Below are 144,179 nucleotides of genomic sequence, written 5' to 3'. Positions count from 1 at the left end.
GAATCATTAGACATATCAAGGTTATCAGTTGACTATCAAAAAATTAAAAATGTCCCAGGCAGGTTGGGAGCATAAGCTTCTGGGACAACATTAGGGCAAAGAAATTCCTCTGGGAGAGGAGAACAGAGGGAACAAACCAGGACACTTTGTGAGGGTTGGGTCTGATGGACAAGGGAATCATTGTGGGAAAACATTTTGTCCTCCTGGCTAGAGGAAATCTGTGGAGGAGTGATGAGAGCATTATAAAGAGGAAATTTCTGGGAAAAGCTTCTGAGTCAAGTGTCAAGGCCCCAAGCTTAAGAACAGGAATAATCATAAAGGCAAAGAGAAAATTAAGACACACCTAAATCTCATATTTTGTTTGCTATGGGATTGAGGGATCATTGAGTGATGCCATCAATGACATTCTTCCTTTAGGAGCCTGTCTGCTATAACGCATGAGCCATGATCATAGTTCATGGACCAGACAGACCAAATTAAGTTTAAGATTAGGATCATCTTCAAGATACAACATCCTCAAGCAACAGAGACTTCAATGGTATAATTTTGGCTTGGTGTTTCTTGGTATCAGAGATCTTTGCACCTTCTATTTGTTGTTCTGCATCATCACTGTCTCATTCGTGGTGGCTGTAGAAGCTCCAACATCTCTTGAAAGTTCCAGACTACAGGAAGGAGGAACAGAAAGGCTCATGTCCTAGCATGGGAACTCCCCAGAAGCTACACACACTACTTTAATTCAGCCCACTGACCAGAATATAGTCACATAATCACAGCTAGCTGCAAGGGAAGCTGAACAATGTAGTGTTTATTCTAGGCAGCCACATGTTCATTTGAAAGTTAGGAATCTTTCTTAAAAAGGGAAACTGAAAACACAAGGAAGCAACAAGTACTTCTTACCACTCAGCTTGAGTAGGCTGACCAAGAACTTCTCAGAAAACCCTGAAGCCAGTTTGCATGGTTCCTAAGTTGTTTACCATTACATAATGGTATTTGAACTTTGTGTCTTTAAATAAAAAATCATGTTTGACTCGTGCAGTTCCTGAGGGCTCAGAATCTAGAAGCAACTTAGGAGGGTGGTCCTGGGTCACTAACAAGGTTGCAGTCAAGTTGTCAGCTGAGGTTTCAGTCATTATAAGCCCCAACTTGGGCTAGAGAATCTACATCTAGGCTTACATGACTGTTGTCTAGAGGACTTTATTCCCTCACTATTTCCTAGAGGTTTTAGATCCTCTTCACGTGGGCCTCTCCATTAGATAGTTCACAACACAGCAGTTTGCTCTCCCTGGAGCAAGACATTCAAGGAAGGAAAGTAGTGTGGAGAGGAACAAAAGAAACAGAGAACACATTCAAGCTGAAGCCACAGTATTTTGTAACTCATTCTCAGGTGGATAAACCATCACTTCTGACTTTTTCCTCTGGGTCAAATGACAAACTCTGTGGGAGAGGACTAAGCAGACTGTGGGTACCATGAGTAGGTAACTGAGAGGCAAAGCCATCAGTGGAGGGCTCCTTGAGGCCAGAAACTGTGCAGAGGCTCAGGAAAGCTAACATCCCTAAGGCAGTAGCAAGTCAAAGGTTAGGGAGTGTGTTTTAGTCTGTCTGGGCTACTCTAACAAGATGCATTCACTACCCCACATATAAACAATGAAAATTTATTTCTCCTAGTTGTAGAAGTTTAGAAGTTCAATATAAAGCTGTTGGCAGATTTGGTGTCTGACGAGGACCAGCTCCTCAGAGATGATAACTTCTTGCCTCAACCTCAACATGATGGCAGGGGAAAATAAGCTCCTTCAGGTCTCTTGTCTAAGGGCACTTAGGGACTTAGTCACCTTCCAAAGATCCCACCTGTTGATACCATCACTTTGGTAAGATTTCAATTTATGAATTTTGGGAGGACAGACATTCAGACCATGGCAGAGTATAACAGGTTTCTGTTATTGTTTTTTGATAATTACTCAATTATCCCCATATTAGTCACTTCCTTATTGCTGGAACAAAACATCTGCCACGCGTAATTTTCAAGATGAAAGATTTACTTGGCTCATTTACTTGGTTTCAGAGGTTTCTATCCATGGTTAGCTGGTTCCAAGGCAGAAATATTGCATGAAAGGTCCCAGAAGAGGAACACTGTTTACTCCATGGCAGTCAGAAAGCAGATTTAAAGGGAAAGGACCACAGAGAGAAGGGTCTGGGGATGAAATATAGCCTCAAAGATAATGCCCCCATCACCTACTACCTTCAGCTAGATTCCCTTCTCTTAAATCTCCATCACTTCTCAGTAATCTCATCAATGGCTTACTGAATTCATGAAGTTAGAGCTCTCATAATTCAATTGTTTCTGGAAACCCTCACAGACATACTAAGAAATATTTACTAATTTAATAATTTCTTAAGTGTTTTCCGTTTCAATTAAGTTGATAATCAAGACTAACCATCACAACCCTTAAGGGACAATACTTTCTGTCACTTTAAGGAGGGAGATAACTTTACCAGTATGTAATAATCATCCTATTCCCTATGGTTCAATCCACCCAAATGCAAGACCAACACCAATGAGTGGATTAATAGCATAACTGTGGACCCAGGGCACAATCAGAGAAATAAACACACAGTCAGTTTTACTAGCTTCTCATAGACCCTGTTTGCCTTTTAAAATGACTGATATGCACACTGTCATTCCAGCAACTAACTGATTACTTCTCGCCTAATACTTGACATGGTATTGAAGAACTCAATACCATGTGGATGGGCTGAGTCATTACACAGGCAATTAAACACTCAACTCCAGAGCCAGATGCTAACATGTAGGTCTTTGTGTTTGGATAACTTAGTTTTTTTCACAGGAGAAAAGCTCTTTGGTCTTATTTTCTCTCAAGCCTAAGGGTTACTTGGGAGGCTGGCTTCGGTGACTAGTACACAGAAGCTAATTTGTACAGCCATTGCCCACACTGGGAGGGACAATTCCACACAGAGCACATTGCTGGAGACAGTCTGCCATTGAATTTGATCTTAATATTCTAGTCCACGAGCCAGCAGTTGCACTAGAGTTTAGTTTTTAAAAAAATAGGCAGGAAAAACCTACACACATTCTTTCAATTTCTAAAGGGAAATTTGATTCGAGCTGTAGAACAAAGGATGAAGAAATAGAAGTAAAAGAAAATCAAAGAAAAAGTGATTTGGATTCAAGGGGATCAGATGTTTCATTTATTGCAGGTTGGAGACCTTCAATCAGTCAAATGAAAGGAACATTTGTATTAAAATACCTAGGAGGCAGAGAGAGGGCCTTGATCGGGTGCTGGAGAGTTAAGTTACAGCAATCTTGCTGAGAGATATGAACCCACCTCCAAGGCTATCTGTTCCCAATATTGAAGGTTTTCTGTGTTACAAACCTGAGATGAAAGGTAGCTGTTTTGACGTCTGGCTCTGGAAGCCAGACACTGAAATTAGTGGTGCTCTCCAAGTATGTTGTATAGAGAAGGGAAGCACAAGATGGGGTGGAAACACAGCTGCTTTATTAAAGTGAAAAGATGTTAATTTTGTGACACTAAGGGTTCAAGTCACCTGTGCACGCAGAATGTGGGCAGAAATTATGAAAATCCCTTCTGCCAGATGGGGTGGGACAAGGGAAAAAGCACTGTCCTAGGAGTCTGGGGTGGAGTATGTGGCTCTTTGTCTGGCCTTGGTCTGGTTCAAGGGACTGGACACACAGGAAGTATTAATGGATGCAAGTCAAATAAATGCACAAACAAAATAAATGATAAAACCTTAAATAGATCCTTCTCCTCTTTAACCCTCAGTTTTGTAAAATAAAGAGATTTCCCCAATGGGGAAATTTCCACTGGTAGCTACATACTGTACAGTACTTTAGGGATGGGATTGGATGATATACAAAAGTATGACCTGAAATGGTGCTAACTCAGGGAGAAAGGTAAGGAGAGGTGTACCAGGGATCTGAATTAAGTCAGTTGTGTGATCTGAAATGATTCTTTGGGTTTCCGAGTGCCATAGATATAAACCTGCAAGAAAGTTACAAACAACATTATATATTTTCTCTTCAACTTTTAGTGACTTAAACACTATTAAACACTATGCCGGGTGGAAGAATTGAAGGTTAAATTAATGTACCTGTCATCCGTGGGGAAAGCGATGAGACCGTGAGTTTCAGCTCTGCAGGACTGTGGTTACTGTGAGACAAAAACATGAGGGAACTGCGTGAAAGGTTGTAGTTCTGCCAAAAGAGAGCACATTCCAGCCAAGCACCAAAAGTTGGATAGAATTTTCCCAAGCAGCAAAGACAGAAAGAAAGGGGTTTTTCTTTCATACCAGAGTTGGTCTATCCACCAGAATATATAGACCTTTAATGTATTAGAAAACCATACTTATCCACAAATGAACTGTGTGAACGGGATCCCACAAACCCCAACAACTCTGCTTTGCACACTAATTTCTCCCCTAAATGCAAAAACAGACTCATTGCTTTTTTCTCTGAAATCTGTCTGTCTTCCGTCTTCCTGGAGGCACCATTTCTCAGAGCCAGGGCACAGGGACATCAGCTCCACCTGCTCCTCATTTGATACATGAGCCCACAGAAGTGTCCTCACATCAGATTCACTTTGGCTGCCACCTCCAGTCACACTGCTGCCACACAGCTCAGCCTTTTGTCTCTAGTGCGGACTTGTGCTTTTGTTTTCTCTCTGTTTCTCTTGTCTCTTGTATCTCTTCCAAATCAATCCATTGCTGTTTGTAAAATATAGATCAACCCATTTCATTCTCAGGCTCTGAGACTCTAATGGCTCTCCTTGAACTCAGGACAGTTTGAATTGTATCAGGGCATTCATAATCCTCTGCCCTGTGGGCCCTTCCTGTCTTAGCAGTCCTTACCAATACTCCCCTAAAATACATGTGCATAGCAGCTCTCCATTTCTGCTCCCCAACATGCCTGGTATCTTCCTACCTCTGCAGCTGACGTGAGTTCCTCCTTCTTTTTGTCATTTCCAGCTGTAGAACTAGGATCAGACCCAATTTTACTCCTCTGGAAACCCTCTCTGGCTGTGGCCCCTTCTGTCTCCCTCTGGCCCTTTGCAGCAAGTTGAAGATAGAAGCCAACAATGAAGACCAGCTAAGTTGATGGGATCTTGAAAGATCCAGAGGGAAAAGGCTTAACTGAGAAGCCATTTTTGCAAAAGCCTCCACCTGGCAAAAACCCTTTCACCAAGCATAGGAAACCTCTGCAGAAAAAAAGAGAAAGCTATTTCACACATTGGAAAAAGTCCCAGGGCAGAAGAAATTGAAAAGCCCCCCGATGGCAGGAGGTGCTGTGGAGGTTCAGCAGGACATGCGGATCAAATGGGAGGTGGGACTATTTCTGGGAAACATATGGGCTCCAGCCCTCATGGCTGATGCTTGCCTGTAAGAGACAGGGCAGCCACTTCTGCAAAGGGTTCAGACAGCTGCTGTGCATCAAGCCTTGCTCATGGTCAGCAAGACTAGGCTGGGATGGCCAAACTGTTGCTAGGCTTAGTGTCAGTCACCTGGGATGACAGTGACATTTCCAGCAGGGACATTTCCTTTTCTGCCTTGGACGTCCAGAGTTTTTTATGTAAAATACAATCTCAAATTCAAATATCTGGATTTAGGAGGTTACAAGATAGGATGAACAGCCCACAGATTGTGGCTGCATCTATGGAATTTTGTGAAGAGATGGGTATAGAAACTTTAGGGAAAAATCTTCTGCTATTAAAATATTTGCTCAATTTTTAGAAGCACAGTACAGTGCAAAAGAAACAAGGCCACTATTGGTGTGATCTCTAATATATAGCTTCAGATTAAACTCATTCATTGGAGCAAATAAATATAGCTTTCAATATGTATAACTTCATCTTTTTGTCTGATAATTGATAACCTGCTATTTAGCTGGATTTTTCTTAATGTGGAGACCTTGTGAAACTTGGCTTCCATAACAGCAATATTCATAATTATTTCTCTGTGCTTTCTGTGTGTTTCTGTATTTTTTTCTGAGAGCATCACCCATAATATTATGATTTTTTGTTATAAGAAAAAAAAAAGAGTTCTTAGCCATCAACTAGCTTTGACTCCCCTCCATAATCCTACACCCCAAGAAAACTGAGGCCCAGAGAGGGCACTAGCTTGTTCAGGGCCACAGAACAAGTCTGAATTCCCATCAGCACTTCTCAGTGCATTTATAGATCACACACGCCTGCACGCGTGCATCTGTGTTTGTGTTTTCCGAGTCCTTAAGAAAAAGCCCACCAGGTTGCCAGATGTGCTGAGCTCCAGGGAGCCTGAGGAAGTGGTTTGCCAGCGATGAGAAGCAGGCCCCGGCTGGGCTGCAATCTGGCCTTCCCATCAGCCTTTCCTTTCCGCCCACAGGAGATAAGAGGCAGCGAGGGAACTGACTCACAGTCATGCGCCACCTAAATGATGTCCTTTGCCATCTTTTATCCCTGTGCTTCTTCAAGCCTCCCTGCCCTCTCAGATACATGCAAAGCCTGGGAACTCTTCAGGTCCTGAGTGAGGGAGCAGCATCTCCCCATGGCGAATCCTAATCTTTCCCTGCCTCCTCCGATTTCTTAAGGTTCTCCCTTTTCCTGAGACCTCTGTTGGCAGGAAGCACCAGCAACCTGCATTTCTGCTCTGTGTTAGGCTTCCTGCAGCTCTGAAGAAGCTGTAGAGGGAGAGCGATGCTTTGCTCAAGCGCAGGAGGCCCTAGTGGGGGAAGTTCAGGTCATTTCTTTAGGGGAACCTCCTGGAACCTCAGAGGACACCTCTTAAGGTGGATCTGGTGAGTTTGTCCCAGACTCAAGGGACCTCTAGGTGTCTGGGCACTTCTGGCCCTACATGTTCCATTTGTGTTCAAGTCTGTGCATAACTTATCTAAAATTTTTTCTTTCTTTTTTGTTTACCTTAAATTGTATACAGATATACATGTACGTTTATGTGTATCTATGTGAGGGGAGAGGAGAAGGGAAGAGGAGATGGGTTCAGGCAGCAGTACTGAAATGGAAATTAATAAATGGTTTATTGGATTAATATTATGGTTGCTGTTTGTTTATTTACAGTGGTGATAAGAAAATTTGCTCTCAGTAAACTTAAAAATAGATTTCTTTAAAAGAAAAAATTAGATAGATTATAATACTAATAACGTTTAAATATGGTAAAGATTATAAATGGAATTCATGAATGATGCAAGTTTCAGAATGACTGAGATGATGCACATCAGGAGCTTGGCACAGTGATTATCATGTTTTGATGTCAAATGAGGTCTGTGGGGTTCCAGGTACAGGCCTTTATTCCAAATGCAGAGTCTCTTCCCTGACCCCTCTATCTCTAGGACTGAGGAAGAAACCAGATTAGGTAACATAAGCAAAGCAGAAGCTTCGACCAACCCTCAAGCTGATGTCAGAACGTAGGGAAAGAGGCTCTGGCTTCAGGGCCGCTCCAGGACCTCTCTGGGCCTCACACAGGCCGGATGCGCTAGCTGGGTTGGGCCCTTCCAGCTCTACAGTTCTGACAACCTTTGCTTAGTTAGTTCCCTGTTTTCAAAGCCAAATTCTTCAAAATGTGATCTTCATTTAATGCAGTCCTGTACTCCTTAGAAGAAAAGTCACTGCAGGAAAATGTGAGATACAAACACTTAGGGGTCCAAGAATTTTGCTTGACTCTTGTGAGTCTTAGTTCTTCATCTTCAAAGTGTTTGAGAGGTTTCAGAGGGTGCAGTAAAAGCATGCAATGTTATATGAAATGGGAGACAGCTATCCTGAGATATACATCAATGTATGTGGTCAAAATATTAAGTCATACTGACTCATAGAGCAAGTTTCTGTATTGCAGCAAGAAGCAAGTCTCAGGTTGGTGCCAAGATGGTTTAAATCCTCTCTGAAACTTGCCAAAATAACCTTTCAATTAAACAAAAAACAAGGCCATGGACTACTGGCAGGCAGCAAGTTTCTTCTGGAATATCAGAAGGATGTTTGGAGGGATGGATTGTATCCCCAGGCCAGCCCTGGAAACAGAACAGGGGCCACAGAGGCAGGGCATTCCAGCTGCTCCCTGAAGAGAGAGACAAGAGTCCTCAAGGCAGGACAGACTCCAGATGGTGTGCCAGGCATCAGGACTGCTGGCTGCTCCGGAACCAAATGTTCTTAGCCCTGGGTTCTGCCACAAATTCTTCCGGTGAGACCCATGAACTCTTTTCCAGAGTAGTATGGGTTTTTAAATGTGGTGAGAAAATCCTTGTGCTGTTCCTACAGATTTTTAAAAATTGTAATAAAATACACACAACCTAAAAGTTACCATTTTGACCATTTTTAAGTGTCTATTATACATAAGTAAATTTTATGTACTAATGTACATAAACCATCAACACTGTCCATTTCCACAACTTCTATCATCTTGCCAAACTGAAACTCTGTCCTCAATAAATAATAATTCATTGTTCACTTCTCCCCTGGCCATCCACCTTCTATTTACTACCTATGGATTTGTATGTTCCATGTACAATATAAATTGAATCATATGATATTTGTCCTTTTATGTCTGGTTTATCTCAGTGTGAGGTCTTCAAAGTTTATTGTAATATAATGATTTCTCATGCCTAAAATAAAAATGGAGTTATAAGGAAAGTAAATTGCATAAAATAATTCATCTAAATAATTTTACAAATTGATGTATTTCCATATGTGCTTCTATTAAATGGCAAGATATAGAAGTGAATCTAATCATTGTTACAGTCTCCAGATAGGAATGAGTCTATTTCAAGATGTCGTATAACAAAATTACAATTTAATATGAAAATTTCTGTGATTTCTATAGATAGCAAAGTCACATGCTGCTGATAAAATTGTGTTGGGTTGCCTGTATTTGAATTGAAGGCAGTACTAGCTAACATTTAGTTAGAAGTTAGCAAAAATAAAAATATATGCTTTTTTTCCTTTCCAATTCAGGGACACCCTGAATCCTTTTCATGGACTCCTTTGGTGAGGGCGGGCGTTTCCTGCTCCAAGAACCTACATTAAGAACCTGCGTCTCTGGAGAAAGGGTTGCTATTTTCCACCAGTTCTTCATTCTTGGTACAGAGGCAAGGCAAAGGCTAAATTCTCCCAGCATCCACCTGGCCCCAGAAACGGACTCATCAGCATGGATAGCGGGTTACTTTGGGGACAGAAAACAACCTTATTAAGCCCCCACCCAGGCATTGTGTTTGGGCAGCAGTCTGCGAAGGAGTGATTAAAACTGAAGACAGCCCGACAGGGTGCTCTGAAAGTGACTCCTGCTATGCAGTTTGGCATCACTGCTCATTTATATTTGCTGTGCAGCAGAGCACTCGGATGCAGACTCCTGGGAGGCTAGAAATATAGGAGACCCTCAACCATGTTAGATAGTGGTGTTCTCACCATCAGAAGTGACACACTGTCCTGTTCATAGTAGTTGCTTAATTTTTCTCATTTACAAACAGGCTTTGGATGGCCAACCTTTAATTAAGATGCAGTTTGCTTTTCAAAAGCAATGTGTTCTAATAAATACCATCTGGCTGGGGTGGGAGTGCTACAGGAATTACAACTGCATCTGAGAAACCATGAGACTTGCAGCATGCTAACCAAGCTGGCCTTCAGGAAGGGAGTCATTCCCATGTGCTTCTGAGATGAGGACACGCCCTGTGGGCTCAGTTCCCCAGCTTCAAAGCCAAGCTTCCATCTAGGATCTAGAAGTCAAATTAGAAGTATTCTGACTGCAGCTGAGATCATCAACTGGGAAATGGGAGTTCTTAGAACACACAATGTTTCTATAGATTGCAATATCTTGGTATTTGAAACATCATAGTATTCCTGTGAGACTCTCCACATCCCCACCCCCACCCCACCTTGCTTAGGATTGCCAGATAAAATACAAGTTATCTAATTACAATAGAATTTCAGATAAACATTGAATAATTTCTTAATATATGTCCCATGCAATTTGTTAAAAATAGACAAATGCATTATGTGTCATTTACCTGAAGTTCAGATTTAAGAGCGATCTGCATGTTTACTTGCTTAATCTGGCAACTTTCCTAATATTTAAAGTAGATGCTGGAACCTTTCCTCCCCATTTTGGTAAAGAAATAGTGGGCCAGCCTGGAGTATGTTGAGGTGAATGTGAGGACACCTCTACAGTCACCATAATGGTGCAGAACAAGAACTTTGGAATCTTGGTGAACTTTGCAGTGAAAAACTAAAAGGAGTTACCAACTCAAGACTTCCACTTTCTGTTGGGTTGACCTTGAGACAGTTATTTGATTTTCCAGAGAATGTCCTTTGCAGAGTGGGGAAATTGAAAATCAGATCTGACATTCATCATAGCCAACATGACAACCAGTATTAATTATTTAAAAGCTAAATCATTTCCCAGGCTAATTGGTAAATAGTTTCCTACTCCAGGTGGCCACCCCAGATCCTCCCCTATCTGATCCTCCACCTTTTCTTTCCCACGAATGAATACTTAGCACAGTCAAGGGTGTCCTAGACCCAGTTCCATTGCTTTCCTCAGGGTCCTGTTTGGCTGACCTGTATCTATGGTTTATTGATTGATAAATACTTTGACTATAATTCCTGTTAGGAATATTCATCTCCAAAGGGGCAAATGACATGATGTGAAAAATTGTGTGATACATGGCCTGGCTCACAGATCACACACACACACACACACACACCAAATGAAAGGAAGAATGAATTTGTGTGTTAATTACAAGAAAAGGAAGAGCCTTGGTTTTCATTCTACTCAGGAAAGTATTCTCCTTCCACATTCACTTTTTCTATAGGTTACAGTCGGCAATTACACAGGCTTTTAACAATTCTTAAATATCATTCTAGTTCTTATTCACTTCCCTCCACTTTACATGGAGGAAAATTGAAATCTGGCGTAATTTACCAACTTATCTAAACAATGCCACCTTTATGCATCGGAGCTTTAAGGGATGACTGGAAAATCTTTTGCTCAGAAATATCCTTTCATCCTACCGCCACAAAGCCTGAAATTCTACCATTAGCATTTTAGCAATCTTTAAAGATTGAACTAAGGCTTATCAAGGTATTTCTCAAAGCCTACTCTCTGTAGGATAGCAATGACCCATGGTCGTCTTGAGAGCCTTCAGGCTTGGCTACAGCGGTGGCAAAAAAGAGAGTCTAAAAGAAGTTGAAAGGAGACTTGGGACTTGCCAAAGATACACGTGGCCAACTTGAAAAATGTGCAACTGGCAAACTATGTATTAAATTGTCCCACTGGGCCAGTTGTACATTGCATAATACCGAAGGACAAAAAGTATATACTAACTGATCATTCCATTCAAAAGAGCTTCCAACAAGAAAGCCAGACCCCTTGATGCTGTCTTATGCTAAATAACACTAAAAGTCTTTCTTGTATTGATGGTCATGGGTTTTTCAACTGGCTGGATGGTAACGTTTTTCACTGATCTACAAAGTGCGATTCTAAAACAAGGCTCAAAATACTCAAGGGCAAAAATGTCACTGGGATTGCATCTATTCACATACACAAATTGGTCCCATGATTTGAGTTAACACTAACTGTGAAGCTCAGTGTCCTTTGCTATTGGATGTGTTTCTGTCTGCTGATGGTTGAATTTAGTCCATATTCACATTGTGTTAGGAATAGTTGATGAAAGCTTAACAGCTACTAGAAAGACTTGACTGTTTTCTCCTAAACATAATAAAATAAAATCTCCAATACTTTGATTGGTTTGTTTTGGAAGACTAAACTCCAAGAAAATGGAGAAGTAAGCTTTTAGAAAAACGGGGGTTAAAGTCTTCGTTTTCCTTCAAATAGCAATACTTGTGACTTGTTAATTTCCAGTGGATGATCACTGAATCAGGAAGAATTTTTCCCATCAGAGTCTAATTAATTTCATTGTCTTTTCTCTGAAATTTATTGTATTCCACTCTACCCATCGGCTGCCTGTTTTAATTAATTTTGCACAACATTCAAAGGTTTTGCTTTTGTGCCTCTCTGTTTGATTTAAGTTCTTTTTTTTGCAAATAAATAAATAACTATCAAAGCTAATGAGGCTCTGAAGATTTGAGATGTAAATATCATATGCAGATTCTTTTTTGGGTCCCAGCTCAGCAGAAGACCAAAAATAACACTTGGAAGTTTGATTAAGAAATCTCAGGCTCCCCCTCCAAGGACTCCCTCCAGACAATCTTTCTGCTGGCATTTTCAATGATTTGCCAAAAAATAAAAAATAAAAATAAAATCATGCCCCATACACCCAAAACCTCAGGAGCCATCTTCTTTCAAGGATGGCCCAGATGGGCATAGGTTGTGCAGAGATGATGTTTAAGACCCTTCCCTATTTGGCTGATTCAGTCTGTCCTGAAAATATTTCCATAGTTGTGTATGTATACACACACACACACACACACACACACACACACTTTCATACTCACAGTTTAATACATATACTCTCATACTTATTACAAATATAGACCCACAACACACATTTTTACTTATGTACTCATACGTGTACAAGCTCACGTAGTTATGAACACATTTATACATCAGTTCATACATACGAGTGCATACACACATAAACACACTCCCAAGACATGAATCATGCTCTGGCCAGTCAAGCTTTCCAATTTCAAATCCATGTCATGTGCACCACATTCTCCCAAAAGAGATCTCTGCAAGAAATTCCAGGACCCCCCTCCTTGTGGGTATATCACAGAGCTGCCTGAGGCAAAGTTATTAAACTGTATCCAAAGAGCTCTTCGATTGTGCAATCTGCTTTTGCCTGAAATCTTTGTATCCTTTACTGAGAAAGTCTGATTCATTTCCCAGAAATTTTCATCTGCTATTAATCTTTCAGGATATAGTTAGTGTTGTGATATTTTCAGATATTGTTTTCGGGCTGTGGGGGAGGGGAGGGCGGATTTCAAGTGGCTGTCCCCTGGCAGTTTCTGAGATTACTCAGTGCTTATAAGCAGCTCAGAACCGTGTGACAGCATTTCCATGCAAGGGACTTACAATCATGTTTCATTAATTCGACGTGAATGAAGCCTCATTTCTGGCCTTGAGGAGCTTAAGATTTATGTGAAATTAATAACAGAACAGATGTCTTCACAATTTGGTTCCTCTGGAAAAAAAAAAAAGGAACCTGATTACTTTGAAAACTTCAATGCTTAAAAATGCAGACCCAGGGAGTATACACTCCAGGGTAAAGAGTTATGCCTTGATATCGTCCACATCTCAGAACTAAGTGGAATTTAAATGTCAGATTTATATTAAATAGTCATATTCCCCATTATGACATATAATAAACAACAGCTTATTACTTTCATTAATAAGATGTGTTGGACATTTAAACTAAAGCTTCGGAGATAAATCTAGCACCTCGTAAGCAGGAGGTGCCAAGGAGACCCAGGGGACATGTGGGGAAATATTCAGGCAGCCTGGTTTTTAGCTTGGTTTCTGATAATTTAATCATCGATGCCTCATAGGAAAACAAAGTGCATCTGCTTGCACAAAACTTGCCACTTTATAAAGAACTTGAGCTGTCTCTGTGGAGGGATGTGCCAGAGGCCAAATGGTCTCTCTCACAGGACACTCTAAGACTGTCTCTTTATTTTCTTTTCCCCTCCTGCCCAAAGTCTCGTTCCTCTATCTAGGCTTTGATGGCCCTAGATGTGTCTCCAACTGCAGGTCAGCTCTCCTCTGGGCACAGGAATGACCTGCACCAGTGGGTTTCACTTCAGCAAGTCCAAAGGGGGACCGTAGAATAGAAAGATGACCAGGGGGGACGTTGTTCTAGAGGAAGGGTGAGAGCAAAGGTTCCCAGGCAGAAGGCCAGAGGTTTCTGCCCTCTAATTAAACCAGAGAATGAAGTTTGTAGGGGACATGGGTGATAAATGGCAAAACCCAAAGTTGACATACTAGATTTCAGAATTTGTTCCCCTAAAAAAAACTGCCATCGTTGTTTTCTATAGTCCAGACTTACTGTTGACTCTGCCTCCTCCCTGCTTTTCCCAAGGAGGAAACAAGACCACTGGACCAAATGATCTAAAGCTCTCCATTTAGACATTCTCCTTTACATTTAATGCTTTTACTCCTTTGCTTCTCTCTCTTCCTTCCCACCTCCCTCTTCTCTAAACTGAAGTGAAAACTCCAGAGATGAAAGTCAAGAGAGGCTCACAAAGGGTTTTAGCTCTTCTTGATGGTGTGGCTGCAGGTGAGACACGAGGTGCCTCCAGCCTTCTGCCTCCCCATTTGAAAAGGAACGGAATGTCCTTTCTCAGGGCTGTTGAAAGAATGGCAGGAGCTGATGCACACAGCTTGGCACCTATGGTCAGGAATCTTGGCCCCTTGTAAGCATGGGATCTTCATCCATGGATTCAACCAACTGGGGATTGAAACTACTAGAAAAAGTCTGTATCTGTAATGATCATGTGCAGGTTTCTTTTCATTATTCCTTAAACAATATTGTGTAGCAATGGTTTTCTTATCATTAACATTATTTTGAGTGTTATAAGTGATCTAGAGATGATCTACAGTGTACAGGAGAATGTGTCTAGGTTCTGCACAAAGTCTATGCACTGTAATATAAGGGAATAAGTGCTCATGGACTGTAGTATCAGAGGGTGACCCTGGGATCAGTCACCTCAGCAGATACAAAGGAGACGTTTTCATAGTTGGCGGTGACAAACAGTGGTCTAAAAGGAGACAGAGGGGTCCAGGAATGGCAGCACTTTGGGGAGCTCTGCAGCCTGTCACAGTCCACTGCTCCCATGTAAAGAAGATGGCCAAGGTTTCTCTCCTGACAGATATGTGTTTTGAACACACAATAGGGGCAAAAGGCCGGGATACAAAGGGCAGGACCCATCCAAGGGGCAGGGCAGGTCAGTGTCAGGCCATTATCACCTTTGAAGTGCAAACTCCATAGGCCAAATGCTCTCTGTTTCTCAGGACACTGTGGCCTGTGTGGCAATGCCAGAGCAGCCACCTTTTCAAGGAAACCAGGAAAGTGAAATTTTATGTCAAAGCATCTAGGTTTGAGTTGAGCACACTCTTAAGTCTGAAAACTCTGAGACTGTTGGGGCCAAATATTTTTCAATATTTAGAAGTTTTCAGATTTAAAAATGCTATAATGTGACCGCTACCAGACACCCCAAGTAGAGTCTGGAAAAACATATCACAGTCAAACCCATTAATATTTCTGCATCAAAAGAGACACACTAACAAAGGATTGTGAGTCATGGGACTCATGGAGTCCTTCTCTTCATGGGACCTGGGGAACACCTCACCACACTGATGGAGGCAAGGGATGTGGGCGTTGGGCAGCACTGTCTCTCTGTAGAGCTTGGAAGCTGTGATTGAGATCTCATGACTCAGTTTCCTGCACTAGCAACACCCACTCTGGAGAAGCTCATGAGAATCATGAGATTCCAAGGTTTCCTAACTGAAAAGGGCCACGATGAGCTCTTTGTAAATCACATGATAACCCCTAAGGCCACCAAATTCAGCTCCAAGTGACAGAACCCAAGTTAAATGGGCTTGAAAAAGTCCTAGTAAGAACAAGTTACTGGCTCATGTGACAGAAAAATACAGGGAAATTTAGTCAGGATCACCTGATCCAGGTTCTTAATGAATGATGTCACCAGAACTCAGCTTCTCTTTATCTCACTGCTCCACTTTTAACTATTTTGGTTCTGATGAGTGCTTTTCTCTCATGATAGCAAAATGGCTGCCCGGAGCTTCAGACGCCATGTTCCTAGGATTGAGTCCCTTGGAAAATAGTATCTGTTCCAGTGTAGAAGTTTCTGTAGAAGCCATTAGGCAACTTTGTGGCTCAGGTGGGGTCTCTTGCCCATCTTAATGACTGTCAAGCCATCAAGGGTCACCTAGAACTAAGAGCAGGTTTCTACTGGTCCCATTTACCCAAACTTGAGAGCAGTGTAGGCTGAATGGAGGCTGTGGGTGGTGGTGAAATCGCAGATGTCTGTTGTCTTTTTTCAACAGAGAAGATGGTAAAACCAAGAAAGGAAGTGAGACCTGGCAGAGTCATACAGCACATCACTGGCAGTCAAGGCTGTGACCCAGATCCTTTGTTTCTGGGATTCTCTTCATTATCGTGTGAGCTGTCAGAAGTGGAGACTGGGACTCACACGGGTTCAACTGCCTGAGCATCTCAGGAGAACCTGAGAACTGGGAAGAACCACCCTCTGCCATTGCTTCTGTCTTGTCACTCTGCAGGTTGTGATGAAGGAGAAAGAGGTGAGCTTGCAGACACACTGCATACACGTGCATGCACACGTGTGCACATACATCACGAATGAACACTGGAGCTCTCTGCTAGCTCACTTGTTCTGAAGTCACTGTGATTTATCTTTTCTTCTCTTGTGTCACCCACCTCTCTGGATAGATCTCTAAGGTCAGCACAGAGTTAGCATTCAGTATGTTGCTGTTATTATGATCATTGTTGTTACTCTTGTCATCTTAGCTCTGTGATTGATTCTGCCTTGCTATCACCTTAAAGCTGTGAATTTGCCTTGAGGTACAAGTGACCAGGGATACAGCTAACCTAAATAACCAAGCAGAGGTACCAAGAAAGCCATCATGTTAACATGAGCCAAAGACTGAAGTGAGCAAAGGCATATGAGTATTGATAATTATTAGTGTGCATAACTCTTTCCAGTTTGCATCACTGCCTCATCTCTCACCTCCTTTGTTCTTAAAAACAAAAATAGCCTTGTGAATGAAATCAAGATAGTTCCATTTACAGATGAGAAAACTGAGTCCTCACTACCATCAAAGAGATATTTATCACAAGTTTTCCAGTTACTGTACTGAACAGTGTAATTGAACTAGGACCTGTGTCTTAGTTGAAAATGTCTTCTATTAAGCATACACAGTTGTGTATGCAATACACACATGCACACATGAACTTGTGCTAATAGAAATAGCTACACAAATATAGTGATGGGTTGAAAAGCCCACAAAGATACAACCCTCACAGACCTTACATTACTCAGCCCCTGATTCAGCCTTGGTTTATAAAAGTAACAGAAGCTCCTTGGAACACTACTCTTTAATCCATTTATTGAGGAAGACATATTCCTTACCCACCTGCTACAATTTAGATATGATTTATCCCACTCAAGGTTCATCTGTTAGTAGGTTGATGCCCAGACTGGTGTTGTTAAGAGATGATAGAACCTTTAACAGATGGGGTCTTTTGGGAGGTGGTTAGGTCCCTAGGCCTGCTATCCTTGGAAGGGTAATTAATGCTGCTCCTGAGGGGTGAGTTTCCTTGAGAGTGGGTCATTCTACAAGACTGAACCTGTCCTAGAGTCTCTTTCTGCCATGTAACCTCTATCTATTGCACATGTGCCTGCCATGTATCCACATGATTTAACCAGAGGGTCCTTGCAGAGGAAAACCAACAGGGATATTCAGACTTTTGGTCTCTAAAACCGTGAGCTAGGTAAACCTCTTTTCTTTTTTAAATACTTAAGTATTTTGTTACAGCAACTGAAATGGACTGATACATTCCTTTAATGCTTCCATTCCTGGCCCTTCTTTCAACACCAACATTACTTTACCATTTTTCCACTTCCCACTTAATTTACCTCAATTGTGACCAAGCTGTTTCTCCTTCCTTACCAATAACAATACTGTTCAATTCAGTTAGGATTTAATGATCATCCAGAAGGTATTTATTATTGTCTTTATTTTACTGACCAGGAAACAGATACTTGAAGAAGTAACGTTTCAAAGTTGTATGGCTACACCTAACCATTTCCTCCTGTCACTCTCTGTTCCAGGTAGCCTATCATTTGATTCTAGCAATTTCCCATTTTTAAATCATGCAAATTAGTTGTTCATATCCTAACCTTGAAAACAGAGGGAAGAAATTGATTCTTTCTGGTTCCCCTCCAAGTCGAATCAATGCATGCATCCATTCAACAGCATTACTGAGTTCCTACTACTATGTGTTAGTTCTCTGAGGCATGCCGTTTTGAAACCTAGAGATCAGAGAAGAAAAGAGAAAGGAGAATAGATTCTGATAATGAAAGTATAATTGATCCCTAGAATCATTATATAGAGAATATACATCTACATATTCATATACATACATATAAATATACATTTACATATTCATATATTTTTATTTTAGCAAGTGATATATACATATGGTAAAAATAATTTTAAATTTATGAAGACTGTTTCACAATATAGCACTCAGCCTCCTAGTTTGTCCCTTTAGAGACAAGGACTTCTCTCTTAAAAGTCTATCCAGAGACCATAAAGCATGTACTGATTAAATTACTTACTTTTTCAGAACCTTAATATACAAAGTATAATCAAAATTTGTGATATTTGCCAATCTGATGAGCAAAAACCTAGCATGTTATTTTTTATGATTACCCATTCATATTCTCAGCCCATTTTTCTGTTTAGTTGTTTGATTTTTCTTATTGATTTATAAGAACTCTCTATTCAGCATATTCACCATTGGTAGGATATGGGCTATAAATATTTTTTCAAGTTCAATTTACTTTTAATGTTTAATTTCCTTATAGGAAAACTAATGTTTCCTTTTATGACTTCTGGTGTTTCAGTCATTTTGAAAATTCTCACTCATTCTGAGATTATTTTAAATATTCTCAGTATTTTGTTTAATTCTGCTATGTTTTATTATAGGTATAAAAACCTTTCATGTGGAATTAATTTTGATATGAATTGCGAGGTAGCAATCCAATTTTTTATCGTTTTCCAGATAAGAACCCACTTTTCCAAAATAATTTTACTAGGTGAACTTTCTTTAACCCATTTATTTGAAATTCACAAACCTTTGTAGCAGCTGATATTTTAGCATTTTTCATCTATGTCATAGTTTAGAGGATACGTAATGATTCCAAGCTGATAATATCACTCATACTGTTTGTGGGAGTCATTTTGCACAAAATGTGGATGACACACAGGAAAACACTGTGATAAAGAATTAGGACCGTAAGTACACACCAAGCACTGAACTACATCATACTGATGCTATGACTAAAGAGCGCAGTGGGAACCCCTCACATCACGCAGCTTTGATTAGCTTCTGGTTTCAGCTACCAAGAGAAAAAAGTTTGAATAACAAAAGAGGATGCTAGCTCCGTAAGCCAAATTGTGTAATGCAAGATTTGAGGTTTTCTTCATCCACCTGAACTCATCCTCAGCTAGGACTGGAGTTCAGCATCCTCTGCTGCTCAAATTCAGGTGGGGCCCCTGTTGTATTGATCCCTTACCTTCCCCCTTACTGGACCTCATTTCACCCTTTTAGAGTAATCATTTCAACTTCTGGGGTCTGCCTTAAGCTTGAGGTGATCTTAGGACCTGCTTCCCGCAGGGGAAAGCCTGGGTGCTCTTTAATCTTCTTAAAGCAAAATCCACTGAGCAAAATTATAATTTGATATGGCTTCACTTAACCAATAGAAACTCATAAACCATCTTAGCATCATAATACATTGTGAAAAAGAATCACTAAGTACCCGGGAACATATGAGAACCCCAGGATTCCATTCATCTCTAGCTTTCGACTAGGGCAGCATATTAAAGTGATTTCAACTTCAGAGCAGAGCTCCCCAAAGAGTGCTCCAGTCTTAATTAAAATGTCAGTGAAATACAAAAGTGCATAAGGGACATTCTCAGAAATCATTCCTTTTTAACTTCCAGAAGGCTGACTGCTTGTTGAACTCATGGGCTCAGGCACAAACACAGGCACCCAACTCACCTTTCTTTCCCATCACAAAGAGCCCTTGTCTAGACTGCTTTGCACCCTCACAGGAATCTGGGGGGCAGCAGCTGCAAAGGCCTGTGGGAGGCTTCTCTGAGCTGAGGCCCCTGTTAGCATCACCTGATGCCCAGCTCAGAACTGTCAAGGGGCTGAGAGGAAGTGTCAGAGAAGGAAACAAGGAAAGAGAATCCCAGCCTCTGCCTTGCTAGGTACAGACTAATGAAGGGAGGGAGACAAGAGTGACAACAGACCTTTTTAAACTCAGGAGTGAACCATAAAAATACATGTGGAGCCCGACAAGTGGCACAACCCAGGACGTGAGGCAGGGAAAGGATACGTAATAGGGAGTGGTGGGGACTCGGTGAGCTAAAAGTCTTCTTTCAGAAGCATCAGCTGCCATTCCATTTTGAGATTGTTTACATGTGCAGTGCAAGCCTGGGCCACATTATGTCTTCTGAGTTTTCTTCAAAAAAATTAGAAATCACATGGTTAAGATTTGAAATCTCCTGATTTCACATTGGCTATGTATTAACATTTAAAACCCTTTGTAGGTCAACTCTATGACTGCAATAAAACAATAAAACAGAATTCTGGCCTTCAATTTTAGGAGGGGATTGTCAGATCTCAGACTTTTCACTTTCCTCACTTTCAATATTCATCCTTCTATCTATCCATCCATTTATTCATTCATCTGTTTATTCATTCATATGTCCATCTGTCATCTACCTACTCACTGAATATGCATTAGTGTGTCCAGGTGCAGAAAATGTGAGAAAAAAAAAAAAAAAAGCAGAATCTCAGTCCTATCTTATCTCCAGACCATTCCAGTCCTAAAATATTTTAAATAATATTGTGAGGATGATTTTCAAGAACAGGAGAGGAAGCAATTGGTAAAAAGTCTCAGACCTGTGTCAGCCTCCACGTTGGATATGACCCTGAGCTAGCACTGTTCCTTCTTTAGGCTTCTCTTTTCCCCTCGCACAGGCTGAGAATCTTTCAGGAGGCTCAGTTGTCATAGTGGCCATTGTCTTCTCATTGGGCTCATTGGGCTACAGTAGGAGGCACTATCGTCAGAAGAGTTTTACCCTGTATCCCTTGGCACTGCCAGCCTTGTCCTTATGTATGGTAGGTGAGGAAGGTACTTTCAATAACATGTGGAAGGTGGGCTCTGCCTTTTAGATAGTGGCCTTCTTTGCTGTTGATGTGAGGGAAATGTTATCTCTGCTTGTTCCTTGCCTGATTCACTGTACCTTTTGAGGCAGGGACCCTAATTTCTCAGTTCTCTTGTCCCCATGCCTAGCATAAAGATTGCACACACTACACACAAGCTTTGTAAGACTCACTAGTGGAGAAATAAAGACTAGAGAAGAGGAGGCACTAGTCTGAAGTCTGTTCCTCTCTTTTCCACCTTGGTGTCTTCATACACACACCCAATCTCTCTCTCTCTCTCACACACACACACATGCACAGATATACACAGACACACACTCAGATTGCAGACATACATACACTTATGGAAACAGACACACTCACACACATAAAGACACGTACACACAGACACAAAGACAAATGCACACACTCTGAGATACCACACACACATAGAGGCACATACATGTACTCACTCAGACTCCAGATATACACACATGTATACAGACTGCCATGGCTTGAATGCTTTTGCACTTTCAAAATTTCACTAATAGAAATCTTAACCTCCAACGTGATAGCTTTGAGATGTGGAGCATTTAGGAGGTAAGCAAGCCATGAAAGAGGAGCTTTCATGAATGAGGTTAGTGTTCTTATAAAGTAGGCAGGAGAAAGCCTTTTGCCATTGTATCACATAAAGGCACAAGAAGAAACTATCTGAACCAGGCAGTGGGTCCTCCGCAGACATGGAATGTTCTGGCACTTTGATCTTGGATTTCCCAGCCTCTAGAGTCATTTGAAGTAAATGTGCATCTTTTATGCATTGGTTGAAGGTATTTTATTATAGCAGCTTAACTGGACTAAGACACAGACACATGGACAGACAGACATCACAAGCAAACATATATGCACAGATATGTAAATACATACTTTTATCCTCAGACACTGGTATACTCATATACAGACAACACATACACATGTATACATGGATACGCATACACATAGATATATGCACACATAGACATAAGCATATTCATGCACACTCAGACACTTGCATAGGCACACATGTACATGCAGGCGTGCACACACACATACATAGGGTCTCCTAAACTTGTCTTTGCCTCTGAGTCATGGAAGTCACAAACCCATCGGCAAGTGACCTAGGCCTTCTACTCCAGCTCATTACTCACGTGTTGCAGGTGTGCCCACCTGCACACATATCAAAATTATCCACATCTTCAGGTTTGTACTCAATATATAACCTTTCATTCAAAAAGCTGTCCCTCTCATAAAAAAAGAAATTGCCATTTAAAACAAGATCTGGGCCTTGGGCCAAAATAAAAGCCTGGAAGCACATTTCTACTGGTGGGAGAAAGTTCCCTGTCGGCCTTGATATCCCATCTTTGAGGAAGTGTTTACCCCTCTGGAAGAGCAAATAGGCATTGTGCTCATTCATGGGCACATCCATCTGTGACCCTGGGGTGAGCCAATAAAACACGAGCTCCTTTGGGTCTAGAGGTGTCGGCCTCCAGTGCTGCTCCTGGGCTGTCTGCTGACGGCCAAGACACTGCTGTCAGAACTCAGCTGCCTGTCCTCTCGGCGCCTGTCTTTCTGTGTTCACGGTTTCCATCTGGCTTATCTACTCATCTTCCCCTCTGTGTCTTCGGCTGTGTGTACCTCCTGCTTACACTCACTGATTTGGGGCCTTTAAGGTCTGTTTTCTGGTCATCCAGCCAGGGGGCTTTTAGTCAACTGCTTTTCAAAATTTATGACTCTGCATCATCTCCAGCAGATAATTTGGCTATAATTTAACATGTGTGTCTTTTCAAGTAACTCAGACATTCCCCTTTTGTGGAGTTAGCTGCCCTCCTTGGAAAGCAGGGACAGGAAGGACATGCTTGGCTTTGCTCGGTGTTTGTTGGAGCCTGTTGCTGAGAAGTAGTGTACATTTCATTCATCTTATCTGACTTTGCAGCTTTTGATCAATAGCAGAGTGTGTGTTTTTTATCCACAAACTAACCAAATGTATTCAACAGATTATACATTAATTTTACCATCATGACATCGTATGAACTGATAATCCACCAAAAAACGCTTTAGATTTCTTAAAAGTGAATTTAATTATAAATAGTCATGTGTGCTGGAGAATTATAATTATGAAAAGTCATGTTCAGTAAGTCTGAAATGAGAGATTATATTTCAAAGGCTTATTGCTGTGGAATTAGAGGACCCAATTTATTAGTTGTAAATGTGTGATTATTACAGCTTTGCTTAAACACACACACACACAGTCACAGCATATTCTAGCTGGATTTAATGCATATAATCCCTTGGACAAGAATCATATTTTGCACCAAAAGCTGCCACACCATTAATTTGTTTGTGAGGCAGAGACAAGCAACTAATCTTTTGTCTTCTGATCCCTGAAAAACATGATTTCCAGTACTATGTTTTGTGTGTGTGTGTCCCTCATTCCCATCCCTACAGAATGATTAGAAAGTGGACACGGATTGAAGAACAAAGTATTGTGATCAGGAAAGAAAGGGAGAATCTCATGGAGGATAGGCTGGGAGGTCCAGAGGCTGTAAAAGACTCAGGACTAGGCTAAATTTGTTCACTGCACGTACTTTGTTGAGCATCCACTGAGTCCCAAGCACTGTACCAAGTACATTCCATGCATCATCTTTCTTAAGCCTCTCAGAAAGACATCCTAAAGTGGATAGAGGGCAAGCTTATTTTATAGCTGGGAAAACTGAACTCAAAGAGGTTATTAGGCAACCCATCACAGGTTCGTGAGCATTGGAGGCCAGCCTTGGCTGCAGACCTGTGTGTTCTGAAAGCCTTCCCCCGCCAGCCTCCTCTCATTCCATACATAGGCTAGCAGATTTTCTGGAGAGAGACAGTGGTGGGCAGCATTAACTGAGGCAAGAGAGTGAGTTTAGGGCACCAGTTATTCTGGGTCAGGGTGCTGGGGGGTGGCACTGGGGAAGGTCCAAAAGGGTTGAGCAAGATTTGGTAGACGCGACATTGCACTAGACACTGCGTGAGGAATAGGTTTCTTCAGGCAGAAGAGGAGATTCCCGGAAAAAGAGGAACCTGTGAAGCCAGCAGCCTCTAAGAAGCATGAGGAAGAGCCATGCTTACAAAGATGGGATGAGAGTTTGGAGGCGTAAGGGGAGCAGGGGGGCGGGATTCAAGGCAGAGACAGGAAATAAGCCTGGAATATACAAATGGTACAGAACTTCCAATGCCAAGTTCAGGAGCTTAGATTTCTCTGTAAATGCTAAGCTGGTGGTTAATGTCATAGGTGGGTGGTACTGGGGGAAGAGGTGGTCAATTCACTTACCTATGGGACCATGAGTGATACAGACCTGGTAAGGCTGTATAAACCAGAAGGAGCACACTTCATCCACAGAGATGACTGCTACTTGGCTTCAGCCAATGGGAACTTGTTAAGAGAAACTAGATATAGAAGCAACTTGGTAAATGGGTTGCACAAATAGCCCCACCCTCCAGCTTCTTCATCTATGCCTTTTGAGGCTGCCTCCAAGAGGAAAAAACCTAGATTAGGATGCAGAAAGACAGAGCCCCAGTGCAGCAGAGCCAAGTGGCCCCAGCCACCCCAACCTGGTCCTGACTACCCCCAGCTGACCCAAGGGTCCTACAGAACCCATTGCCTCTGAACACTCCACAGTGGACAAGTGCAGAAAAGCCAGAGTGTCAGATTTTCTGCAGGCCTGGCCAGGAGGTGCAGAAAACCAGGCAGGAGTCCTTGGGGAGATGGCAATGTGAGTCCTTCTCAGCCTGGAAGAACGGAGAGTTGGGAGCACCCTTTTCAACTAACTAAGGAGAAGGAAGAAGGAAAGGGGGTCCTGGGAGTTGGGGAAATCACCAGGTCCAGGCCTCCCTCAGCCCTTGCACCCTCTGCTCCCTCTGCTCTGCCTGGCAGCTTTCCATGCTCTGGTCATTCTGCAGGTCACCCACGAGCACACGTCCATGTTCTCTGCCCCACCTGGCTGTCTACGTGGCCTCCTGGTCCACTCATCTGTCCTTCCGGGTCCCCAGGGAGTCTTCCTGACATTGGAACTTGTGGACCCAGCTCTAATGTGTCTGGAAAGGTGAGAACAGGGAGAGGTGCAAAAGATGGGGAAGGAAGATGCAGAATGCAAAATACCATTTCACCAGAAATGGCCACAGATAGAGATGCTCAGGGAAAGTTTTATTATGAGATTTCAGCTAGGGGGCCAGGCGGGAGATGCAGGGGCGCTGGTTTCTGTGACTGCTGGAAGCAGGACCCCACACTAGCAAAGGGGGATTGCTTTTTCCTTCCTTTCACTTGTCCTCTTCTTATCAGTGGAAGAGGCTGAGAGTGTTGCATCCTCCTATCGCGCGCAGGGCATGGTATCTGACGCGCAGTAGGTGCTGCCTACATGCCAGCAGGAATGACCACAAGCCCATGTGACCCTATAGTAATCAGCTAGGGTCTGTCTTCAGCATGTGCAAGAACAACTCTGCCCATCACTCCTGCCTCAGGGACCGCATCAGCGACTGTCTGGGTTCCTAATCCAGATCCTCTGAATTTAGTCTGGGCTCCAAATTCTTGAGCGTTACAGCCCCAAACAAATGTAGCAGAGGCCTAGTATGTGGACTGAGTACTGATGCACTTCTGGCCCTGAGCTGGTAGAGGTCGGGGAGTTGTTCTAATGGCAGCACGTAGACCGGGATGGTATGCATGAGCTAGGGACACTGCGGGTATGTGGAATCCCCAGTAGAGAACCTCACTGAGGACAGAGTCAGAGTGAAATGTCTTTATGAGTCCCCTCCTCTGGCCAGGAACCTGACATGAGCAGCAATATATGAAACTTTTCCAACCAGGGATGCTGTTCCTCAAGTCTCTGATCCCTCCGTATTTTTCATGGGGCGTAGAAAGCAGCTCCACACCTCCTGTGCCGGCTGAGAGGACAAAGGTGTCTTCTTCATCTAAAGGTTCTTGCAGCTGTTGCAGCAGTGAGGACCTCATGCAGCAATCTTATCGTACTCCCCGCCAACTCCATAGCACTGTGTGGTTCCCCACTGCCCGCAAGAGGTAACCCGAAGATGCGAGGTAGGCTGTGAGTGACTTGGGGCCACCACTGCTCTGCTCCAGCAAACTGGCCTTCAGGGGTCAGATTTTTCTGGTATTTTTAAAGAGAAAGCTGGAAAACTCCCCTTTTGTTTGAAAGCCTCAGCTTTTAGAAACAACACAGGTGGACAAGGCAGCCTGTGGAAAGCCCCCTGCAGGTGAACAGCTGGAATATGAGGCTCCAGGGTAGGGGGATGAATGGTCAGGGTAACTTCTTCAACTGCACCCCACAGCTGGTTTCTCCCCTGCCACCCAGGCATTGCTGCTCACCCGAGGGAGCCACCACGTGACTTAGGCTAATGTGACACCATGCCACTCGGGGAGCTTGTCTTAGCTGGCTCCAGCCTCACTCACCCCTTCCAGGCCCTTCAACCATGGCAGAGTCTCCAGCCCTGACTTCCCTCCATGTTCTCTGTGCCCCCCTTGGGCTGCAGGGCTCCACTCCAAGGGACTCCTCCTCTGGCAAGCCCTTTTGAGGCCCCTGAAGTACTGGGAAAACCCTTATCATATTCTGCCTCATCTGGGGGACCCCTTGGCACCTGCAGTCCCTCCAACAACTTACAGGACCCTCCATGGCCTGGTGGGGGCTCACCTGTGACCACATGGGCCTTCCAGAGGTGCTGCAAAAGGCAAGGGGCAGGGAGGTCTTTGGAGCAGGGGTGGGGATTTCTCCTTTGCTTCCCACCCACCAGCTTGGAGGCTGGGCATGGGCCCTTGGGATCTGACTCAAGGGGCCCTAGGGACTTAGACAGGGGGGCTTCCCTCCACATACTTGGCACACACAGGGCCTGTGCCCCAGAACTCTTCCCAAGGATGCTGCCATTGCCCACAGGGGTATTTTACAACCTGCACTCCTTTTCCAGGTCTCCCCCAAGTCCTCCCTGCCACCTGCCCACCATTCCACCCAAAGTCCCCCTTGGATTCTGTGAAGGAGGCACTAATTATGTGGACTGGGTAAGGGCCTGGAAGGGGTGATTGAGGCTGGATCCAGCTAAGACAAGCTCCCTGAGTAGCATGGTGTCACATTAGCCCATCTCAGTTGGCTCACCATGCAGGGAAGGCAGGGACCATTGCTGTTTGGCTGAGAGTGGGATCTGGGCAGGAACAAAGGTCCAGATCTGGAAGCTGAGCTCCAAGCTCATCCTGGCAAGGGTGTGTGCCCCAGTGGCTGGGAGGGTGGTGGACAGTAATCTAGCCGTGCCAACACTCCAGTTAGAAGTGGGAGAGGGGCTGGGGTCCGGGGTGGCAATGGCGTGGAAGAGAGATGTGGCTGCATCCTGGCCTGGGGAAGGGCCAGCTGCACTTACAGGAAAGGGATTGACAGGATTCTTAGAAAAACGAGAGCCAGGGCTCGTTGGTCAGAGGGATTGGGGTCACCAGCTGGCTATTGGAGGTGGTGTGTGATTCCCAACCCTTCAGTATTCAAGGGCAGAAGGCACTGTGGGGCCTCAGCTCCACTTAGCTCCCTGGACCCTCGCCAGCCTCTCACTGTCCGTCCTCACTGTCCGTCCTCACAGTCTGTCCCTCCTTGGTCTCACCGTGCTCCTCAGGCAGTGGGAAACACTGTGGGAAGAGAGGCTTAGAGCCATTCAGGTGAGACATTAGAGACCTCAGGGGTGGGAAATGGACAAATAATCCAGGCCAAGGCCACTCGTTTCCTGTCCCTTTCCAGAGAGTGACCCCTGAGGGCCATGGGTTCCTGGTGACTGACTGGGGTAAGGTGGGTTGTGTGGGGAAGGAAAGCCCTCCAGACAGGAGCTGGCGCCCAGATTCCTCCCCACTGGATGAGTGAGAGCCTGTCGGCCGACTGAAAAAATCCCCCTGCCCCTAGAGCATAGGCCTGCTCCCCGCCTCTGCCGGCCAGCACGCTGTCCCCAGGTTCGTCTCCCTTCCCTTCCACCTACTGCACCATCAGGGCTATGGCCGCAGACAAGAGACATGAATTCTGTCCGACTTATGCAAAAGAGGGCTCACTGGAATAAGGTCAGCAGTGGAGGCAAAGCCAGGCAACGGGCGGGTGCCAAGGGTGCAGTGCCAGGCCCATGGCACGCGTGGCTTCTGGGCGCCATCTGCACGCACGGTGCTGAGTAGGTCAGGAGTGCTGTTGGGTGAGCCCAGCCTATCACCATGTGCCCACAGGTTAGAGGTGAAGGAAGCCTAAGGAGTCTTTCGAGGCCTACCTGGTTGTGGCTGTGTGGGGAAAAGGGGGTCTCTAGAGGAAGCAGCAGCTGATGCTGTTTTTCCAGACCCCTGAATGTCTACATGACCTTCTCTTACTCTTCCCAGAAACAGTGGCCTCTTCCTGTTCCTCAAATGCAACAAGTTGACCCCACCTCAGGACCTTTGCACTTGCCATTCCTCCTGCCAGGAACACTCATCCCTGACCCTGCACATGTCTGGTTCCTTTCTCTCCTCCAGGACTCAGATCAAATATCGCCTCCTATAAGGAGCGCTCCCCAAATACTTTTCCCCAGACAATCTTGATCTCATCTTTCACACACTTCTAGTCATCTGAAATCACCATGTTTGTGTACTTTGCACGGTCCTTATCCTGTTGAGATGCAAGCACCATGCAGGCACTGATTACAGTGAGTCCCTGCTGCATTTCCAGAATCTGGCACAGGGCTTCATAAACACTTTCCAGACAAATAAGCAGATAAGAACAAGGAGACTTCAAGAGACAGGGTGCATTGGCCCGAGATGCTCAGATGGATCCCTGTGATTTCACCAAGGTGTGGAAGCCAAGCCACGCCTGCTCCAGGACCCAGGTGGCATGAGGCCGAAGTGTGGGCCCCAGAACAAATTTCCTGGGTAGCCGTGAGGGAGCTTCTTGCCCTCTCTGTGTCTTACTTCCTTTCTGTTTGTAGAGGCAATCAATCAGCCCAATAACATATTCTCAGGGTTTGTTTCGAGAATCAGGTGAACCAGTACAGTAAAGCGCTTTGAAAGGTCCCGACAACATGGCAGCACATGGCGATGAACACTGCTGTTATTACCCTAAGCTCTCTGTGTCTCCCTTGGCCCTGATTGATGTGCCAGTACACAACCTTTCTTCACTCCAGTGGGGACAGAGCACAGGCATAAAGGTAGCTATCATAAAAAGTAGCCAGAGAGGGAACGAGGAGCATCACGTGACCGCAGGTCAGCGGTTCCTGCCCCAATAATAGTTCAGGTTCCTCATGTCGAAATCAGAAATGCGAGCCCTGCCTACTCTGTCCTTCTTTTAAAATAGTCAGCAGTGCTAACAAGTAGTACATAAGCTTTGTAAGATGTGTAACAGGTGTTGAATTTATTACTAAACGGGTACAAATATATCAGCAAAAGACCCTGTACTTGCTTCCCAAACTTAAAACTTCCTAGATCTAAGATCACATGGGATTCGTGCTTAAAATGTAAGTTGTGTGGATACATCCTTCCAATCACTGATTCTTTAGTTCTTAGGTAGTCTTGGAGTTTTAAAGAATACTAAAAATGATTTAGCAGCTGGAGGATGGGATGTGATTATGCATTGTAACCACTAGATAGAGCTACAAGCACAGCGAAATGTCCGGAGCCAGGTGGCAAGGAGCCTTGAGGCTGCTTCTCCCATAGTGACCACCAGATGGCGGAACCTGACTGTGCAGGAGTGGCCCTCCTAGCGGAATCCGCGCTCTGAGGATGCCCCTTCCCGGCTCCTGGGGTTCTAGGCCCGTAGAAGGAGCTCTGCCACTAGAGGGCAGGCCAGTTGTAATATTTCAGAATGATGAGCATCCAAGGCTGTCCCTGGAATAGTTAGTTCCATCTGGCAGTGAGTTTGGTGCTCGCTCTGGGGAAAGGCTTTGCTCACGTAGGTGTTCAGCAAAGGCTTGATCGCTGATGGGTGTGATCTTCAGGGAATGCATTATTATAAAGACAGTGATTCATAATTAAATGTCCCTGGATTCATGCCAGACACTGTTACGTAAAATACTAATGGTCCATAAGCATTAACAGAGCCTTACTACAATCCTGATTGATCTGGTTACCATGATTATCAGACAAATAAAGGAAGCAAGGCTTCATGAGGTCAAGTCATCTGGAATCACAGTCAGTGCTTGAGTGGGTTGCAAGGGCTCTGAACCCAAGAAGACTCCCTGGGGGTGAGTTTTGAGCCAACTTTGAAAGAGGGAAGTGTCGAGGATTTGGTCACTGAGCAAGGGGGATCCAGGGAGCTGGGGGCAGTGAGCAGCACAGGGATGCTGGGCTGGCGGATGTTGAAAAGGGACCGATGACAGAAGGGCTGGGGAGCTGAGAGGACAGAAGACCCTGTGGCTGAGGAGGCAGCAGAAACTATAAGGAAAAGAATCAACAGACAGAGCTTCCTGTATGCTACTTACTTTCTGTGTGTCCTTGATGAAGCTACTTAACTTCTCTGGGCTCATTTTTCCTGTCATCTGCTGTACCTCGTCCTTCCAGCGTTCATTAAAGCTCTGATTACAGGGCCTATGTGAAGGTGTTTGCCACAGTACCTGGCTTAAAGTGAGTACCCATGGGCTGATTGCTCATTTTCCCTTGTTTTGTGGATCAGGCAAATCTTCTCTGTGCCTCAGTTTCCCCAATTATAAAACAGAGACACCGACCTGACCACCTGTGTGAAGGAATGGTGTGGAAACTAAATGTGTACTAACAACCTTGCATCACACCTGCCGTGCAGCTCGTGGTCCATCTCTGCCATGGAGAAGCTAGCATGAAAGAGGGTGGAACCATCCAGATCAGACACGCTGGTTAGTTTTTTGTGTGCAGCCCCCAACGTGCCCAGGGAACCCAGCTCTGCACTGGCCTGGCCTACCCTTCCCAGGGCCACTCTGGCCTGTGTTCCATGGGAAGGTCGGCCTAGAAAGGTGCTGCCGACAAATATGTGGGCTGCTGCACGCTCCCTCCTCTGGGAAAGCACTGTCTGCACCGTAATGCATGGGGACAGTGCTTTGACCCAAAGAAACGAAGGTTTGTGGGGAATCTATGGTCCCGTAGGGACTGTCATAGTTGGGACCTTAAAGGAGACAAGAGGGATTTGTAGGTTTGCTGGGGGGAGATTGCAGGCCAGCCCCTGGGGAAGGCATTGAAGGCAGAAGGACTGAGAGGGGAGTAGGGAGTCCTGTGGCCTCAGAGCCTCTCATCTCACCTCAGCTAGAAACTAGAATTGAGATGCCCCGAGGGGCTCCATACCAAAGGGGTGCAGCCTTCACATTCCTGCCTCAGCTGGCCATGGGTGGCTGCCCTGGGACAGTCAGGCCTTGAGCCCAGGGGTGCTCTTCCGGGCAATTCCCAGCCTGGGGAACAGGTCCTCCAGTGCAAAGAGGTGTTGGTCCAGACACATCCTTTCTGGTGGCAAAACTCAGCCTGTGCAAGCACATCCAGGAGCAGGTCTCCGTCTGCACAGGTTGCTACCTAACTCCCAATGACCCAGGCTTCCTGGGGACGATTCAACAGGGGCTGTTGTTGTCCCTTTAGCCTGATGACCTGGAGTGTAGTCTCTACCCTGACCTTACGCACTCATTGGTGCCGGGGAAGAAAGTTCCACCCAAAAGCACAGAAAGTGCCACCGTCGTTCTCTGACTGAGACCATCATGGAGATTTGCTGGTCTTGTCAGCTGACTACATTTACCCTGAGGGCTGTGTCTGGCCCTGTGGGAAATTCTTGGTGGCCTTCCTTAGATATCACATCTGTTATCTGAGCACTTTTAGATACAAATAATGAAATGTAAGCTTAAATTCTACTAAGTATTAAAGGGGTCATTAAACTGAAAACCTAAGGCTGCGTTGGTTTTATGTAATGTAGGATCTAGGGTCTCAAACAGCATCACTAAACCCTTGTCTTTTGTTCCCACCTCTACTCTGAGGCAAGCATTACTTCCTAAAAGACTGTCAGTGGGCTCCTACTATCTATTTATCATCATCATGGCTCCAGGCCTCAAGGTCCCACAGGCCTGACACACAGGAAGAGGGAGGAGTAGCTTCCTAGGGAGAACCACATGTTCTGTGAACAGCAGATGAGATAGGGGCAGGGCAGGGGGCCCCTACTGAGGATAGCTCTCCAGCCCCATGCTCTGTCCTGATGCCCCAGGAAAAGCTCAACAGACTAGGAGCCAAGCAGGGGTGGGCCATGGCAGAACGTAGGGACTGAGCCATCCAAGTGGAGGAGGTGGGAAGGGGGTGGCATAGAAGGAAGTGAAAGGCCACATGTCCCTCTAGCCCATCCTTGAGTCCATGCAAATGGTCCAGACAAGGTCAAAGGAGGGCTTTGCCTGTCCAGTGTCTTCCTAAAGCCCCTCACAGTAACAGATGACTCTACCTACCTTATGGACCCTGTTAGACTTTGTTCCTCCTCTCCCCTGTTGGGAAATTTCACATCGGGCTGAGTCTAAATTTTTCCTACTGTTGGTTACACACAAATCATGCTGTTCTTAGACTCCGGGAAATCCAAAGTTTTCTGTCCTGCATTGACTCCACATGAAGGAAGGGAAGATCTAGGATGCAGTTTTCATTGGCCGAAGTGACCCCCTCCACAGTCCAGGTCAGACCTTCCAGTGCTCCTCTGGCTTTTCCTTTGAACCTGGGACCAGCCCACGATTCCATGTCTGGTTACCATGGCTGCCCCTCTGTCTGCCCACACTTAGAGAAGAATCATTCACATCTCAGCTATTTATTCAGCCAATAAACATTTGCTAAACACCTACTGTGCTCATTACTCCACTCTCGGTATTGGGGGCCCAGTTGATATTTTAAGGCCAGAGTCAATAGAGAAGGAAGAAATTAAAGTAATAAAGTTGCTTTCAGAGCATTGTTGCTGCTCTGAAAGAAAATAACACAAGAGTGAATCCTTTGGGGAAACCGTCAGTCAAAAAAGCCTTCATGGAGAAGGTAGCATTTTGATTGGGCTAAGAGATGAATTTTGCAGGCCAAGTGAATATGAAGAGTGGCCTCGATTGGACACAGACAGGGAGACGGAGCTGATAGTGCTGCAGCAAGAACCCTATAGGCTACGAGGCCAGGCTCCCCACCCAGTTGTGCTCAGCTAGAGATTGGAAAGACTGGGGGCCCCAAGGCCCTGCAGCTATGGGCCATCAGCTCACCACACTCTACTATTGAACAGCGAGTTCTTTCTTCAAGAAGATCCCAGCAGCCACCCACTATGGCACTGAAACAAGGTCGTGGTCTTTCAGGAATGGAGAGAAGAGCAGAGTAGGCTGGTACAGAGAGCAAGGGAAAGTATGCTGGGAGAGGAGTCGGAGTCCTGCAGAGCACTTCCCTTTCACCTTCCACCCTGCCCTGCTGTTATGGTTTATAGCTAGAGTTCCCCCAAAGCTTCATGCGCTCATAGGTGGGGCTTTTGGGAGTGATCAGGTCATGGCAGTGGATGAGTTGGCTGTAAAGCCAACTGTGATGTTGGGAGGTAGAGACTAGTGGGAGCTGGTGAGTCACTGGGGACTTGGCCCAGTGGGGATATGTGTCCCTCTCTCCTCCCTTGATCTCTCTCCCTGGCTCCTGCTGCCATGTCATGAAGGTATTTTTCCTATGCTGTGCCAACCTGCCTCAGAGCCAATGGACTATGAACTGAAATCTTTAGAAACTGTGAACCCACAGTTTATAAACAAACCTCTCCTCATTTAAATTGCAAGTATTTGATATTTTGTCTTAGCAATGAAGAAAGTAACTAAGACTTCCCCAGACTGCATGACCAGATGGCTCCTGCGGTAAGAATTCAGTCCAGGAAGGGATCGGGGGAAGCAGGCCAGCGAAGTCACTTTCCCTGGCTACTTCAAGCAAGGTCTCTGCTCTGTGTAGTTCTCTCTTTTTGGGCTACAGTATCTGTCTCTCCTGGGCCTGGGATGTGTCAGTCTTGTGCTTCTGGCCCCTTGGCCTTCCCTGAGCACTCACATGCTTTCAAATTAATTCCTTGGTCAGTAAGCTGTCCTCAAGCTGTCCTCTTCTGGGAGGAAAGGCCATCATCTTCCCCCTGGGCTCTTGACTGCTATGGAGAGCTTGTGGCAGGAGGCTGAGGAGGGTGAGGGATTGGGGTTTTATTCTGAGAGTCAGAACCGGTGGAACGGAACTTCTAAGCAAAGCATCCTCAGCCTATGGAGACCCCTAGAGGCTGGAATCCCTGGCTCTGGGTTAGGGATCCAGGCTGGAAATCTAAATGCACTTGCTTTTCCTGGTCCTGGACGAGGCCTTGCCCCACTTCTATTGGGGTTGTGTGGCCTGGCACTTCCGAGCCTCTGAGGCCAAGGGGCAGAGACAGAATGAGGGAGGACAGGGACCCCAGGAAGAAGGTTTCACAGACCCTTGAGCTCAAAGTTCCTGGATGTCTCAGTTTAGAGTCATGGGGGCAAGAGCTGAAACTCAACCCAAAGAAGCAAAAACAGAACCTGAAGTTGAATGGGAATATTCGGTCACACACTACAAATTCTGGTTCCTTCTGACCAAAGGCAGGGCTAGGGGCACAGTTTCTGTCTCTGTCTCCTCTCTGTTTCTCTTTTTCTTGGATTTGCTTCATCTGGCAACCTGATCTCAAAGGTTCCCTCTCTTCTAAGTCAGCAACTTCATCTCCAGCCAAAAAACGCAGGTGCATCCCACAAACTTGAAAGAAAGTCCCTAAATTTATCACCCTGTAAGTGAGTGACATCCACCGAACCCCACAAACCTGGTGTTGGGAGAAGATGAATCCCCCAAGGAAGAACAAGGGGCAGTCAGCAAGAGAGAGCAGGGTCTTGGGAAGGCCCGGAAGGCAGAGGGCCAACCCTCCCCAAAGGCCTTGCCTTTCATGCTTGGGTTTTGCGTTGCCATTTTGAAGGAGGACCCTGTGACTGTCCTGACTAACTCTGTTTTGTCTCTCTAACCTGTTCTTGGGATGAATCCTTCCCAGCGGATCTCAAATTCCAGGAGCAGAAGCTCTTCCGGCTCAGGCTTTGTGACAAAACCACGATTGCAATTATCTCAATGCTCTCTCAGCGATGATGACTTTCACAGTGCTAAGAGGACCTGGAAAATCCAGACTTGAGGTCACTTACCAAGGCTGGATGACTTTGCATTCTTTTGGCAGAACCCCCTTCCCCTACTTCTGTCCTTCCCCTACTAATTTTGAGGTTCTTGTTAATACTCAGAGAAAGGGCTCAGCACACTGGTACCGCTGTTTTTTTCAGCATGGCTGCACTAAGCATATTCCTCTCCTGTGTCACCACTGCCATCTCCCTCTGATCAGACTCTTAAGGTGGCTGACTTTGGACTGTTCCTCTTCCTCCTCAGAGTTAGGCCTCTGACCCAGCCACTCAGGGATGCATTCTGTCCCTTTAGCAGAGTGAATCATCTCCTAGTGCTGTTGTGCCCCAGCACCTGGGACAGTGTTCGTTTATGAAGCTGGGCACAATGACACACACCTGTAATCCCAGTCCTGTGGGAGGCCGAGGCAGGAGGAGTATGAATTTGAATTGAGTGACTTAGTGAGACTTTAAAAGAATCAAAAGGACTGGGGATGCGATTCAGTGAAAATGCACTGGGTTCAATTCCGAGTCCAAAGCCAATCAATATTAGTCAATCAATTATCAATCAATCAAAAAAATTAGAATTTTGGAATGAATGAAAGTCATGCCCTATCCTGAAGCCTTCCAACTACAGCCCTTCCTTGATAGTTTCCTTGGGGTGCTGTAACAGACTACAGACAGAGTGGCCTCAAACAAATGAAAAGTGTCTTCTCAAAGTTCAAAATCAAGAAAGTCAAGAGGTCTGCAGGGTCAGAATTCCTGACCCTGAAGACTTGGAAGTAGAATTCCTCCTTGTTCGTGCAGCTTCGAGTGGCAGTTAGTTTTCCTTACCCTGAAGCTGCCTCTCTGTAGCCTCTGTCACCAGGGCCAGGAGGAAGTGTCCCAGTTCTCCTCATGATTAGAGAAGGGTCAGCCATCATCCAGTATGATCTCATCTTAATTGGGTATAAGTGCCAAGACCCTGTTTGCACAGAAGAATACATTCATGGGGTCAGGACCAGAACATGTCTTACTATCCACTGTATAGCCTTTTTCCATCTGCATTAGGATTGGCTAAAAGATGCTGCAGTAGAAATATAACCCTGTGTCTCAAAAGTTTATTGAGTAAAATTTTGGTCCTCACATTCAAAGGCAGCAGTAGATCTGTTACTCTGTTAGCTTTGGCCTGTCAACAGGGAGCTCCCAGGTTACCTGGCAGGGAAAGAGGGCTCCAAAGCCATACAAGGAGCTCTACAGTGCATCCCCTTTGTTCACCAGGCCCGTGGCCACCATGCTGCCCTAGACCTGGGTGTTTCACAGCCGGGGACTGCCACTGCTCAGCTGGACTCTGAACTCAAACTTTCATGCAATGCCCCTTTTTTTGCTGATGCTTTCCCTCGTGGACACCAAGTACGTGGACATCAATGCCCTTGCAATGCCAAAACTACTGAGGTCAGGAAGGTACAGTCAAAGCTGTCTGTTGTATGCCAGAGTAGCCTCAGGTCTTACCGCAACTTTTTGGCAAAGGTTGACACTCAAACTGGACAAATGATGTAAATGAGCAAAACTGAGAGAAGTGAGTCAGGCAAGAGGCAGCAGGGCATGGTGAAGACTGTGGCAAACCAAAGCCCGTGTCTCCTGAGAGAAGAGCGGCCACCACTGAGCTCCAGCTGGTGGTTGCCATATGGAAATTGGCATCCGGTGTTGCCAGACTGGGGAGAAGTTTTAAAAGAAAACCAGAAAGTCTGATTTTTACATAAAGTTTCCCAAATTTCAAAATGCTGTTCAGGCTGGACTCAGCCCACAGGCCACGAGTTTTCAAAACCCTGATGTAGTGAGACAACTTTTTCCATTTTCACTCCCTGCTCCTGGCTCTCCAACTTGGCTCTCTGACTATCCAAAAGACAAGTATAGGAGCCAATCAGGGGGCCAGGCCAAGAGGCAATCCCCCTCCCCAGCTGACTTCCGCCTAGCCCTCCAGAAACAGCCAAGGCTTCTCTCTGGGACAGGCCAGCTCACTCCTGCTCCCTCCTGATGAAGCCCTGCCTGCTGGTCCCTCCCTGGGGCTCCTCTGGGGCCAGCTCTGGCAGCCAGTGGTGCAGCCCTCCAGGCAAGCCTGTACTTGTCAGCAGCCTGCCGAGACCCATTTGCAGAGGCTATGGGTGCATACAAGACTCGTGGCCAGGATCTCCCCAGCTCCACCCCTGCAGATCACTGTTGACCCTTTCTGCCCCATGGCTCACTCCTCAAAACTGGTGCTTTTATTCCACACCAGCCTGGTCCTTGCAAACCCCTCCAACCATCTCCTCTACTTTTTCAGATGGAGAGAACTCCCTTCTCCAATGTATCTTGCTGGAAACATCACCCCATCCAGAACCTCTGCCTCCTTTCGTCCTCCTGGCATTTGTTCAGAAGTCGCTTCTTCTCTGGCTGTCTGTAACAGGTTAGTGGGGGTAAGAACTGCCACAGCTGGAGTTTTGCAGTGCAGCTTATCACTTATTTGTCTCTTCCAGAGAGGGAGGGGCCACTCTCAGGAACAGGGCACATTGTGAGTACCCCGCTCATCACAGTGCATCCAGCATCTCCAGCAGCACTAGACCTGATGCGGAGGAGACACTTAAGAGGCTTTCAGAAGCATAAGGAGGGAAGTGAGGAGGGAGAGAAGGCAGAAGCTAATGGGCCTCTCCATTTGTTACCATCTTTCCCCAGCCTTTTAGCTGCTGCATGGTGCAGGGAGTGCAGGGTGTCCTGACCCCTGGCACTCCTCAGACCTCAGGCTATCAAGGGCCTACGGTGATAGATCTCACCAGATGTTTCAGTACCGAGTCGTTAGCTGTGTGCCAGGATTGGGGCTTGGCTGAAGAGGTTACACTGATGGTGAACATACAGCCCTGAAGGAGCTAAAAGGCTGGGGCTTTTTTCCTTGCAGAGGAGAAAAGAGGAGGGCCAGTGGGGGTGGGGAGGAGGCGGGCCCCGGTGCGCCCCCTCTCCCGCCCCTCACTGCCAGAGCCCTCCCAACCCAGCCGGCCACATCTGGGGCTGCCCTCCCTCGTTTCCGCCAGTTCCTCCGGCGGTGGCTGGACTGCGCGCGGGGCTTTAACTATACAAAGGGGTTGCCAGACCCGCGAGAAGTTGGCGGCGCGACTTGGACGCGGGGGCCAGACCATGAGTCTCTGAGCCACGCGGAGCCCAGCGACCCCGCAGACGGACCCTCAGAACGGGGCTCTGCGCGGCGGGGCAGGCGGAGCAGGCGCCAGCCAGGCGGAGCCGCAGTCGCCAGCACCGAGCCAGCGACCCCCGGCCAAGCGCGGCCCGGGAGCGCGACGATGCGGATGCGAGTGGCCTGGGCCACACTCGCCGGCCCGCTGCGGGCTCTCTGCTTCCTGAGCTGCTTGTTGCTCCGCGCTGCCGCCGCGCCATCGCCCATCATCAAGTTCCCCGGCGATGTGGCTCCCAAAACGGACAAAGAGCTGGCGGTGGTGAGTTGCTGGGCTGGTGTCCAGGAGCCAAGCTGAAACAAACTTCAGAGGCAAAGGATGGTGGTGGCCCCGTGTCTCCCCGTTATGGGTGGGGTGGGGAGTCTGGGTCAACAGCTTAGGGAGACTACAGCAAACATGGGGGGGGGGGCTCGTTTGTGAACGGAGGGGGGCTTTGGGACATGCAGAAGGCCTTTAGCAAACAACTTGTGGACTTTGTGACACATCAAAGCTGCTGAGGAGGGGGAGAAGGTGCTTTGCAAAAATCAGAAGAGCGCTTTTTGTAAATAACTGAGAGTTTGTGAAGTAGCTGAAGGACTTGGTAAGGAGCCGGGCTTTGTAAAGCACTTTTGGGCACATCTGCAGAGCTGGCAACTGCCCTACAGTCAGCGCCTTGGTAAGGCCTTGAGCAGGCAGTTCAAGGGATCTCTTCTGCCAGTGAGGCATTTTGGGAAAGGCACCTAACTTGGATAAACTTTGCGTGGACGAGGTGGCCAGCGTGGGGCTTGGCAAGTTTCTGGAGTCTCGAGCACACTTTTGGAAAGGGACTTAGGTAAACATCTCGGTGGAGGAAATAACTCTTCCTCCTGCCTTTATGGACAAGCTGGCGTTAAATTGGCCTGGGAGGTCAAGGGATGAGCCTCGGAAAGTTTCCTCGAGACCTTCCAAGGGGTCGGAAGACCGCAGGAGACAACTGGCCAGGAGGGCGGGTGCACAGAGGGGGGGGCGGGTGCTGCAGGGCCTGGGCGCGTGGGGCGGGGGCGGACTAAACCGCTGAGGTCCAAAGGCGGCCAGCTAGCCCACCCTCCTGGCCCGGCTCAAAGCCCCGGCTCAGATGTTGTTTTGAGAATGAGTGCGCGCCTGGCCGCTGTGGCCACAAGGTTACATAAGTGGGGCTAAGAGGCAAGCAGCTGCAGGCATGGCCCCTCATCCTGCAAGCACCCTAGCTGTGGATCACAGAACATCTGTAGCCTGGCTGACTCAGCCACCCCAGAGATGTCCCTTCATCCAACAGCTTTTTCCTCAATCTGTCTACAATAGGAATCCCGTGTCTCCAGGTCACTCTGGGTTGTGACCCTAGTCTTCTTTCTCTCAAACCTATACTTTTACGGCTTCTGTCTCTTCCCTTCACATGGGTGAAAGGATCTCTGTAGAATTTTGGGAATCTGTATGTTTCAAGGGCTTGGAGCTGGCTGGCATAATGATGTGCCTTGGAAATCTACTGATGAAACTAGAATTTTAGAGTGTGACAAAACTACACGGGTGCCCAGTCCTTCTACAGTCAATGGAAGCCCTGTTCTCCAGAGCAAGACCATGGAGCCATCCATAAGAAGACAGCCTGTGCTGGGCATGTTGAGGCACACCTGTAATCCCAGCACTCTAGGAGGCTGAGGCAGGAGGATAGCAAATTAGAACCCAGCCTGGGAAACTTAGCAACTTGTGAAAAGTTGTCTCAAAATAGATAAAGTAGTATTTTTTAAAAAGGCTGAAGATGTAGCTCAGTGCGTAGTACTATAATTCCTAGTGCCATAAAAATAAATAAATATAAGAAGAGAGGCTGTGAGTTAGGCTGACTCCCTGGCTTCAAATTAAGGAGTGCACTGAACAACTGCTAATCTTGGACAGTGAAGAATTCCAGTTTCTTCACTTGCAAATTGAGAACAACAATGCCACCTATCTCAGGGTTAGAGAGGTAATCTTGGACACTTGGAAGGGTACCTGGCACTGGTAAGCACTCAAGAAGCATTAGCCGGTGCATTCACTGTATTTACCCCCTTTTTTCCTCCTCCTTACTACCCCATGAGTTTAGAGCCATTGTTAGCAGATCTCCTAGTTCCCTTTACCATTCCAACATAGCACCAGTTGCTTGTTTAATTTTGCATTTGTTTGAGATCCATTGCCTCCCTGTGCTATAATTTGAACCGTAGAGTCTAGATGTGTCTGCCTTGTTCACCAGTTTGCCCCCAGAAATTGCACAGGAATGGCACATGGAAATTATCAAAATGCATTCGTTGAATGAATAAATGAATTGGTTGATTCCCCAAATCTCTGCAGGGACCTGTTGGATTTTGGCTTCAATTAGTCAATGGAAGAAAAGGACCATTTTATGTTTGGAAATAGCAGATTCAGGATTTGAATCCAGATCCTGTCTGCTGCCAGAGCTATTGCACAAAGCAATTGGATTTCTATTTAAGTAAAAAAAAAAGTGGGGGGCTCATCTCTAAGTCACCAGCTATTGGGCAGCTCAATAAAAGTAAAAAGGAGAGAGTGGAAGCATTATGGTTCCAGTGTGGGCTCTGGAGCCAGGTTGCTTAGTCCCAAATCCAGTCTGCTCTTTGTTAGCTGTGTGACCTCAGGTAAATTGATTCCTCTCTCTGTGCTTTATTTTCTTTCTCTGTGTGATATGGGTAGTGATGTCTCCAATAAAGGGCTGTGTGAGCATTCAGTGTGTTAATACGTATTGACTTCAGTGCTAAGGCATGTAGTAAGCACCTGGCAACAATAATCATATGCTTTCTACGGCGTGTGACAGAGCTGGCTTAGAACCGTTGCTCTTGGCCTCTGGGTTCTGTTCTTTCTGGATAGGGCCTGGACTTGAGAGTGGTTGCTGCGGGCTGCTGTGGTCAGTGCTCTGCTATCTTGACATGGCTCCTCCCTTGGCTAATCTTCCCCTCCAGCAATACCTGAACACCTTCTATGGCTGTCCCAAGGATAGCTGCAACCTGTTTGTGCTGAAGGACACTCTCAAGAAGATGCAGAAGTTCTTCGGGCTGCCCCAGACAGGTGAACTTGACCAGAACACCATCGAGACCATGCGGAAGCCCCGCTGCGGCAACCCAGATGTGGCCAACTACAACTTTTTTCCCCGCAAGCCCAAGTGGGACAAGAACCAGATCACATACAGGTGCCAAGGCAGGGCCAGGGGAGGCAGGGCCACTGGATTAAGGGACACTGAGTCTGCTTGCAGCTGCCTTCTCCCCACTCAGGAGACCCATGTCAGCAGTGAGGGCTGGGTGTCCTAGAGATTTGTATAGTGAGTTCTTGGTAAATGGATTCAGGCAGATCTAGATTCGAGCTCTCACTCACTGATCGTGAGACATTGGCCTTTTGCCTTTCAGTGCTTTGAGCGTTGCCTTCCGACCTAAAATACTGGGCTAAACACACCTTTCCTCCTATCCCTGGTTGGAGAACTTAGGTAGTCCACATATAAATGAAGGGCTTCCCCAGTGTCTGGCACAGGGCAAGAGTATAGTAAGGATTAGTCATCATCACCATTATAAATATCATTAGATGTGTCATTGAAGCAGGCAGAGGAAGTTTGATGATTGACTACTAATTTGGTTTTTGTTTTACTAAGTTGTTTTATTCGGTCAGTAACTGGATTAAGAGCTATGCTTTGTGTGGCTGGTCCTGGATTGCAGGAATGAAGAATCTTCCCTGTGTTCCCATAATGGAGTGTTCATGTCCTTGTCTGCCTTATACCTGACAGAAGTCAAAGATGACACTCTTATGGTGGAACCCGAAAGTGTTGGCCAATTTGTCATCCCATGGGTCTCAAGGAATTCTGGAAGGGCTATTCTCTTAGAGAGCTCACTCAGTATGTGCACACATATTCCCGCACAAGTTTGCTCCCGTGCATACACTCCTGCATACACATGCATCTGTGTGCATGCTTGTGGACCACTCACATGCTCCTATACACACATACACATTTGTGCACATTGTACACACACGTGCATTTCTGCCACCTTCAGGATCCTTGGCTACACACCTGATCTGGACCCTGAGACGGTGGATGATGCCTTTGCTCGAGCCTTCCAAGTCTGGAGTCAAGTAACTCCACTGCGGTTTTCTCGAATCCATGATGGAGAGGCTGACATCATGATCAACTTCGGCCGCTGGGGTAGGGAGGAACTGGGCTGGTGGCAGGTTGCAGCAGGGATGAGAGACAAAAGAATTATTTGGATATTAGAGGGTCATAGAGTACAATATAGACACTGGAGGTGGTTTAGATGGTGGCAGCACAACACAGCACAGACACTGGAGAGCCACTAGATGTGAGGGCAGGAGCTGACACCATGTAATCTGTAGACAGTACAATCCTGAGGTAAGCATCCAATTGTACAGCCCAAATTGTAGCCACTAACTACATATGGCTTTTTAAATTGGTGAAATCTTTTTAAGATTTAAATTCAGCATATCAATCAGATCCACCACATTTCAAGTGCTCAAGGGCCACATGAAACCAGTAACCCCTTTGCAGCACAGAGAATATCTATAGCACAGACAGTTCTGCTGAGTGTTGCTGGCTGATGCAGAGAAGTTACAGATTGACAGTGGCTCAGACCTAATGAAGTAGTGTGGACATAAATGGAACACAGGGTCAAGGCTACCATGTGACTTGGTGGTGTGAACACTGGTAATAGAAACACAAACGTAGGTAACATAGAACTGAATGGTACGGTGATGAGGTTACAGAGTTCGGGACAGGAGGCCATGTAGACCAGTGGGTGGATGAAGGGACTTTGGTAGTAGGCATGGGGGTGAGAGTAGTGGATAGTGGTGATAGTGTGACCTTAAGGCTGGATATGGATAAGAGGGCAGTTTTGACAGGAAGGTAGACATTAGGGGCCATGAAGGTAAATGATGGGGACACTGGTGTGGCATTGTAGGTATGTGAGTAGATATGGTGGCAATGGCAGTAGTATAGACAGTGATGGTAGATGGTGCAGATAAGGTAGCCATGTGAACTTGAGGGGTTAGTATAGCCCATAGGATGGTCACAATGAGGTTGAAAAAGTCTCTACTGAATCCTTTTATTTCCACTGCTAGATAACCTCAGTGGATCTTGGAAAGGGCACAGAAGTTAGGTGGGTTGGGTATGGATGGTTCTTGGGGTTAAGCAAGGTGCTTGGAAGCTGACACTTTGTGTGGCATTTCAGAGCATGGAGATGGGTACCCGTTCGATGGGAAGGATGGGCTCTTGGCTCACGCCTTCGCTCCAGGTCCTGGGGTTGGGGGAGACTCGCACTTTGATGATGATGAGCTGTGGACTCTGGGAGAAGGACAAGGTAAGACAGTCCTCTGCATGTCTCCTTATCACCTGGCAGCAAGGACCATGGCTTCTCTGGTGACCTTGAGTCCTTCCTTCTGCTCTGATGGGACAGGGGCAATGGGAGGGGAAGGGAAATCCCACCTCGGGGAGCCAGAATCCTAGTCTCCAAAGGAAGGCTCACAGGCTTCGTGTTGCCCTCAGTGGTCCGCGTGAAGTACGGGAATGCCGACGGGGAGTACTGCAAGTTCCCCTTCCTCTTCAATGGCCGCGAATACACCAGCTGCACAGACGCAGGTCGCAGTGACGGCTTCCTGTGGTGCTCTACCACCTACAACTTTGAGAAGGACGGCAAGTACGGCTTTTGCCCCCACGAAGGTGAGCGTTTCCTCCCAGGCCTGCAACCTTTGAGGTCCCTGCTCTGCTCCTAAGCCATCAACCACCATCTTCCACAGCTCTTTATTTATGCCCCACCAACCTGGAGATGGCCGTCTCTGCATCTCTCTTATCTGTGCCCTGATAGTTGTGCATTGCTTAATGATGGAGACACATTCTGAGAAATATGTAGGCAAGTGTGACCATCATAAAATTACTTATACAAACTATGATCCTCTTGCTGTGACTAGGCGATATAATCTTATGGAACCACCATCATATGGGCCACTATCATATGGTTCTTTTGTTGACCAAAATGTCTTTGATATGACATCATTGCTTACTAGTTCAATTAGTTTAATTTTTTAAAGTCTTACCATTATCCATAATATATGTGAAATTATAGGCTTGCTGTGGTAATTATTTTCTTTAACATACATGAGAATGATTGTAGAACTGTTAAAATGCCCCATGATTCTGTACTCCAACAAAAGCTGAGATTGAAGAGCACAAGTAGAGGCTTGGGGATGGGTGGAAGCCAAGTAGCAGGTTACAGAGGTAGGACTGACACAAGCTGGTGTCTGATCTGGCTGGAGACCTACCTTGGGAACACCAGCCATTGGTCCTCCACTGGTCCTATTGCCAACTCAGCTAATGAGTGTGTGTGTGTGTGTGTGTGTGTGTGTGTGTGTCTACCTTTGTGTGTATGTGTGTATGTGTGTGTAACTATATTTTCAGATTTTTGAAGCCATCTAGGAGGAAAGGATTTAAAATGTAAAAGGCTATGACGTATACACTCAGTCCTTTTCTTGATGTATTTCCCAATCACAAATCCTAGTAAAATAGTAAGCGTTCTTACCAATTAAGTCATCATATTTGATGATCTGGAGCTTAAAACTCTAGAAATTTTGGGGAAAATTGGAGAAAAATCTAAAATTCTTTTCTAAACATTTCCTTCTCTCTCATCTGGTAAAGATTCTTCAGTCTGTACCTAAAGGCTGTCCATCAGTTTAGATATAATGACATGCACTTGTGAAATCTCTCTGACGTCCACAGTGACCAACAGTGGGTACCAACCTTCGTGACAGCAACAAAGAAGCAGCTTGCTGATTGTCTTCCTGTTTACTTTCATTACCAAAGCTAAACTTTGTATTATGTAAGAATTTAAGACATTGACTATTAGTACATCAGAAGTTTTTAAATAAAAGCACTGTTTTTATCCTGCATTTCCCATCAAGGAGTGAGGTGACATTAACCCTTTCATAAGTCAGTGCCTCTGACTGGAACAGAGTGCCCTGATAATAGAAACAGCTGTATTTCATAACTTCATAAAGGGTTTTCCCCTGCACTGGATATTAGCTATCTACTTGGTCTTCAGCCAGGTGAAATTACGTACAGCGTGCACATGTTTGGCTCTTGCGGTTCTTGTTACTCAGCCCCTCCTGACTGCTGAGTCAGTGTCTGCCTCTTGCCCTCCTAGTTGGGCGAGGGGGGCGGGTGGTAGATCTAGGAGGAGTCAGGGGCTTCCTGGGTGATAGAAATTCAGCTGATGGGAGGCCAGAGATTGGGTGGGGGAGCTGGCCTCAGTTAAAATTAATATTCTATCTTTCCCCACTCCCAAACCACCAAGATCTCTCTCTGAGCTCCATTTGACCTTTTCTGTGGTCCCATTGCTTCTGCATCACAGGACAAAGGCTCTTGTTTGGGGGAAGTGAATCAATGAGGACACGGGCCCTGAGTCCTGCGGGGGGTGGTCAAGGACTGGACTCCTTTCTGGCCATGGTGGAGTTAACAGGAGCTGGTGAGGTCACCTCTGGCGCCACTGTGCACAGATGGTCTTTGTTACGCACTTGTGGTTTTGCTAGTTGGCAATTCCAGAGATGCACCATTTTGTAGCTTGGGGGTGGATGAGGGTACAGGGGAGTAGGAAGAGAACTCGGGGGAGACAGGCCAGATCCTGAGTCATACTGTCTCCCTGGATTCTCCAGTTATGGCCCTGGTCCTGGGAGTGGGGGTCTGGTGTGTGTATTAGAAGGGTTCCAAAGACACTATCTTTTTCTTCTGCTCCTTTCCTCCACTTTCTCTTGCAGGGACCACAACAGGGCTGTCCAGGAATGTTGTCTGGGGTTGAAGGGAAAAGATACTTTCTCTCTGCATGCACATGTGTGTATATAGAGTGTGGAGACGAGAGAGTGCTCTAGAGACAGATCCATGAAATTTTAGTTTTCAGCCTTCATTTGCTTCATGTATGTGACTGCAAACTGTTGTGGAACCATCTTTCTCCCAGACTGAGCTTCCTCGTCTATCAAATGGAGAGACTTTTACAGATGTGCCCACTGTGGGTGATGTAGTTAGCAATTCACCTGTTGTAGACATTGACCAGGCAAAGTGGATGTTGACACTGATGTTGGGGCAGGGTCCTGGAGGCCCTTGCTATGTGTCAAATGTTGACCATTTCATGGTTGGCATCCATGAGGTCCCAAGAGAAGGAACAGAAGGGACAAGGCTACAGGGCTTCTCTCTGGGAGCCCCCAGAACCAGCAAATGGAGATGGCTTTAATATTTTAACAATGCAATTACATCGGTGTGGACTGGCAGGTAGGCATCCTGCTAGCTCGATGCCTAGCAGGTATCTCTCTCTCAATGACATCCCTCATCTCCCTTCCCCAGCCCTGTTCACCATGGGTGGCAATGCCGACGGACAGCCTTGCAAGTTCCCGTTCCGATTCCAGGGCACCTCCTACAACAGCTGCACCACTGAGGGCCGCTCAGATGGCTACCGCTGGTGTGGCACCACCGAGGACTATGACAGAGACAAGAAGTACGGCTTTTGCCCTGAGACTGGTGGGTGTCACATTCTGCTGTCTTACAGAAACCCACCCAGTCACTTCCCAGCTTCCTTTCCTGAGGATAGGGGTGCCCACTAGAATCCTTGGCAGCTGGCATGGCAGGGGCACAGAAATCATGACAAATGCAAAGCACCAACAGCCAGCTGAGCCTGAATGTCAGGCCTGCTCAGGACTCTCTGTGAATGACCTGTACCCCTTCTCCCTCAGCCTCTCTCTCTGACCTTGCTGTCTCTCTTGTCTGCTTTTTCTAGCCTGCATCTCCTCCTAGCTGTTTTTCACCAAGGACTCCCTTCCCTTGCTCCTTCCTTCTTCCCTCCTCCCCTCCAGCAAGTATGCTTCAAGAGCCACATGCAGAGGCTGTCTCCCCAGGGCCCCGCTTGTGAGTGTCATCATACAGGAGCGTGTGTTGGGACTATCAGCCCTACGCAGCCATCTGGCCCCTCCATGCCCATAGGTGCGATGCTGGGCCCTCTGGACAGCTCTGGACCCAGCTGCCTGGGTTTGAACCTCAGTTCCGATCCTAAATATCTGCTCAGGCAGGTTTCTTAATCTCTGCAAACTTTAGAGTTTGCATCCATGGTTTCTCCATGGGTGTAGCCCGTGGTATCCACAGTGCAGACTTAGTGGGGGTGGAGTCGAGATGTACATTGAGCCCTTGACCTAAAACATGGGACGGAGTGGGGATTTTGTCAGTGTGGTTGTTAACACTGGCACAAAGCCACTGTTTCCTGGTGGGGGCCTCAGACTCCTTGCTGTCTCTTGACACATGTTTCTTACTTCCCAGCCATGTCCACTGTCGGTGGGAACTCAGAAGGCGCTCCCTGTGTCTTCCCCTTCACCTTCCTGGGTAACAAACATGAGAGCTGTACCAGTGCCGGGCGCAGCGATGGGAAGATGTGGTGTGCCACCACCGCCAACTACGATGATGACCGAAAGTGGGGCTTCTGCCCAGACCAAGGTATGAGGCCCTGGCATTTGACCAGAGACATTGGACACCCTCTCCCCATACCTGGCCTGGAGACTTCACCTCAAGCACAGACATTGACCCTCAGATATCCACCTACGGTATTAGCTACTGATAGGGACACAGGACTGCAAACCCACGGCCCAGGCAGAAAGCCTATCTGGCCCTGGTGGAGACAGGCTCCCTGCTGAGGCCTTATCCAAGAAGGTGGAGATATAGCCTCCAAACAGAACCTCATCCTCCTGGTATCTGCTTCCCAATGCAAACCAGTTCTCCTGGTTTCCAGTCATTTCTTCCATTTTGACCACTCCTTCATTCAGGGGGGGATTGCTACCATTCCAGGCAAGGCTTCCTCTGCTCTGGATTCTCCTCAGAGACGTTCCCACTCCAATACAGAGATGCCTTCCAGGAGCTGGGCAGGCAGCAGAGGCTCTAGATTTCTCTGCCCCATTGGTTGTATTCTTTGCCAGCATATGAGTGATGTTCCCTCATCTATGCTGAGCACACAGCCTGCCAGGACAGCCTCTGCCCACTATGACATGGACTGGAGTGAGAGATTGACCAGGAGATGGTCCATGCCCCTGATGTGAACAGTGTAGTGAGTGAGGTCCATTGCCACCATGCCCTCTCTAGTCTGCAGGGCATGTGAACCTTGAGCTGCAAGCCCCTATGACCTGCAATAGGTGAGAGGGCTGGTCTAGGGTCTGCCACAGTGAGGTCAGTCTCCCGTTAGGTCATTTTTGTTTATTTTTAAGAAAAAAATTTAGTTTATTTTTGTTACTCACAGTGAAATGAACTTGGCAGATCCCAGAGGCTGAACAAAATTGTTTTTCTTATCCTCTGCTAAGTAATGTGCTGAGACATTTCTTGACTTTATCAGCTGTGTCTGAATGGTTTTGTGGCTCACATTAGGTGAATACTACTTTTCTTGAGCTGCTATGACAAAGTACCATAAGATGGTGGATTAAAACAAAATAAATTGATTCTTTCATACTAATGAAGGATTAGAGTTTACAGTCAAGGTGCCAGTAAGGCATGTTCCCTCTGAAGCCTGCATGACTCCATTCTTTGCTCCTGGCATCCATAGCCTTCTTGTCTCTGTCTGTGCCTGACTCTGAGTCGGTCTTATAAGGATGTGAGCCACATTAATTTAAAGCCCAATGTGATACTTTAATTACATCTGCAAAGATTCTATTTCCAAGTAAGGTTACATTCCCAGGTTCCCAGGATTATGAAACCTATCTTTTGGGGGGCATCATTCATCCCAGAATAGGCTGGGAAGTAGGATTTTCTGACTTTGTCTGTCAGAGCCTGGGCATTGAATCCAAGGGGCCATGCTTTCTTGCAGTAAGCAAGAAATGGGGGAATCATGGGGCCAGCGCTTCCCCACTTGCCCCCCACCCCCTCTTCAGAGGCTCTGAGAAGCAGGATTTACCCCTAGTGTTTACAGAGGCATAAAAGGTCAGGAAGCATAATTTTTAATAAAAACAAAACAAAACAAAATTTTTTTTCTCCATTGGCAAAAAAACTCCTTTGTTTTGCAGCAAAACAGCTCCTTTAACACAAAAGATTTGCAGATGCTTCTCGCCCTCCTTCTTTATAACATACACACCATCTGTGCTGGGAAGGGGCAGGAGGACTTTGGCTGACCCTGCTTGGAAGTAGGAGGCACAGATCATTAATTCCAAATCACTGAGGACAAGTAAAGTTCCTTATGTGCTGCGTCCAGGGATTTTAGCCCTCATGGGGACATCCGTGAAGTCTCCCTCGCTGGGTCCCTGACTCCAGTCTCACCTCTCTGTCTTCCAACCCTCTCTCCCTGCTGTGATTCTCAGGGTATAGCCTGTTCCTCGTGGCAGCCCACGAGTTTGGCCACGCCATGGGGCTGGAGCACTCACAAGATCCTGGTGCCCTGATGGCGCCCATTTACACCTTCACCAAGCACTTCCGCCTCTCGCAGGATGACATCAAGGGCATTCAGGAGCTCTATGGTAAGCCTCAGCTTGGGTCCTGTGGGTGGTGTGCAGCCTGGAAGGGTGCAGGGAGTGAACCAGCAAGGTCCCACTTACCTGTGACAAGGGCAGGAGGCCTGAGTGGTGACCTGGTCTTAAAGGAGTCAGAGAAGTGCTCGGAGGGGATGCGTGGACAGCACCAGCTGTTTCCACTGTACTTGGCTCTCCATTTCTAGGGCTCCTCATTTTCCAGACAAATAAAGTGAGGTTTCAGTTTGAGCATCCATGTCTTCACCAGTTCAGCGAATTGACTGCAGGACAGAATTCTCCATCATCTGGAATGAGCTTAATGATACAGGAGTGAAAGTTTCTAGTTCTCAAAATTTGCTTTTATTTTGATATGTAATGGAAACAACTAATGCCCCAAACCAATGATTGTTTATTATTTGTGCTTGGAGCTAGGTTGTAGTTTAGAAAATCAGTTCATTTGGAGCTGGGGATTTAGCTCAGTGGCATATCATGCAGCCCTTCTGGGCTTCAGTTTTGTTGTCTATGAAATGGAAATTCAATCTCCTGGTCTCATTTCCCACTCTCCAAGTCCAGGCATCTTTATCGTCCTGGGCTCACTCTAAAGCCAGAAGACCATTGCATCTGATGTTGGGGGCCTGAACTGGTGGAGAGAACTTCTAGACGTGGGGAGAATTTAGGTCATGTATCCCTCCTCCCACCCTGTAGGGACCTCTCCTGACACTGACATTGATACTGGAACTGGACCCACACCCACCCTGGGACCTGTTACTCCGGAGATCTGCAAACAGGACATCGTCTTTGATGGCATCTCTCAGATCCGTGGTGAGATCTTCTTCTTCAAGGACCGGTAAGTGGAGGAGTTTGCTTCTTGACATTCCTGCTTCCTGATTTCCTCCTTTCTCCATTATTCCTATGTCTCCACCCCTTTCTGAGGACTTTGGGGCCTTCACAGAATGACCACTGCCAGCAGTTATTGTTGTGCCTTAAACAATCTGCAGATCTCAGTGCTTACCACACAGGCATCCCTTTTGCTCCATCATGCTCTGCAGACCTGCTAGGTTCCTGCTGAGGTTGGGAGTGAGGTATACTCATGTCACTTATTTTCCTAGTGTTAGTGACAACTTGTATTAGGTGACATGGTGTAAGAGAACAAATCAAACCACACCAGCACATTTAAAACCTGCACTCATGTCATACCTGAGAATAGTCCATAGACTAAAGTAAACCTAACATTGTTCAAAGGACAGGAAACAAAGTCACATGGCAGTACACATGGATGTTTGTTTCTAAAATACTTTTCTAGTTTACCATAGGCCTTTTCCTGAAATGTCCTTTTCCTGAAACAGCCAGGTTTTTCAAAATGTGGGTAATAAGTGACCACAGGATAGAGAGAGGTAATGTCCTTGCTATAGATAAATATGCCTACTTATTTGACAAGGGATGAGACTCACTGTAACTGCTTGGTCTCCTGAATAATGGCAAGGAGTATCTAGGACCTTGTTAAATGGTTCACCCATCGTTCATCCAGCCATCCATCTGGCCGTGCGTGAATATATCCATCCATCATCCACTCATCCATCCATCTATTCATGAGGTATTATCTTTCCACCCTTTGATGTATCTATCCATTCATCCATTTAGATAAAGTAGTTGAGAAAATAGACTCTGCATTTAGAATACTATACCTGCTATACACAGATTTTTATGACTGTAGATAAGTGTCTTGGTTACTTTTCTCTCATTGAGACAAAATATCTGATGCCTAAAGGGAAGTAAGGAAAGGTTTATTTAGCTTACAGTTTGGGGAGGTTTCATCCACACTCAAATGGCTCCAAGACAGGGTGGCACAGCAGAGGGGAGTTATTCATGATGACCACAAGCACCAAGGGTAAAATGGGCAAAAGAGGGGAAAGCACGCCTCCTTCCCTCCTTTACATTGTATGTCAGTTACATTCACACTGTCAATCCCAGTGCTAGGCAACAAACCAATCACAAACACTAGATTCAGCCATGCCCAGGACTGCATGAGGCTTGGGGGAGCCATCTGAACACAAACCATAACAAGTTAATTAAGTATCTTAGTGCTTCAGTTTCTTCATCTATAAAATGCAGCTAGTATTCCTTCATAAGCAAGTGACAAGGATAAAATGAGTTCAGTGCTTAGAACAATGCCTGGCACAGGGTGCGTACAGTCAAACATGTTATTGACAAATAATTGGCATATTTTGCATATTGATAAATAATTGGCATATTTTGCATCTATTATCTTGCTAAACATTAGTATTGTTGGGGAGAAGACAGTGTGCTGGTGACAGAAGCTCTGCTTGATGTCTAGATCAGTGTTCTCAAAGAGAAATATGTGGTTGTCCCAACAAGAACCATCTAAAGTGTGAGTGTTAAATGTGTGGGTTCTTCCTGCTGCCTTTGGCTGTAATCTCTGAGGGCAAGATTTCAGCCTGTGCATTTTAGAGAACTCCTCCAGTGGTTCCAAATGCACATAAAATTTGTGCATCACTACTGTGACTTAGGAAACAAAGCACAGAGAACTGACACCACTTAGTACATGCAGAATGGAATGGAAGAAATGTGATTGCAGAGGCATTAGCAAAATGCTTTTGGGGGAACATCTTATTCAAGAAAAGTTTCACATAGGAGGCAGCCTTGGAACACAACCTTTAAGGAAAAGCAAAATTTTGATGCATGGGATGGGATGAAAGATTGGGACCTGCAAGAGACAGAGAAACTGCCAAGCAAAATCATGGAGGTGTGAAAGATCCTGGCTTATACTGGGAAGAAAAGGGAGACTAGTGAAGCTAGAAGATGTTCCATGAACTTGTAAAGGGTCTCTTCTGCTCTAGGCATGGGATTAGGTGTGGGGGTGCAGGTGCTTGCCCTTCGTAGGGTCTGTCAGTCAATGGGAAGAAGACAAGAGAGTAATAAGAGTCTGAGTGGAAAGTCAAGTACCATTAGGTCTCAAAACCCAGACCAGGATGCCTAAGAGTAGATGTCACTTGCTGCCCTACAACCACTTATGGCAGAGGCAAGTGGGGAGCCCATTCTCTGGAAATGTCCTTAGGCTGGAGCACTTCTCATAGGGAAGCCCTCGTTATATGTGCAGATGTCAGAAGTCTGAACCTGGAAGGTGCAGGCTAGAGGTATCTTAACTTGGCATATCACACTTAACTTGCAAAAAGACTTTGATGAATGTAAAATAGACTCACAGAATTAGTCGATAAATAATTAAGCACTGACTATGTGCAGGAGTTCATACTAAGCACTTGTGTTAGTCGTCTCTCTGTTTCTGTTAAAAAAAAAAATGACCTGAGATAATCAGCTTCAAATGATTTTTGGATTGCGGTTTTGAAGGCTTTAGGCCACGGCTGGCTGGCCTGCAGCCATGTGTCATGGTGGGATCACATAGTGGGGGAGCCTTCACTGCATGGTACTGGAAGGAAGGAAGCGAGAGAGAGGAAGAGGAAGAGGGAGACCCACACCCCTTCCAGGCTGCACCCTTCATGACTTATTATACCTGTATGCCCCACCTCTTAAATATTCCACCACCTTACCAGCATCAAGCCAAGAATTCAGTCTTACACGTGGGCCCGAAGTGGACACTCCTCAGCAGCCCCACAGCCTCACAGTCCCAGGAGGACAAGGCCAGTACAACAAAAAGACTAAATTTGGATTTTGGGGTCAGATCTGGATTTGAATCTCAATTGTAACCTCTCCGAGTTTCATTTGCCAACTAGGGATGCTATATTAGGATGCTTTGCAATGTTTGACAGAGAGAAACTCTCTCTCTCCTAACTCCAAACTGAAGGTCACTTAGATAGTAGAGAAGGTTCTCTTGATGGTACAAAGTACAGACGCAGAAGAGGGGCAGTGACTTGATGTCTTTGTCCACTGACATTCTTTGTATTGACTGCATCTTACGACTGGAATCGCTCTGGCTCACAAGACTACTGAAAACTGGAGCTGTTGACTTCACATATCTAGCAGGAGAGTTATGCATACACACACACACACACACACACACACACACACACACACACATCAATTCTTACATTTGAAATGCAAATCTGTTGTTGAATATTGTCATGCCAGTATAAGTAACTGCTGAATCAGAAACAGTTGCCAAAACATACTAAGCTCTGATTGGCTTAGGCCAGTAGTCTCAAACTTTGGCATAAACTACAATCATCTGGAAAACTTCTTAAAACACTGAACTCAAGCCTAGTGAGTCTGCTCCACATGTCTCAGGTGGGACTAAATAATTTACATTTTTAGCAAGTTCAAAAATGCTGCTGCTGTTGGTTTGGGAACCACACTTTGAGAGCCAGAGTCTTAGACTAACGAATATCTACTCCTAGCTTGGAGACTGGGTCACAGGCAGTAGGGGCTCATGGTGGAAATGATGGTCGTGTAGGATGGATTATATCTGTGAACTTCTACAAGAAAGGATGACAGGTATATAAATAATAGATTCTGGGCAGACCATCAAGATTGCATATATTATACTGTTATGAAAATTAAATTTTATGAGGCACATAAAGTGTGTAGCATTTAATAGGCCTTCAGTAAACAATAGCTGTTACCCTTATGAAAGTATGCAGCTTCATCATTCCATTTCAATTCAGAAAATGCTCTTAGAGTGTTATCAGCCTCTCCCTCAACGGGCTTCTAATAAAAATGTGAGAGATACAATAAACAACTGCTGTTCTAGGCACTCAGTACTGATTTTAAGAAGCTTAGAGCTAGGAGAACACAGTATGGACAGAGATAACCAGAAAGGTGAGGGTGGGGAGGAAAGGGCTTGCTTTTTAGCCCTAGCACCTTGCAGAGAACGAATCTGCCCATGCTACAGCCTGCAGTCCTCCTCCAATCTTCTTTTGATCCTGAATCTCCCTCCCATCAGAGAATCATCAAGGAGTTGTTTCTGGGTAGAATTTAGAAGCCACATATGCTTAGAGCTGTGGAGTGACTGTGTCCCCTTCCTATGCCCAGGTTCATTTGGAGAACAGTGACACCACGTGACAAGCCCACGGGGCCCCTGCTGGTTGCCACATTCTGGCCTGAGCTGCCAGAGAAGATCGATGCAGTGTACGAGGCCCCGCAGGAGGAGAAAGCTGTCTTCTTTGCAGGTGTGTGGAAGGGTCTTGCTGGCCTTTGGTCTTGGCCTTTGGTCTTGGGGCACTATCCCAGGGCTCTTATGTAGTCTGGCCCCCTCTTTCCCACCAGCCCACAGTCCCCAGGCACCCGTGGGGCCTCTTCTCCTTTATGCACCCATTCTTTCAGCATCATTTCCAAATATCTGGGAGACAGATCTAGACACCCCAACATCACACAGCTTAACCAACAGAGAGAATATTTCCTTTCTTTTTAGTTCTTTTGCAATCCTTCCAATGATTCCTTTGCCAAAGAACAACAATACATTTTAGTGCTTGTGTGTCCCTGACACCTTTTTAGTGCTAAAGTCTTTGCAGGCCATCAATTTAGTTAGAATTTTAAAAATGAATAGTTTTCATTTTTTAAATTTTTACATAAATTTCTTTTAATACAGATGATTAATTATACTAGGGTGGCATTCAAACCAGGACAGAAACACATCAGCTCATAAATAATATTTAAATAAGGAAAAAATTTTTGTTAAAGAAATCTGGTTTGAAAGATTTTGAAATGAATTCACTAAAAGCAAAAATATAAAGTAAGTAAGTGCAAGGAGTCTCCAGAAGTGGATAGGGTGTATGTGGCTAAAGATCGAAAGCTTTGCTCACCCAACAGTTACTTGTGTACCGACTATTTGCTGCTCTTTGCTGAGCTCTGGAGATGCAGCCTTTGCCCTCCTTTGCTGACAGATTACTCAAGGAGACACAGCCAGGCTGCTGGGAGGGAGTCTGGTGTGGTGTATGATGGGGGGGGACAACAAGATTCCTGCCCCTTTCTACAAGCTGGTGCCCATCTCCATCCCATGGTAGTGACCATGTATTCTGGCCAGGGTAGCTGTTGGCTCTCAGGGTGCTGTTGTACGAAGGAAGAAGAGGAACCTCTTTGTGGCCAGCATGACATTCATATGACCTGGATCACACACCCTACCCCAAGTCCCCTCTGTGGCAAGGTGACTTAATCAACTTACAAAACCTTGTATGTGAGGCCCGATCCTGGCACTGAATACAGAAGTGAGGAGGACCTTGTACCCTGTTAACAATGACTGCAGTGGTCATGCCAGACAGATGATAGGACAGGCTGGCTCGGGGGACTTCACCACTATCACCAACATCTCTTCCCTTCAATACCATTTCTCTTCCCCTCAGGAAATGAGTACTGGGTCTATTCTGCCAGCACCCTGGAGCGAGGGTACCCCAAGCCACTGACCAGCCTGGGATTGCCCCCTGATGTCCAGCGAGTAGATGCTGCCTTCAACTGGAGCAAGAATAAGAAGACATACATCTTTGCGGGAGACAAATTCTGGAGGTAAGGAAGGACTGTGAGCAGGACAACATAGCTGTCTGTGGCTGGATGCCTCATGGGTCAAGTTTAGAGGTTGGTGGATCATGGACATCCTCTTTCTGGTCTTTAACCTGCCAGAGCCGATGCCCCTCTGAGAAGTCCCCAAAGGATGAACCATCCTTGTGCACATGGATGGTGTAGTTCTAGTCACGCTCTCTTTTCCCTTCTCCTGTGTTTTCTGCTTAAGCCTGTGTAAGTCTAGTCTGGAGTCTCACGTTTTAAACTGAATCACTATTGAAGGGGGGAATCACTATTGAAAAACAAAGATGATAGCAGCTACTGTTGACACTATGCACCAGACACTATTCCAAGGGCTCAATGAGGTGTCTACTATTATTATTTTTTTCATTTTGAAGATAGGAGAACTTAGGTTTCAAAGAGGCTAAATAACTAGCTGAAAACCACACAACCAAGTCACAGAGGTTGCGTTTTGGGAATTTGGCATTCCAGGTAAATGCACGACAGTATCCTTACTTGATGCCGAGGATTCCCAGGAGGCAGGAGAGGTAGAGACAGATGGCAGAGAGTCATGCAGAGAGGGAGACTGAGAAAAGGGTGCAGCAGCTGCCTACGGGAGCCAGCACCCAAACCAGGCCCCCAGAAGCAGCAGTACCTTCTGATAAGTCTGCAACACGTCCAGTGGCTGTGGGCACAGACTGGCAGGGGAGGAGTTCAGAAGCAAATGGCTCTCTGCTCTGAGTCATTTGCAGAGAAGGACCCAGTTCTGAGACTAAGGAGCCAGATAGCCTGATATCTGGAAACACTGATGAGACCAAGTCCAGACCTCAGGAGTTTGATGATGATTCTTCACACATTCCAAATGAGGAAACTGAGATCACAAGAAATTAAATAACCTCTCCAAGTTGTTTGTATATAAGTTTGTTGGAGCATAGGGTAGGGGCACACGGCTGTAATCTCAGCACTCTGGGAGGCTAAGGCAGGAGGGCTATAAATCCAAGCCCAGCTTGGGCAACTTAGAAACTTAGCATGCCCCGGTCTCAGAATTAAAAATAAGGAAAGAAATTTAAAAAGGATAGGAATATAGCTCAGCAAGAAAGTTTCTGGGTTCAGTCCCCAGGGTTTGAAAAAAAGAAAAATATATTGGCACGGAGCTGCGATTGTGGCTGCTTCTGCTGTCTCCTTACCCGTGCCACTCTACTGCATCCTCTGGGCCACTTGGTCAGTGGGAAAGGGAGGACTGGATAAAGGCCTTTGCTGTAGTTTCCATCTCCCCTTTCTAGTGTTCCCAAACTCATACGCCTGCCACTGCATCCAAGCCCTACCAGGAACCACTTAGAAGCAACTCTAAGAGCCTTTGTCAGCTGTCCTGGAAACAATTCTGCCTCCTCCTGAGGCTTCTGTCAGCTCCCCTTTTTCTTCTCCTTCGGCCCTGTATATCCAGCTGCCCTGATTGAAAGCAGCTTATGTCCCAGGCCTGCCTACAACAGAGAGGAATCCTAGACACATTGCTAAGATACTTAGCAACCTAAGCTGATTGTTATCTAAAGCCTCAGGAAGGAAAAATAGTCAGGCAGGAAACTACTGAGCGGCCTTCCGCCCACAGCCCCGGCACGCTCCCCAGTATGCCCACATACTTCGCGTGGCATCTGAGTTTCCTAGGCACTTGGAGCCTCCACATCTGAGAGTAGTGGACAGGGAGAGGTGCCGAATCATCAAAATGTGCATCTAAGAATCATAAAACCCTGGTGTCTTTGCAGCACTCTGTTGAAGGACTTTTATAGTTACTTGCCACATGTACTATGCATGTACACAGGCAAGAAGAAACATGTCCATGGATGAGCATGAGTGCCTGTGGACACACCCTTGCTCACAAACTGTGAAGTGCCCAGCCCGGCTCTAGGTAGAGTCACCTGTCTCCCAATGCTTTCCACATTAAGTCTACCTCCTCACACCAGGGGCCCGGATGGACAGGGTGCTCTGCAGAGGAAGTCCCTCTGGCTTTCAGAAACAGGGATGGAACTGAAGGGCCGCTCAGAGGCTTTGAGATGGGCTTCCAAAGAGACAGCTCTTGCTTGAAGAACAGGTGATAGATGAAGTTGTGGCACTGGCCTGGTGTGGGTCTGCAGAGGGTGCTCGCTGTAGAGGATTCCTGGAAGGATCCTCACTGTAAAAAGAGAGTGAGTCCTGAGTAATGAAGGATGGGCATCTGCTCCCAGCATGCTAGGAAGTGCTCGGAGCCTGCCTTTGGGAACTTACCCTAAGACCACAAATCTGCCCTGAGCATCTCCTCTGTGCTAGGCCTTAGCACGGTGCTGAGGAGACACTGCTTGAGAAGTAGTCACTCTCTACCCTTGTGGAGCTTACAGTAGTGAGCAAAAGTGACTCAAACATGTTTGAATCAACTGTAGGTGGCTCTGCCAACAGATCCATGCCAAACACTGATTGGGAGCTATGAATGTCACCTGGATGGCTCATTTAAGGTAGATTCCTTTATCAGTCCTATTTTCCAGATCCAGACACTGAGGATGAAATAGGTCAAGGACACAGGCACAAAAATTCTAGAACACAAATATTTTCATTCTTATACCTACCAGCTTTACACTACAGAGGAGAAATATCTATGATTCAAAGCAGTGTACAGGCCTGTGGGTGACACTGTTCAAGATGATAGGGACTGAGGGAAAGGAAGAGGCACAATACCTTCCTGAGTTAGCATCTTCTTATACCATGAGGCTATTTTGTCCCGGATGAAAAGAGCTTGGAAACAGATGGGTTCATGTCTGTGAGTCTTGGCTTTCTTATCTATAAATAGCATTTATTCTGACTCTCCTTATCTGGTGGAGACAGAATGAAGAAGAGCTGAGGGCAAGGTCAAGTTTGGGACACATATCTCAGCCTTCCTGTCCCCAAAGATGTTGTTGAAAGGATCGGTGGACGTGAGGTGGATGGAGTACTGGGTGTTCAAGCTATGCAGTTTGGTTTTGGTAACCCCCAGCATGAGGAAGCAGATTTGCAAAAAGTCTTCTGATGCAGTTGGGTTTATGAATGCTTTTCTGGACACTGGAATGACAGGCTGGAGGAGAAAGATCCCTGTACAGGACATCTTTCAAGGAAGTTGTTGAAATCTGGGTGTAGGTGGCAGGGCTGGGCATGGGGCAGGGGAGGCACTATGTAGGAAAGCTTGGCTGTCACCAGGATGGGATTCAAACACACATCTATCTAGAAAATTCACTCCACAAGCACAAGACTTGATCCTGTTTTTGGAGATACCTACTGGTTCATAGCAGGAGTTCACAGTGTCACAAATAGGTTATATGTAAGCAGGGAAGCAAGAGAAGGAAAATGACAGCCCCATTTAAAACCATCTCCAACAACGGTTAAAAAACGTAGGTCTTGCTAACTAGGGAGAAGAATCTGCCATGAATGCCTAAGATATTTGCCTGAATCAAAGGCAGAGCCCAGGGCAACCGTGCACTGTGTCAGCTGCAGCAGGGACTGAGGTGACAGGCAGTCCATCTGCCTTGTGACTAACAAGCCTTTGGTTTACATTCATCACTTTGCAAGAGGACCTCATTCCCTCGGCCCTCGTCATCTCTCAAGATGTGGTTTGTTATCTCCACTTGACAGATGAAGAAGTGGCAATTTGTTCAAACAGTGGAGTGAAAGAATGATGGGACAGGTCCCGCCCATGGGCAGTCGGCCCAGTGTTCCAGTTGAGCAGCAGAGCTCAACATTTGTAAGGAAATTGACATTTCTACAGACCTACAAAATGCCAGACGGAAGGATAGACATTCTGTGTCTGGGTGCTGGCACTAATTGAAGATGGTTTTTATGGGATTGTCCAAAGTCATGTAATTAGTAAGTGGTGGAGTTAAGTTTGAAACCCAGGCCTGGTTCCACACTCTCCCATTACACCAGTTGCCTCTCTGAGGGTCAGGGTCTGGTTTCTCAAGCCTACCCAGGAGCCATCATCTAGGGGGGAGACAGCCTGCAATGTGGTTTCTTGTCTTACAGATACAATGAGGTGAAGAAGAAAATGGATCCTGGCTTTCCCAAGCTCATTGCAGATGCCTGGAATGCCATCCCTGATAACCTGGATGCCGTTGTGGACCTGCAGGGCAGTGGTGAGCTATCCAGGCCTTCATCCGCTTTCTAGGACTCCCTGCCCCCAGCCAAGGCCCAGCTCCTCCCCAGCACACACACTTCCTCATTGTGCAGGGCAAGCTGCTGTGCCCTGGCAAAACAAACCAACCCCTTCAGCCTGGGGCTGGGCAGGCAGCCAGACCCCTGACCCCTGCTCCTCAGCCAGGCCTTAGGCAGTGAGACCTAGAAAGGCTCCTCACAGCTGCAGGGCCTGAAGCCAGGGCAGGGGAGGGGAAGAGGCCTGCAGGGAGCAAGGAACATGGCCTGGTGCCCTGGATTCATTCTGGGGCTTGATCCAGGTCCCTTCGGGTTTTGAAGGAGGCCTTGTGGCTGCCTCCCATCAGCAGAAGGCTAGCTCCATTGGAGACAAGGCAAACTTTGTCATGCTCTGTTGCTCATGCTGCAATGATCCTGCTCTCGTCTGTTTGCTTCTTTGCTGAATGAAACACAGCCAGTATCAGCAAAGGATAGAATCGGGGTTTGAAAACCAGATTCCTGAGGAGGCTTCTGGGAGCTCTCTAGGGCCCTGGAAATGAGTTCAGTTTGGCTTTTTAGAGGAGATTTCAGTTCAATTCTACAAAGATTCTTTTGAGCTCCTACCATATGCCAGGCACATAGCTCTGAACTCTACAGGCTAAAGATCTTACAGGTATAACAAAAAGCAGCATATGGTCAGGTCCTAGGTTAACAGTTATCTTCAACCAAACAGCCAGACATCTATTGAGCACCTACTATGTACCAGGATTTAAAGCAAAATGAGTGGGATCATGTATGTTAGGAGGAATTCACAGTTGTCAAAACCTCCTGGGACCACACAGGGATTAGACAGTAGGCACTGGAGAGGTCTGGGGTGAACCAGAGACCCATGGCTTTTTTTTTTTAAACTTTTTTTGGTATTGGGAACTCAGGACTCTGTGTTGTTGCCAGGCAGGCACTGTGCCACTGAGCCAAATCCCCAGCCTGCCATGGCTTATTTACAGGAAAAAGTTGCTTCTCAGCTTCTTATGAGTGTGGAGTTGCCAAATTTGGGGCCTTATTTTTGTAGCTATTCCAGGTGTTTTAAAAAGAAGGCATATATTCTTACATTCATGTGACATTTCTCGATGTTTCTAGGTTGATAAATGATTCATAATTAAACACAGAAGCAAAACAAACAAACAAATAAGCACAAAAAACATCCCCCCCCCCAAAAAAAAAACCCCCTCAACTTGTGTGAGTCAAATAAAAGGCATCTGTAGGTCAGATAAGAGTGAAAGGCTCCCGGTCTTCTATCCCTGGTCATGGAAAGTGCTTGGCTCGGTGCTGGCGTTACATAGGATACTGTTGTCCTTATTGCTTCTTAGCAGATATCTTCTACTTTAATTGCACTGCAAGCCCTGAGAGGTTGGTGTCTTTATCCCATCACAGAGATGAGCAGACAGGGATTAAGAGACCTTATCTCTCTGGTTTAAAAGCTTCTCCCCTGTGTCTCTGATAACCAAGCTCTTAGGAACCTTCTGGCTGTATACCTGAATATCAGGATGGGCTGATCACAACCTCTTGTCCTTCTCTGTCCTAGGTCACAGCTACTTCTTCAAGGGTGCTTACTACCTGAAGCTGGAGAACCAAAGTCTGAAGAGCGTGAAGTTTGGAAGCATCAAATCGGACTGGCTGGGTTGCTGAGCTGGCCTGGCTCCCACTGGCCCTTCTCCACTGGGCTCTGAGCACTGGGGAAAGACCCAGAGGGGCCTGCCAGCCCTGGCTTCAGCTCTGTAGTTAAATCAGCACTCTCAACCTTTGCCTGGTAATTTAAGATTCCAGAGAGTTGCTCCACCCTGTGCCCAAAGAAAGGTGCTGTTGTACCCCTTCCAGGTGCCCTTTCCCCCTCCAATCTCACCACCCCTCGGAGCCAGCCCGAAAGAGATGCTTTGATTTTCTCAATGCAGTCCTGCTCTGGGCTGCCCTGGTGCTGTCACCCTTCAGGATCTTCTCCCTCTGCAACCTTCTATGACTCACAGCAGCCGTGGAGCCTACAGAGACTATCTCTAGAGGGCACTGGTGGCCCAACAGCCTGGCATGAGGCAGTGGGATAGGAGGAATGGTCAAGTGGCCACCTTAACACCCGGCTTCTCACTGCTGGCTGCCTTAGAACTTTCCCTGCACTAGTCTTTTGCTTTTTGAGCACTTTGTTCTTTTCTTTTGATCCTTTGATTTTTCTACTTTATCACATTTCCTGACGGAAGGACTTGGATTGTCTCAAGTCACCACGATGCGTCTCCACCCACATAGCATCGGTTCCCACATCTGTTCTATTTAGGATCTCTACCCAGTCTCAGCCTCCACTGGTTGGAGGAACCCAAGCCATGGCTTTCAGCTCATTCTTTTCTGCCTCCCCCTTCAACAGTTCCCCATGGGAAATGGCAACAAGTATAAATAAAGACTCCAATTGAGTGGCAGTGTTTGCCATCTGTTTTAGCAGAGCCCAGAGTGGGGCCACAGCTGCATCCAGAAGAGGAAACTTAGAAAATCTCTGCCACCTGCAGGGAGCAGATGATGTTCTCCAGGAAGATCAATGATGCCAAAATAAACAGCAGGAGAGTCCTGAAGTGGGTGAGCGCGTGTCCTTCCAGTCTGAGTGAGCAAAGAGCCTGACAGAGCAGCAGTTCTTCACGTTAGTTATGGGATAGTTCGGGGTTTGCATTCAGTCTCAGTTTTTTCATTAACAATGATACCATTTCTAGTGCTACTACTAACCTGCAACAACAGTGCTTTCCATCATGACTGATGAAGGGTTTACAAAGTGCCAGAGACTTTACAGGCATCAGTTCATCTAACCTTTACGACCCCTTAAAGGGGAAGTTAACCAGCTGAATCTTATTGATGAGAAGACTAGACCCAGAGAAAAGTGGTTTACCCAGGGTCCTGTAGCTGCTAGTTAACAGAACTCAGTCCCAACTAAAGGATGACCTGCAGGAGGAACTTTAGCCCTTGACCTAGAATGCCAACCAGCAGCCTGACCTACCACCACTCAAACCTCCCCAAGTAAACCCACCTGGGGGAGAATAATGTGCATTCTTTCTAAGCATAGCTAACTTTAGTGAATGACCCCACTCCTCCTCCTATAAGACTACTCACTCCTACTTTCCTCCTGTGTAGAAACTTGCCAAGGTTAAGGCCTGAGGTTTTTTTTTTTTTTTAGCATCTTGCTAAATTGCCAATTTCTCCAGGCCAACTCAAACCTGTATCATTCTGTCTCAGCCTCCTAGAGTGCTGGGATGACAGGTATGTGTTATCATGCCCAGCAGCAGCCTGGGACTCTTCGGAAAACCCTGCCAGCTAAGACAGCCTGGTGATCCACTGCTTCTGGTCTCTCCTGGTTGGGCTGGTGGGGAAGTAGACAGAACTCCCCAAAAGTGATCTCAGGGGACCCAAGATCATCTTTTTACCATGGTCTGCCCACTGCTTTGGATTCTGAAGGCTCTGGACAGACAGCCTTCTTGCAAATATCTAGCCAAAGAGCCAGAGTAGTAATCAGCTCTTGAAGGTGTTATGCAGCCCTGCTTGAAGATCCTGTAGGCTGGGCGGTTTATATCACAGCTATAATGTACTGTAATTAAGGTTCTCTGCTACACTGAGAAAATTCAGCCACTCCCAACATGCCGTTCCTTGAATGATTTTCTGTGAACGTGACACATGGGTCACTTCAATCCTTACTGCAGTCCTATGGAGTAGGAATTAATTTCCCACTCCACAATGAAGAAAAGAAGCTCACAGAAGTGAAAGACTAACTCAAGGCTGCACATCTATGTGGTAGGGCTGGAAAAATCCAAGATTCTATACTCAGAGGTTTGGAGAAACAGTTATCTCATAGCCTGGGTAGAGCTTCATTCTGGCCAGTTCTGATAATAGAAATGAGTGACTTACCACCTCTGTTCTTTCATTTTCACTTAGGGATGGGTCACTGGTCACTGGTCTCAGGTCCCAGAAAACTCTCCACACCCCTGCACCCACATATAGGCTAACTGATCCTTGTACTTCCTCAGGGTAAAATGGAACTACCACCCACGTCATTTCCCTTTTGGGTCAGGTTCCTTATCTACTAGGAAGCCAACTGTTGTCTTTGACTTCTCTAGTACAAGCTCGCTTCTCTGGAGAACTATCTCCTCATGATGAGCATATATGTCTTGGGTGGAACAGATTTTAATCCCGTGGTTGATTTTTGTATCGCAAACACCCGACTCAAGTTAGTTTACAAAAAAAGAAAACACATCAGAAGTCAAGCACAGATAGCAGCACTCACTTTGGGTATATTATTTCACTTAAAGGAATAGACCAGAGGAACTATATTGCTGGACCCAGGTTCTCTGGGTGGGTGTCTGTGTACGTTTTACAAAGGTAACTGAGGTTCATGGAGGTAAGTGATTTCGCAGACATCAGTAAAACCGAAAGTCCAGGTTTGCCTGACCTTAAAGCAGGGAACTTTGCCTAACGTGCTTTCCACTTGAGATTTATACCCGGGTAACCTTCAGAGTCATTGCAGGAACCGCGCACCTGGGAAAGGGCTGAGATTAAAGGGGAGGGGCCAGGTACCGGGGGGCGTGTCCAGAGCCGGGGGCGGGGCCGTCGCTAGGTACCCGGCGCCTGCGCAGAGGCCCCGGCGGCGCCTGGGTTGGGACTCGGGCAGGGTTCTGCCTGCGATCGCTGCGGCTGCGTCCCGCCTTCTTGGCTCCGCTCGGCTCCCACCCAGGCTCGGCTATGAACCGGTGCGCCGAGGCGGCGGCGGTGGCGGCCACGGTGCCCGGCGCGGGGGTCGGGGCCCCGGGCCCGCGGCCGCCCATGGTGCCCCGCCAGGCATCCTTCTTCCCGCCGCCCGTGCCAAACCCCTTCGTGCAGCAGACGCGGATCAGCGCGGCCAAGTGCGTGCAGGTGAGACCTGGGCGGGGGTCTGCCCCGGCGGAGCTGCGGGTCTGAGAACGGAGGACGCCTGGACAGGCCGGCTTGGAGGGTAGAGAGGATGCGGAGAGGGTGGCTGGGAGGACCTGCAAGGGGAGGCTGAGCCGGCCGAGGTGGAGGCGTTTCTTTCCTGAGAAAGGAGGATGCACCTGACAGATGGTTTGTCTTGACTTTGGCAGTGTGGTGGCGCAGAGCTGCCAGGACAGGTGAATTTGGAGGAGCCTCTTCTTGCCCTAGGGAAGGAGAGGAGTCAGTCTAGGATGGGAAGAGTGAGGGAGAAGTCAGAGAACTCAGGTCCGGAATTAGAATAACTGGTAGGGCCGGAATCGTTTAGGTGAGCCTGGACAGCCAGGCTAGGAAATTAGAATTGCAAAAAAGTGATAATCACAAGCCAGTTTAAGGTGTTCCAGTGTTTTTGTGATCTTGAATCAGTCTTCACCCAAATACTCTTCTTAGATTCCTGGAGGAAAGTTTAACCCTGTCAAAAATGTCTTTGCGCACAGGGGAAGTGTCCTTTCCTTTCCTTTGCCTTGTAAGGGGCTGCTTTTACCATTACCAGTTACTTCCTTTTTAATGAAGTTAGTCACTGGGAGGAGACAGTGTAGCCAAAATGCACTTGTCCTGTGTGGTCTGTAGAAAAGTGGGGAAAAAAAGCCTTGATACTTTTCTGTCTGTCTCACAAATGTCAGACATATTGCAGTTTTTTTTTTTTTTTTTTTTTTTCAGTCTTTTTGTACCTAGCATTAAAACTGCTCTCCTGTGCAGTTAGGGCAGATTAAGTGCTGAGCTGAGCTAGATAACCTGGGGTGGTGGCTTTAGTAATGTAGATAGGATATCTCTTTAAAGTAGGGGTTGACGCAGGAAGAGGAAGATAGGGATGTAGAAATACATCTTTGTAAGGCAACTACAAATTTAAAAAGTCAGTCTTCGTATTTTTTAAATCTATAGAAGTTTCTGTTGTATCTTGAAGTGTCCAAAACATTTGTAAGTATATTGACCATCATTCAAGATTAAATTTAGTCAAATTAGTTCATGAAAATCTATGTGATTGCATGTTTCAGTAAATGTTATAAAGGAAAACTACACAATAACCCTGAGAAAAGGCTTCTCTATAAACTGACATATTACAAGTGGAGGTGAGTCCTCTTCATCTGTCAAAGAGCTAGCTACCTATTGGTTTACTGTTAGATGCTATTAGTTGTTGCAAACTTTGCAGTTGGCAGAGGAAAAAAAAGCCGGTGTTTGAGAACTTGTTCAATTTAAATCCATATTGATTGTCAAGTGTGGATATAAGTATGTGAATATACTTTACCTCCATTCCAATTCTTTCTTCAAGGTCTATGTTATGTTACTTTCATGCAGTCAAGATAATTTCTTGATTTTCCTAGATCTTTTAGAAAAGAATCTCAGCCAATTATCTACCAGTCACTTTGGAACTTTAGTTATCTCATTTGTCCATAGTACCATTCCTCAATTCTCCATCACAGCACCCACCAGAAGTAAATAGTGTATTTGTTGTGTATATAGAATTTCAAGAAAAATCTTCTGGATCCAAGATCCCATCTATGTAATAATTCTGGGATCCCTGTATGTTTTACCTTATGCATATTTAATTCGTTATGAAATAGAAATATAATCTATAATATATAGATTATAGAAATAGATTATTTACTGTATTTATGTTAGATTTCAAGTGAAGAATAATTCATCAAGGCTGGTTTTGGTCCTATAGTGGACTAGCTTAAATCAGGCAAACTTTCCCAGATATAACAATTATAAAACTTGATCGAAGTATATGAATTTATATGAAGATAATCTGGAAAGAGAACAAAAAGTCAAACTGACAGAGATTTATTTCTTTAAAGAATAGTACTATACTATGGAAAATTTCCTCTTAATTTTTTTCCTGTGAGTTCCCTCGTGGTATCATAGGTGAGGATTGCTAGAAAGGCTTCGTCTTATTGGTCTGCTGTGTCAGAGGACAGAGCTCAGAGCAACCAGTATGGATGGAAGTTGAAGGAGAAAGTCCCAGGAAGTAGGAAGCTAAAGATAAAGAAGTCCTCCAAACGAAATACAAATTTTTCTCAAATCTTCGACTAATCCCTGAACTCTGTATCTGCAAAGAAGTTGTCTTAGTCACTTTCTCATTGCTGAGAAAAAGTACCCAACATCTACAAATTAAGAAGGAACAGGTCTTTTTAGCTCACAGATTGTAGAAGTTTCAATCCACATTTAGCTGGTTCCAAGGCAGGGCAGCATGGCAGAAGAGAAACAGTTCATGGCATGCCATGCAGGAGGTAGTGAAGCAGTAAGCCTCTTTATCCCTTTTTAATTCTATTTGGGCTGTGAGCCTATTGGTTGAGCCTTCCCATTATCCACACCCAGAACTGTACTAAACCAACTGTGGACTAATCTAGTTATACCATACACCATAATCTATATTTACACACTCTAGACCCAGTCATCTACAAAAAGCTCCACCTATGAGTGTTTGACACTTTGGGGGGACATCTAGATACAAGCCATAATGGGGATTTTCAAGGATCCAGGAGGGAAGCAAGCACAGAGAGGATGAAGAAGCCTAGTGGATGTTTCACCTGGTGTCTACCTCAGGTGAGGCACAATTAGAATTTCACCAAGTATGAGGGTTTTAGTAGATACATCAGGCTGTCTATTAAAACCTCATAAAAATATCTTAGGAGGAAAGTCATGATCTAAGACTAAGGCAAATTCCAAGAAAAATTTCCCTAGCAAAGTGTGAAATCCGCCTTAGAAAGTAGAGGTAATCAGCCAGTATTTTACCTATTTGCTAAGAAAAAAATAAGCAACCCTTAGCGGAAGATAGCAGAGTCAAAATGTCTGCAATGTATCATTCTAAGTGGCCAGAATGGAAAAGGTGAAATTCAAAGAAATAGAAAAGTGACCCATGGTCAAGAGAAAAATAGGTCTAAATGAATATGAAGGTAGTTTATAAAATGCCCTAGCATGACTCCATAAAGGAACTTACAAGTAAACACTTCAAAGTAACTGTTGTGACAATACCCAAGGAGTTAAAGGAAAAAAATGACATCATAAGTAACGAGAAGGAACTTTGCAGAAATATAGAAACTACAAAGGAGAACTAAGTGAGATATGAAAACTGAAAGATATTATATCTGCAATGAAAAGTCCATTAAATGAGCTAACAGGAGATGGAGAACTTGAAGATAGAAAGCCAGAAATTAATATAAGCAGCAAAATTTATTAGAATCGAGATGAGACATCAGTGCAAATGGTGAACTAATGGCCTCTGAAAATTACTTCCCTATAAAAGCAATGAGAAGCCTGGCAAAAGTTTTAAAAAATGAAAATAGAATTAACTTTTTCATAACTCTGAAAAGTAACCAGAAATTTTCAGCAGTTGAGGATTTATTCAAGGAAAAAAGTACTTACTCTTGACTTTTTTCCTTCATCCTCCTCAGAAGTAGATCCTTGGAAAGGAACAGTCTTCAGTCATTGTGAAAAATAAGCAACCCAGAAGCCACCAGATGGGAAAGAATAGAGTTCGTGCTCAGAGGAACCCGTTTCCCAGTGTATCTGTTTGGTGGCTGCCTGGACGATGGCTTTGCAAGGCTGTCCTTTGACTTGTGCTGGAGGTTAGCCGGTGCAGCTAGCTTTTTCTTAGGTGTGTTTGCAAATGTTTAACATTTGCTTCATACATAAATAGAACAAAATAGAATAACAAAATTGATAAGTCCCTTCCAGGACTGATAAAACAGGAAAATACAAATGATCAGTATTAGGAATTAAAGAGCACATATCATAACTGGTTATTTCTGGCTATCCTCCCAAAGCCTCATGCTCATACATGGGGCTTTTGAAAGGGACTGAATTACAGGCGCTGTATAGCTGACTTGATTTTAAGAGGCTTGATCTGATGGGAAAGTACCGCTCACTGGGCATATGGCCTGGAAGAGTATCTCTCGTCCTCCCTGATTGCTCCCTGTTGGCTCTGCTTCCTGGTCACCATAATGTGAGCAGCTTTTTCTCCACGTTGCCCCGCCGCCATGCTGCCCTGCCTAGGAACCAGTGGTCTATGGACTGAAACATAACCCAACATAAACCTCACCTCCTTTAAGTTGAGTGTTGTGTGTTTTGTTTCAGTCATGAAAGAATGACTAATTCCTCATGATCATAGATAAAAGAACACTTAAAAAATATGAGCAGATCATACCCAGAAATAGATATATATCATATATTGATAATGTAGCATATCCAATTTTGGTTTACCCGGAAATATGCAAGTTAGATTTTACATACAAAAATTTCAATTTTATTGTGATTCACCATGTCAGCCAAAAATATGTTAAAGAATGTATGATTATTTCACTAGGAGCAGACACTTACTGATGATTAAAAAAAATTCTCAGTAAAATAGGAATAAAGAAAATTCTCTCAATTTGAAAGAGGGCATCTGTGAAATAACTACAATTAATATAATGGTGAAATATTAAACCTATTTCCCCAAAGGCTGAGAACAAGATAAATACCTTGTTCTCCACTTCTATTTAACATTACGTTAGGAGTGCTAGCTGGTACAGTGAGATAAGAAAAGGAGAAAAAAGATATAGAGAAGAAAAGATATACTTGTCTTTATTCAAGATGACGTGATTGTATATGAAGGACTTCCTGAGAAATCTGCGAAACAGCTGACTACTAGAACTCATTAGGGAGAGCCAGGGACATAGCTCTGCAGAGCAGCTGGTGCACCTGGCAAGCACCAGGTCCTGAGTTTGATTCCTGATACCGAAAACAAACAAACAAACAATCCAAAGACTAGTAAGTGAAGTATCTAGATCATAGGATGTAAGATCAAAACTTAAAATAAATTTTATATATGTCTATTTCCTCTTGACAAACTATTGCAAAATGAAATTAAGTAGATAATCCCATGTGTAATAGCAATAAGTAATATTAAATACTTAGGATTGTTAGTCAAAAACGTAAGACTGCTATAGTGCAAACAACAGAATATTATTGTAAGAAACTAATGAAGATTTAAATAAATGGAGAGCTATACTATGTTTATGAATCAGAGGAATCAATATTATTAAAATGATATACCCGAGTTCATCTGTAGCTTCCTTCAAATGTCAACAAAAATCGTAACTCTGTGTGTGTGTGTGTAAGTTGACAAATTAGTTCTCAAGTTCATACAGAAATGCAAAGGGTCTAGAATAATGTCCATCAAAATGTTGAAGATGAGAAAATACTATCTGATTTCAACACTTATTTCAAAACTGTAGTAGTTAAAGACAGTGAGGTGTTGACAGAAGGAAAAAATAATAGATGAATGAACAGATCAGTGGTAATTGTATAGAGACATATTTTTGAAAATGACTATAAAGATAGATACATTTCCATGTAAATCATATCTTAGTGGAGTAAGTTGCTTTTTTTATATTTGGTATTGTGGATTGAACCCAGGGCCTTGTACGGAGCCAACCCCAAATCCTTTTTAAATTTTGTGACAGGATCTTACTGAATTTCCCAAACTGGGCTTAAACTTGCTATTCTCCAGCCTCAGCCTCCCAGAATTCTGGGATTATAGAGATTTTTTTTTAAACTACCCTATTAGTCACCCCTGTTGCTGAGACACAATACCTGGCACACATCATTTAAAGGAGGAGAGGTTTGTTTGATGCCAACTTTCCAGCAAATTCAATCCAGAGTTGGCATACTCCAAGACAGAAACAGCATGGTGGATGGGCATGGCAGAAGAAATTTGCTCATTCCATGGCCGCTGGAAGAGGCCGCATGGAAAGGAACCTAGAATAAGAATATATCCTTCCAGATCATGACCCACATCCAACCAGGCTCCACCTCCTAACAGCACATTCAGCTATGAACTCATCAGTGGACTCATAGTACCACCATGACCCAGTCACCTTCCAGATACATGAGACTGGGGGCACATTTTAGATCTGAACTGTAACAACTACTAATACTAATTATTGACCAGGATGTACAGCAATTGTAGTCCTCATACATTACTAGTGATCACCTTCCAGACACATGAGACTGGGGGAATGTTTTAGATCTGAACTGTAACAACTACTAATACTAATTATTGATCAGGATGTACAGCAATTGTAGTCCTCATACATTACCAGTGATACTTTAAAATGATACGATTGCTTTGGGGAACTAGTACTTTCTTATAAGTTAAATAACATTTAAGACTTAGCAGTTCCATTTCTAGTAGTTATTTGAAAGAAATAAAAACATTTATCTACAAAAAAGCTGGTGTAAGAATGTCCATAGTTACTTTATTCACAATTGCCCACAATTAGAAATAACCAGAATATTTAACAAGAGAATCAATAAATTATACAGTTATGCAGTGGAATAATATTCTGTGAGCCAAAAATGTGAATTACAAATACATGAAACAAAATAATTGAACTAAAAATACTAAGTGGAAGGAGCTGGGCATATAAAAATATATCATGTATGATTACATTTGTGAGAAGAATAGAAAAGAATAAGCTATAGAGATAGAAATCCATCACAAGTTGCCTTAGAGCGTAGGCATTGACTACAAGAGGCACAGAGGACTTTCTGGAGTGGTATTTTCTGGGTCTTGATCACAGTGGCAGTTACACGAGTATATTGATCAAGCCTCATAGAGTTGCACACTTAAGATCTGTGCATTTCCTTGTATGTAACTTTTACCTCAAATGTACATATGCTTGCAAATAATTTGGCAAGACTGACCATATAACTAAAATATTTTTGGCATTTTGTTTTGGTAAAATATTCAATGAATCTCACATTCATGTAAGGGCCAGAGAGACAGAATGATCATACTGAGTAGTATAATTGGGAAAAAGCCAGTATGTTATCCATAAGGACACCTTATTTCATTTCAAAGACTGATAAAGAGCAAATACATTATAACCAAACCAGGTTCCAATCTTGGTTCTGCCTATATGACCTTATTAAGCAATTTATCCTTCACTGCCACTTCTGTTGTGTAAAATAATGTAAGGTTGCAACAACTAAGTCAATTACTTAATGCCAAATGCTTAAGAGTGTCCAGGATACAGGAAGTATTAATACGTTACTTGCTGTTATTGTATACTTTTCGTTATTATTTATTGTTATTTTTCTTCCACCATTGCCTTATTATTACCAGTAACAAAAAACTGTCAGGCATATAAAGCCACGTGTTTTCACACTGCACAGCCTTCATTCTCCTTACAGTTTTCAAAAACCAGTTTATCCCTCTTACTGTACTGGTAACTGCTGCACGTGTTGGATCATTGGGCTACACTTTTCCATGAAGCTTTTGCCGGCTACTAAGTCAAACACGCTTTCTCTAGCATCTTTTATTCAGTTTCAGTGGTATACAGATCAGATTGTCTTACGGATTTCTTCCCCATTTCTTTTGCAAATGGGAGGCTTTGTGAGGTCAGGTATCATACTGTATTTTTCTTTGTGTTTGTGTCCTGGTCTGGTACAGGGTAGTATTCAGTTCATTCTTGAGTAAATGCATAAATATCATAAAGTCTCTTGTTACATGTTCGTGTTTGATAGAGGTATTTTAAAATAATGTCTGTTTATCTACCTTTAATCAATTTTGACTTTCAGATTTTTCTTCTTGGAATTATCTTGCTTCCACTTCGTGTTTTATTGGTTGGATTAATTTTATTATTGGCATGGCCTTTTGCTGCCGTTTCAACGGCATGCTGTCCTGAAAAGCTGACCCACCCTGTAACTGATTGGAGAAGGTGAGAAATAATTATGTCCAAATATTAAGTAAATAAAGATTTAAAAGTAATTTTATCATCAGTTTTAGCTACTGGCTGCCTACTCAATTTTAATAATTTATTTGTATTTTCCTATAAAACTGACCTTAATTTATATAGAATTGATTGCACAAGTACATTCTGATAATCTACTATAGTTGTAATTTTTTAATTTTGAAAGATTGCATGTTCTGTATTACTGCCAAAAAAAGAATACCCCCTCATTCTGGAAGATACCTTTTTAGTGTATCTGAAATCATTGCTGTGACAAAATGCTTTCTTTTCCATTTTCTCTTTGTCTTCCTAAATTAGCAACATGGTTTCTGCGGTCATATAATTAAGTGAATAAATTATCTTTTTATTAATTGCTGTAGTGCTTACTATTAATGCCAATTTAATTATTTATCAATATAGCCTAGCTTTTTTTCAGTGTTAGCACTGAAGCAGTACCCAATTAGGATAACATACAGGCTGATTGTGAATGAGCAAAGCTACCAGCAGAAGTCATCCCTCTTGGGCAGAACCAAACTGTGCCATCAGTATGCCCTGAAACTGGGGCCTGTTAATCTGGGCATTGTGGATTATAAATATAGTCCAAATCCATAGATTTGCTTTAAGGCACTGATGAACTCCCTGAAACTGTGCACAGGGTTTTTTATTTACACAAATTTATGTTTCGTTCATCCAAATCTCAAATGCGAATATGTCCTTCAATTTTTTTTTGAGAAATACCATTCTAGAAGCTTAAAGGAAATGAGCAGTTTATTTTTCAGTTCGTATTCTAGTGAATACATGTCACTGTTAGACACAAAGCTGGCTTGAAATGGAAATGAATCCAGTACTGGCAATGTCCCAGAGAAACCTCAGTCCTTGCAAATCGTATTTCTTTGTGTTACAACTCAAAGTTGTGCAGTATAAAGACAATACTTTAAGGGCTGTTTTTCATGATTTACCAGTTTCTTTCAGATTATCTCTGGTTTCTGTTGTGAGTAATTTATGAAAACCGAGGATGCTAGGAGGAATAACCTATCAATATAGAAAATAAGTTATTTAAATTTTACTCTTTTCAATTAAACCAGTATCTCTGTCTCCTGTCAAATAGGTAATGAAGTTACGTGACTCCAGACTTTTAGACTTTAAAAAAATATTTAAGTAGAAATTCTTACTATATCTGAATATGGGATATTTTGAAGTGTAGTTGCAACTCAGTGAGGAGGTGTTTTTTTCCATTTATAAAGATAGTTCTCATCTCTGAACTAAAGGGGAAGAAAGGGAGATACTATCATTTTCCTGTACCCTCAGAAAATGCGCTTTGGTTTTCTGTGTCTCACTTCTCCTTGCTGTGAAATAAAAGTTGCAGAAACTTCCTCAGAGACCAGTTGCTAATAGCTCCTCCCTCTGCAATTACTAGAATGCTGAGATAATGAAATAAGAAGTGTAATTTTTAAAGCTCTCATTAGATAGCTCATGGGTGATATACAGTTAACCTACCATTTCTCTGAGTTCTGCATCTTCAAATTTGGTCACCTGTGGATCAGTATTTCAAAAAAAAAAAAAAAAATATATATATATATATATATATATATATATATATATATATATATATATCTGGCATGCACAGAGTTGTGAGTTTGACTTCCTTCCGCTACCAAAAAAAAAAAAAAATGTAATGAACATTGCATTAGTCAACTTTCTCATTGCTGGGACAAAATTACTAGACATCTGCAATTTAAAGGAAGAGAGGGTTATTTTTGGTCATGGTTGCGGTGGGTTTAGTCCATGATTTGCTTACACCAAGGCAGAAATCACCTGGTAGAAGGGCATGAGAGTGGGAAGCTGCTTGACCCGTGGCAGTTGGGAAACAGAGGAGAGAGGAGCCTGGGACAAGAATATGTCCGTCCCCCCTCCCCCCCATTACAGCACATTCAGCTTCTGAACTGAATATGTGGCTTCATCATGATCTACTCATTTTCTGAAAGCCCCACTTTGAACATGAGACTTTTGGACTAAAGCATAATAAACATGTAGACTTTTTCTTGTTGTTATTCCCTAAACAGTACACTATAACACCTTTTACATAGCATCTACATTATATTAGCTATTATTTGAGTAACCTTTAACTGATTTAAAGTCTCTAGGAAGATGTGCATAGGTTATAGGCAAAAACTACATTTCGTCTGTAAAGAACTTAAACAACACAGGATTTTATCTTCCAGAATTCCTAGGACTAGTTTTCCAGAGATATCAAGGGATGAATATATATATATATATATTACTTTGAGAAGCCATATAATTATTCATATACTAAAATATCCGTCTGATTTTGCACTTTTAGGAGTGCTATGGCTTGTGTCTAGATGTGCCTCCCTCCACAACATCACGTGGTCACAGGGCTTTTTCGGAGGTGGCTGAATCTAGAATGTGTGATTGTTTGGTGGTGCAATGCTGGGATTAAGGATGGAGATTGCTAGATCAGTTCACTGATTGGGTGGGCATTGCCTTAATCCTGGTAGACGGGATGCAGTGTCAGGAACAGAAAGAGGCTTGTCTCCTTGCTTGCTTGTTGCTTTTATTGTCTTCTGCTTCTGCGAACAGTTGCCCCTCTGCCATGTACCACCCTGCCTTTGAGCCAGCCAGTTATGGACAGAAACCTCCTCAAGCTGTGAGCTAAATAAAAACCTTTTCTCCTTTAATTTTGGGTGTTAGTTATTTTGTCTCAGCAAGGAGAAAAAAATAACTAAGACAAGGAATATTTGTTTCCCTATTTGACCAAGGTTATCAGATCAGAGAGTGGATTTTACTTTTCTTGCCTGCCCAGCACAGTTCTTGACACAGTTTGGATGCAATACTTAATCTTAAATGGTAGGGCGTTTAAAAATCTTTTTAAAAACTAAATTTCTAGGGGGCTGGGGATTTAGCTCAGCGGCATAAGCGCCTGCCTTGCAAGCAGGCAGTCGTGAGTTTGATCCCTGGTACCAATAAAAAGGAAAAAGACAAAAAAAAAAAAAAAAAAACAACTAAATTTCTAGATTTCTGGAATTGTTCAGTACTTCTCTGTCCTATGGAAGGGAATTGGCAAATTTACTTATGAAGATTCTTGATGGCATTTAATAACTATAGTAACCTAGATAACTTGTCTCTAAAAATGATCCTTAAAGTAATTCTATGTGAAAATTCTAAAGTGTTTGAAGAAGTAGGGACTTATCATTATACAAATGTAGATTTCTAAGATGCCTACTTTTAAGGGTGTTGCAGATTTGAATGTCATGAGATATGTGTTGAAGATTATTTACTGTGATCACTTTGTGATCACAGAAAAAAGAAGCCACATATTCTTGGGCAAAATTTCTTCTTTGTGGCTCAACTTTTTCAGCTGCAAAATAAGGATAATAATAATAAATAATGTACCTGTCATAAGATTAGGGTAAGGATCAGAGCGTTAAATGTATGTAAAGCATTAAAATAGTGCCTTGCACCTAACAGAAAGAGCTCTGTGTGTTAGCTGTGATTCTCCTTAGCTCATATTTTAACATGAAATTCTCTGAGATGCTTTGGTTTTCTCATTGAAGTTTAGAAGTAATAAGAAATTAAGCCCTGCTGCTACCTTCAATTAGTAACTGTATGTCTTTTCTATACTTATTTTCAAAGGAAAATTACTCAGCCAGCTTTGACGTTTCTGGGTCGTGCCTTGTTCTTTTCAATGGGATTTTTAGTTACTGTAAAAGGAAAGATTGCAAGTCCTGTGGAAGCACCAATTTTTGTGGTTGCCCCTCATTCAACATTCTTTGATGGGATCGCCTGTGTTGTTGCTGGGTTACCTTCTCTGTTATCTCGAAATGAAAATGCACAGGTCCCTCTGATTGGCAGTAAGTACTTGTAAAGTAACAGATACATATTTGAATATTCATGCTTTAAATTAATCATATATAGTTTTTTTGTAAACTTTTAAAAATCTTTAAAACCAAATATTTCAAAATTTTAAACAGGGTACTGCATGGAAAGAATGAATTTATGAAAAAAGATTAGATTTTCCTTCTCTGTAGCGTCATCGTACTTTTTAAAACTTATCCTTACCACTATACTGTCTTACCTTTCTTTTCCTATATACGGCAGGAAGACCAGTTTTCAAATACTAAACATGTTTGATTCTTTTTTCTCTTTTAATTTTTTTTTTCATCAGTACCGGGGATCGAACTCACGACCGCCTGCTTCCAAGGCAGTTGCTTATGCCGCTGAGCTAAATCCCCAGCCCATCTTTTATTTTCTCTTTTGGAAAGAGAGTTTAACCAAAGAATCTATGAAAAGCGCAGATTACATGCTGTTTTGTGAATTGCTGTTGTGGGTGTTTGGCTGATAAATATACTAAATCTTTTTTCCAACTCTGTTTTCTTCATTATGGCTCTCTAAATCTCTACGAGGGACCTATGTGTGACTCTTTGAAAATTATGATGTGGAACACTAAGTGCTTCCTGCCATAAAAAATAATGAAGCAAGTGAAGTGTTTTTCCCTCCAGATGCTTTAGTTTCTTCCTCAGGGACTTGTCTCTAAGTAACTGTTCCCGGGTTGCCCAAGGGGTATTGCAAACAAAGAGGGATGAGAGAGAGGGTGAGAAGGCTGCTGAATGCTGCCTCGCGTTGCCTCTGTGCACTGCAGAAATGCTAGCCATTCTTGCAGCTTTGTTACTCAGCATGGACACATTTTTTTCTTTACTATAACTACTATGCATTTTTTTTTTTCGTACCAGGGATCCAACCCACGACCTTGTGCTTGCCAGGCAGGCGTTTACACTGCTGAGCTAAATCCCAACTACTATGCATTCCATAATGTGATTTTTCCAGAAATATTGTGTAGCAACAGATCTTTGGTAAACTGAATTTTGTTTTGTATAGGCTATGTTATGTAGAAGATTGCTATGCTGAAATTTTTTAGTAAGGCGAATGGTAATTGCCTCTTGCTTATGTGTATTATGAATTCACAGAATCATTTTTCAGGATATTCTTAAAATTTAAGGCAATCTTGTAATGTTTAATGTAAATTGGGGAAGAAGACATTACAGAGAAATTTGGTATTTGCTTCTTTTCATATTTTTACCGTCTACTTTTATTAAATTAGTGAAATATTTTTTGGGAATAAATGTCCACCTCTCCTTTTGAAATTAGAAGCTAGCTGGAGATTTAGCTCAGTGGCATAAGCACCTGCCTTGCAAGCAGGCGGTCGTGAGTTTGATCCCCGGTACCGATAAAAATGAAAAAGACAAAAAAAAAAAAAAAAAAAGAAAGAAATTAGAAGCTAATTGCTAGTAAACTTTGAGTGTTTGTTAATCTTTATTTTGCTATTATTTTCGTTTTCTATAAAATTTGTTTTAGGGTTTAGTCAGTATTATTGCCACAGTGGCTTTAGCCAAAAAGTGACTTGCGATTTTTTCTTTTTTTATTTGTTTTAAAGGACTGTTACGAGCTGTGCAGCCCGTGTTGGTGTCCCGTATAGATCCAGATTCTCGAAAAAATACCATAAACGAAATAGTAAAGCGAGCAACATCAGGAGGGGAATGGCCCCAGGTAAAACACAGGAGATGGTTATTTAAATATATTGAGAATTTATTGTGCATTCGCAGACTTATTTAGATACACAGAAAAAATATCTGTGATCAGTTGTAGTAGGTATCTTTAGTGTAATGGTTGCAGAGTAATTGGACTAGTGAGTGTTAAGAAATCCTCTTCCCTATAAGATACTGTTCTCCATGGATTTAAATATATCGTTATTTTTTTCCTTAGCACACTTTTTGAACCAATTTGTACATTGTTGTGTAAAAGTGATCCTCTGATTTTACTTACCATTAGGCAACATGAATGTATCATAGACTTTATTATATGAGATATGAAACTCAGCTAATCACAGCAGAATGTTGGATTTACTGAAAAAGTAAGATCTTGAATCTTAAGAATATTTAGATTTCACTTCTCAGTTCCACAGACATTATGAAAATCACCTGTAAAACTTTTATCAGACTTTTCCATTATACCACCTCTTTCCTGGAATGCCTTTTATATAAACGAGGACACTGTTTATTACATAGCAAATCAGGGGTGGTTCTAAAAAGTATCCCTCTGTGTTTGCTCAGATGAAAATGGGTCACCTCTAGCAGTCCTGCAGTAATCTGGCCACCCCGGTTACTTGGACATTTTAAAGTACCAAAAAGCATATGAACAACCAGGAAGTTTTAGAAACTAACATGTAAGGAATGATTTAAAAATTGATTGAGAAAGACCATTTGGACTGAGGATTTGTAGCTCCAAAAATAGTGTCTGTAAAACTAATATGGAGGAGATAATAAGCAAGTAGATTTCAACTCATTTTGCTCATTTTAAGAACATTCTATTCACAGGCAGAATGCTAAAAGAAAAGAAAAGATTTTCTGTAATATTCAGGGGTGGGTGGAGGGCTATTTTACAAAGAATTCAAATATTAAAGCTCTAAGGTGATTTCTAATGCCTTTTCCAGCACTGAAGGTTTACGATTCACTTTAGACACATTCATTGTTAACATAGCTGTACAATATCTGCAGAATAGAACATCTGTTATTCTACCTTATTGTCATAGGAAACCACTTTTTAATTGGAGGGTGAAATTACACCTATTCATAATGTTTATTTTACAAACAACATCAATTATAGTGATTTAGCCCAATAAAGTTTTCCTCCCTAATTACTGTAAAATACACATTGCTGACTGCTATGAGTGCTGAGTGCAGGGACTTTATTTTTATTTTCTGCACTTAGCATTTTACTCACGACCACATTTTAAAGGCTTTAAAAACCAGCTGCTATCTTATTTGTGGAGAAACTAACCATATTATCTGTCTTTCATATGAAAAACATAAAGAAGTACAGTTATAGCTTGGTCCTCAACTGCTCTGAAACTTCTTAAATTTGGCACTCAGTGCATTTTGACATGAAAATTTTGTGCCGGGACTGGGGTAATTTGTTTGGTATTCCACTCACAAAGGGGAACTTGTCAGTGTGACTCTCTGTCATTTGCGTCACTTAACAGTCAAAATAAGTTGTTTGGTATTTACTGTGATTGGTATTTGTTGCACATCGTGGAACCAATTAATGAATACCAAGGTGCCACTGTATTTTAAAAGCCAAAGCATTTCCTCAAAAAAAAAAAAAAAAAAAAAAGATACTAAGTTGTATTCCACATGTCAGCTAATTCAACTAAGCATAAAACACATGGCAAGCGTTTTCTTTGTTGTTGGTACAATGTCCCTCACCTGTGAGTAGTGGAAGCAAATAATCATTTAAAAGAAAAACTGAAACAAATTCAGAGGTTACTTGGTAAGGAATATATAGTAATATAGTATAGTATAGTAATGTAATATATCTAAAGTATACTTTTACATTTCCTTTAAAAGAAAACAATACAGTAATATTATGTAGCTTTCAATAAAATGAAGTATTAGTCTTTTATTTCATCTTTGTTTTTTAAGCATTGGCAGCTGTTTGGGAAGCCATAAGAAAGCGAATAAAGAGGTAATCTATTAATTGGACTGAGATATTAAATCTATTCCTTTTTTCCCAAGATACTAGTTTTCCCAGAAGGTACTTGTACTAATCGTTCCTGTTTGATTACTTTTAAACCAGGTGAGATAAATTAAATTATGTATTGTAACAAAGTAGTATGGAAGATTTCTCAAATGATTGAATAGCAATACACAAAATAACTCTGGTTTTCTCTGAGCATTTCTCTTTTTTCTAATGAAAGTTTTTAATACTGTGATTCAACAGAACTTACTCTTTTTCTGCCTTTTTGGGTATTATAACCCCTTCTTCCTTAGAGTGTCCCCTTTCTGTGTGTATGTGCATGTGTGCGTGTGTGTGTGTGTGTGTGTGTGTGTGTATAGAAACCATATTTTTCTTGTTCTCCAAGAGACTCACAGACCCCTGGGTTCCTGTATTACGAAGTAGAAAACTGTTTCGTTATGATTTATAGTATCTTGAGGTGTCTTCCAAGGTTGATTCTTCTTTAGCAGTCTGTAATATAGCTTTCATGGCAACTTTGTAACAATTTAAAATGTTTTTGTTTGGTGCCAAAGTTATGAATCACTTCCAGGTAGCTGTGGGAGCTTTTGCTTCAAGCTTTTGGCTTCATCCAGATATTCTTTTTTTTTTGTCATTTTATCACTTTTTAAAAAATCTTGTTGAAAGTAGATGTTTATAAAATGACAGTAAGTATTAAAGATTCAAATGGCTTAGATATGGCCTTTAATATTTTCCTGAAATATTGTCAATTTAAAAATTCCTCATTTTGGAAAACATAACATTTAGTGAGTAGTTTCTTAGGATAAACCCTTAAACATAGTATAAAGTGTGTTTATATTATGCATAATTATTTTTTCTTCCTGTAAAGATTTTATGAAGATAAAAACCATGTCATAAATTTCAATGTGGTTATAGGAGCCTTCATTCCGGGAGTTCCAGTACAGCCAATCCTTCTCAGATACCCAAACAAGCTGGTAAGCACAGCATTTTATCATGGAGAGAATTCTCAGTATCCTGAACAGCACACATTCTCTAGAATCCCTTGAATAAGGGTATGAATAAATAAATGGTAGGAGAAGTACAACAGATAGACTCTGCTTGCCATATCCAGGTTTTAAATTTTTGAATGATAGAGACGTATTTGTTGATAGCAATGTTAAATACTATTTTGCTACTTTTAAGCTTCAGGATGCTATTTCTCAGCCTTTATTATACTATGACAGTAAGTTTAAGTCTAGACTTATGGTCTTCTTAAACGATAAAAAAATTTTAAGTTAAGTTAAATCGTTAGTTAAATTTATAACTTTTCCTAACTCATTATTTGTGGAGAAGGACTGAAATAACAGGATAAATTTGGGAAAGGGTTGATCTTTTGTTACTGGCTCAGTACTTCCTCTCTTTTGTTACCCATTGGTAAAGATGTTAAGTAAGAAAATATCTGCAAGAGCAAACATCATATATAAAGTATTTTGGCTCACAAAATGCTCTCTTTTGCACAAACTGGCCACATTGTCCTCTGGATAGTGATTGTCTCAAAAAGATTTTTTGGGGAGTTTTTCGTTCTGAGAGGAATTTGTTTACTAGAGAATCTATATTAAAAGGCAGGATATATTTGTTAATCATCTAGGTTACTTAAAAGTAAGAATTCTTGATCAATTCAACTTTCTGTTCATTGGATGCTTTCTCAATCTTGGACATTTTTTGGTTAAAAAATTATTATCTATCAAACTTTTACTCATTGTACCTCTGCTAAGTAACCTTTTTTTTGAGAACTGATTTTTTTTTTTTTTTTTTTGTAAACAAGCTGATTTTCCAGTAATGTTCATACTGGTAGAAAAATAGTTGAGTTTGTTGAATTTGTACTGTGTTTTTAAGAAATTCATAACAAGTTCCATTAAAAGATAATAGCATTGGAAGGTGAACCTTTTCTGTGTAAATACATAATCCTAGAATTTACAAATAATTTATCATTCTTTAATAATTATTTTAACTTCCAATATATTGTTTTTAATTTCTAAAAAGGTATACATGAATCCCAATATTAAGATAAGATCATTGTGTTATTTATATTTATCCTCTGGACCAATGGCTTAACTTTTTTTGTTGTAGGACACTGTGACCTGGACATGGCAAGGCTACACATTGTGAGTCACTTGTGTCTATTATTAGTTTATATTAATTTTATTTTGATGAAAAGATCATTTATCCTTCCTTTAAAATGAAAACTTTATTTTTAAAAGTAAAGTTTCTGATTAGAATCTTATATTTGGTTACTAGTATTTTTATAGAGCATATCACTGTATGACTGTTAACCCCTGTGGTTTCCTGGGTAGAGGATTCTAGTTTAGAATTCATGTTCAAATGGGTCTCTGTGTTTTATCTACTGTTTGCAAGGAGCATTTCAGCGACCTGTTTGGTTCTGACTTGGATTTAATTTTATGCTTTCATTTCCATTGCAGATCTATTATCATCTAGTGTATGTATATGTATGTGTTTATATTTTATATGAAATGATAAAAATACAGTTAATTAAAAATTTTTGTTGTTTTTAATTTATTACAGTAAAAAACACTGTCTTGGTTACTTTTCTCTCATTGCTAAGACAAAATACCTGATTCTTAGAATGAAGGAAGGAAAGATTTATTTAGCTTACAGTTCGTGAAGGTTTCAGTTCATACTCAGCTGGCTCCAGGGCAGGTTGGCTTAGCAGAGAGGCAGCCGTTCAAGGTGACCACAGCAACAAGAGCAAAAGGAAAAAAGGGAGGGGCAAATCTCTTTCCCTCCCTTATATTGTATGACGACTAACTGTTCCTGAGCAGGTGCAGCATTCACATCACCAATCCCAGAACTAGACAATGAACCAATCACAAACATTAGATTCAGCTGCCTGGGAAGAGCCAGCCTCCCGCCCTTGTGACTGCATGAGGACTTGGAGGGACCTCCAGACGCAAACCATAACAGACACATTGCCATTAACCTTCCTCTAAATATGCTTTGAACATATGTATGTTCTTGCCACTTTGCAAAGCTGTTCTGCAAGTCCTCTTTTGTGTCTTTATGAGGTAGAATAAATGTGAATGCTACTGCCACATGCTAACAGAAAGCCAGGCTTATAGAAACATTACAGGGAGTCCTCATCGCCTTTTTCACTAAATTAGACACATTACAATTTCTGTCTCTTCCCTAAGAGTCAAAATAACCAGGAAAAGAAAATGTTTTGAATCAATTCAGGACATTAAGATAACCACAACAGTGCAGCTGAAAATACTCCAGAAAAAGGACACTCAGAATTGCTTCAGAAAGTGGCAGGAATGATTGAATAAAACACAGTTGAGGCGAGGGGTAGTATTTTGAGGGGGATTGATGGTAATGTGTCTTTTACTCTGATGACTTTTTAAAAATTAAACATTCTCTATATGTTTTAGTTTTACCTTGTACTACATTGATGTGTGCGGTTCAGATTGATTTTGTTATATGGCTGAAATAGTTCTGATGTGTCTGGAAGGAGCTGAGAAAATAGCCAACCAAGATTTCAGTTCTGCTCTTAGATTTTAAAACCACAGAAATCAGCAGTTTCTATTAGCAATTAAGAGAGGAGAGGAAGGTTTCGCTATTAGACAACCAGGTAGAAAATAGCCCTTCAAAAAGAATAGAGAGGAGGTTTCGCTATTAGACAACCAGGTAGAAAATAGCCCTTCAAAAAGAATAGAGAGGAGGTTTCGCTATTAGACAACCAGGTAGAAAATAGCCCTTCAAAAAGAATAGAGCGTGTAGAAGCAGACTTTATTTTATAATCTTTTGTTATTTCTCAGTAGAGAAGTCTGAGTTTGTTTAAATTTTGGTGAAACCATATGAAACACCTGGATTTGAGGAGTTTCCCAAAGGCTCAAATACCATTTTGGATAGATAAATGACAATACATTGGAAACATTTAAAAGAAAATCATTATTTTGCTTTCAAGCATACCGTGGGCTTCTTTGGATACCTGAAAATCAGAAGAAAAAGCACAATTTCCCCATTGTTTGTGTGTTGCAAATTGCTTTGACATTATTTAGATCAAAATAGATAAACAGAATGAATATTAGCACATGTGATACATTTGTGTTCCTGTTATGCTTCAGTTCTTGGTAATTCACATTAAGGAAATACCAAAAATAAAAGAGCATACATTGTAAAAGATGTGTGGAACAGTATTTTTTTACCTCTTTAAGAAATCAGTTTATTTATTAAAGTGGCACGTATCTTTCATGCCACTACTGATTTTGAGTGTACTTGAGAGTTAGGAGAAACAACTAGTATGAGAATTTTTTAGAAACAAAAGTGACTAAAAACTAAGTGGGTGTATATATATATATATATATATATATATTTTTTTTTTTTTTTTTTTTTGTCTTTTTCCTTTTTATCGGTACCGGGGATCGAACTCATGACTGCCTGCTTACAAGGCAGGCGCTTGTGCCGCTGAGCTAAACCTCCAGCCCCTGGTGTATATTTCTGTTTCCTGGAGTGCATCATCCTTTGGTCTTTACAGGTTAAGGACCCTTTCGAAAGAGTGACTGTGAGTTCACTGTGACTTTGTTGTTGTTTGTTTGTTTGCTTTGGTTGCGTAGCAGTTCAGGCAGCTGAATGAAAGGTGGCTTTTGGAAGGAGGATTAGGGCAGAAAATAGCGTGGTGTATTTAAGTACCTCAGTGGCATAAGTGCCTGCCTTGCAAGCAGGCAGTCGTGAGTTTGATCCCTGGTACAGATGATAAAGAAAGAAAGGAAGAAAATTCAGGAAAAAAGATATTTTAAGAGTCAAAGATTTCTTAGGGTTTAATCAACAACCAGAAGTTTCTTCAGCAGGCACGGCTTTGTTTTGTCCAGATGCTACGTGGCACTCAGGCCAGATCTCACCTCCAGCCCTGTCTTGTGCTCTGCTTAATGTTATTGATAACACAGCGCCTGTTATTTCTAGCAGCACCTTTTCCATTCTCCCTGTCGTCTTTTCTCCAGCTGCTCTTTAGATGCAGATTCTAAGAAAGAGATTTTAAATGAGTCTGCGTTTTAAGGGAGAGGCAAATCAGGGAATAAGGTTTGCAAGAGTGGCTGTGCAAAAGCTGTTTCCCATCAGTCTAGGAAGTGTTAAAGCTATCTTTAATGACATCTTACATATGTTTTTTTTTTTTTTACAGCATTCAGAATTATCAAAACTAAATATGTGTCTGTTCAAAGAAGTAAATACCAAAGTTCAATTTAAAACATTCAAAGACATTGTACTTGATGATGGGTAATATGGGTTGGGCTTGATTGAAGTTTCCAGACAGTAACGGACTTTTTACCTCCTCAGACAGAGCTTGAAAATCTGTAACTGAAGTCAGGTGCAACGATTACACAAATGTAATTCCAGCTACTTGGGAGCCTGAGGCAGGTGGATGGTGAATTAGAGGTTTCCCAGACAACATAATAAAACCCTGGCTCAAAAAGATGATAATACATTATGAAAATGGTAAATTTATTTAGTTCATTTATTTTGTTTTTCTTGTGACAGAGCCTTGCTGTATAGCTCAGGCTGCCTTCAACTCACTGTGTAGTCCAGACTGGCCTGAACTCAACTCTCAGTGATCCTCCTGCCTCAGCCTCCTAACTGCCTACTGGGATTACAGGCATATGCCACCCTTTCTGGCTAGAGGTGGTAGTAACTTCCTAAATTCCTTTTTTAAGCTGAAATCCTTGTTTAAACTCCCAGTGTCCCTAAGTCCCTTAAGGTAATTTTTGCAGATAAATAAAGTTATCTTAATAACAAGAAAAAGGCTGCTTACTTGTTTTCTTTACCATATAATTTAATCCCCTCTGACTGATTTCTGAGTCAAATGTCTAAATGAGTATAAATTAAAACTCCCACAGAAATCTTTTGCAGGGAGTCTACATACTTACTGGAAAACTGCAATGGAACATCAGCTTCAAAAATTATCTTTGAGGGGTTTGGTTAACTACTGTAAAGAAAGCCTCTGTCTAGCCTTTTAGTGAAATCTGAAACTTCCAATTTCCCTATCACTAAAACATTTTTTAATATCTGGGACAATTTTGATAAAGTCTCTGCATTTAAGGAAAGGCCCACTGATTTTTCTTTAAGTACTGGAAGACTTTAGAAACATAGTGTTCCACTCGGGCAAGTTTTGTAAACACATTTCTGTACCTTAGAGTGTGGCTTTAGGTAAGTTCTCTAGAGATCTAGGCATGTGCATTTGTGGTCAAGGAAACTGTAAATTCTGGGTTCAGAATTAGGATTTCCTAAAACTATTAGGCTATTTAGCTGTGACTCAGAATTCACAAATGCATATTTGATTATTTAATGTGTATGTGTGTATTAGGGATCAAACTTGTGAACTCGCACTTGCCAAGCAGATGTTTGTGCTGCTGAACTAAATCCCTGGCCCGTTATTTAACTTTTGAAAGGTAGGAATGGTTGTTTAGGCCCAAGAAGCGTTATATCCTGCAGCTGCAGGATTTATAAATATGTGTGAATAAAGTGTGATGTGAGGTACCTGTGTGTAAAGAAGTTTATGGGTGATAGTAGATGAGCCATGTATTACTATATAAAAGTAGACCTCTCTTGGGGGTGTAGCAGTTGAATTTGTGTTGCCATTTGAGGGTAAACCTCTTTTTTTTTTTTCCTTTCAGCATCCAGCTGTGTGTGCTTACTTTCTGCCAGCCCTTTACAAAAGTGGAGGTTGAGGTAAGTCAATTTGAAAAGTAGCCTCAGAACTTGAGATTTGGCTTTTCCTTTAATTTTGAATTTTAAGTCTAAAGAGGCCAGATATAATGTTCTACCATCTTTAAAATTAGCCATAATCTTTTATAGATTTTGTATCTGAATCTATGCTATCAGATTCTGTCTTTGGAGTCCTGTCAGGAAATGCCTCTAACATGTATCCACCCTGGATGACCAGATTTGTATCCCTTGTTCCCACTTTTTACTATTTTTAATGCTAATCTTTTCTTAGTTGAATGAAACACCTTCACACCCTACCAAAAAGAGCTGATGGTAGTTGGTAGAGCCAAATCCTTAAAAAGTAGCTTCTTTGAAGGCTGAGAGGTGCTACTTAGGGCTAGGGCAGATTCCATAAAGGTCCTCTATGGAATCCTTCTGCACATGGGAACCCTGTGGAAATCATATGTGGGACGTGGCTCATATCATGTATCACTGGGCAGTCTTTTAGTTTGAGGTGGAATAGCAGGCTCTGAGGGTTAGTTTCAGATAACAAGTGACAGCCTCGGGTAGCTACTGAAGAAGAGGTTACAATATTGTATCCTAAGACTCTTGCCTGGATGTTATAATTGCATATGTGGATTATCTAATGAAAAACTTGTATTTGCCTGTGTGATACAGAATTCTGAATGGAGGCCTGTGCTCTATGTGATTGAGGGGTATGGAAATTCATGCATTAGAATACTATTTTGCTTTGATGAATAGCTTGGGGATTTGGTCATTCAGAAGTTTTCAGCCATACCAAGTGATACAGGAGAGCAAATTATATTTCAGAATGAAATTAATGAAGATTTTCTTGATACCTGTCTGTTGTCTGGTTACCTTGAAAATACCTATTTGTTAGTTTATTTCACTTGTGCCCCTTGTGATATACATTATTTCTTCAAAATAAATGTTTTGAATACTAATAAGTTCAGGAAGTACCAGGGTAAATAAATTCTACTAACTTTTTTTTCCTCGGTTCTTCTTAATGCCTCTAAAATGCTTGATTTAGAACCTTTTCCCCTCTACTCTGAATATCTCTGAAACTAGTACTCCATCAATTACGTTTTAGGAAATCCTAAATCATGTTATTCCTAAGTACTCTGAGCACTGTTCTCACTTCTTTAATAGTTGCTCAAGTAGTCTAACCCTATTTTCTTTTCCTCAAAAGAAAAAAACAAAGCAACTTACATTTTAAATACATTCTGTCATCCCTGCAAATTTGAAAGGTAAGTGCGCGCGCACACACACACACACACACACGAACACATGCATCCCTCTAGCCTTTCATCTGTATTGCTTCTCCAGCTGAAAGATCTAGCAACAGATGTGGAAATGCACACAGCGCTGTACTTTTTTGTTTAACACATGTGCCTGTGGTCAAACTGCATTACAACAGAGATATGTAAATTCCTCATTTTTGTCCTGACTGCTATTACCACATTTCCTTTCCCTGGCTTTCTTTCTTTTTAAAATTACAATATTTGTATTCTCCAGCTGGTTCTGAGACCTGTTTGAATAATATGTCCTGGCAAAGAAAAGAATGTATCCTTTGTTCTGTAGCTTCACAAACAAAACAGCTTTCATCTGGTTGAAAATAGTCAAATCAGTAGGGATTTGATGCATTAGAGCTGTGCAGGGCAAGAGGGTGGAAATTTATGGAGTTCAAATTTAGTATTATTTTTTATTTTAAAAATTAAGTTTATTGGTACATTTTTGGTATACATGGTGGTTCCATTCATCATAGAAAATTGTATCTATACTTGATATAATTTGATGCCTCCTTTCCCACCCCCAACGGCTCCCGTCTATAAAAGCTTTGTTTCAATTTTTTCCTTCTTTTCGCTTTTTTTCATTTTCTCTTCCTTTCTTCCACCTCCCCCTCCCTAGTTCCTCTTCCCATTTGAACATTTTCTTCCTATTTCACAATATGTATAATACACTTTGGTCCTTATTTACACTTTCAGTTTCTCACACCAGAGAAACAATGTAGTGTTGACACGTGTGTCTGATTTATTTCACTTAAGACAATCTTAAGGTGTATTCATTTACCTGGAAATGTCTCGAGCTTATTTTTCTTTGTGGCAAAGTAGTATTCCATTTTATCCATTCATCAGTTGATGGGCATGTGGACTGTTTCCAAGATTTAGCTATTACAAACTGTGCTGCTATAAACATGGGTGGATATGTTTCACTGTGGTCTGATACTTTTAATTTTTTCAAGAAGATACCAAGAGGGGGAATAGCTGGGTCAAATGGAACTTCTAGTCCTAGTTTTTTGAACAACCTTCACACTGCTTTCCAGTCTACACTCCCACCAACAGTGGGAAAGAATTCCTTTTTCCCCTCAGTCCCACCAACCTTTATTATTGGTTGATTTCTTGATAATAGCCATTTTTTCTGAGGTGAGATGGAATCTCAGCATGGCTTTAATTTGCATTTTTCAAATGATCAATGATGTTGAACATTTTTTCACATATTTAGTTATGGTTTCTACTTCTTCATCTGAGAAGTATATTTATTTCAGATGCTCATTTTTGGATTGAGTCTTTAAATCTGGAGCAGGGTTCTGAATTTCCTGAGTTCCCTATATATTCCAGATAGTACTCTCTTGTCTGAGAAATAGCTGACATTTTTTTTCTCATACTGTGGACTATTTTTTCACTCTGTTGGTGGTTTCTCTTGCTGTGTAAAAGCTTTTTAATTAAATGAGATGCCAGCTATTGATTCTTTGTGATAGTTCCTGCATGATTGGGGTTTTGTTTATAAAGTCTGTGTGCCTACACCAGTGTCTCCAAGAGTTATGCTCTCTCCCACCAGATTTAGTGTTTCTCTTTTAATATTCAAATCTTTGATCCATTCTGATTTTAGTTTAGTGCACAGTGAAAGACACGTTTCTAGTTTTAATCTTTGGAATGTGAAAAGCAAGTTTTTTCTTTAAGGAGGCATTCTTTCAATGAAGGTTTTGGTATCTTTGTTAAAGCTAAGCTGGCTAAGTATGTCTGGAGTTGTTTTCGCATCTTCTGTTGGTGTTACTGTTTGTTTTGTTTTTGGCAGTACCATGCTGTTTTTAATCAAAGTAGCTTTTCAGTATAATTTCAAGTCAGGAATTGTGATGCTCCTTGCCATGTCTTTGTTGCCTGGAATTGCCTTGGTTATTCTAGGTCTCTTCTAGTTCCAAATGAATTTTAGGATTGTTTCCTCTATTTCTGTGAGATATGCTGTTGGACTTTCCATCAGGGTTGCATTAAATCTGTATAACAATTTTGAAATATGGCATTTGCACAATATAGGTTCCTCCTGCCCAGGAGCAACAGATATCTTTCCATTTTCTGATACCCTCTTTAATATCCTTTTTCAGAGTACTGTCATTTTCAATGTAAAGATCTTTTACTTCCTTCATTAGATTGGTTCCTAGGTATTTCATTTTTTGGGGAGTGCTATTGTGAAAGACATTGTTTCCCCAATTTTTCACATAGTGAGTTCATTATTCATGTACAGGAAGGCTATTGAGTTTTGATTTTGTATCCAGCTACACTACTGAATTTGGTTATTATTTGAGGCTTTTATAGGTAAATGGAGGCAACTTGAGACTATCCTAAGTGAAATAAATCAGACTCACATCGATAAATATTGTATTGTCTCTCTACTATAAAAATTATAATAAATATTGAAAGTAATAAGATCCAAAATGTATACTAGATATTGTAATAATGAAAGGGAAAGAAAGTGCTCTGAAGGATATAACTGTATATATGTTTAAGTGTGCAAGATAGATAACAATACTACTAAGTTTTTGTTAGTTCATCAAACAGAATGGCTTGTACTGTCATTATTTGTCCACTTTTTATGCTTCGATTTTGTGACTTGAGCAACTACTTCTAAGATAACAATATATAATTTATCAAAAAATGTAATTTATCAACTAGTGATTTCTTACTGTTTTTGTTGAAATTTTGTATTATTTCTACCCTTTTTTCTGTTTTGCTTTTTTTCTCCAAATTAAAAACATAAATCTAGAAGTGGAATTTTTGGGTCTTCTATATAGAGCATCATGTCATCCACAAATAATCAAATTTACTTTTTTTTTTGCATTATTTTAGATTTACAGCGCTATTACCTGGGTGACTCCTGTCTGCTTTATGATACTTGATATTTTAAATCTCCCCACTGTTTGAATGTAGTTAAAATTATAGTTCAGCAGCCCTCAGCCACTAATATTTTTATATCCTGGCTTGAGGCTCTGAAAAGCTGGACTCTGCCTCCAAGGCTCCTGCTTCCCCAGCATTTCTGCTGAGGCAGAGCTGGAGTCCTCTCACATGGGACCTTTGTAGATGTCTTAATTCATTTAATAACTCCAACTTCAGGTGTCTTTCTTGCTTAGGATATACTCTTCTCTTTTCTTTCATTTTAAAGTTGATTTAAATTCTGATTATTATTTTAATCATGTTTGTAGAGCTTCTTGAATATTAGATAATTCAATATAATTATTCAAGAATGTTCTTATTTTGACTATTTTAAAAGTAGACTTTGAGTGGATCATTAAAGTGCCTTTTCATACACTGTATTCTCTGAGTCACAGGACATCTTGACTGCTATGTCATTTAGTTTTACAAATCTCCCATTAGGAATGCTGATTACCAAACTTATTAATTACAAAACACTTGGATACCTATGATCTAATGAACATAGTATTTAGGCATATTTTATTTCCTCTTTTTCTTTCTCTTTCTGCTTCTCTAACACTGAGACTCTTTTCTGGAAAAAGTAATAGTTTCCTGATTCTTAGATCTTAAAATCTCAAGTTTCAAATCTTGTGATCTGGGAAATAGGTCTCTGGCATCTTTGAACAATGATAAAGATACGTGTAGCTTATAGAATGACCCTATTGAAAATTATTCTTTGAAATATAACATGGCATAATGGGTATACTTAAGTGTTTTTGGGTGTTCACTTTTATCAACCAGCTACTTAGCAAGTATGCTTTTAGAAGGATGTGGCTTAGAGGTGGTCTTGGTTACTTTCCTCTTGTTCCTGAGACAAAACACCTGACACTCAAAATGAAGGAAGGAAAGGTTTATTTACCTCACTGTTTGTGGAGGTTTCAATCCATAATCAGCTGGCTCCAAGCCAGGGTGGCATGGCAGTGGGGCAATACTTCAAGGCAGCAGCCAGAGCAAAAAGAGAAAACAAGCCTCTCCTCCTCCTTTATATTGTACCTAGGCTACCTCCCCGCTCCAGGTCAGGTGTAGCACTCATAAAATCTCTGTGCCTTCCTCTAGTACAGGATGAGAATATTTACAACAAAGTAAGGATCCTGGCTCCCTGCTGAATCTCAGTTAAAGTCTTAACTTCTCAAGTTGACACAATGTATCAACCATACCAGAGGTACAGGGAACATGCAAGCAAATGAGAAACATTACAAAGTGTGATGTAAATTAAAGTGTTTGCTAGTCAATTGTATGAGAGAGCACAGGTGCTGAGTCATGCTAAATAGTACCATGTGGGTAGCAGCCAGTTTATGAATAGTCTATGGCCTTCAAATTGATTGTCCAGTTTTCTTTCTATGATATATCTTAGGATGTATTCAAAGCATGGTGACTTTAGAAGCCATCTTATATATTTTAGAGACTTAATAATGATTAATCTGTAGCATATGGACATATTTTACTTTATAAAATTCTTTCACAAAGTTTATGATGGTTATCATTAGGTTCTTAATAAACAACATAATCTTAACAGAAAGGAATTTCTTAATTTAAAAAGAATATCTGATTTAAGAAAGAATTATAATTAAAAACAAATGTTATGATCAACACCTATACACATATATTATTTTTTTTAAGTCTTCAAAGAGCCGATAACTCAGGGAAGGTTCAAACCCCATTATGTATCACTGAGCAACAAGGGTCCATCTTGAAAAATGTAAAGCTAGGCAGTTTCATTATTATGCAAATATACATAAACTCACTAACTTTAGCGTGCTACACACTGTGGCAATGTGGCATTGCTCTTAGGCTACACCTTTGTCTTAACATGTGTTATGGTTTGTGTTCAGTGGTCCTCCCAAGCCTCAGGCAATCATGGATGCAGCTGAGTCTGAGGTTAGTGATTGGTTCTGGGTGTTTGTCTGGTGCTGGGATTGTTTGTATGAGTGCTTCACCTACGCAGGGGTGGAGCAGGCATACAGTGTAAGGGTGAAAGAAGGTGTGTTTTCCCTCTTTTGTTCTGTTCACTCTTGCTGTTTGTGGTGACCATGAAAGGATGCCCCACTATACCATCTGCTTTGCAGCCAGCTGAATATGAACTAAAATCTCTTAAGAACTGTAAGAAATAAACCTTCCTTTGTTTCACTTTGAGAATCAGCTATTTTGTCTCAACAAAAGAAAAGAAACTAAGACAATGTTACTCTTTGCTGCCAACAGTTGTAATGCAGTGGTATTTGGCTACTTGAACACAGGAAAGATATGGTAAATACATAGCATTAAAAATTAAAAAAAAAAAAAAAGATGTACCTGTACCATGAATGGTGTTACATGTTCAAACTTTTGGTTTGCCTAGGTTACACTGAGTGGAGAGAAAAGGTCTTGTTCTGTAACAACACTTGACCTCACAAGCAGGCATACATAAGTAGCCTGAAATACCATTGTCAATAATAGCTGTGTCATACCTGCCAAGTCACACAAATGCATGCAACATCAGATATATTTAGGTTTCCATTTAACTGATTCTTTGATAGCCTCAGAAGCCAGAGTTACCTCTGTCCTGAGCCATCCTAAACACCATGGAATCATTGTTGCCTACACAGTCAACATTTGCACACCACACAACTGAATCATGAAAAATATCCATACAAATCATATAATAAATACAGGTATCATGGTACATGCCTATAATTTCAGTGCTCTGGAAGCTGAGGCAAGAAAATTGCAAGCTCAAGCCTAGCTTGGGCAATTGAGTAACTTAGGGAGTCCTTGTATCTAAACAAACACAAAAAAATTTAAGGGCTGGGATATAGCTCAGTGTGCAGGCCCAGAATTCAGTCATCAGTTATTTCCCTCCTACCAAAATAATAATAATAATAACCATAATAATCCACTGAAGTGAAATCTTACAATGTTGTGGAGTTGCATCACTAGCTATTTTTGGTGACATGTGGTCTACAAGCTGTAGGTTGGACATGCTTGAACAAGCTTTTAGAAAACTTCCATCTCAACAGTACACATGCTATATATATAGATAGATAGATACATTCTGACAAAGCTAATTTGTCCTGGAACTTGTTAAAGTTCTGGAATTTCTAAGTACTAGTAGAAAAATGGTATATCATAAAGAGTATTAACTGGAGTTTTTGTTGCAGTTCTGTTACTGCATATCTGTTTGTGCTAAAGAAAATTACTTCAATCTCTCTACACTTACGTTCTCACTGGGAAAATGGAGATAGAATCACTGATCAGATAAGGTTGTGAGGACTTGATAAGGTTACTTACATGCTGATATGGGGTAAGTGTTCAGTATTAGCTTTTCCTTTTCATCTGAATGTTTCTCTTTTTTTGCATTTTTCTCTTTGAAGATTTAAAAGAAGAATAATGGAAAGAACTAGAACTGCATATTCATTGAGGTTGAGCTTTTAAAATTCTCTTCTATTACAAGAAAAAAGAAAAGATCGATCATAGTGTTCCCACTTACCCACCTCCTTCTTCCTACTCATCATTTCCTCAGTAGAAAAGAATGTGCTTGGTGTGGTTGAGAAGCAATGAAGAAGCTGGTTCTTCTGGTCACTGATGTAGCGGACTGGCGTTAGTTATTGGATAGCTTTCTGAGGAATTTTGACTTTATCTTGTGTGTAGTCTACTGTACACAAATAAGAGCTGATAGTCAATAAAACTTGTCAGCTTGCCCTCCTCACCTGGTGCGCGGCTGGGCAGAATAAAGAATGTGAAGGTACAGAGAACTTTTGAAGTAGGCTGGAAAATGGAGCCGTGCATCCGGTCTCCATTGAAGTGGAAAAGGAAATAGAATTTCCTAGCTTGCCTTGTGTCTAAAAATGTGACCGAGACAGTGAGGTGAAAGGGAAATTGTGTCTTGAAAAGCATGGAGCATGTGTAATTTGGCTGAGTCTCCCTCCGTGGTCTGTATCGGGGTGGGATGCAGGATCAGAAGTGCCTGAGAAGATTTGTGATAGGCACTGTAGTAGAGCAGACGTAAGAGACTCTGGTGGCAGAAAGGCCACATAGAAGGGTCTGCCTCCTAGGTCCACAGCAGATGGGTAGGCAGATGATGCTAAAGAGACAGGAAGAGGAAGGATGAGTTGGTCCTGATGTGGTCACTAGATTACCAGAGCCTGTGCAGGACCAGATAGGGGAGAAGTAAATACTCATGGGTCATGAGGAGAAAGTGACAGAAGAATTTGGCAGAGGAAAAAACAAACAAACAATAAAAACTAGGATCATAATGTTTGTTTCCATGGCTGGAGTAGAGTTCACAAAAATGTCTGTGACCAAGTGAAGGGACTGTGAAGTCTGGACATCACATGGACCGATGTCCAGTGTAGATGTTGAACACAGTGAGAGAAGATGGGTGTAGAAGGGGAAAATGAGCCCTACAGAAAGATTTAAATGTGTGTGAGGAGCCATAAAAATAACGGCAATCAGGTTCTTCTCCCTTTGGTTTATCTTTCTTCCCAAATAAAGGGTTCGCTCACGCTAATGCTACAGTATGAGCTTTGCATGACTTTGAGCAAAATGGAAAGGTGGTATTATCCCAGGAAAGGTGACCTTTTTAAATTAGGATTTCCATAAATTGCTTTTTAAGGTGTGGTTTTTCGCGACCCAAAAGTGTTAAATCTAGGCTTTTAATTATTTTGTGCTCTCGATGGAACTTATTTCCTCAACAATAAAATACCAAGAGCCGGACACAGTGGCTCACACCTGTAATCCCAGCACTCAAGAGGCTGAGGCAGGAGGATCATTATGAGTTCGCAACCAGCCTGAGCTACAAAGTGAGTTCAAGGCCAGCCTAAATTGCATAGCAAGATCCTGTCTCAAAAGACATAAATAAAATAAAGTGAAACAAAGTGCCATGCAAATAGGAAAGTTATTAAAAGTCATTTGATGAGAAATATTACCTTCACTAATTGAAACTGAATCCATAGTTGGTTAACAATGCAGCAGCAATTTATTTTTCAGGGTTTTCATGTGCCTGGGTTTTTCTGACCTATATAAATCATGTAGAATATAAATGGTCATTTGTCTTTCTTAAAAAATGTGGAATGTTTTGGCAAATTATAGTTTAACTTTCTTGAACTATTTTGTCAGATATTTTATGAACATTGATTTTAACTTGTTTTCGTCCTTGAAATTTCATACCAAGCATATATAGAAAATTTTCCTAGATCAGATTGGAAGGAATTTTTATTAATATGCATTTCCAGTTTGTTGCTCTGGATATTTAAGTGATGTGGAGACCTCTGGTGGTTTAGTTTATTTTTCCACTTTACAGAAAAACTGAAAACATAGGATTCTAATTGGAAAGGACCTTAGAGATCATCTAAGGAGAGCTTATCATTTGCCAGGGGAAGGATCTGAGCCCTATAAAGGTTATATATCTTTTCTAGGATTACTCAGCAAAACCAAGGCCAACTACTCTTTCGGTAGCATGCCACTGCTTCCTTGGAGAATCAGTAAAATAAATGTATGTTGTTCTGTACATCCTAAATACATCCTGTTGAAAATACTTGTGTCCTAACTACCCTCTGTATCCTCACGCTACTGCAGGTCTCAGCATTTTTCAGAAGACCATTATGGTAGTCACTAGGTGTTTTGCTCTTAGCCTGTATCCCTTTGGGATGCTCACTCCCTGCTTCTCAAGTCATTATGCAAAAACTGTGACCTGAGTTTGTCCCTCCCTTGCTTAAACTTCATCTCTGCGTCACCAGTGCCATAGGTTTCTTAACATGATTAACAAAATTTCAAAAGTCCATTTGAAAAAAAATATATATATATACTTATAAATCTTCTTTTTCTTTCAAAACATTGCCCTGCCATTGATGGGTGTAGATGACCGTGGCTATATTGTTTAACCTCTTCAAGCCCCATTCTTCCCCTGTAAGATGGAAATAGTAGAACTTGCCTTGGGATTACTGTGAGACACAGGCAGCTAAAGACTGTAATATGAAGGTATCCAGCACATAGTCAGTATTTGATGGATGGTAGCTCTTTTTGTTTGCTTAGCTCTTTGCTTAATAAATTTCTACTGTACTGCATGGAGAGCTTCTGGAGAACAGGACTTCACTACTGTGTTTCAGAAACTAGTGTAGTGCCTAGCATAGAACAGGCACTTAAGCTTCATTTGCTGAGTGTAATTGAGCCATTATATATTAAGCAAGTAGTTTACTCATTGTAAACTCTAATTCTTTATGATAAAAACAGGAGCAATTGAAATAACGCATATAAAACACACTGTTTATAGTTACCCTGGCACCTTGGTTAACAAACTTAATTCTTTCCATGATTCTGGTTGCAAACCAAATTGATCATGAACTGAATCAGATTTCCCTATTAGGGCAATATTGACCCTAACCATTGAACCATTGATTTGATTCATGAGCAATTCAATTTATGACCAGAATCATGGAAAGAATTAAGTTATGAACCAAGATAACACTTATAATTCAATCCATGGTAAAAGTCATGCTTATCCTTGAAAATTCATAGTAACAAATTGGCTGTTCTGTAGGCCACCTTCTACAGAATTAGGTCTTCTGGGTACACCCTCTCTCCAGGCACCACCTGCAGCTTTGGCTGCATTTTCCTGACTCTGGCACCATTAATTATTACCTACCCATGACTCTCCATACTCCAGAAAGATGGTTATTGGGGAAAATAAGGTGTGAAAGACTCTGGGCTGAACTCAGACTATGGGTTGGAAGACACTGGGTAAGTTAATGGAGCTTTTCAGTCCCATCTATAGTTGAGACCATAAGGATAATGATACTCAGCATAAAGTTGCTGATGTGTTGTTAATCGGTCCTACTAAAGTATGGATCTTTGGAGTAGGGAAGCTGATCTTGACTGGAATATTTTAGGAGCCCCCAAAATATGTAATGACTTGAATATGGCAGCAAAAGCTAGTCAATGTTAGAAAACTGTAACTCCAAACAAGGAGAATATGAATGAGGTGCCATAGAATAGCAGGTGGAGAAAAAAGTAAAATAAAAAATGAGAAAGCAAAACGTAGTGTTAAACAAAAACTAGGAAGTCAATACTAAAGATTTTTAAGTACAAAAAATAATAAAACCAATTTCAATTCTTATTGGAATGGATAGGGAAGATAGAACTAGAAAAAAATAAAAATAAGAAAAGAAAACAGAACATTTCACTTAAAGGAGTGAAACTTGAGAAAATGCCGCTCTGAGAGGATATTAATAGCTGCAGATTTGTGACTTCTAGAATTCCAGACGCCCATTTTACCCTCAGAACACCCAGGGCAGAAGGTGATCAGAGCCGTTGTTTTAGAGTTCAAGAGGCAGTTTAGCAAAGTTACCATACGGGCAGATTCAAGGCTTGGTAGCAGACTTCATTAGTTCAACTGTATTAAACTATGTTCTAGGAAGGTAGAGGACTAAGCATATTGATAGGTTATAAATTAATTTATTCAGTATTTAACGTCTTAGGACTAAAAATTGTTATGGAGATGTACATTTGTCTTTCAGTTTATGCCTGTTCAGGTACCAAGTGATGAAGAAATAAAGAACCCCATTCTTTTTGCCAGTAGAGTCCGGAATTTAATGGCAGAGTAAGTATCTGAATGAGCTTATGACCAGTAAACACGTTGAAAACTTATTAGTAAGTGTCAGTTAATGTAGTTTTAAGGCCCATGAGGGTTTTACTTCCCAACTCATTTGAATCAGTCATGTGCCCAGAGACACAGTCAGTGAATCATTGTCTAATTATTTCTCCAACTGCAGCCCCTAACTAAAGGAGATGCATCTTTATCAGATAGGTGGACGAGGTGTGGTAATCAGAGGAGATCAGACAATGCCTTCCAGAGGTGAAATCTCACCAACCGACCAGTCCCTGTGAGACAGAGTGTGTGACAGTCACAGCAGTTCCTTATTAGACTGGCCTTCTGTCCCCTCAGCTCCATCCAGCTGCCTAAGGGAGGGTGTTTCACAGGTAGTAATGATTATAGCACTAAAATGGAGTAAGTTTGCCAAGGAGAAAAGATGAAGGGAAAAAGTTAGCCTTATGAAGGAAGTTATAAATGTAAGATTTAGAAGTAGAAAAATATAAACTTTCCTGCACATAAGGTGGTTTTTACTCACTAGTGTGATTAGATAAAGTATCCACTGTCTTGTAGTACAAGAATGTGTTATATCATTACTACCTCCCAGGCAGCCTCAGGACCCTCCAGATGTGTACCCTTTCCCCGGGCACTACCTCCCTTAGTTCCCCTCCAGGAGGAGGTTTAGAGCTAATAGGCCAGTAATAATTTTTTTCTGTTATTAAAAATTCAATAGGAATCTTGATTTTAGCTTCAGAGCTGAATTTGGTTTTGTAACCAAATTTTTTAACATATATACATATATATATATATATGATATATACATCATATATATCTCTTAATATTTCATAGTAAAACCTTATTTTAAGATGGAATGAATATTTAACCGAAATAATTTATTTTGCTACTAAGTGCTTTATCTAGTGTTTAGGTCAACAACAAAATTTGCTTTTATATTATTTTCTTCCATTTCTTTCACAAATTTTATACCATATGTTTCAAAGAATAGAAGAACTATGATAAGTATTAGAAACTGATAGAATTTCTATCAGATATTTTGTTTTCCCAAAATGCACCTAAAAATAAAAGAAGGAGTTGGGGGTGGGGTATATTGGCCTAACATGAAGAGTACAACAAAAATTGTATAAACTACATAAACTTGAACATGTTCCCTTTAAAATTTCTCCTTATGTGTGACATTGGAGTTAAAATTATTACCTTGCTTTTCTCATGACATTGATTATTAATGAGACTCAAGCAGGAAAGTATATGATGAAAGTGTTTGCCAGTGGTAAGGAAGACAGTGGTAAGGCAGATAGATGTAAGGCAGATGTGATGGTGGTACTACTGAGGGCTTCTACTCAGGAGTTACCATGTCCTGTGTAGGCCCTTCGCTAGTGTTTTCTAACATTACCCACATAGCAACTCTAAAAGGTGAGGAAATAGACTCAAGAAGGTAAACAGGCTGCCTAAAATTATACCGAGTAGTAACTGGGCTTCCACTTAGGTTCACATTTCCTGTTACCAAAGCTCAAGCTCTTAGCTATTATGCTGCACTGTTTAGTATGATAATTCCTGAAATATTTTATAGTTTTATTTTTCATCTTAAATATTATCATACTAAAATATTTACTGTTCAGAAATTGGCCACAAAAACCTATTTTAGATGAAGAAAGGTATTGTTTTAGCTGCAGTCATTCAAAATTTAATGCTCCTTACAAAGTTAGATGCAATTGAAGACAGAGTTTTGTGATTTTCATTGAATATTTGCTAATAAAACTTTAGTAAAGAATAATCTTTAGGAAATTATTTCATGTGTTGTGCAATATTTCTTCTTGATACTATTTTTTTCAGTTTTTATTAGTATCTGTTATTTCTAGATATTTCATATCATTCAGTCTCTGAGAAGTGAGCAAGAGTTATGCTGTCCTTTGAGAATAGAGGACGGTAGGTCTAGAAGAATATCAGCCTAGTGTCAGCTTGTTTCAGTACTTTTTGAAGACTGGTTAGAAGGTTGACTTCTAGTTATAAAAATGCAAAAAAAAAAGTTTGGATAGATTTTTCACTTGGAACATGTACAAATGCAATGCATTGGTTTAATCGGTACCTTTACAGTCATTGCTAGTTTGTCCTTCCAATACCATTTTGAAGTACAGTAATTATTCTGAAATACAGATGAAAACAAGGAGGCTTGGAGTCAAATACTGAAAGGTCCACATCTGGTAAAAGACCTAGTTAGAGCTTGAACCTAAGTCTTTTGAGTATTTTCCATGAAATTTTTAACTATTATTGTTGCTGTTCTTAAAGCACTAAGCAAAAATTATTACCTTCATAGACAGAAGTATGCAAGCATGAAAAGTTTTACTTGAGCTATTGCACGTCTGTGAAGAATTAGAGAAACGTCTCTTTGGCAAGAAAAGCCATAGTCACTGAACTAAAATGTAGTAAACACTTTTTTATTGACTATTGTTTGCTGATTGTCTCAGGCCTACTGAAAAATCATGACTTAAGAAAAATCAATTCAGCGTTTTGTTTTGTTTTGTTTTTTCTTAATACTTTCAGAGCACTAGGAATCCCAGTAACAGATCATACCTATGAAGACTGCAGACTGATGATCTCAGCAGGACAGCTGACGTTGCCTATGGAAGCTGGATTGGTAGAATTTACTAAAATTAGCCGGAAATTGAAGTAAGTGTACTTCAAAATTACTGCACTTTCATAAAAGTTTTCCAAAAGAGCCTGAAATCGTATTATGTTTATTTTTCCTTGCTGTATTATTGCTCAACTCTAGGACCATGTGGTGTTTATAAAGAAAGCCAGGATTGTACTTATTTAGCTTTTTGCTTTTTCCAAAACTAGTTAGCTCAAAGATATGTGCACCAGTCACAGGGTGAAAAGAAAACATAGCTGTAAACATGGACCCACATGGAGTTTTGCTGTTTGGAAATGACTCAAAAACACTCAGTCAGTCCTGTGGCCTTTTTTAAAAAAAAAAAATAACAAAAACAGAAAGGATAGCATAAGTACATAATACTGACCCAAGGTGGTCAGAGCTTCATTTGTGAAAAATTTGTATAATAGCAACTCTGATTACCACTGATCATTAAACACTTAACTAAATCAAACTTTTTTTCTTCAGATCTTTTTTTTAAGGCGAAATGTACTTTTGTGCATGAGTATGTAGTTTAAGCCATTTGGAATGTTTCCTTTGAGCTCTCTTGTACAATAGGGAAAAAACCCTCCAAATCCTGTCTTGCTATGATTCACTCTGTTGTTCAGCTCTAATTAGGAACTTCTAGTAGACTGATTTAACAGACCTTCACCTACTCCCTAGGAAGTTACTGCAGAACCAGTTACTATGATCTAAGTTCAATATTAAACAACAGAAATAATAATACTATGATAAATGATGCAAAACAGCATCATTGATACCTTCTAGGTAACAAAAATATTTTGCTTTTATTTTGGTAATATATGTAAAATATTTCCATAAATTTGAAAAGTGGAGCTAACCATTGGAATTTAAATGTATGTTAATCACTTGGTCAGTTATATAATGCAATGGCAGGCTGTGGATATAAGCTATAGTACATTTTCCAGTATTTATCACCTTAATTTTTTTTCCTAACTGATATGGAGGAAGTGTGTATAGTATGATAAACATCCCCATCACAACCTTTTTTGAACTATAAGATAATATTACCTTGAGAACAAGATTTGAATACAGGATTCATAATTTTTTTGTGATAACTCAGTAAGTATTGTTGATTAAGTCATGTTTAGGGTAAAATTTGCTCATTTTTCCCTCATAATTAATTTATTATTCTACTACACTGCTTTTTCTTATTTACTTCTGGGATAAATATTTGGGATATTTATCAGTTGTACTGAAATACTGTTAAAAACGAAATGCTTGGCATATGTATTCCACGTGTACTTTAAGTACCCACTTTATTCTTTTCAAAGTTAGCACATATTTTCTCCAACAAATTAGTGAAACAGTGTTCACAAGATGTTCATAAGCATCAGCAAGGGCTAATAACATTTATTTGTAATTTTTGCTTTAGATTAGATTGGGATGGTATTCGTAAGCATTTGGACGAATATGCGTCTATTGCCAGTGCCTCGAAGGGAGGAAGAATTGGAATTGAAGAATTTGCAGAGTATCTAAAGTTACCTGTTTCAGATGTCTTGAGACAACTTTTTGCACTCTTTGACCGGGTAGGTTAAAATTTAATCTTTAACGTTTTACTCTGCCAATCCCTACAGGATATAAAGTAACATGGCAGGCGTTCGGGAACTTGTTAGGTTAGTGTTTGAAGAATCAGGGCTGAGTTTGTGCTTTAATTGCATGACTTAATTTTCTCCTTAATATGAATAATTATATGTGTGTGAATGTGTGTATAGTAATATTTATGATAATATCTATTTCTTTTAAATACCATGTCATAAAATAAATATTGTGGTCATATACCCACGTATATACTATGGAATGGGAAAAATTTGTATATCAAAATTTGTACATTGATGATGTGAATGTTGGTGTTCTATTCTGAAGATTTCTGAACTTCCTCTAAATATATAAAGACCAAATAGACTTTTATTTTCTAATAATGTTTTTATATTTGCAATCTTTTTTTCTTTTTCTTTTTTTTTTGTTTGTTTGTTTTTTGATACCAGGAATCAAACTCAGGATCTCATGCTTGCCAGGCAGACTCTGTGCCACTGAGCTAAATCCTCAGCTCAAAAAATGTTTTATAACAAGATTTCAAATAAGTTTATTGTTACTTGTCAACATGTAAATATGCACAATTAGCTAATTGTATTGTGAGCTGAATTTTCCTTAGAAAAGATGTGTCAAGGTTTCAAGTTCTCCATTTTTTAACTTATTTTTTAATATATGAAATTGATAATAAAATAATCACATTTGGTTACAATTCTTGCAAATGCTACATTCAAGATACAATGGTTGTAAAAATAATGATATGATGATGGGTGATGAGTCCTTTGAAGCTACCCATACAGCCAAGCCCTTCGTGTACCTGTAATCCCTGCCAATCACTGGTCTGTTCTCTATCCCCACAGTTTTGCATTTTCCAGGTACCATATAAATAGGATCATGTACTGTTTTAGTCTTTTGAATGTGGTTCCTTTCACTTAGCATAATGCATTTGAGATTCAGTAATATACATATCAGTAATTTGTTTCCTTTTATTGGTGAATGGTATCCCATTATATGGATGTACTGTAGTTAATCTATTCCTCAGTGAAGGAACATTTGATTTGTGTCCAATTGGGGTCAATTATGAATATAGTTGTAAGCTAAGCAATCATGTATAGGTTTTCATATAATGTAGGTTCTAATTTCATTTTACTTGTGTAAATGCTTAGAAGTATGATCTCTGTATTTTACCTGAAGGTGACTGTATTTTACATTTATTCTGAAGGATATTCTTGTGGTGTATAGCATTCTGAGGTAACTATTCTTATAATAATTCAAAGATAACCCTTTGTCATTAGCCCTTTATGGTTTTACAATCTCACTGGTCCCTAACTTTTAACTTTGCTCAGTAATTCTCCTGCTATGGTTGCTTATTTATTTTGTTCAGAAATGTTAGTTGTAATTGAGAGAGAGAGAGAGAGAGAGAGGCTAAACTGGGCTTGTTCTATTTTATCTGATATCAGAAGTCCTGGTTCTCTATTAAGCACCAGAAAAAATCTTTTGCAAAGAAATTATAGCTCAATGACAGAGGAAAAGGCTTTTTTTCCTAGAGAACCCTAATGTTCCTTTTGTGTTATTTTGTGATTTCATAGATGAACTATTCTTTAACATAATGCTATTAAGCAACTTCTATATATAGTGCCAAAGCTTCTCTTCTGAGTTTGCTTACAGCATGTAAATAGTTTGTCCCCCTGCATAAAATGATAATGTACCAGTGTCACAGTATTGTTGTAAGGTATAATGAATAATTAAGGAAAGGGAATGTAAATTATTGTATGTAGTCATGAAAGTTGGGAAATTTGAGATTTATCTTCACCTGTATACTCACAGGTCTTTCTCTGAGATTTATATAGCAACTTTTACGATGGCTCTAGAAACCAAGCAATGAATCTTAAATAAAATCTCTCTGTTTGAAACTGGTGAAAGGAAGAAATAGAAAGACACATCAAAGATGGAGAAATGGGAAGAGATATGAAATAGAAACAAAGGAGGAAGTTTATAGCCTGTTTCAGCCGTCATGTTCAAAAGGATTTTTAATCAAAATTAAAAATAGTATCTGCTGAGGTTGCGCTTTCTTTCAGTTGTCTGTCATACGTAGCAATTATGGAAATGTTAGGACACCAGTTTTGTCTCCTAGTGACTGAGGATAGCTGCCAATAGCCTCATTGTTTCTGTAGCATTTTTAAGTATAGGAGGATTTGGGAATCGGGAAGAGAGGTGAAGCAAGGGTGAAAAGCAAGTCAATTCAGTTAACTAGATTGGCTCGCTGTGGACTAGAAGAGAGAGGATTGGCTACAGGCAGATTGGAGACTGGTCATTCGGTTAATCACATTTCCCCATGGATGGCTTCAGTAGGCTCACATATCATTTGGAACTGTTGACTTTACTTTTTTGTGTGATAAAATTTAGCTCTAGACACAAACCATAAGCTGGTGGGGGGCAGGGCTGATGCCTGCAGAGTTGAAGTGGGTAGCTTTCAGGCAGCCAAGTATGGCTTGAGCTGGTTTCCTAGATAGTCCACAAAGGTATTTCCTTGCTCCAGCGGTTGGCATCCAGTGCCTGCTGGATGAGTACTTCAGCATGGTAGAAAACTTTCCTGCTGAAAATTCTTTGTAAGCGGGAGAAGGAGTAACCAGTGTGCATGAGAGGCAGAGAACATCCAACTTTGCTAACTCAACTATGATGTGTATGTGACCACCCACACTCCCAGAAGTGTTAGAGATGAGGGAGCCATGAGACTAAGGCCTTCTGGTACCATCAGTTATTCTATCTGCGTGGATAGAGATTTGGATATTGTGCAGAGTGGATATCTCATTGTTTCTACAAAATGTGGCCATATCTTCTATACCTGGTGCCACTGAGACTCCCTGAAAAATGTTAACACTTGCCCAACTTCTAGGAAGATCAACCCCATCCTGTTTGCATATGAAGAGTTCTGAGCTTCTCGGGAGAAATGGATGAATGGATAGCTCTCTGCATGCTACCTGCCTTATTTCCTAAACTCAACAAGAAAATATTTGATATATAAACTGTTCTTTACTTTCTCACCCTACTCAGATCTTTCTGTTCTCTTCATTTTGGTGCTATGGAACTTAACCTAAAAGTGCTTCTGGCTGACTGCTCTCCTGGAGTGGCCCAGTCCTGAATTAGAAGGGGAGTCAGACACCTAGGAGCTGAGCATTTGAGGCTCTGGCCTTTCTGGAGCCCACTTGTGTTTCCCTATTGGGAGGCTCATCCAGTTCGCCTACGAGCAAGATCTTCCCAGGCATCTACCAGTCCATCAGCCTGCCTGTCATGCAGTGACTAAACCAGACCCAGCCCAGTTGGCCCAAAGATCCCATGGCAGAAGCAGCCCCTAGACACTTTTTCCCTTGAGAGTCAGAGGTGACCTGTGATTCTGCCTGCACCTTACCACTGATGTACATTGTTCTCTTCAAACTACGAGGACCTCTACAGGACAGTCCCAGTTTTCTAAGAACAAAAAGTGTGATAAAGCCCCTTCTCACCCATGTGTCAGCAGACAGGAGGCAGCACCATTGGCTCCTCCTCGGAACCTCATCAGAGCTGCTGCAGAGCAGTGCACACCTTGCCTGTCTACATGCCAGCCGTTCTCAGGAAACTGTCCTGTTCCCTGAAGTTCTCACCTGGTGTAGAATATACAGGCCAGGGGCAGGTGTTTGCCTGGTGTCCTCACTTCTCTGATTAAAAGCCACCCTGCTCTGGTAATGTGCCCTCCAGCCCTCCGGTCCTCAGTTCCCGCTGTCTGATGTCTGCCCCAGTAACTATTGGAGGTGGGAACAGCAATTTTGGCCTTATAGTTACTCACTTCCATGTCTTTGCCCAGGTCACCATCTCTGCTTCAGACATACTGGCCCACCTGTCCTGGCATTGGGGTACCCTCTCCCACCAGGTGATACTTATTTCCAAAGCTGCTCTTCAGCTGCTCCTTAGGTTTTGTTTGTCAAAGCGTTGTGGTTGTCCCTCCCAGCAGAGCCCAGCTAATAGCCTCTGCTCCACCCTCAAGTGTACAGAACTTCAGGGCCTCTCAGGGATAGAAGAGTTACCAAAGCCAACTGTGCGGGCACCAGGACTAGGGTCTGGTAGGGATGGACTATGCAGGGCCAGGTTGCCTCTCCTCCACTCCTTCCTCAAAGGGTTTCAAACCAAGGCAGTCACTGTTTATATGAAGCACCTTCATGGTGGGGAGGGTGGCTTCTGCTTTGATGACTGACTGACCTTCAGTTCCCCCTTCTAAAGGAGCAGGAACTCAGGCCAGAATTCACTTTAATGGGAACTGAAGGAGTGTCCCTCTTCTGTGTGAAGAGAAAATGGTTTATTCTTCATTCTGACTTAAAAACAAAAAACAAACAAACAAAAAAACCTCTTTGGCTTAGTTCCAACTCATTTGAATGAATAATAGTTTTTTCCACAAAGTGAGAGGCTGGAAAAATCGGACCCCTTCACTGTGGTGTGGTGAGCCTGCCCTCCATGTGGTCTTCACGGCCGCTAAGTTCTCTCTAGGTTTCACAGAGATGCTCTTATTCCATTCTGATGGTAGCCAGACTGGAAAACCAGGTGACCGTGCAGCCATCAACTCACAAATATGGTGACACCTCTTTAAAACTTCATGTTTCATTCATAAATATAACATACTTGGTTGATTATAAAATTGTATTCATCCTAAACTGAATTGGGGAAAGAATGTATTTTGTTTCTACTAGTCAGGAACTGGAAACCAGGAAAAGATCTCTGTAAAGGAAATCTCTTTCCTTCCCTCAGTGTACATAGTTTGAGACTTTCTTTGTTGTGTTTAAACTGTATCATTGGACATCAGTTTTGGACTTCCGCTAGTGTTAAAGGTGAAAATAAAACCATTAGTTTGAACAACAGCAACAAGAAACCCTCAGAAGCTAGTTTATAAAATGTTTTTCTTTTGATGTCGAACATACTAGAATATTGAGGAAATAGTCTGGAGAATTAACGATCAATGCATTTGAGCTCCCTTCTGCCTCCCCTTTTCCTCTTTCCTTCCCTCTCTCCCTCCGTCCCTCTCTGTCTCTAGCTCTAGCTCTAGCTCTGTCTCTGTCTTTCCCTCTCTCTCTCCCGACCTGCGTGTCTGTGCCTGTGAAGACAATCTGTTTTGAAAAGCAGAGTTAAGCAATTGCAGCCACACCTTGTTCACATGCCCACTTTCAGGCTTGTTTTCTCTGTCAGTTTAAGTGCTTGAGCTGGGGAGTGTTTCATGAGAAAACCAAGGAAGTTCAGCAACTCCACAGTTTGTTTCTCTCAGAGTAGCTTATCTGCTAAACTCAACGCTTGATGAGGGGCCGGGGTGGGGACGGAAGGGTGGGAAAGAGAAGTGGCCTGGCATTCCCTTGGCTATTTCAATACTATAAACACTTGCAGTGTAAAACCCTTATAAGCCCCTCCCATGTTCCTTCTCACTTGATCCTTCTTTCTCCCTTACCTTTTTCCTTTCTTCACTTTTCTGCAAGTCTTTCCCTATGCAGTTGTGGTTAGACTTTGGGGGCTGGAAAGAAGACCTAAATGTCTCTCCTCCATTACCTTACTCTCTCATCCAGTGACATTTTTGGTTAGTCTACAGAAATTTAATAATGGTTTTGTCCCACTTTATCCTTTAAAATATGCTACGAGTTCCCTCTAACATGTTCTTCACATTCTTATATATTTGATTCTACACAGTTTGAAGGTTCATCAAAAGTGTGGCACTGATAATCCAAAGTATGGGATAGATTACTAGTTTGGATGTATCCACTTTTTGAAAAGCACTACCATCAATAACAATAAACTTTTCATCTTTGGGTTTAATTTCGCTCTTTGTTTTCATAAATAAGTACTAAACTCTCTAGCTCAGAGCTTAATTGGGAATTAGTTAAATGTTCAAATGAGTTAGAATTGTTTTAAACAGTGGTTTAAAATAATAGTTTAAAATAATGGCTTTCCAATATTTTTGTATTCATAATTCAAATTAAATATTAGGTGCTTTGTTAGTACACTTGAAGAGATTTTAAGCCAGTTAATGAGGTTAGGAAATAATATTGGCTAAATTAGAAATAATTATAAAGCAGTCATTTTTACAGTTACAACATTGTCTTGCAGTGTGCTCTCGGGTTGACTTTGGATCTGACAGAAGTATCTTACGTATCTATGGGGATAGTCCTCAGATGTTTCAGTAAGCATGTAATATTTGCTGCTGGTTTATCAACATGCCATGCCATCTGCTTCTTATCTTTTGCTGCTGGTGTGTCTTCCACACTATGTCTCTTAATATATTCAGTTTAACAGTCCATCTTACTGTTTCCTATTGCAGTATATTATTCACTGGTTGCAAGGCTGTTCTTCAAAGTTGGCCAAATTTTTCCATAAAGTAAAAAATATTTTTTACTTCATATGCCTTATGGTCTTTGTTGTAAGTAATTTATTCATGTGTGTAATGTGAAAGCAGCCATAAACAATTGCAAATGAAGAGTCATGTTTGTGTCCCAATAAAACTTTATTTACAGAACAGGTGTCAGTCTGCATTTGACTCACTGACTGTAGTTTGAGGATCTGTGGTATATTTCCTAAATTGATGAAAATGAGGCATGCTTGAGGACTAGACTGAAAGACTGAGCTCAGTGTTTGCAGTGAGCATTTTAATTTGTGGGACACTGTACATCTGATTTAAAGCAGATCTCTTTAAATCTTTGTTCTTGAGTAATCTGCTATTAATCTCTTGTTAGTAACCTCCCACAGTTCTAGTTAGTGGTTTACTATTCATCTGTACAAAAAGGAAAAGAATGAGGAGATTGATTTCTAATTCTTCAGCTCTAGCCTCTCATGAGCTCACTCTCTACTTAATAATACCATTATATATATGATAGGCTACTGTCCATTACAATTTAGATGATTACATTGCCAGTCCATAAAGCAATTTGACAAGTGTCACGATTTTTCCCATTTCTGCTATTTAGTACTCAGCAGTTCTGTCTTACTATGTTCTGTGTTTAAATATTAGGCAGAAAAAGCTGTGTATACTGTAGCACTTTGGCACACCAGGTTTTTGGGCTATTATAAACTTTTGTCGGTATTTTTTTTACTATTTCATCATGTGGAATGAATGTGTTTCTTTATTCCAAGTTCTTATCATCTGCACCATTCTCACTGTTAGTTCAAATGTAAGTCTTGAGTGCCAATAATAAATAACAAGAATCCTTGCTTTCTTCTTGTTAAAGGAGAAAGCGTGTAATCTTCTGTAGGCTTTTTGATCATGTTGAACATTAGGACAAGACTAATGTCTAAACGTATACTGTAAAACCTACTTTTTAAAATTTTAGTTCGGTTTTGGTTATTAGAAATACAATGATCAATAATACAGTTATGTGTGAAAAACTCATCTTGATTCTAATCCTAGTTAATCAAGATTCACTAAATGGATTCTACTTTATAATGCATATCATACAAATTTTAGAAAAAATCTGTAACTTTCCCAGTGGGACTGATGAACTTTTCAATTGTCCTGAAAAGTGGGTGATCCTATATGTCTTAGCATTCTATCTTAGTTCTCAGATCCACGAGACCATTTTAAGTGTCATTATACTAGAAATAAAGCTACTTAGACATGAGAATTATGTGCTTTACTTTTGGGTTCTCAATACATGTATAACTGAGAGAAGAACAGAAGAAACAGAAAGATTACAGTTCAAACTTAGAACAAGTGAGCAATTACAGACCTCCTCCATAAGCATAAGGAAGCAAAGGATAGGGCTGTGTAGAGAATGGATTCTGTCAGACTGATTTAATTTTCCCCTTGACAGAATGACAGTCTGAAGTTATAAGGAAAAAATTAGATATTACCTATACAGAGTCCAGAAAGGTTTTTTATTTCACCTACATGCATCCTTATCAACATATTAGGGATTTCCGGTCCACATTAGGTTGGAGTTAGTTGAAAGGTTGACATAAGCTTCAAGTATAGTGTGAATTTTGAGTCCTGTGTAAGTCCAACCAGGTTCACTCTCCACCTCTTGGAACCTGGTTGAAGGGTGTAATATATTTGATAGTTTGCAGTCAGGAACAGTTTTTGAAAACCAGATATTGTGTTATAGTGGAGATTAAAGTAAGTGAAAGTATCTTCAAAATTTTGGAACCAAACTCAAGATGGAGAATGATTGAATTAAATTATGATGTAGCATTAAAAGACTTAGACCTTTTTATACAGTATTTAGAAAACTGAACTCAACATAAGAACAATGCTGCTGTCACTGTTTCATGGTACCTGAAAATCTGACTCTCAGAACTATGCAGCTAATAGCTATGCAGCTAATAGAATGTTTAGTATCAAATTCCATGTCCTCTTCATTTTGCATAAGACTGCTAACCCAAGAAAGAAAGTTACGTGGCAGAGACCACACAGCTGGTTAAGTGCAGGACTATATTGTTCTTATTACAGGCTGTTACTTACGACTTTTAAAAAAAAACAAGTTAAATCATACAGTCATATTTTAAATATCATATAATTTGTTTTATGCACACAGTTCAGTGATTTTTAAATAAATTTATCAAGTTGTTCAACTATCATTTTCACTCAATTTTAGAACATTTTCATCAACCCTATATGTGTCATCAATCTTTATTTCATTAACTATGAATTCTGGTTTCCTAAGTATCTCTGAGTCCTAGGCAGCCACCATTCTACTTTCTGATTCTATAGATTTGTCTTTTCTGGACATTTTACGTACATGAAATTGTCCAACATGGCTTCTTACGTTGGCTTCTTTCACCTAGCATAGGCTTTTAGGTTTATCTATGTAGCATGGATTGGTAATTTCATCCCATTTTATTGCTGAGTAGTACTTCTTTATGTGTACATATCACATTTTGTTTATCTATTAATTGGTGGACATTTAGGTTGTTTGTGCTTCAGGCTTTATGAGTAATGTTGCTAATAACATTCATGCATTGTTTACATTTTAAGCCTAATAATTTTGTTCCCTAAACTGGGGTTAAATTGGAGACTTTTCTTCTACTCCTGTTCTCCAAATCTGGATAGTAGAGTCACTTCCAGGTAGCAACTAAAGTTGTTATTAATGTTCTAATAAGTAGCCACAGGGGGTTAAATAGCCCAGAGAAGAAAAGGGTTTCTAATCTAATAACAGCTTTTTATCCTGTGATGGCTTATGGGAAACTATTAGTCAAATGCCCTCCTCCTTCACAGAAAATAAATAAGAACAATTGGATTTAAGCTGCAGTGCATAACCACTTCAGATAGGCATAAGGAAGCACATTGTATATGACAGTGGATGTTATCAAGCTAATTTGCAGTATTACAAAAACAAAACCCATATAATTTCCTCTGAGAGAAGTGTATATGAATGGGTTTGAATCTGTCTAAAGCCAGATGGCTTTTGTGATCCCTTAAAAGCAAAGTAGTCCTTTGGTGGGACTTTTTCTTAACATCCTTGGTCTTCAGAGACCCTTTCATTATGCCCATGAGAAATAAAGCCAAGCACCATAGAGTTTTGTACAAGCCATTGGTTGTAATAGAAGGAGATAAGTCGAGTGTCCATGTGCTAAGGAAAACAATGTCCTCTAATGCTATTCTTTCCCAGAATAATAACTAGAATAGTTATTCAGTTCTAACATTGTGTAGGTTCCAAAATACTTTCACATCTGATTTCCTTTAGACTTACATTTGAGCTGTCAGTAGTTTTGCAGTAATGTGTTTGATAGACTGTGTTGCACAGCAATTTGAAGCTTTTTCCAATCTGATTTCATTTTGTTGATATCTCTTTGTTTCCTGTTATTCCCAAAAATAGACTGTCATCGCGTCATATCCCTTGACCATCTCTTGAATACCAAATACCCCTTAGCTTCTCTGTGTTTTTACTATACTGTTCTTTTATATCCCTTTTCTATTTAGAGAACCCTGATTTAGCTTGCATTCAAGCCTTTCTTTTTCCTCAGCAGAATTTGTTGCTCCCCTTTTGATAGCCAGATCAGTTTGATAATGTAATACAGTGTAGTAGCAGCATGATCTTGAATAAGTATCTAAATTTTTCTCAGTGTTATTTCCTTATCTCTAATACTTTCGCATCTTTCAGAGAAATTTTATAAAATCTGAATACTAAAGTGTATTAGATACAAAAGTAAAGGATTAATATTAATAATAGAAATGTAAACATAAATGTTAGCTTATAGTTAAAACCAGTCTTTGTGGATCTCCTTGGCCCTTGAGTACAACAGTCCTGTTGTATTCACTGTCTTCTCCTGAGCACTGAGTCTGAGTCCTGATATGTAACATATCAGACTGAGTTGTTTTGAGGTAGTCAAGGGAGATAGTATTTTCATCATTTTACAGATTTGAAATTGTGACCCCCCCAAAGGCTAAGAGACACAATATTTTGGACATTAAGTGCTAGCTACCTTTCCCGGAGTTCACTGATAGGTCTTCCAAAGAACAATGATTACAAAGAAAAAAAAACAGATTAGAATATACGACTAATTGAGATGAGGATTATAAATGAGTACTTTGAGTAACTGCATGCTACCAAACTGGGTAATCTTGATGAAGTTGTCAAATCTGTGGAAGTACACAACCTCCCCAAATTGAAACATGAAGTAGAAAATCTGTAGTTTTCTTCAACAACTATTGAAAGAAGAATTAACACTAGTCTGTGTCAAATTAAAACCAAAAAATTAGGGAGCTCCTTATGATTTGTATGAGGCCAGTATTTTCCAGAAAATGTAATCAGATAATAACATTACAAGAAAACTACAGAGCAAAATGTCATATGAATATTGATATAAAAATCCTTTAACAAAATATCACCAAACGGAAACCACCCTCCTACTTAAAGCAGAATACACCATTATCAAGTAGGATTTATTCTTAGAATGCAAGTATTTAATTTATGAAAATCCACTCTAATATACTACATATATTACCACAAGGAAGCAGAAAAACCACATTGTCTCAATTGATAAAGGACTTTGAAAAAATTCGTATTCTTTCAGCATAAAAATATTCAAGCTAGAAAAAGAAAAAACGTGCCTCAACATAATAAACACACATGAAAAGCCCACAACTAATGTCGTATTTAATAGTGAAAAATTGAATACTTTTCCAAGATATCTGCTTTCACTTCTGCTCAACATAGTGCTAGAAGTCCTAGCCAGAGCAATTAGCCAACAAAAATAAATAAAAACCCTACATGTTCCACCAAACAGACAAAGCCATGTTAGAACTAATCAGTGAATTTCACGAAGTTGCAGGATATAAAGTCAAGACTGCATTTCTATACGCTAATAATGAACTGTTTGAGAAATTAAGAACATAATTCTATCAAAATGCATCAAATAGAATAAACTACCAAGGAAAAAACTTAATAATGAAGACTAAAAGTATGTTTAGTGAAAACTTCAAAGCATTGATAAGTTTAAAACACAAATAAATGAAAAGATGCTCCCTATTCATGGATTACAAGGCTTAAAACGTCAATGCAAGTCAAAATGATATACAAATTCAGTGCAATCCTTATCAAAATCCCATGTTACCTTTTATAAAAATAGAAAATTCAATTCTAAAATTTATGTAGAATCCCAAGAAGCCCTAAATAAACCAAAACAATATGGAAAATACAGAAAAAATCTGGAAGTCTCACATTTCCTGATCAAAACTTGCTACAAATCTACAGTTAATCAAACCAGTAAGATACTGGCATAAAAACAGACATGTAAGCCTGTATGTGATCAAATAATTTTCTATAAGAATATGAAGACTATTCAATGGAAAAAAGAATAGCCTTCTCACCAAATAGTGCTAGAAAAATTAGATATATGTGTGTTAAAAAATTCCTTACATACAAGGATAAACTCAAATAAATCAAAGAACTAAACATAAGAGCTGACACTATAAAGTTTCTTAGGAGAAAAGCTTTATGACATGAGTTCTCAATAATTCTTTGGATGTGATATTAAAAGCACAGATAACAGAAAATAAATTGGACCACATCAAAATTTAAAACTTTTCTGTGTCAGAGAATAGTAATAGCATAGTTTAAAGGTGACTCATAAAAGAAAATATTTGAAAATAATACACGTTATCTGATGAGAAATTAATACTGAAGGCTTAAAGAACTACAGCTCAACAGTAAAAAAAGAAATAACCTGATTTTAAAGTAGTTAAAAGATTTGAATAGCTATTTTTCCAAAAAAGGTATTCAAATTGCCAATAGAGATATGAAATTATGTTCCACATCACTAATCATTAAGAAAAAACAAAAAACCATAATTAGATAACACTCTTCAACAGTAGAATGGTTTTTTTTTTTTTTTTTTTTTTTTTTTTACCAAAACAAGAACCAAAAGAGAAAAATAACAGGTGTTGGAAAGGATATGGAATAATTAATTGCATTCCCTTGTGGGATTGTAAATTGGTGCAGTCATTGTGGGAAACAGTATGGCAGTTCCTCAGAATTGTAAAAGTAAAATTATCATATGATCCAGTTATTCCACATCTAGGTACATAACCAAAAGAATTGAAATCAGGGGATCAAACAAGTGTGCATATACTGATGTTCGTAGTAGCACTGTCCACAATAGCCCAAAGAGGGCAATAATCCAAGTGGCCACCAATGGATGAATGGAAAAACAGCATGTGCTATATTATGCATTATAGGAGTATTTATCTGTATTGAGGAAAGAAAACTATAACACCTGCTACAATGTAGGTGAACCTTAAAAATGTTAAGTGAAATAAACTAGGCATGAAAGGAGAAATATTATATGATTCTAATTGTATAAGGTACCTAGAATGGTAAAAGTGGTGTTAAGAGGGATAATAAGAAAAGAAAATAGCACTTACTATTTAGTGGATACAGTTTCAGGTGGAGAGGAGGGAAAAGTTCTGAAGAGGAAAGGTGGTGATGGTTGCAAAAGAGTGCCATCTGTTTAATGCCACTGAACTTCATACTTTAAAATGACCAAGCTGGTAAATTGTGTATTTTCATCACAATTTGAATGTAGTTTAAATTTAAAATCAAAAGCCACAAGAATATATGTACTGCATGATTTCATTTACTTAAGATACAAAGTCTGTGTTTACACATGAGGATACCCATTACCTTGGGAGAGGAGAGTAACCGGAAGATGTGTGGAGAGGCCTCTCAGGACCAGGTGCTGTGGGTCCTGTGACATGAATGTGGACAGTTTATGAAAGTCTTTGACCTGCACATTTTTAATTTGCATATTTTTCTATATAACTCTTCTATGTCAAAAGGATCCTGAAAACGTTAATCATGGAATCCCACAGGAGATGCCCCGAATCAGAATTTGTGGTAGTGTTACTTGTGGACCATACCTTTTTATTTTAATTCCTTTTGCAACTTTTTCTTAGGAACATTTGACTTTGAGAATCTTTGCTAAAAGAAGGGGATTATGCATACCCTTCCAATGCCCAAGAATTCTTCAGTTCTACCCTTAAAACAGATATTCCTTTGAAAGAAACTGGTGTTTTAATTAAATCACTTTACTTTTTGTTAGGCGAACACATGCCCTCTTTTAGGTGCTAAGGAAGCAATGGCATATAAAATGTATAGTTTTATTATCTTGTATTGGAAATATTCTAATGTATTGTGCTATAACCTAGGAATATTTACTTTTAAGAGTGGAAAACAATTTTATGGAAAACAAATTTATGCCATAATTTATGCCTCTAAATTATGGCAGGTTCTAGGACCTAGTGGAATCTGGCATCTGGCAGCCTCATTAGCAGATGAAACATCAGCATGAGGCGTGGTACCTGACCTAGCAGGTACAGAAAAGCCAGTTCTTCCACATATAAACCATTGAGACTCCTTTTCAGCTCTTTTCACACTGTCTCCAAGATTAACGCAGCCTTTATCCTTGCTTGCTAAACTGAAAGCATGTTTCTAGCAAAGGCTTTTTTGGAAGGGGCGGATCGGGGTCTTGGAGAAGCTCTGGGAGGCCTTCTAGGAGGAGGTGGTCAGAGAAGAGGAGGAGGAAGTCTTGGAGGGATAGTAGGAGGAATTGTGAATTTCATCAGCGAGGCTGCTGCAGCTCAGTACACTCCAGAGCCACCTCCCACCCCTCAGCATTTCACCAATGTGGAGGCTTCTGAAAGTGAGGAAGTTAGACGGTTTCGGCAACAGTTCACACAGCTGGCTGGACCGGACATGGAGGTGGGTGCCACCGACTTGATGAATATCCTCAACAAAGTGCTTTCTAAGCACAAGGAACTGAAGACTGATGGCTTTACTCTCGACACCTGCCGGAGTATTGTGTCTGTCATGGACAATGACACCACTGGGAAGCTGGGCTTTGAAGAGTTTAAGTATCTGTGGAACAACATCAAGAAGTGGCAGTGTGTCTTTAAGCAATGTGATAGAGACCACTCGGGGTTTCTGAATAACTCTCAGCTGCGCGAAGCTCTGCAGGCAGCTGGCTTCCAGCTGAATGAACAGCTTTACCAAATGATCGTTCGACGGTATGCTGAGGATGATGAAGGTATGGATTTTAACAATTTCATCAGCTGCCTGGTCCGTCTGGATGCCATGTTTCGTTCCTTCAAGGCTCTGGATAGAGATGCAGATGGCCTGATTCAAGTGTCGATCAGAGAGTGGCTACAGCTGACCATGTATTCCTGAAGTGAGCAGAGAACCGAGGCCTCCCTGCGGTACAGGACTGGCGAAAACCTTCCCACTCTGCCTACCCTACCGCTGCTGATACCCTTCCAGCAGCTTAGCTTTCATAACCTTACTCATTGCTGATCGTTGGTTTCCTTTTACAGCTTAATTAAAACGTTATTAATGAAAACTGTTCTGAGTGATTTATGAATCAACTGTTTAAGATTGTGTGTGTGTGTGTGTGTGTGTTTGTGTGTGTGTAGAGTAATGGGGTAGATTTTAAAAGGTTGTTACTTACTTAGTGAATGAATTCCAAAGAGTTAGAAATTTATCATCATTGTAGCTGTTATTAGTAATTAAAATTTTAAGGAATCCTGGAATAAATCAAGAAAACTCTGAGGAGATATATTGTTTCCCTTTACAAAGTGTGGAGAAAAGTTCAAAATCATAATTTCACATCTGGTCTTTCTATTCTGTAAAGAAATGAAAAGTGCTTTCTAGGAAACCTTGTTTCTATAGAAACCGGTTCAGAAATGTGAAGTTAAGCAACTTTACATAAGTGTAACTTTTTTTTAATGTTGGAGCAACTATCTAAAATTCTATAGTTCTTGGTTCTGTTTTCTATTAAAATAGACCTGTGCTAGTTTTGTTTTGATATATTTATAGAGAGAAAGGTATTGAGAAATAAAAGGGTATACACATATGTCAAAAATGTCTTTGGCTGCCTTAGTGAATCAAAATGATCACTCGTACAGATGTTTCATACAGAATGAGACATGCTCAACACTTGTTAGACAGCCAAGTCTTGTCGTGTCTTGCCCTACCTGAGAGCAAGGAAAATTCTTTGGTTTACTCTTGAAAATTGCAATCAGAAAAACAAACAAACACAAATGGTAATCAGCTCAGTGGGATATAAAGCAATATACAGAACAAATATTAGTGACTCTTACTGCAGTGACTTCTTGCTCTGGCTGCAATTTAGGATCATTGGGAAAATACTTTTGGAAGACTGATACCTGAGTCCCACCCCAAATAAGTTAAACACATTTTTGTAAAGGTGAGGCCCATAGATGAATATTCTTAAAGTTTCTCTCAAGAGTCTAATGAGCATCTAAAGTTGACAGCCTTAACTATTTTAAAGGTGGCTGTCTCCCAGTGTTTTTCATATGTGCTCAGCTAAAACTGAGGCCAAGTAAGACAGTGTTGCCATTGTCAAGGAGAAGGCAGGGCATACTGAGAAACCGCCCCTCCCAGATGGACTAGTCTTGTCCATCTCATGTCTAGCCCTTAGTTTGATTTTATAATTTTTATACAGGCTATTTAGGGGAGCAAGTGAATCCAGGATCTTCATGCAAGTAGACTTAGCAAGAGAGGCTGCGTTTGCAAGTGCTCAGTTCATGTGCCTCCTGTTTAGCTGCTTTCCACCCCTTCTGGTGCTCTTTTAATTCATTCCCTCTGTGCCAGGCTACTCTGAAGGGTCTTCTTGAGCGCAAAGATAAATTCCTTTTTCTTTTGACTCTCTCAGAGAAAGTTGTCACTATGGCAATGATATAATTGACCTGTTAAGAGTCCCTAACTTCCTGTTAGAAATCCCCAGTGAAAACTGGGAGAGGTTGGCATTTGGCCTCTGTTTGTCAACATCACCATCACCATCATATAATATTTATGAAACATCGCATACGAAATCACATTCACTTCCCTCCAGGGGCTTGTAATTTAGCTTGGTCTGGCAAGCTACTTAGACCAGGTGTGGTTATATAACCAGGAGGCTGCTGCCAGCAACCACACATTAATATCAGTCTCCCTATTTTAGAATTAGCCCAGGAATATGTCAGGAATGGGTATAGGAGAAGAGTCAGGAACGGGAGAAAGCAGCCAAGATGTCTTTTAAGGAATCAGAATATTAAGTTCATAATTTTAATTTTTTTACATGATTCTTAGGGAAAGCACAATTGGCAGTTGCATTTTTGTTTTGAACTTCCTTTTAAATATTTTGTAAAAGTTAAGATAATCATCTCACACTTGGGGTGACATTATGTCTCTTGTTCTTCAAGTTCAGGGATTATCTGCTTTTATGATTCTTACCCATTGTGCACATGGATCCACTCTAAGTAACTCTAGAAGTTACTTGAGTTTCTCTTCTGAATTTGTATAAAATATATGTAAGTTACCCCAGTCACCAGCATGCATAATAGAAAATTCAGTGAAACTCGAGATTTATCCAAATAACCAAATCTTTGGCATTGTGTAGAACCAGTAGCCATAACTCATGGTTGGATTTTTATCTAATAATTTTTATTTAATAATTGCTGTTTGAAAGGCACATTTTCAGTGTGACAAAGTATTAATTCCCCACTTTTTAAAAAGGTCTCCATTTCTCCATCAACTACCCATATCCCAAGGTAAAGGTCTTTGATTCATCTATCTCATTATTTTTAAATTTTTAACATTAAATTACATCAGTATAGTAAGTTGAAAATAATAGCAATAAAAGTATGTGGTTGTACCACTTAAAGTTTTAAATTTCAAAATGTGATTTTGAAAATGAACTTCATCCTAATGTAATCCACTGAGCTCTATAACTTATAAAAGCAAGGAAAAGCACTAGGCTGTGCTCTATACCCGAGAACAGCAGACTTCCAAAAATATTCAGAATTTGTATGTCATCTTAAACATCACTTTAAAATATTTTTTGAGTAGTGTATATAAGTTTAAAACCTGACTTACATAGCAGCCTCCAAAATCTTAGTAAATAGTAAATAGCACAAGTACACAGAGTGGTGACTTAAAAATATTTGTGGAGACAGCTACAGAGGACTGATACTTAACTTGTATTGTTTGTGAAGAACTTTCGAAATTCTTTTAAAATGTTTATTTTTAATGCTAAGTACTCTATTAAGACAGTCTAATCCAAACAAACTGATAATATATTTATGTATGTAGGTGGAAATATACTTGTAGTCATAATATTCAGATAAAAAGTATACCTTTCCCTTGACGCTTAAAGCTGAGAATTTACTGTACTTTAGTAATAATCCTCATTTGGATTTATAAATTATCTTAAAAAATTTGAAGACTTCTCTTGTGGTGGATTGCAAAAATTAAATTCTGTTTTACATAAACATTTTAAAATTATTTTTAGGACAATAATTATTGTTCATTTGCAGAGATAGTATTATCTCAGTTATCACACAATGATGAGAAAATAGTCCCTATTGACAATTTACCATTGCAACATGTATTTAAGACTATATCCTTTTTTTTGATTTTCTTCTAAAACTAAATAAAAAATTATTGAAACTAATAACAAAAATAGTTTTATTAAGCTGAATGGGAGGAAGCTGTCATATTTAACATTTAAATTTACAATCATGGACACATCCGTGCTGTTTAAAAGACTATGGAAATAGCATGTTTCTATTTTCCTGTAACTACACTGACTAAAAACCATATCCTTAAATATTGCTAGATTTAAGAAGTGTGAATAATATAATTTGGAACTAGAAGGAACCTTAGAAATCAGCCATTCAATTTCATCATTTTTATTAATGAAAAAAACTAAGCTTCACTTACAGTTACAAAACTATTACCATACCTGCAATTAAAATTTAGGCACTCTGACTACCAGTCACTCAAATTAAACCAAATAGCTTTATAAGATGTATTCAAAAACAGAAAAAAAGGTGATATAGCAACATAGTCTTTTTTATATTTTTAATTTGTTTCATGATTAAAAAGTTATCCCACAAGTCTATAGTTTTTTCCCCTTAAGTTTACTGCATTTGTATCCTACAAATGTTGAGTAAATCCAATTGTGAAACAGCCTGAGAGCGCTGATCTCTGAGAATCAGATCATTATTCTTTCTGCAGTTTTGAATGGCAGTTTTGGAGCAAGTGGCTTAGAACTGCCCGCTGGCCCTGGAAGCCAGCATGATATGGGTGAATAGATGGAAGGTGCTGGGTAATTGTGACCCAAATGAACCCACATGCATTTTCATGCTTTCTTTCTGTCAACTTCCAGGGAAGAGATGAGACCCAAAGTCTAGAGATACAATGAGAGTTAGTCACATTTCTGTTTGCAACGACTCAGTGTAACTCCAGGGCTTTCCTGGGCTCCAGATTGAGACAGGTTATAGAAGCAATAAAGTCTTTCATCTCTTCTTTTGAAATATGGCTTGGAAATATTTTCAAGTCTGGATTTTTAAATTAAATTCATAATTATTCTGGAGAATGCAGCAAACTTAAGGGAAAAAAACTATAGACTTGTGGGATAACTTTTTAATCATGAAACAAATTAAAAATATAAAAAAGACTATGTTGCTATATCACCTTTTTTTCTGTTTTTGAATACATTTTATAAAGCTATTTGGTTTAATTTGAGTGATTGGTAGTCAGAGTGCCTAAATTTTAATTGCAGGTATGGTAATAGTTTTGTAACTGTAAGTGAAGCTTAGTTTTTTTCATTAATAAAAATGATGAAATTGAATGGCTGATTTCTAAGGTTCCTTCTAGTTCCAAATTATATTATTCCTATTTGAAACTTTAACAACATATTTTTAACCTAAAAGATAAGGTCTCAGAATAATTATAGGCTACTTTTCTCTTTTCCCCTGACCAGATCAAAAACTTCCATATCCTTTCTAATGTGATTGAATCAAGGACCTACTTTAACTTAATCTTGTCAGTCAAAACAATTTATGTATGCAATTGTTAATGAAAATAAGAAGTCTACCTTATTCCGTAACTACTGGCAATATTAAGGGTGCGTTAAATTTATATTTCTATGTCTAAAAAATGAGTTATGATGCTTGACTTGTATTATACAGGGTTTGGATGTCTCACAATAAAGATTCAAACCAATATTTCCAGTCATACAGATAATCTAACTGTAATGAGCATATACCGTACTTCTTTAGATCTCTTCTTTAGTACTTCTATTCAAAACTTCTATGTGGCTTAGTGGGAAAAACCAATTGCAGAAGAAATTTATTTATGATGAATAGTATACAGTCTCTGATTCAAAAACTTCTTCAACCGCTAAGGCTCCGTAACAGTGGCCCTCCACAGTACATTAAAAAGCTAACTGGTGGGCTGGGGGTATGGCTCAGTGGTAAAGTACTTGTCTAGCATGCTCGAGGTCCTAAGTTTAATCTCCCATACCCCAAAACAAAACAAAAAAGTGGCTGATCAGTGGTGGCAGGAAATGGAAAAATTGTTTTCCTTAAAATGCTTCATTGTCCAAAACCTCAATAGTGATGAAATGTAGACATAGATTTTGGTAGTAGTTGTGTTTATGTATCCACTTGTCAATAAGACTATACACTTAAAATGGATGCATTGCATTTTGTTGAATGTAAATGACTCATCAATAAAATTGATTAAAGAAAGAAAGAAAAAAAAAAAAAACCCAAGGCTCGTTAGTCTGGTTTTCAAACACATAGGAAAGTGGTGAGATGAGTGTTTGGGTCCTACTAAAGATAAAAGTCTCTTAGACTTCCCTAGAAGGCTCCATCAAGGCAAGGTAAGCTCAAAAACTGCTACTGGAAGTTGAAGGACTACTTTAAATGGCCTCAGTTACAAAATGTTTATATTTATTGCATAATGTTTTCTTCCTTTTGAGTTGGGAAATGGATGGGAGGAGTCACTTGCTTGCTGTTCCATCTCGGTGAAATTTTTGTCCAGATGGACTAGTGTATTACGATATTGAGCTGCAGGCATAGAGGAATTTCAGCTTGCAGTGTGATTCACCGTATTCTCACTAGTGGGCTTCCTAATTTATTTCTCCCATCTTTTCACAGAATAATGATGGCAGTATCGACTTCCGAGAGTATGTGATTGGCCTGGCTGTCTTGTGCAACCCTGCCAACACAGAGGAGATCATCCAGGTGGCATTTAAGGTACTGTCAGTTCCACTGACAACATCTCATTCTGCCTTGTAAACAAACGTTGACTGTAAGTGTATCATTTGAAAATTGGAAGATTGGCTGTGACATTGTAGGAGAATAATGTTATTAAGTGAATTGCTACTGAGAATAAAGAAAACACAAGCATTCATTTAAGCAGAAAGGAAAGCAGCCCAGGTAACAGCATCAAGATTGAGGAGCAGATGATTTAACAAATTAACTTAAAAATTCTTTCTTTTCAGCCGCCTCATTTTGAAGCCCCCAGGAAGGTTTATAAATAAACACCACTTGTCACTACTCATCCTAATTCACTGTGTGAAAAGTTCTGATCTGTCCTTATTTTCTCAGCCTGGTATGTCAGGATCATTTGGCTGCTGGAATTTATTTTGTCGTGAGGGTGTCAGGTAAACACCACGATTAATGTCCCAAGTTCCCACCCTGCATATCTTCCTTTACTATCATATGTGTTTTCACAGCCATACAGAGATATAAATTGGAAGGAGATGAATAAAATGAGCGTCTCTAGTCTGCAGCAGAGTTTGATAAAAGTTTGATTGTGAGATCTCAGATTGTATTTGTCACTTACAGAGAAGTGGAAAGAATGTATTCCAAAGTGTGTTTCATTGAGAGATTAAAGGTGCTTCACGTATTAGTATTTAAATACTATCTTTCTTTGGTATTCTAAGCACATTGTCTCTCAAGTAAAACAGAATCCTGATCTCTGTACTTGTCCCACCTCCCTGTGTGCACTGACTTAGGAAGCCACCTATTTTCTGCCTCCATTCAAATAAAGTGAGAACTGAAGACCTTCGCGATCCTGTTTCCTACTCTAACCTCTTTCTGACTTTCCCTGAGAAGACTATCCTACTGTGACTCCAACAAGTTTATTTCCCCTCTATTATCTAGAAAGTTTCCTCTGCCAAGAATTCTTTCTCATGTCTTACAGGCCACCAGGGATAGCCTCAGGAATTCATGTGTTCTGTCCTTAATAGAAAGTCTTGAGTTGACTTTTTATTTTGTATTGGTTTAAACTGAATTCACTGCTACGCCTATAAAAAAACCTAAGTGGTTGATGCCTAGCAGATGGTCATAAGACCAAGGCCAGAACATTTTCCAAAATTTAAGACTTTCAGCTTTTATAGACTTATTCATCATAAAACCTAAAATTACACCCATAGCTAACTTATTCCAATCCAGATATTTCTGTTTCTGTCTTGAAATTGTATGTGTAATTACAAGTTTAGCTGGGCAAATAGTCACTGTTGGTTTACCGATGAAAGACCTGATAGAAAACTTGACCCTTAATCATAGTAATTATTGTTTTTAAAGAAGCCGTGAGAATTTTGTCTAGCCTGGACCTTGGTTAGGGATGGGGGAGAGAAGAAAGGAAAAACTTACAACTATATTTTTTTTTTAATAAGGCAAAGGTCATTCTATGTTTTGCTTATTTTTAATCTTTCTTTTTACGTGTTTTATGTTTTGAAATTATATTTACATACGTAATTTTTCATTTGGTAGTGCCATTTTGTATCTAGGACCCTTTTTCATCCTTTTCTTAGGGTAGCATTTCATAGTTAACTTGTTAGCTTTTATTTTGCCTTTATAGTGTCCTTTAGAGTCAGACCATTAGAGCTTTTCAGTTGCAAGTGAGGATAGACTCTGGCTGACTGGCACCAGAGTGGATCTGGTTGCCGGGTCAGGGTGTAGGCTCAACAGAAAACTCACAATTAGGCAGCTCTAGAGTTCTCACTCCAGGAACTGCTCTGTACCCTTCCTTGGACACTGTAGTTAAAGTAAACAAACTCAATTCAGTTTTTAACTCAAATTCCAGGGAGAGTCCAAATGGTTTTCCTGATAGGAGACAATTGGGAGGGTTAAGAGTTGACACTTTTGATCAGTGCCTTGAAAGCATAATTGCTTATACCATTAAAAGGTCTTGACACACAGAAGATTTTGGCTATGTGATGTTATCTGTCAGTTATACCTGTTCCGCTGCTTGATCTTTCAAGCTACCCCACTCTGCTGCCTCTTTCCCACCTATTCGGTCAAGCCTTTCCTAAAGACCCTGGTGTTTGGTTGCTACTCTGTTATCTCCTGGCTTTCATTCCACAATTCTTTTAAAAGTAATATCCGTGCCAGTTCTTTTGCTTTCCACTTCCATACCATCCTCAATTCCATTACTATCTGGCTTCCCGTTTCCTGAAACTGTTTTTATTAAAGTCATCCCAGTTTCCTAAATGCCAAACCCAGCAAACCTTTCTGCTTTCTCTTGGCCTTTCTGTGGCAGATTGCTTTGTTGGCCATTACTGTTAATCAGAGTCTCTTTCTCTTGCCATGAAAACCCTTCCTTCACTTATTTAAATGCATACGCTTCTTTCGTGGTTCTCCTAAGCGCTGCTTCTACATTTGTCAGTTCTTCTTCCTCATACATCTCCGCTGTTGCTATTCTTACTTTGTGTTACTTTGTACATTCTCTACCTATAAATTCAAGCATATCCTACCACTCTAGTTCTTACCAGGATTCATAGCTCCAGTCTTCTTCATCTGGAAACTGCTATCTGACTCTCTTACTTCTGATTACCTCCGACTCATTTGAACCTTTTCGTTCTAACTTTTCATCTCATTTGGCACCTGTTCTTCTGTTTTCCCTCTCCTGCTTAATGTAACCAGCTTTCACCCAGTTACCCAAGCTAGAAAACTCAGTCATCTTTGGCTTCTTCCTTTCCATTACTGCAGACCTTTGCTGCAAATCTTATCTTTATTGCTTGCAATTCCTTTCCTTCCTGTTCTCCCTGCTTGACTACCTCAGAATTATTTTTCTTGCCTGTTGTCTTATCAGCCTTCTGCCCCTAACACTTCCTGCATATTCTGCTTCAAAGATTTCTTTGGTTCACATATGTTCATACCGCATTTCTTCCCACCATCATCCTGCAAGATTAAGTGAAGCATTACCTACCTACCATTGTCTAACTCTTACTTAACCTTAGTCTCTGGACTCGAACTCAAGGTAGCCACCTGCCATTCCTTATATCGTCAGTAACATCTCTTCATGTTCTGAGACCCTCATGTGGTGGCCATTCCTCTGATAAGTAAGCCTTTGGGAACCTCTTCCATTAGGATTCATCCCGTTTCCCATAGGGTTTCCATTTCCTTTTGAACCTAGTACTGTGATAGTCACTAGTTTAATCCTCTTTCTACCTGCAAACTATTAATGCTGTAAGAGGAACAGCGACCATACTTTCTCATACACATTTCTTAGCCCCTGGCACAATAAATATTTGAACCCTTAATGAGTTTATTTGCAAGATGATCCCATAACACTAGTCGTCCGAAGTAACTCTTACTTTGTTTTTACTTCAGCTCTTTGATGTTGATGAGGATGGCTGCATAACAGAGAAAGAGTTTTCCACCATCCTGCAGGCTTCTCTGGGAGTGCCTGACCTTAATGTTTCTGGACTCTTCAAGGAAATCGCCCAAGGGGACTCTATTTCTTATGGTGAGTGACAATTTGGCCTCCTGATTTAGAAGAAGGGCATCTAGACTATGAATTAAGGCTCATACAAGAGTATTTCCCTTGACTAATTATAGTAATAGTAGAAATAATAGTAATGCTGCTGCTACTAATTATCGGCAACTTGTATGCTTAGGCTTAGACACTCTTAGACATTTTACACACATATGCATATCATTTAATATTTACAACAGACCTATTTATCTAATCAGTATTCTGACTTTTCTTTGACTGAGTAAAAAGATTAAAGTCATTTCTCTTAGTTCATCCAGCTAAAAATTTAAGAACCTGGCTTCAAAATCTGAGATAACTTGGCTTTACAGCCTGCACTATTGGCTCGGTACCTCTGTGCCTCTCATTTCTGATGCCAGTATAGCCACGTGACATTCAGCAAATTAATCAAACTGGGTTGTGACTATAATACAGAAGTGTAGAGCTATGCACCAGCAAAAGAAGTAGCTAAATCATCTATGGATGTTTAGTGTAGCAGTTTATGAAAGCCTTCCCAAGACCCTTGGTACATAGCAGGTCCCTCTGTCACTGAATGCCTTCCCTCCTGTTGACTGAGTCCCACATGTCAGCATAAGTTGGTAAGAGCCACACGAAGGTAAATCAGTTTCCCCAGTCCTCACAGCCGTCATCTAGAAGCACACGGTAGAGAGGCCTAGGCAGTGATTTCCTGCCTTGACTTTGATGTGATCACAGAAGTCAGGCTGACTTATCTGCCCCGTCTTTCCTGTCAGGCTGGAGAAAACTCCTTCATTCCTTAATTACTTTTCCCTAATGATGTTCAAAGAGTTTCAGCTTGTTAACCTTCACTGGGTAGAGAAAGTAGATCGCATACTTCTCCTACTCCGTCTTTAATTACTGTCATTTAAGCTGCCCCATATTCTTCTTTGGGTAATTAAGCACCTAGGATCCTTACTCTGAGTTCATTTAAAAAAAAAGTAAACAAAAAGGATAAAATAGTAAATGAGAGAGAAGTTCAGAGACTCATGTGTACTAACTTTTCTCTGACCATTTTCCTTTCATAAATAATACTGTTTGTTACTTTGAAGTACTAAGTTTTCAAAGCTATTTGGAATAACTATTTGAGGGAAAGACTTTAGAAATGATTTATAGGTAGTTATGATATTAATGTGTCAATTTAAGTAATTTTTAAGGAAGTATGGTATTTTTTTATTTTTGGAGTTGAATCTGTTTCTTTTTAGAATACACAAGCAAACATCCCCCTCCCCAATATTGTGTAAGTACAATATTTTAAGGGCATTTGAGGTATATAAGTATACTTTTACTCAAAATAGGAGTACTGACATGTCATGATGTGATACTTTAAATTGTTTTTACTCTTAGTTTTCCATTAGTCAAAGTAATGCCCAAATTCCACTTACAGACAACTTGGGGCACTTTTAGAGATGAATTGCTGTTTAATACCACTGACATCCCACCAGATGATCTTGTACTTTAGACAGAGTACAAATTTGAAATTAAACATTCTTGGTTTCTGTAGATTAACTCTCATGCCCAGGGAGTTATCTTATCTGGAAGTCACCTAAGTCTTCCTCTCCATCACTGAAATTGATTCATGTAGGAGAGGACAGAGAAATTAAAAAAATTGAAGACAGTATCATACTGTAGAAACTCCTTCTTGTTGGAGGCTTGAGACCCAAGACTTCATAGGTAACTTAGCCTTCTATACTTATTTTTTTTAATTTTATTTTAAAGAGGGTAAAATTAAACATAACAAAACAGAACATAAGAAAACAATGTAAGAGACACATACTTCAAAGCAAGACAACCAGAGATCTTCACTATCTGTCAAACTGTCTCTTGTTTTCTTCCAAGTAGTTGTCCATATCTTCACATACAATAAACTCATATAAAGCAAAATAGTATAGAACTGCTCAGGATGATGTATGCATTTTAGGTCTTCAAGACCGGACAATAGGGAAGTCAACAATGGCTGTCATAGTGTCTCTCTTCAAAATAGCTGTCTATACCTTCACGTATGTTAAAATTAAACAAAATAAAGCAGACTGCAATTACTGTGAACAAAGAATAATAGTATTGCTGGATTTCATATCATGACACTACAGAATCAGCACTGGGTACTTTACTGTCTCTTTGTCTTCAAAGTTGCTGTTCATTTCATCATGCATTATATAATCAGTTCTCATAAACTGTTTAGAAGTTCTACACATGCATGAGTCTTTACATGTATATCTATCCTTTCTGTATTAGAGGGAAAAACAAAACAAAACAAATTCCTAGAAAAATACAAAATCAAAGACAGCCAGACATGGTGGCTCATGCCTGTAATCCCAGTACTTGACTCGAGAGGCTGAGACAGGAGGATTGTTGTGAGTTTGAGACCAGTCTAGGCTACAAAATGAGCTCAAGGCCAGCCTGAACTGCACAGCAAGACCCTGTCTCCAAAAAAAAAAAAAAAAAAAAAAAAAAAAGAAAGAAAGAAAGAGGAAAAGAGAAAGACATAAAACCACAATACAAGGTGATCTACAGTGGTTACTATGATGTCTCTTGATGTCGTCAATAGAATTGTCTATATCTTCAGGCATAGTATAATTGGACACAGCAGTACATAACAATATCAATAAAAACAAAACATTGGAGACATTATAAGACTTTAAAAGCAGATAAAACCAGAGTAGATATCCTAGTAAATCTTGTCATCTTCAGAGTATTTGCCTATACTCTCAGACTTGATACTATCAATCATAACAGATTTGAATAAAATCAGTCAAGACAAACCAGTAATCTAACAAACCAGATTCAAATAAGATCAGTCATAATAAATATAAGTTATACAGGGCTTCAGATTAAGTTAATAGGAAATTAAAGATGGTTACTGTAGTGTATCCTGCTATTTTTGAAATAGCTGTCTGTGCCCTCAAATCTAGTACAGGTAGACAGACTGGAACAGCATATAATCAAACTAAACAGAGCAATGAGAATAATGTGAATTTTAAATCCTGATACACTATTAACAATGTCTTCTGCCTTCCTTTTTTAGACAGATCCTCCCCTTTCACTTTCACAGGGTGCATTGTACATTTTGGGCCCCTCTAACTCCTTTAGTTTTTAGATTAGGGGGCAACCCACTGTTTACCTAAATGGTTTTGAACCTTTTTATCCCTAGGCTTGATCTTAAGTTGTATTTCTTTGCCTACAAAAACCTCCAGGTTTTACTTCATTATAGCTGAGTAGTTCTCCACTGCACAAAAGTGTCAGATGTCAAACTATCTGCAGCTTCTGGATGAGCTGCTCCAATTTCTCTCTGGTTTCTTGTCACATAGAGCATTGTTTTCTCATATTTGACTTTTGGTCCATAAACGTTCTTTCAGGTTAATTATATTTCCTATACAGAGCATCTCGATGGACCCTATCTGCTGATCTACTCTGCCTGTGTTTCTTTTTGTTAGTGTACCAAGGGGATCTATGTTAGAGATTATAGCCAACCTTCTCTGCCTCATTTCTTCTATGCCATTTTTCTGCCAATCGTTGTCTACTTTTCTCCTAATACTACTGTCTGCCCTGTTCATTGAGGCCACTCTGCCACTGTTCCTGAAATCTTGGTGTGTTTTATTTTCTCTCTTTGGAATGTCCTTCAATATTTTTTGTAGGGTTGGATTGGTGGTCATGAACTCCCCCAGTTCCTCTTTGTCATGGAAGCATCTTGTTTCTCCATTAATTTTGAGAGACAGTTTTTTAGGGTACATCAATCTGGGTTGGAGGTTATTTTCTTTCAGGGCTTAGAATACTCAGCTCCAAGCTCTTCTTGATTTGATAGTTTGTGTCAACAAGTCTGTTGTGATTTTAATGGGTTTTCCTTTATAGATGATCTGTTCCTTTTCTCTGATGGCTTTTAATATTCTGTTCTTGTGATGAATTTCTGGGATCTTGATTATTATATGTCTTAGGGCTGGAGATTTAGCTCAGCAGCGTTAAGTGCTTGCTTGGCAAATGTGAGGTCGTGAGTTCAATCCCCGGTACTAAAAAAAAAAAAAAAAAGAAAAGAAAAGATTATTATATGTCTGGGTGGTTATAGCTCACTGGAGTTCTGTATGCCTCATACATCTGAATATCATTTCCTTTTCCTATGCTTGGGAAGTTTTCCTTAATCATTTCTGTGAATAGCCTTTGTAGTTCCTTTGTACCCCTGCTTCTTCATTCACATTCTTTTAATCTTAAGTTATAGATCCTCTTGTCATCTTCTAGCCTTTGTGTTGTTACTGCCTGTTTCCTTGTTATTTTTAAGAGTTCTTTCCTTTTGTAATCACACATTGCAAACCTATCTTCAAGTTCTGTTTATCTTTAGTCTCTTTCAAGCAAGCTTTCAATGGAGTTTTTAATTTCCTGGTATTCTCTTTGAATGTGTTTCATATATTCTATGTTATTTTTATATTCTTCATCAAAGGTTTCTCTCCTTTTTTTGTGTTCCTCCATTCTTCCATCTGTGTCTTCTTCAGAGGTGCTTAGCATTTCTTTTTTAATCTTAATCTTGCTTTACTTGTATTAGTATTTCAGCTTTAAGTTCATCTATGATGTCACGAAGGTATTTCTTTATGTCAGCTGATGCCATGTCCAATATTACTTGTTTGCTACCCTCAATCTCTTCTGTATTTACCTCTCCTGGGTTGGCAGCTGGAGGCTTTTTCTTGTTTCTCTTGTCATATTTCTGGTTTCTTCCATACAGGTGTATGGTGGAGGTCCCAGTCCCTTTCCATATTGATTATGGTTCTTCTGAAGTGTGCTGACCAGGGATTGCTGCCCTCTCCAGTTTGCTGTTGATCCTTGAGGTTAAAGCAGGGGCAGTGTAGGCTGGCCCCTCCTCTCCGAGCCAATCAACCAGTGGGGGCCTTCACCATCGTAGTGTGTGCCAGCAGATGGAACCTGCTCAGGACAACTTCAGGGACAGTTTCGTTGCTGGCTATTGGGTCCCAGCCAGGGGCATTACCCAGCCCAAGTAGATCCCACCAATCTGCTCTGGGCAGGGAGCACCCAACTGAAGCCACTGCAGTTCCTGGTTCAGGCCTGTCCTGCCCAATTCTAATATGTTGTCCAGTTGGTCATCCCCCTCCCATGGGGGGACCAAATTCTGAGCACTCACCACAGGTTAGTGCAGGACTCCATACAGGCTCTGCTCTCCATTCGGCTTGCCATCCCCTGACTTCAGCACGACTGCGAGTGGTACCGACTCTGGTGAGAGCACCACAACCACAAATTTGACCAGCTCCAGCAAGAGCACCGCATCCTTGAGTCGGATGGGCTCCAGTGAGAGCACATCTGGCTCCAGCCTTCCGTCCACATTTTTCTTTTCTTTCTTTCTTTTTTTCCTTTTTCTTTTTCCGTAGTTTTTTCCGGGGTCATGAGAATTCCTCTCCTTTTGTCTGATCTTCTTCATGGTGGTAAACTACTAGCATTTGAGCTGTTTCTCTCAGAGAGGCTCTTAACCTTGCTACTTATCGATTGCCATCTTCTCCTCCCAGGCTTCTATACTTCTGTTGGCTTCCAAATCTTACATACGTGAGATAAAGAGTCACTATTGAGAAATCTTATGATATGATTGCTGTATGTATTATTATTAGTCACTACTGTACTGAGTATGAGCCCAGGCTCAGCTTTTAAAGCTGCATCTTTCTATGCTAGAGTTAATAATTTTGAAAGACAGTAATGGAAAGTCCTTTGCAGCAAAATTTTAAAAACATTTCAATACTAAAAATAACAAAAATACAGAAAATGGGATAGAAATAAATATGGAGAACATTGAAATTGTATAAAATGAACACCTGTGTGACTACCATTTCTATTTAGGAAACAGAACTTTTCCAGAGCCCAAGAATTCCCTGCATTTCCCTTCCTAACCACTTCCTTGTTCTTATAGGAGGGAACTGTACCCTGACTTTAAAAGGAACTTCTGCCTTGCTTTAGCATTTCATCATAGAAGTAGACATCCTTTCCTTACTTGGGATTGAATCTAGGTCCTCACCTATGCAAGACGAGTGCTGTACTGAGCTACATCCTAGCCCTGAAACATACCTCTCTAAACATTCTATTTTACATTGACCCTAACATTAATAATATCACTATGAACTTTCTTACACATATCCCCTGTATACAATAAGTACAATTGCTTTAGGCTGTGTGTCTCAGAATGGAATGAATGGCACATACAGTATGTATCTCTTTGACCTGACTAATGAGTGGAAAAACTTCACGATGGGTGTACAATTTAATCCTCATTATCAATGTTGGTGAGCTGGGTAACAGAATTTTATAATAATTGTATGATATGACTAAGGTTATTTATTACTGTATGCTATGCCAAAAGAGATTCACCCTAATTTATTGGATTTTTTTCTTGTCTTCTAGAGGAGTTCAAAAGTTTTGCCCTGAGGCATCCAGAATATGCTAAAATATTTACAACATATTTAGACCTCCAGACAAGCCATGTGTTTTCCATGCCAAATGAAGTACAAGCTCCTTCTATTGCAAGTAATAAAGTCAGCCCTGAAAATCTTGAAGAAAGTGCCTCAGACAAAAAAGATGACTGAAAACCATACTTGCAGGGAACAGAACACAGTGGCTTTTGCTTAAAATTAAACATGCATTTTTAATAGTATTTTAAATGTGCTTATAGGGATAAAAGTGTTTAAAGCAGAAACCTTTTTTATAATATTTAGATTTTCTTACTAAAACCACTTTTTATTAACTGGTGTATACTAACTAATTTCCCTTTCCTTTTGTGTTGCATTGTATTTTTGTGGTTGTTCACTGGTGTTAAATACTTTGTGTATATATGGATTTTCTAGTGTATTACATAACCAAATGAATACATTGGTCTATTTATTGGTCAGCATTAATCAACCCTTTAAAGATTTTAATACATTACAAATATTTTTAGTCTATTTTCCTTTACAAAACAGTAATACTATGAAGAGTCAGAGAGATATTGCAGAATTTTAATCATTAATCTCATATTTTAATGTTTGCATTTAATTTTCAGTTTCTTGGATCAGTTTCATATTAGGAAGAAAGAGAGCTATTAATTAGATGAGACTTCTTAAGAACTCACATTCCCTTTAAAATGCATCTCTATTGCAGATTTCCTTGAACCACCCACTAAGGAAATCATTTCCTTTTACATGGTCTGCAGGGTTAGAACTTTGTTTGAAGATGACTGCTATGGCCAGAGGCTAAGTGGGAATTGCCTTATTGAAGGTAACATTGATTACCTAATGAGAAAATGAATTGTTTGCCACAGAGTTAAATTTAATTTGAACTGGATGGTTCAGAAGCTAACACTTGTCTGATAAATGAATCAGATTTGTTCTATTTATATAATAGTAGAATTAATATATTTTACCATTCAAGATGGAGTTTTAATTGTCCTCTCAAATTTTAGATCTTGTCTAAAATATCTACATGCAAAACATAAAAGGATCCAAAATTTCTCTAAAAGTTAGAGAATCAAAAAACCTACTTTATTAATACATGACCACAATTTATGCCTTAGGCAAGAATCCAAGAGTAATATTTTTTTCTCTAGGTTAAGCAATAATTTCCCCAGTGTCATTTTTATTAGGTCTCATGCATGCATATTGTTAATATCATTTATGTTTGAGATTTTGAACAAAGAATCAATTTATTCATATAATTATAAAAATAGTGTGTAGTTATTCTGAATTCAGTCTTTGAATTCAAACTCTTTGTTTTGGCTATGTTTCAGAATGTATTAGTGATTCGCCCTCAAGCTAGTTTTTTAAAGTACATTTTTTGAAGCTCAGAAGCCTCATGAGAGCATTGGAGATTATATTTAATCAAGAGTCATGACTTTAAACTAGTTTTACATATTAAGCACTTAGTGTTCTTAATTTCATGGGTAAATATGTACTTGAATAATGGAGTACCAGAAAATTTCATCCTTAATTATATGTAATTATTTGCTTTTTATGTCTTAAAGCATTTTTTAAGAGTGTTAAATGAGCAGGAAACTTGCATAAGTAATTAATTATTCATTAATTTATAATTGAGTCTGTCACATGTGGTAAATGTGTATAATACTCAGGTACCATCACTTTTTCACAGACAAAGCAATATATTAGTCCTATTAATAATAAAAGAGTAACATTGTAAATTAAAAGCTTTCCATTAGGTTTGTAATTATGGTCCTATTGTTTTCCTGTCTTAAAATAATATTTTATGTTCTTTATACTCCACTTCTGTGTGAATGTAGTATTCTTATTTTATTATGGTGTTACTGAATAAATAAATTTACTACATAAAATTCTTGACAATTAAAACAGTTCTGTCTTGTCTCAAATATATCTTTAAGTGTCATAATTTGAATGTGCAAACTAGCACATATGACTAAGTGTTTTTATTTATATTTAATCTTTTCAAAATATCAGCCATGATTTTACCCCAATGAAAAATTAAGATTTTACCCAAAATTGCAAACATTATTCTTGAAGGACTGACTTTTGACTGGTTGAATTGTGTATAATAACACAAGTTTTAATCATCACTATTACAATAGAACAGGTCTTTATTCGTCTGTGTTCCTAACAAGAATTTTTTTCAGAGGGTCTTTTCTTAAATTTTTAACAGATTAAATTTCATTAAATCAGCTAAATCCACTGTTGGTATACTAATTTGGAGGTGTTATTGTTTGAAATGAGAAATACTAGATCTTAAAACCTATAAATGATAAACATTTTCAAGCAAACCTGTTCTGTTGAAGGACAGTGACACTGATGCTTATGAACCAAGGTGTTTGCATTGTGTACATTTACTCTTCCTCTGCTGTGGTGCTGAGAGCTTCGGAAGGCTGGCTGTGACAGTCAAGATGATGTTTTTTAATGGATATTTACAGGAGACTGGCTTCGTTTCAGAGAACATAAGATCTGTCTCAGCATGAGGCACCACAGTAAAGCTATCTGCTTCTCAGAATGAGGAATTCTCCCCTTCAGACTGTTACAAGTACAAGGTGGTTAATTGAAGGCAATTATTTGATGCTCCAATAGAAAGGCATTGACTACACTGGGCCAGATGTGCTAATAGGAAAGTCCTTGGGGATTTGTTTTTATACAGCATCACCAAACAGGATAAAAACATGCTAGTAACAAACAATGTCTTTGGAAATCAAACACATCTACAGTTTTGTGGAGAGTTTTTTCCCATTCCTGCTCACCTGGATAAGCTTTCTCTTTTCTGTTGTTAAATTGTTCTATCAGGGTGTTAAATAAATGTTTTGCTTTGGGCTGATGGGGTGAAGACCCTTACAAAGTTCTTGATACATATCCGAGATGTAGATAACACACTTTGGTAAATAACCTGAAGAGCCTTGACCATTTGTACCCCACTTCAAGTAACTCTTGATTCTAGGTCATTGTTCTCTCTAAACACATTTCTCAAAGGTCTGTGAGAAACAGCATGTTCTAACAAACTGTCTCCACTGCCTTTTGACAGTCAGCTTGCTAATTTCTGAATGACATGAAGAGATCAAACATGTTCACTGGAAGAAAGATAATGTCTTTTATAAATGGTGCTGGAAAAATTGGCTGTCCGTATACCGAAAACTGTAACTAGACCCATGCCTATCACCATGTACTAAACTAAAGTCTAAATGGATCAAACATCTAAATATTAAAACAGAAACACTAAATCTGTTGAAAGACAAGGTAGGTAGAAATCTTGAAGACATAGGGGTAGGTAGAGAATTCATTAACAAGAATCAAACCGCACAGGAAACTTCACAGAATCAATAACTGGGATCACGTCTTACGGAGTTTTAGCATGTCAAAATAAATCTCCAGCATAGTGAAAAGAAAACCCACAAATTGGGAAAAAATCTTAGTGAACTGTCCCTCAGACAAAGGACTTCTGTCTAGAACATGTAAAGAATTTTTTTAAAAAATCAGACCCCTGAAATTCAAAGACCCAATCCAAAAATAGGCATCTGAGTTAAATACATAGTTCTCAGATGAAGAAATACAAATGGCAAATAAATATGTGAAAAAATGGTCAGCATCATTAGTCATTAGAGAAATGCAAATTAAAACCACACTGAGATTCCATCTCACTCCAAAAAGAATGGCCAGGATGAAAAAAACTACCAACAATAAGTGCTGGAGAGGCTACAGGGAAAAAGGAACTCTTCTGCACTATTGGTGGGAGTGTAGACTGGTGCAACCACTATGGAGGTCAGTCCAGAGAGTCCTCAAAAAGCTGGGATTGAAATTCCCATTTGACCCAGCTATTCCACTTCTGGGCATATTCCCAGAACAATTGACAACATCATATCACAGTGATATATGTACACCCATGTTTGTAGCAACACAATTTGCAATAGCCACATCTTGGAAACAACCTAAATGCTCATCAACTGAGGAATGGATAAAAAAGATGTGGTATTTTTATACAATGGAGTCTACTCAGCTATAAAAAAATGACCACATTGACATATTTATAAGTAAATGGATGCAACTTGAGACCATACTAATAAGTGAAATGTGTAAATACCATATTGTCTCCCTTAGTGTAAGAAATGGTAAGAGTACATAAGATACAAAATCCTCAATAAATACAGTGACAGAGTAAGAATCTGCTCAAGGAGGAAAAGTAATATCTCAGGAAAAAGGAGGAAAAAGAAAAAGGAAAGGAAAAGAAAATAAATATCTAAAATTATATAAACACTTAGGATAGCTAAGATGATTGTGCTACAAACTATAAGTTCTTGGAATAAAACAACATTCATAGGATTGGAACAGTTGTGCATATTATTGTATAGTGATTTGAGGAACTCTTGATCATTCTGTAAAATAATAACCCTAGTTATGCTCCTAACACCTTGTTTGGAAGGCCTATATTGTCATTGTTTTGGGCTCTTTGCTATTGTTATTTATTTGTCTTTTTTGTTTTCATGTTTTCCTAGTAACTTGTTTTGTTTTTCCTTCTAATACAGAAAGGATAGGTGTTAGATGTAGAGACTTATACATGCATAGAACTTCTAAACAGCTTATGAGAATCAATTATATAATGCATGATGAAATGAACAGCTACTCTCAAGAAAAAGAGACATTATGGTATCCATTGCTGATTCTGTATTGTCATGCTGTGAAATCCAGTAATGCTTTTATTCTTTTTTCAGAGTGATTTCAGTCTGTTTTGTATTATTTAACTTCAACATACATGAAGGTATGGACAGCTATTTTGAGGAGAACGAGAGACATTATGGCAGCCATTGTTGATTTCCCTATTATCTGGTTTTGAAGGCCTATAATGCCTTCATCACTTTGTTCTGATCAGTTTAATACTATTTTGTTTTGTATGAATTCATTATATGTGAAGATATGGACAACTATTTAGAAGAAAACAACAGACATTATGGTAACCAGTGATGATCACCTCTTGTCTTGCTTTGAAATCTGTGTCACTTACATTGTTTTCTTCTGATCTGCTTTATTCTGTTTTGTTATGTTTAGTTTTACCCTCTTTAAAATAAAATTTTAAAAAATCATTTTCTTATTGCTATTAAAGAATGTATGCACATTTAAAAGAGTAAAGAGTAAACAGAAAAAATGACATTTACCTCTGCTACCTTAATTATTATTAGTACTTCTCATATTTTAGTTGAACTTCTTGTTTAGCTGTTCTTATTTTCTAAATATATCAATGATTATACCGGTTTATAGTCTACTTTTTCACGTGCAGCATAACCCTTTTCAGAGAGGTTAAAATTTTCAGACATGAGCAGGCATGATGTTGTCTACTTGTAATTCCAGCACTCTGAGAAGCTGAAGCAGGAAGATCCCAAGTTTGAGCCCAATTTGGGCAATTTAGGGAAGCAAGAAAATATATCGTAAACATACATAAAAACAGACAAACAGTCTAGGATGTAATCCAGTGTGGGAGCCTTGGAAATAATTCCCAATTAACCCCCCCCCCAAAAGACTAAAAAAAAAAAACCTCCTCAAAGTTCAAGTTTAAACTGTGTACCTACTATTCCTTCAGGAAACAATGTACTATGTTTAATATATACTTGTACAATATGTGTTCAATATGTATAGAATGTGTTGAATATGATAATACTGGATTTTCATTTTGGGAGCTATTAAAAATCAACTTGATAATACATATAGCTCATAATTAAGATAATTTTCCAGGAGATTTATACTTCCTGAAATCTAAAATATAAATCTACTACACTTTTTATAATTATTGTAATTTGTTTTAATTTTATTACAGAAAATATTGATATCTTAGGTTACATCAACTTTAATTTTAACTTCATACGCTGGTTAACATTTCATGTCTTCCAGAGATAGGTAGATTCAGCCTTTTAAAAATTATTTATTTTCCCTCACAAAAGTAACAGATATCAGTGGCTATAATAAGCAATCATAGTAGCTACTACCTTGGGGTTTTTGTTGTGTATCAGGCATCATGCTAAGTGATTTATAGGAATCAATTCATCTGAACACCCAATTAAGGAGACAGATTTTTTTGTCCTTAGTTTTACTGAACAAAATTTAGAATTCTCCAAAGACATAAATAAAACAGGATTAAGCTATATTTGCCTGATTCCAAAGGCCAATTGTTTTTATAAAACAACTGCTGCCTAATTCACAGAATTTATAGATTAACACGTGCCTTGTATTTTCCTAGAAATCAAATTTTGACTTGGTTCTTAATCCAAAGGAAGACACAAGTGTGTTCAGAGTGACTGTGATGGTGATGGGATGGAAAAAATATTGATAAACTATGACGCTCCTGACCCTACTTAAGACTGGATAGGTTAGCTGAAAATCCTGCAACTTTCCTAACTGGGTGATTCAGGTTGCTGTAAACACAGGCGAATAACCCTCAGAATTCTACAGTAATCTTTGCTTTGTGGATAAAAGTAGAACCTGTATTTGCTACTTCTTATTTCCTCTGCTGAGCTGGCCTTCAACATGTAATCAGCTGAGCTGAAGACTGAGTCACAGTTGGACGACCTGGGCCGACATTCTTAGCTGTTTGGAATATCTTTTTTACTGTTTGTATTTTTCCCCTTCAGTTACTTCTCTTGACGTAAAAAACACAGTGTTCATTTCAAAACATTCCAGTTAAATTTTGCCAGAGGGTGTCCATTGCAAGGAGACATTGGAGCTTGGCGAGGCTGAGTTGGTTGAAAGTGTGGAATATGTCACTGAGAGAAAAGAAATTATTTAAGGAAGCAGCTACAGAAGTCTGCAGAAGAAAGTCCCTAAGGTTTTTGGTTGAATATTGTTAGGGACTGCACTGTGTCTCCTTCCCTATCTCATCTTCCCCAAGCTGATACACTGCAATGCTAACCATCAGTCTGACTATATTTGGAGTTAGGACCTTTGTGAGGTCAACTAAATGAAGTCATAAGAGAAGCCCTGATGTGACAGGTCTGGTGTCCTTGTAGGAAGAAGAGAGACACCAAAGGACACTGGTATGCACTGGTGCACTGCTGGTATTTTGTACTTCTCTCTCTCTCTCCCTTTCCCCCGCCCCTCCTCCCTTCTCCCTCCCCCCCCTCCTCCCCTTCCTTCTCCCTGTCCATCTTCCCTCTTCCCCCTCTCCCTGCTTTCCCTCTTCTTTTTGGTTCTCTCTTTCTTCCTCTTTCTCTTCCCACTCCTCTCATTCTCAGTCTCTGTTCTCATCACAGACAATAATAGGAAGAATGGAATTTTTAAATTCCTAAAGGGGAAAATAAGCCAATCTGTAATTCTTTATCCAGCACAAATACTATTTAGAAAATGAAGATAAAATACATATTTAGACAAAAAAAAAAAAACCCCAAAGAAATTATTTTCAGGAGCCTTGTACTATATGAATTGTTCAAGGAAGTTTTTCAAGCTAAAGACATATAATGGAAAATTGGAATTACACAAAAAGATGAGGAGTGCCAGAAATGGTAAATATACATGCAAATACTAAACACATTTTTCTCTCAAATTCTTTTTCTTATGGTTAACTGTTTTATCAAAAGTGATAAAAGTAGTTTGAGAGGTTTATGATAGTGTTTAACAACAGCATGAATAATGGGGTGGGATAAAATGAAAATATATTGTTAAATTCACATAGGTTAAGTATATTATTTGATACTATACATAGTATACTATATATATACAATATTTTATATATATACATATATATTTTATATATATATACAATATACTGTATATATACAATATTTTATATATGTATGACTCTGAGACAGCCATGAAATAGATAAAGCAGGCTAATATGCCTGAAGAAATTATAAAATGATAAAAATATTTGAAAATGACTTAAAAAGGAATCAAACAAGAAGAAAAATTCAAACACCAGCAAGACAGTACTCAAATCTAACCATATTAATAATTATATTCAAAATAAGTGGACAAAGTGATTTTATTAAGAGATAGAAATTATAAGACAGGATAAAACCCCAAAAAACCAAACAGGTTAGTTGAGATGGCTATTGCATAGAAAATGTTTTTGGAATTAAAGAGGAATATTTCATAATAAAAAAGGGTCAATTCACCAAGATTACATAAAAATAAAATTATTATAAACAATACCAGAGCATCAAACTGACAACAATAAAACTACAGTATGGTTTGAAAATTCAGTATTCTTTCAATAATCATAGACAGAAAACATCATTAACGCTTATAGGACTTAAACAGCACTATCAACTAATGGCCTAGTATTTACAGAATGTTGCTCTCAGTAATTGCAGATTATACCTTCCTTTCAAGTGTACAGGTAGCATTCACTGTGGCTTATATAGACTGGGCTAAAACATGACACAAAATATTTAAAAGAATTAAAATGAGGAGAAGTCAGAGAAGGCTTCCTGAAAATGCGAATGCGAATGCCAAGAAAAATATTTCCTCATGGCCTTTCTTCACCAGAGGATGAATTTTTCCAGTCCTGTATTTACTGAGAGTATAGTCTATCAAATATGTTTTATTATCCTTAAGATCTCCATTACAAATCCCCACCTCATTTAAAAACCTTACCTTTTGTCTCTCATAGCCACAAAATATTAAAGCTCTTTGATCCTGAAGTTTTACATACCTAGAGAGCAACTGAAACTTTTTTGCCTTTAGTGTTCTGGCTTTCAGCTCCCTTTACATTTCTGGCTGTGAAAGATTTCCCTTAATATCTTGCATAGTCATCTATTATTTCAAAATATATTTGTGATACACTTTTCAGTGTTGGGGTTTGTGGCCAGAGTGTTCTCATATTATCTTATTTCCTTGTTTCTTGAATTTAAATACCGACATGTAATTCTTTGGTTACTTTATGGGTTCAGGTTACACTAGCTTAACCAAACGTCCTCTTGTTTAGAACCAGTTAGCCTTGGATTTGAATTCCAGTCCCAGTATTCACGCATTGTATAATTCTGAACAAGGAATAAAACATTCCTAATCTTTATAGTTAAATGTTAGAGATCATAATTCTGAGATGTGTTTGTGTATTGCTGGAGATTGAATTTAGGAATGCTCTGCAGGAAGCTGTGTCCTCAATGTTTTTGTTTATTTTAAGACAAAGAGGAGCATACTGAGTTGCTCAAGTTGGCCTTGAACCTGCAATCCTCCTGACTCATGCTCCCCTGTGGCTGGGATTACAGGCACGTGTCCCTGTCAGTTGCAAGTTTTCCTGTCTGTCGTAAAGATTTTTCTCTGTTCTTACACTGTATAAGACATAATAAGCAAAAGATAATGTTGTCATTATTTATTCATTCATCTTTGCTCAGTGCTAGGATAACCAGACAATCAATCTTGTTAGATAACGAAGGTAAGAGAGGGTAAAAAACCAAAATATGTACTACATGCACACGTAATGGAAAAAAAGCATCCAGCTCATTTTTCAGGCAAGAGGACATTTCTGCTTGTAGAAAGGTCAGCCTTTTTGTTCTCTTCAGGTCATCAATAGATTAGATGACGCACACCCATTTGAAGAAGGCAAATCTGCTTTGTTTACTGATTCAAACATTAATCTCATCTAGAAATACCCTCTAACACTCACTCAGAGTAGTGTTTGACAGAACACTGGGGCATTTCATGGCCCCAGTCAAGTAGAAATAAACCATTGCTTGAACTTTGATTTGAACTTGCACCTTATAGAAAAATTAGTTCAAAAGGATCATAGACTTAAATGTAAAGCACGAAACTGAAACTTTCAAGAAGAAATATAGGCGAAAACATTTGATTTCTGTATCAATCCATTTTTTGTTATACTTACATACCTGCATCTGGGTATATCTAAATGCTTATTTAACTCATAGTTTTGGAAACAGAAAGTCCAAACTTTATAGTGCTGGCTCTAGGAACTACCCTTCCCTCCTCCACTGTGTCACTAAATGGAAAGTGACATTATGGATGGAGCACTTGTGTGGGAGAAAGATCATATCAAAGACAGGAAGCCAAAGAATGACTTAGTTCCAGGACAACTTTAGTTTTTTCTGAGAACTGAGCCCCAGGACCTAACAGCCACCAGGAGCCCCATCACTAGAGGTCCTACGTCTGCTAACATCACCACACTAGAGCCCAAGCTTAGGACACATAAACCGCTAGGGGACACAGGAGGTTCTAAGCATAAACAAGGAGTTTTTCAGACTTACAACAAAAATACAGTTCCATAAAGCCAAAATTAATAAATTTGGCATCATCAGATTTAAAGTATTTTGTTCTATGAAAGATCTTATTAAAATTAAGAAGATAAGCTACACATTGGGAGAAAACAAATATGGGA

The 144,179-nt window shown here is 40.6% G+C and overlaps 3 protein-coding genes and 1 long non-coding RNA gene across 5 annotated transcripts; 3 read left to right on the top strand and 1 right to left on the bottom strand.

The window, feature by feature from the left end:
• Positions 1-3,490: 3,490 nt before the first annotated feature.
• On the bottom strand, positions 3,491-4,184 carry LOC134475600 (uncharacterized). The gene is made up of 2 exons (XR_010046782.1): positions 4,126-4,184; positions 3,491-4,016 (listed from the first exon to the last, which is right to left on the bottom strand). It is a non-coding gene; the product is annotated as an uncharacterized LOC134475600 (long non-coding RNA).
• A 33,879-nt stretch (positions 4,185-38,063) lies between these two features.
• On the top strand, positions 38,064-62,777 carry Mmp2 (matrix metallopeptidase 2). The gene is made up of 13 exons (XM_003477541.5): positions 38,064-38,511; positions 41,187-41,413; positions 42,264-42,412; positions 43,452-43,580; positions 43,766-43,939; positions 46,607-46,780; positions 47,570-47,743; positions 49,585-49,740; positions 50,437-50,578; positions 54,736-54,872; positions 56,043-56,202; positions 60,214-60,323; positions 61,901-62,777. The coding sequence occupies exons 1-13, from the start codon at positions 38,359-38,361 to the stop codon at positions 62,002-62,004; spliced, it is 1,989 nt and encodes a 662-aa protein (XP_003477589.2). The 5' UTR covers positions 38,064-38,358; the 3' UTR covers positions 62,005-62,777.
• A 2,179-nt stretch (positions 62,778-64,956) lies between these two features.
• Lpcat2 (lysophosphatidylcholine acyltransferase 2) lies at positions 64,957-135,744 on the top strand. 2 transcript variants are annotated; one of them, XM_063247085.1, is made up of 14 exons: positions 64,957-65,247; positions 72,907-73,046; positions 76,713-76,930; positions 78,511-78,623; positions 80,648-80,708; positions 81,522-81,580; positions 82,716-82,750; positions 87,269-87,323; positions 99,052-99,134; positions 101,685-101,810; positions 103,190-103,343; positions 123,788-123,886; positions 127,253-127,388; positions 133,794-135,744. In XM_063247085.1, exons 1-14 carry the CDS (start codon positions 65,077-65,079, stop codon positions 133,973-133,975), a joined length of 1,632 nt encoding a protein of 543 aa, XP_063103155.1. In that variant the 5' UTR covers positions 64,957-65,076; the 3' UTR covers positions 133,976-135,744. The 2 variants fall into 2 exon arrangements, with proteins under 2 accessions (XP_063103155.1, XP_063103156.1); XM_063247086.1 differs by lacking the exons at positions 64,957-65,247; positions 72,907-73,046; positions 80,648-80,708 and having other exon boundaries at positions 76,850-76,930.
• Capns2 (calpain small subunit 2) lies at positions 116,870-118,179 on the top strand. Its single transcript, XM_003477542.4, has one exon. The coding sequence runs from the start codon at positions 117,270-117,272 to the stop codon at positions 118,008-118,010; it is 741 nt and encodes a 246-aa protein (XP_003477590.1). The 5' UTR covers positions 116,870-117,269; the 3' UTR covers positions 118,011-118,179.
• Positions 135,745-144,179: the final 8,435 nt, after the last annotated feature.

Source organism: Cavia porcellus, unplaced genomic scaffold (assembly GCF_034190915.1).
Source record: "Cavia porcellus strain 051 isolate PalLab524CR breed Dunkin Hartley unplaced genomic scaffold, mCavPor4.1 scaffold_4, whole genome shotgun sequence".
Lineage (NCBI taxonomy): Eukaryota > Metazoa > Chordata > Mammalia > Rodentia > Caviidae > Cavia > Cavia porcellus.
The sequence above is the reverse complement of the archived record's forward strand: the minus strand, read 5'-3'. Positions and strand labels throughout refer to the sequence as shown.

Excerpts from the sequence above, each read along its gene's own strand:
- Capns2 (XM_003477542.4), top strand. The coding sequence starts at position 117,270 with ATGTTTCTAGCAAAGGCTTTTTTGGAAGGGGCGGATCGGGGTCTTGGA.
- Mmp2 (XM_003477541.5), top strand. The coding sequence starts at position 38,359 with ATGCGGATGCGAGTGGCCTGGGCCACACTCGCCGGCCCGCTGCGGGCT. Across the intron at positions 46,781-47,569 it reads CGGCTTTTGCCCTGAGACTG|CCATGTCCACTGTCGGTGGG; the intron begins GTGGGTGTCACA and ends CTTACTTCCCAG. Across the intron at positions 49,741-50,436 it reads GGGCATTCAGGAGCTCTATG|GGACCTCTCCTGACACTGAC; the intron begins GTAAGCCTCAGC and ends CCCACCCTGTAG.
- Lpcat2 (XM_063247085.1), top strand. The coding sequence starts at position 65,077 with ATGAACCGGTGCGCCGAGGCGGCGGCGGTGGCGGCCACGGTGCCCGGC. Across the intron at positions 76,931-78,510 it reads ACAGGTCCCTCTGATTGGCA|GACTGTTACGAGCTGTGCAG; the intron begins GTAAGTACTTGT and ends TTTGTTTTAAAG. Across the intron at positions 127,389-133,793 it reads AGGGGACTCTATTTCTTATG|AGGAGTTCAAAAGTTTTGCC; the intron begins GTGAGTGACAAT and ends CTTGTCTTCTAG.